General features: G+C 49.5%; 2 protein-coding genes across 3 annotated transcripts in view; both read left to right on the top strand.

Moving 5' to 3' along the window:
- Positions 1-18490: 18490 nt before the first annotated feature.
- On the top strand, positions 18491-95293 carry KDM5B (lysine demethylase 5B). 2 transcript variants are annotated; one of them, XM_029228844.1, is made up of 27 exons: positions 18491-19256; positions 43691-43768; positions 45118-45240; positions 45894-46064; positions 61543-61677; positions 63452-63548; positions 64893-65002; positions 66528-66686; positions 67169-67288; positions 69348-69506; positions 70144-70325; positions 71626-71788; positions 73822-73941; positions 74924-75118; positions 78016-78197; positions 78312-78436; positions 79319-79469; positions 79601-79715; positions 80137-80492; positions 81717-81855; positions 84001-84180; positions 84856-85014; positions 88539-89024; positions 90596-90707; positions 91386-91540; positions 92759-93079; positions 93539-95293. In XM_029228844.1, the coding sequence occupies exons 1-27, from the start codon at positions 19068-19070 to the stop codon at positions 93674-93676; spliced, it is 4620 nt and encodes a 1539-aa protein (XP_029084677.1). In that variant the 5' UTR covers positions 18491-19067; the 3' UTR covers positions 93677-95293. The 2 variants fall into 2 exon arrangements, with proteins under 2 accessions (XP_029084677.1, XP_029084678.1); XM_029228845.1 differs by lacking the exons at positions 45118-45240; positions 45894-46064.
- A 10624-nt stretch (positions 95294-105917) lies between these two features.
- Positions 105918-141597, top strand: part of SYT2 (synaptotagmin 2) — an 82664-nt gene continuing 46984 nt past the window's right edge. The window contains exon 1 of the mRNA XM_029228078.1: positions 105918-106043. The gene's annotated coding sequence lies outside the window, so the exon portion shown is untranslated. The remainder of the gene's footprint in view (positions 106044-141597) is intronic.

A 141597-nucleotide genomic window follows, 5' to 3' on the forward strand; every position in this document is an offset into this window, starting at 1 on the left:
CTTCCTGCAGGCACCACCACCTCCCCTGACCCGGCCCCCGGGGGAAGTTGGTGGTTCTCCTGCTGATGGCACAGGGCAGAAGACGACAGGGAATTAGCCCCATACCTGCGGGAAGGCTAGAGCACCTGGCCCGTAGCCCAAGCAAAAGCGAAAATTCCTGCGCTCGGAGACCCTATGGATGGGGCGGGTGGCGGTTCCTCTCTGTGGTGCCCAGTTTCAGGCTGGCTCTGCTCCTGAGCTGTGCCTGGGTGCCTGAGACCAGAGCCTTTAGATCTGACCCCTCTCAGGGGTAAGTTTGTCTTCTGTCGGACGCATTAACAGGTTTCCGCACGTATAAGGTGAAAGACAGGCTCCCGAGTGGAACTGTTCCTTTGTGAAGCTTTTAACAGTCTTCCTAGTCTCATTTCCCCGCCTCCTCCCCGGGGACAGCTGTGATGTGAGAACCTGCTGGCTCTGTCCATCCTTAGAGCTCCGGCGAATTGCATGAGAACTGTGCGGGTGAGCCTGGAGGGCACGGGGGGGCCCCGGCCCAGCCCAGGGGAGGCTTCCGGGAGCCGGGTGCTGAAGGTGGCAGAGGCGGGTGTAGGAAAAGTTGTGGGAAGTGTGGGCACACTTATGCTCAGGTGATGCTGAGTCGTTTGTAGCTGAAACTCGAGGTGGAGGAAGAGGCAGCTAGAGAAAAGCTTACAGAGCTGGATGACCTTGGCTTTGCATTTCTTTCTCAAATATTTATCAAGCATTTCTACGTGCCATGGATTTTTCTAGACGCTATAGGGAACCAGTGGGGAACAAAGGAGTTTAACTTCCTCCTGTATGAATTCTTCAGGTGCTGCACTTGGGAAGAACCTGTCCTCAGGACAGTGGTTCTCAGCCTGCGGTGAAGCCACGAGATGTTTTAGGTTGTCACACTGGGGCATGTGGTAGGTAGAGTCCTACCCACAGGACAGGTCCCCACCACAAGAATGATCCCTTCCCCAAATGTCAATAGTGCTGAGCTGGGAAGACCTAGCCTCAAAGGATGGCTTGGTGTTTGCAGGAGGGGAGCTTTCGGGGTGGGCAGGTCTCCACGCACGGGCAGTGAAGGGACAGAGGCAGCTGTAGTGACCAAGGTGGTGAATAGGCTTCACTCGGAGCAGTGAGGTGGGGGAGGGAGGGGCTGGGGTCACGGCACTTGGTGGCCAGATGACGTGTCACGTGGAGCGGAGCGTGGTTGACTTTAGGTTCCTGCCTCGGCCCTCACGCGATGCTGTCCCTGCCATGTGGTTCCATCTGGATTTGGAGATGGATTCAGCTCTGGACATTGTATGACTCCCCTGAGGCTGCCATAACAGAGTCCCACAGGCTGGGAGCCTTCAACCACAGAAGTTAATTTTCACACGGTTCTGGGGGCTGGACGTCCACCATCAAGGTGTCAGCAGGGTTGGATTCTTCTGAGGCCTTTCTTCTCACTTCACAGACAGCCGTCTTCCTCCTGCGTCTTCCCTCTGTGCCTACGTCCTAATTCTCTCTTCTGTAAGGACACCAGTCATACAGGGCTCACCCGATGACCTCAGTTTGTCCTCATCACCTCTTTAAAGGTCCTGTCTCCAAACGGTCACATTCTGAGGTGCTGGGGCCAGGACTTCAGGAGCACAGTTCAGCCCCTAGTAGCTCGTTCAGCTCGAGGTGCCCAGGGGCTGCTCTGGAGCCTGAGGTCAGGGCGAGGTCAGCTGTGGGGAGTGTGGAAGGACAGAGGGGACAGTCGGGGTGCGGCTGTCCACAGCGGGAGAGACGCCCAGCCACGAGAGGAGAGCCACGGACGGCTAGAGCACAGGATGTGTTCTGGTGCGGAGTACGAGGCTCAAAGACACGGTGACAGCTGGGTGCTTGGACAGGTGCATCTGAAGGTGGGAAGTTGGACTTCCTGGGAGAAGAATTCATTTTATTTATTCACATGAATGCAAGACACGAGTCAGACAGTCTTCAAGACTTTCGATCTTCTGGGGGGAGAGGAAGAAACACCTGCAGCGAGACGACACCCCCCCCCCCCCGGCATCCTCAGGACCCATGACGTCAGCTCCTCAAGCAGTCCACGTGGCCCCACCCCCCTGAACCCTGGGGCCTCAACACAGCCACTACCAAGGGGTCCCTGGCACAGGGGCTGTGACACATGCTGTTGGAGTCTAAGCTTAGGAGGGAAGAAACAAAGGGGAGGAAACTCTGTGAACAGGCCACAGTACAATGTGACTGTGAACCTGGGCAGACAGTCCCCGTGGGGTTGACTGAATGGGTTTTCAAGGCTGCATAGGAGTTGACCAGGCCGATTGGAAGGAATGAGGCAGAGGGCACAGCCTAACATCTTAGAACTACACCCAGCTTTCCCTGGAGGAGCAGGGCAGAGTGGTGAAAAAAGGTGAAACTACGGAGCAGGCGGTTCACGGGAGAGGGACCCCTGCCCAGACAGGAGCCCCCTGGTGAGGAATGAGGGCCCTGGAGGCGGGGCCTAGTTGCGGCGAGCGGGGGCTACTCTTCTTTGCGGTGCGCGGGCTTCTCATTGCGGTGGCTTCTCTTGTTGCGGAGCACAGGCTTCAGTAGTTGTGGCACGCGGGCTCAGTAGTTGTGGCACGCGGGCTCAGTAGTTGTGGCTCGTGGGCTCAGTAGCTGTGGCTCGCGGGCTCTAGAGCACAGGCTCAGTAGGAGCGCAGGCTCAGTAATTGTGGTGCACGGGCTTAGTTGCTCCGCGGCATGTGGGATCTTCCCGGACCAGGGCTCGAACCCATGTCCCCTGCATTGGCAGGTGGATTCTTAACCACTGCGCCACCAGGGTCCCTGTGTGGGTGCATCCCACGAGGCACGTGGCCAGCTCGGAGCCAGGTGAAAGGTCTCGGGGCGAGGTGAGGGGGAGCTGTGGTGCTCGGCTGTAGGCAGAGAAGGGCAGTGACCCCACCTGAGACCTCAGGAGTGCAGGGGTTAAGGTTCAAGGGGCGGTCATAAAGGTTGGTCCTCCCTGTGTCCCTGACACCCCAGCCCCACCTCACCGTGAGGCCAGCTCATCGCCCGGGGAGATGCAGCTGGTGACCTAAAACCTGGCCAGAAGGACCCGGCAGGACCCAGCCGAGGGGCGTTGTGGGCCCCCCTGGGGTTTCCTCCCCTCTGCAGCCCAGTCCTCGGGAAGAAAGCCCGGTGAGTGTGCCGCTGGGAGGAGGAATCCTTTCCTCGGGTCTCTCCTTCTCTGTAAACTGAGGGGTGTGGACTAGATCTCCAGCTGAGGACACCCCTGTGTCTCCCTGGACGAGGATGCAGAACCCAGGCAACGGGGGAGAAGTTGAAGGAGGGCTCGTCTGCGGTTCTTCCCAGCAAGTCCAGGCCACTGCCGGCCTCTCCCGGGAAGGGCGGCTTTCCCGCCATCGGAAGGGCAGCAGGCGAGTCCCACGCAGGATTTCATGCAGGAGCAGCTAGCGGGGAGGCGGCAGACCCTGGCCCGTTTGGCCATCTTCTTCTAGAGAGCAGCTCGGGGGCAAGAGGCCCCACCCCTGGTGGCCGGGCCCCTCGGTGTGGATTTTATTAGCCCTGAGCACAAGTCACATCTACTTGTTGCGTTTAAGGCTCTGCAGAGGTGTGAGGGGCCACGTGGGAATCCAGCAGTGTTACTCGTGCTTGAGAGCACAGACTCTGAAGCCGGACTGGCCAGATGTGAGTCCCAGCTTTGCTGCTCAAGAACTGTGTGTGGCCCCTGTCCAGTCGCTGGGCCTCAGTTTCCCATCTATAAACTGAGACCGAAACAGTAGGACCCGCGGCCGAGGGCTGTGAGGAGGATTAAGTGCCTAGAACAGCACCTGGGGCACCTCGAGTGTCCCCGGTGTTGGCTGTTGTCAGCGTGGCCGTCAGCAGAAGCCCGCCCCCCAACCCCCGGGGCTGATCTGAGTGGTCACCTTCCATCGGTGCTCTGCACACAATGAGCCTCTGTTCTGATTTGAAGGACTCCCTTCTTTGTGCATCCCTGTAGCTCTTCCTTTCCCCCAAATTAAGCGCCTTTGAAGACACTTGCTGTCTGGTTAATTATCCCGATTTGTGCAGCCAAGGCCTCTCACCAGACGTGCTCACTGTCCGGAGCCGCGCGACTGGCCCCGAGCGTCCGGGCTCTCACTGCCAGACACGCCGGCCGCCCCCGCGCTCCCAGCAGCTTGGATGCAGGTCAGAGGGGCCATTCATTAGGTACAGGCAGAGCTCTGTCCTCATTCCCAGCCACTCCGCCAGCAGCGAGACCCGAGTACGTCATCGGAGTGATGGGCCGGCGCTGGTTCCTGGCAGAAGGGCCTCCGACAGAAGGAATGCGCGTTAGTGACCAGGCTCCGGGCCTGAGGCTTGTGGCACTCGTCTCACGCTTTGTGACAAGCCACCCCAAATCTGGTGCCGGGCAACCACCACCGCGTATTCGCTCAGGACTGTGTGAGCGGGCAGGGCTTGTGGAGGTGGCCCGCCGCCCCCCTGCCCCCCAGCTAGGGTGGGCGGGGCCACCTCCACTAAGGTGGCTGGACCGTGGCGTGGCCTGGGCCTCCCTCCCTCTGCCAAGCCTCTGGGTCCAGGGCCCCCCCCTCCAGCAGGGGGACGCTTTGTTCACGGACGGCCGCTTCCAGGGGGTGCACGGAAACCAGGGGGACTCGAAGGACCCAGGCCCAAGGCCCAGGTTCGGCGGGACGTGTTACACGCCGAACACCATCCCCCCTCCCCGCGGCCAAACCGCATGCTGAGGTCCTAACCCTCAGTTCCTCAGGACCTGAACGTCACTGGAAGTAGGGTCTCTGCGGATGTAACTGGAGGAGGGTGGACCCCGAATCCGACCTGACTGGTGTCCATATGTAAGGGGGAGTTTGGACACAGACACGTACAAAGGAGAAGGTCCGTGAAGATTGGAGTTATGCGCCCCCCCCTTACCAGATCCTAGGAAAGAGGCCTGACAACCCCTCGACCTTGGAATTCTGGCCCCCAGAACTGTCAGACAATGAGTTTCTGTCGTGTAAGCCACCCGGTTTGTGGCGCTTCGTGACCACAGCCCAGCAAGCTAATACCGAAGGGGAATGACGGCCACGCTTGATGGGAGGGGTGCCCTCCGCGTCCAGGCTGGGGCACTGCGGTGGCTGTGTTTGCAGACCCGCTGCTGCGCCCCGAGGGCTTGCCGGCGGCTGTGGGGAAGCCGTCCCTCCTTCTCATCCTAGAGAAGACGTGCTTCTTCATTATCCAGCTTTAAAACTTTGTGCCTCCCTGAGGGTTCTTTCGCCTGGATCAGAATCTCCTGGAGGGCTTGTCCTCACAGACTGCTGGTCCCATCGCCCAACAACTGTCCGACCCAGCAGGTGGGGGCCTGACGCTCTGCCCTTCTGCCAGGTTCTCTCAGGAGCACACGGGGGAGCGGCCTGGAGGGCCTGGCGTCAGGGTCACTGGGGCTCGCCTGGCGTGGCGTCCAGGCTCTGGTGTTGAGAGAGCTGAGCTGGGGGACAAGCGCTGCTCCCGGGGCCCCAGACCACGAGGGGCCTGCGCGACGGGACCAGGTCAGGGCGCACCTTTTTAGAAAAACTTTCCTCAGTGACACACACAGCCCAAGCAAGATAGAGCTTTAATAAAACAAAGAGAAAAGTGTTCCCGGGAGTTCCCTGGCAGTCTGGTGGTTAGGACGCAGTGCTCTCACTGCCGAGGGCCCAGGTTTGATCCCTGGTCGGGGAACTAAGATCCTGCAAGCCGCGTGGCAAGTGTTCCTGACTCCCCGAGGTTACAGACCTGACTGCCCTGCAAGTCCCTGTGTCCTCCTCCCAACACTCTGGACCTGCCTCCGGTCCCAGCGTCCCTATGGCCACCAACAGTTACAGGCCAAGAAAGGGCGGGGCTCACTCCTTGAAGCCAGGAAGAGGGTCCCTGCCTCAGACGCGGCCTCGCAGGGGCCCCACGTGGGCGCCGGGCCGCGCCCTTCCCACTGCGTCAGCACCTTGTGGGCCAGGATCAGAGTCACCTGAACCGACCCTGGCCTGACGGGGCCAGCGTGCGGGTGGGAAGGAGCCCAGAGGACGCCGACGGACTCTAAGGGAAACGGATCCATCACTGCCTGCGTGTCAGGCCGTCCAGCACCTCGGCAGGCAGTGATTGCGTCCCTCGAGGTTTCAGCTCCTTGGGGAAGTGGCATTCCTGTTTCTCAGGTGCGGAAACTGACTTCCAGCCAGGACAGGCCCTGCTCCTAGGTTGGCAGGGAGCGGAGGGAAAGCCTGGAGGTTGGCTGACGGGGCTAACCTGGTAGTGTGACCTGACGCGGTGCGTCTCTTGAGACTGACCCCTCGCACGTGCAGCCTTCCTTTTCTCCCTCAGCAGCCCTGGATGTCTTCGTCCTACAGATGAGATCACTCGGGATCACAGAGGGCCAGACCCCGCCCCATGCTCCTGCCCTGCAAGGGAGCTGCCCCAGTGCCCGAGGAGCGGGGAGCCCTGGCTGCCCTGTCTGTCAGCCCTCTGGGGGATGGTACTGCTTCCAGGGATCCAACCAGATCCTAAAGCAGCCCAACCAGAAAGAGGAGGTGTGCGCCCTGAGGCCTTTTGGTGGGAAGTCTGCCCCTCCCCGCCCACCTGGGGGTCAGGCAGGCAACACAGTGGAAACTCCTACCTGCCCGGGCCTGCGGGGGCTCCCAGGAGGGAGGGAAGGAGCTCAGACCTGTAGTAGGAGCCCCAGGATGCACCAGCAGGGAGCCCCCAAGACACTGCCTGGGAGTGAGTGGAGGCCTGGGGTCCTCCTCCGTGGGGGTGGGGGGAGCTCGGGGTGGGGGGAGGGCTGGGGGCTCTACATGCTGAGCCTTGGCACCCAGAGTGAACGGGCAGACAAGCTGATGCACCTGGGGGTCTGGCACCTGCCTCACAAGTTTGATTCCCTTTAACCCTCGTGCCAACGCTGTGTGGTGGGTGGAATCCTCGGTTAGAGTGGGGAGACGGCTCCGAGGGGTTAACAACGTTTTAAGATCTCTCAGCTCGGAAGTGGAGCTGGGACTAAAACCCAGGTTTGGTGACAACAAAGCCTCCGTCCGGGTTTTCCATTGAGGCTGGTTAACCCGTGGATAGAGCCCAAGGCTTCAGGAGAAGGGAAAGTTTGCACAGGTGCCTGGCACCCCTTGGGTACTCAGTAAAGGTTTGGATGAATGAAAAGCTGGAAGCAAAGGGTTGCCGCTGGGTCCTGGACTGGGGCCGGCGTGGGGGAATGGAGGCAGTGGGCTCTCCCAAGCTCCCCGGTGATGGGTGTCCAGGCCTCCCCAGTCTCACCGGGAAGCCAGGTCCTGTCCTGCCGGGCCAGCACTTGGGAGCAGGAGCCCAGCTCCCAAGACACGGAGGCAATCCATGAGGACGCAAAGCAGAGGATGTGGCAGGCGTGGAGGGAGGGAAAAGGTCAGCAAGGACTGACCTGAGGGGAGCCCGACGGGCTGCTGAGGGACCACTCGGAGGGCGTGGGGGGGGGGCTGGTGGGAACTTTTATTCCTCCCCACCCGCACCGGAGCCCCACCTAACGACCAAGATCCCCAAGAAGCAGGGAGCTTGCTGTGAAAATTAACAGAAGCCTCAATGAAAAGAGAGTCAGGAGGCCATCAGGGGATTACAAAGCCCAGGAGAAGAAAAGAGCCTGAGCGGAGCACGGGCTCTAGGCATGTGGGCTTCAGTAGTTGCAGCACGCGGGCTCAGTAGTTGTGGCTCGTGGGCTCTAGAGCGCAGGCTCACTAGCTGTGGCGCACGGGCTTAGTTGCTCCACGGCATGTGGGATCTTCCCGGACCAGGGCTCCAATCTGTGTCCCCTCATTGGCAGGCGGATTCTTAACCACTGCACCACCAGGGAGCTTCCCTTCTGGCAGGAGCTCAGCCAGCGAGAGGCCTCCAGCCTTCCCGACCTCCCTGCCCCTGTAACAGAGCTCTCTCCCTGGTGTGGGGTCCTGCACGGGGCTCGCCAAGGCGACAGACCCTCGGGCCCCGGAGACGCGGCGGGGAGGGGAGGCCCTGTTGGGACCTCAGGCCGCTTGCTCGCACGCTTCCTTCCACTTCGCTGTCTGAGGACACCGCACCTGTTGGCTGTCACCTCCTCTGGGAAGCCTCCCCTGATCCCTCTTCTCTGCCCCTTTTAATTAATTAATTAATTAATCAATTAATTAATTATTTTTTCTGCATTGGGTCTTCGTTGCTGCGCGTGGGCTTTCTCTAGCTGCGGCGAGCAGGGGCTACTGTTTGTTGCGGTGTGCAAGCTTCTCATTGTCCTGGCTTCTCTTGTTGCAGAGCATGAGCTCTAGGTGCAAGGACGTCAGTAGTTGTGGCACGCAGGCTCAATAGTTGTGGCTCACGAGCTCTAAAGCGCAGGCTCAGTAGTTGTGGCACACGGGCTTAGTTGCTCCACGACATGTGGGATCTTCCCAGACTAGGGCTCGAACCTGTGTCCCCTGCATTGGCAGGCAGATTCTTAACCACTGCGCCACCAGGGAAGTCCCTTTTCTGCCCCTTTAATAAAGTATTTCACTTGTCTCTCTCTCTGGACTAGAAGCTCTTCAAGGCCAGAGTCCACAGGCTTTCACTCTGTCCCTGTGCCCGGGGCCTGACATGTAGTGGTCAGTCAGGAAAAGTTTGGACATGAGCCTAAGCGGCAGGCCTAGACTGGGGTGGATGGGAAAGTAGGAGCTTACGGCAGTTGAAGCACTTTGATGGGAGAATGAGCAAGTTTGGGTAAAAGCATTTTAAATAAGCAATTCCAGGGGATTCTGATGCAAGTCGTTCATAGACCATTTTTTCAAAGCACTGTTTTAGGATTTTGAGTTTATGTATGTAAGGTAACCATTGCCAGAAACACATACAAGCTAAAGAATTTGGTGTCAGACGTGCTGGGCTGAGGTGACAGTTAAACCCAAGTGGAGAGCGTCGTCATCAGCTGGACACGGGACTCGGAGGCTCAGATTGGACACCCCAGAGGGTGATGTCGACGTGGGTGGTGCAGGCTTCGATAGCCATCCTGTTCTGGTCGTCTTCAATTTCCCTGGGGACTTTCAGAGTGAACGAGAGCCACAGGAACCCACCGCCCACCAAGGTGACGCAGCAGCACCAGACGGAAGCCTGCATGGCAGCTCCTACAGCAAGAGGGCAGGAGGGCAACAGGATGGCTCCCTGGTCCATGCCTCCACCTCCCCGACTCCTGGGAGCCTGGCCCTCCCGACGGCCCTATTCCAGCCTTCATCTCACCACAGTTAACTCACTTCCCAGGCCCACCTTTCTGCCTGACCTGGGAACCTGAGCCTTCTTCCCGGCCTCAAGACGGGAGGCCACCTGTCCTGGGACGTTTGCTGCCTTCTCTTTGTAGGTTTGTCTGGAGATTCCACTTCCCCAGGGCTCTCCCTGCTCAAATGATAACAGCCTGCTGGGCCTTCAGTGATGAGGGCCGTTTATCTTAGAAAGATGGTCACCACCCACCCGTACTTTTTTATTTCTATTTTTTTTGCGGTATGCGGGCCTCTCACTGTTGCGGCCTCTCCCGTTGCGGAGCACAGGCTCCAGAAGTGCAGGTTCAGCGGCCATGGCTCACGGGCCCAGCCGCTCCGCGGCATGTGGGATCCTCCCGGACCGGGGCATGAACCCACGTCCCCTGCATCGGCAGGCGGACTCTCAACCACTGCCCCACCAGGGAAGCCCCCCTACTTTTTTAAACAAAAGTCAAACAATTTATTAAAATAGCTGAACTTGAAGTGTTGCTAAGTGCTAAGCAATTTGGTGCCTTTCTTACTTCTTGTAAAGGGCGTCCTTAATTTATCCCAATCCTTAATCTCATTCACAGACCTTGATTAGAACATGATTCTGGGACTCCCCTGGTGGCGCAGTGGTTAAGAATCCATCTGCCAATGAAGGGGACACAGGTTCGAGCCCTGGTCCGGGAAGATCCCACATGCCGCGGAGCAACTAAGCCCGTGCACCACAACTACTGAGCCCACGCTCCGCAACAAAAAAAGAACATGATTCTGTTAACTCAGAGTAAAACAAAAAATCCTTTTGTGAGTGGTGGGCTGCTGGAATTCAGGCTGGCTCAGACTCAAAAGCACTTGTGGGCTGCTTTTTCCCTGTTAGTGTCTTTTCTCCGGAGAGAATGTGTTTTTCTGATTGTCTTTTCTCCGGAGAGAATGTGTTTTCTGTTTTTCTGATTTTCTGATTAAATGATCAGAGGAAAGGCTCTGATATACCTTGTCTCCCACTCTTGGTCATTTGTCTGCCTAGTCAGGACACAAAAGGAAAGAAATCGTAGTAATTTCTATGCCCCCAAGGCTATACTATTCTCTAATTTCCCCATTTGCATGGTTCCCTGCCAGTGTAGTATTTTGGTAGAGGTTACCATGCTTCCCTCCCTTAACCATTTAGCCTTTTGATAAGAGTTACAAAAACAGTACTTATATATGGTAGGAAGGCTTAAACTTTCCTTACCTGGTTTCCTTATCATTCAGATACAAACCACTACATGTAACAGAAATAGGCTTCTTTTTTCTAGAACATAAATACATGGATACATATACTGACTGAATAAAAGGCTCTACAACTATAGCCGGAGGAATTCACCCTCAAGGGAACAGCCCTGTTCCCTCTGCCCCTCCTGTGCGGTTTACCTGTCACACCAGCGGGAGCGCTGCCCTCGCTGAGCCCTGAGTTTGACAGGCTCCTGGGAGACCAGGAGAGAGAGAAAGAGGAGTTGGGGTGCTGAGGACCCGCACAGCGACTGGGCCCCTCCCCCCAGCTCTCCAGCCTTGAGCTAAGCTCCTCTGTGACGTTGCTCTGTGTCCTGCCACCTGTCCCATCATCAGGGCTACACACCCGGCCAGGACTTACCTGTGGGCGGTGCTTACCTGAGAAGCACGGAACTGCCCCCCAGCACGCCCTCCCTCTACCCCGTCCCTCCCGCCCTCGGTGGTTGGCTGGCTCCCGACTCTCATTCCCTCTCACCTTCTGATTTTGTCACCCCTGCAGTTACCCTTTTTCACTTCTGCGACGTTGCCACTTTTCCCGGTCTCCTGGACCATTCCCGTCACTGTAAAAAGGACGTCTGCTATCTTCCGGTGGGTAAAAAAAGCAAAAAGCAAATCCCTCCCTGAATTCATGTTCTCTCCAAATCCTGCCCCGCCCCTCTGCAGCCCTCAAGAGCAACACCCCTGGAAAGCTGTGTCGTCGTCATCAGTCTCACTTCGCCGCCATTTCCTCCTGCATCTCACTCAGCCCCCTCCTCCCTGAGACACCCTTCCCGTGCAGCGCTCGCCAGCCTGGCCTTCCTTCCCTGGTTCTTTCCCTGGCTTCTCCTCTTCCCAGCCAGTGACTGTCGAGGGTCCCAGGGTTCTGACCCAGTCCCGTGGCTTTAAGTGCTGTGTACATTACAGGCGTGTGCATACACGTGTGTACATACATACACATATAAGGTGTGTGCATATCCACATATATCCTTTCATATATACGTATGTTTCATATATACGTGCACGCGTGCGCACACAGACACACACACACACATGCACACACTGAGAACTCCTAGGGCTGATCTTACCTCTAGCTTTGGCCTCTGTCCTGAGCTCCAAATTACCTGACTCATCACCACCTCCTTTTGGATTACAGGTATCTCAATTTTAACAGAGCCAAATAGAATTATAGACTCTTCCTATTTCCCAAATCTTTTCCTCCCCAAGTTTTCCCCATCTCAGTAAATAGCACCACCATTTTTCCAGCTACTCATGGGAAAAATCCTCAATGCCTCTCTCTGCTTAACACTCCACGTTCAATCTACTCACTCCTGTTACCTTTTCCTCCAAAATGCATCCGGAATACGACCCTTTCTCTCCATCTCTGCTGCTACAACCCGAGTCCACACCACCATCACCTGCTGCCTGGACCACGGCCGCCACCTAACTGGTCCCTCCTCTCCACCCGTGTTCTCCTGCAACCTTCCCTCCACGCGGCAAAGAGGTCTTTTACATCGTAGACCGAGTGATATCCCTTCGCGAACTCCAGACCACAGCCTCCTGGGTCCTGCCTGACTGGCCATCTGTCTCTTTGACTCCATCTCCCGTCCCCCCCACTCCCCGCCCCTCCTCCCCCTTGGGGGAGGGGGCATCCCTCGGACAAACCAAGGTGTTTCTCAACTCAGGCCTTTGCATTTGGTCTTCTTCTTAGAACTTTCCTCCGGAGACTTTCCGAGAGCCGACCCCTCCCAATACCCACATCGGAGCTCAGATGTGCTTTCTCCGGCCTCCAGTCATCATGGCTAAAGTCGCCTCTCGCCACCTCTCCCGTCCTCCCGTTGCGCTACCACGCATTCTATTTTCTTAGCATTTCTTGCTACCAGAAGCTATCCTCCTTGTATGTGTCGCTGTCTGTCTCTATCCACTAGGCTGATGGCCCGGCCTTTGTTTTATCCAATGTCACATCCACAGCACTTCGCACAGTACCTGGCCCAGAGAGCGAGCTCAACAAGTATGTATTAAGTCACTAGTTATCGGGATGATGCGATACGGTGAGTGGTCATCTACCTCCTCCACAAACATGTGCTAGGTGCCAGGGACACAGCAGTGCCAGGAGGACCGGGCAGTACAACAGAGAAGTGCAATACGTGTGCAATGGTTAAGAGCTCAGATTCTCGACTTAGACTCAGACTCGGGCCAGAATGTGCTTCTGCTAAACTTACTGGCCATGTGACCTTGGCCAAATGACTCAGTCTCTCTGAGCCCCAGTTCCTCATCTAGAAACTAAAGATAACGATGGCTACTCTCAGGTGTTCTTATGAGGATGAGAAGAAATCATCCACAGGAAAATGCCCAGCATACAGCAAGCACTCAATAAATGTCAGCACTTTTGTGCTAACAATGACTGTTTTTCAAACACGGAGACCAGCAATGCCTTCCTTTCTGTCATATTTGAGACGTCCATCTCCCTTTATTCCTAAATCCCCACCCAAATTTTTACTTTTAGACTCTTAAACAGACACACAGCACTTTGAGAACACTTCTGCATCTTGGCACCTGATTCGCACTCCTCTGAGGGCCTTAGAGGGGGCAAACAGTGGAGGAAGAGGGGAAAATAGGTATTTTTTAATTGAAGCACAGTGGATGTAAAATGAAAATAAATACTAAACAAGCCCTGGCAGGTCCCTCGGCAGCAGCGCAGATCGGGGTGAGCCGTCTGAGATGCTATGCCTGTTGCCATGGTGTGTCCCAGGTGTGGGCTCCAGACTTTGCTGGAAGTTAGAGCTCTCCTTCCAGCCTAGAAGCATGAACTTGAGCCCCGGCAGGGAGGTGGGGAGATGGGCAGGAGCTCACCTCTATCCCTCAGCATCTCTCTCTGGTGCTCCCTTGGTAACCATTGTTCTCCCTGAAGGTCAGCAAACTCATCATCCCACCAGCCTCTCCAGGGAGGTGGCTCCACCCAGAACACACTCGGACCACAAGCACGTCTGGTTGGGCCACACACTGTTTTTTAGAAATTTGATTGAAGATTGAACATCTAAAAATTAGGAGAGATTGTATAAATAATTAGACTTCTGGCTTCTCTTGAAAATTGCAACTTGCTGCCACCCTGGCCTGAGCAGTGATGGCCCCGGTCGCCGGACGTGCATTCTCTTCTTCAGAGTCCACCTGGCTGGTTTCTCTCATTTATTTCTGTCCCCTGAAGGCATTTGAGTCTTTGGCCTTTGCTCTAAGTCAGGTCTTGGGAGACTTGAAGACTATGCTAGGTCCTGGTCTTATACTGGGCACCTGAAAAGATGGGGCACAAAGTGACCCCTTGAGTTGAAGGGCTGTGGGCAGAGGTAGGAGGGAAATGAATAGAAGATTGCAGCCAAGTGAATAATAAACAGTACAAAACAGACCGAAGAGATAAGCAATAGGGATTGATCTTGTATGTGATGTGGACAGCGTTCTGGAGGATGTAGGGAAGACATGGCAAGGAGCAATGGCCAAACCTTGAGGTGAGGTGGGTGTGAAGAAACTACTGCAGCTACATCTTCTTGAAAGTTAGCAAACAACAGGAAAAACTAACCTCCAAGCAGCATTTTTCCAACTGAGGGTCAGAATCCATAATAGGTTACAAAGTCAACCTCATGAGTCTCGACCGGCACGTGCGTCACTGTATAAGGGCAAGTATTGTTTTGTGAAACCGTTAGAATGTAAGTGAAGGTACTATAGATGACAGTCCAGAAAGTGTGAAACCAGTGTGGCTTAGAGGGGAGAGAATGGACACATGTTGGCAGCTGCAGGGCCAGCTGGTGGTCAGATTTGGGATGGGGTTTCCATGTTCTCTTTCCTCAGCTTGGTGTTTAGGGAAGATCACAGGCTCCAGTGTTCCCATTCCAGTCCTAGCTCTGTTGTTACCTGTGTGATTTTGCCTAATAAACTCTTCTGAGTCTCAGTTTCTCCATTTGAAAAATGGCGACAGTATCACCCATCTACTTCACGGGGTTGGTATGTCCCATAGACTATGAATTACTCCCAGCCACTGGTGTGGTCCTATTCCTGGTCGCACAGTATCTCTAGGTGCGCAGATAGCATCCCTTCCTGCCAGGGGAGAGAAGAAAGGGACTCAGCGTTAGGATTTTGTGTCAGACCCTGTGCCAGACATGTGACAGGATTTGGTTGAACGGGAGTGCTCTGGGAAGTTCAGATATAATTAGTGTAGAAGTCCTTTTATTCCTGTTGCAAGACTTTCATCCTGGATGCAGAGAATTTCAAACATTCCAACTATCCAAGGCCCTCGAGCATGCTGAGAGGGGTCCTCAGTCCAGAGACCTTCCTTAGGGGTGACGGTGGCGGCTGCAGTGTGAACAAGGAACTTGAGTTCTTCTCTCTGCCTCTCACCTTTTCCCAGCAGAGTTCAGAACCTCCAAAGTGGCCCAACCTGAATGGGAGGAAACACCCCGAAGGCAGTGTGGGTAACGCTGCTACCCTGCCCCAGCCCTATGGGCAGGGCTGGCGGCACCAGGACTGAGCCTCCCTGGAGAGGGACCCACACACCCAGGTAAACCAAAGTCCTGATCCTGGATCCCTTTGGGCTGAGCCAGAGAGAAGGGGTCCCATGACTGAAGAGGAAGAGAGGATGCTCCCAGGGACAGAAGCCCAGGGATGAGACCCTTGTCTCCGTGGGAGCTGATCTGCAAGGGCAGCCCCCATAGCTGCGGCTGGGGCAGAACCGGGAGCACAGAAGTCCCAACAAAGAGACGTCCAGCAGAGCAGGAGGGGTTGCTGGTTCCAGGGAAATAAGCAGGGCAGGGGAGCTGGGGAATGTCAGGGGCGCATCCCAGTGCGTGCCTCCCCCGCCCCCCCACACTGATCTGTTGTGAGACCTCTTCCTGCTTACCCTGGGCAACCAGATTCTTCTCCTTGTCCGGTCTAAAACTCCATCCTCAGCCAGACAGAGCCACAGACACTAAAGGCCATTTCCCCTCCCCTTCAACAAACGTGTGGAGCTCCTACCACGTGCCTGGTCCCGGGCTGGAGACCGTGACTCCCTCCCTCCAGCGGTTTACAATCCGGTGGAGACCCTTGCCTGTGTAGGGCACGAGGGCAGGGACGGCAGTGGAAAAAGACAAATGCCTGGTTAAAGGAACAGGAATAGAGAGACGCCGTGGGAGTGCACAAAATAAAGCAAAACACGGAGGCCACCAAGGCGGCAGCTCATCCTGAGATCTCAAGGTCTGTGGGTCTGTCTCCACAGGGGACATCTGACACCAAGCATTCGGGCCCCCAAAGGGGTGGGAGAGGACGACAGTGGACTAGTGGTAGGGGCCGAGGTGGATCGTGAGGAGGCTAAGGAAAGGCCTGTGCGTCGGTGAAATTAGGGGAAAGGAGAGGAGAGAGGAGGTCCAGCAGCGTTGGGGAGGGACGAGCGCTGTGCAAGGGACGCTCGCAGAGACCGGGGGCCGCGCGGAGGGCAGACGCACGCCCACCCCGCGCGCCAGGAAAGCAGCCGGAGGCGGCGGCGGCCTCGGGGCGGGAGCTGCCCTCCACGTGCGCTACGTGCCGCGCGGGCCGCCCCCTTCGCGGCCGCCGGGGAGCCGGCCTCCCCACTCCCGGAGCCCAGTCCGGAGGTGGGCGCGGGACCAGGTCGCCCCCGAGTTTGCGAGTCTGCGGCGCCCGGAAGGAACGCGGCGGCGCCCCATCACCGGGCGGCCGGCCCGGGGTGCAGGATGCAGAGCCAGGGGCGCGGGCCGGGTGGGGTCGGGCAGGCTGTTCGGGAGGCCTGGGGGCTGAGCGGGCAGGAGGAGGATAGAGACCCCAGGGACATGTGCGAGGCTCCGGGGCCGCACACAGGCGGCGGCTGGAGACGGAGCCCGGCGGGGCGGGGTGTCGTCCCGGGTGAGGAGGGGTTCCTGGACACGTGGCACCCGGACAGGGCTCGGTTACGCTCCGGCCGCCGGGACTGCCACCCACCGGCCGCGGCCCCGGATCCGGCCGCGACGCTGGCCCGCCCCTGCCTCGCTGCCAGCTGCCCAGAGACCCCGACCTCCGACAGAGAGCGCAGCACAGCCACTGGGGAGCCTGCGGCCGCGGAGCAGACAATGAGGCGCGTGCCCCGCCCCCAAGCGCCGCGCCGTTCGGCCAATCAGCGCCCACGCCGGCCGGCCAATCAGCGCCCGCGGCCGGGCTCTTTAAAAAAAGAAGGACCGGCGCGGCGCCGCTGTCAGCTGGGTAGATCCCTCCGCGCATGTAAACACACATCATAAAGGGCCGGGAGCATCTCCGCCTCCCCGCGGGAGGAGCGGCCGCGGGCGCAGCACCTTTTTCCGGAGGAACTCTGGTCCCCTCGCCGTCCGGCGGCCGACCCTCTCTCAGCGTCACGACGCGTCCGCGGGGAGCCGACTGCCGCTGCGCCGTCTGGAGCCACGAAATCCCGTGGCTGGGGTCGCTACCGGAAGTTGGGGACGCGAGGCCGGGAGGGGCGGGGGCGGCCCGCGGGCAGCTGGGGACTGGAGAGTTTTCCGTGGGTTCGCTGTCCTGCATCACGGTCGTAATCCGTACGTGTCTAGAGTTTTCCTCAAAGTTATGCCTACCTGGCTTGGCGGATGCCAATGCTAAGTGTGAAAATAGTCTTAACGTTACTCCTAGGGAAGAGCACATGACAGGAAATCAAGTCTAGCGAGACCCTCTAAAGCACAGACCGCCCACGGCAAAGAGCAACAACGAGGATTTTTTCTCTCCAACGTTTTACTGTGAAAAAATTTGAAAGATTCAGAAAAGTTAAAACCATTTTTTGCAGCCGACTCCTCTATCCCCCGCACCTAGATTCTAACTTGCTATCTCATATCCTTCTTACACCGATGACTTTTTCTCTACTAGGATGCCAGCTGCCCTTGGCCTCAGTCTCCATTGTCATGGCTTAGGTAGGTCCCAAAGCCCTAGACAAATAAGGCCTGCCTTCTCCAAGGACCTTTCGGTTTACTTAAGAGTTTACTGAAGAGGAGCTTTCTCCCCTCGCCGGCCTTTTAGTCGAAGAATCCTCAAGGATGAGACTTGTTTACTCCAGGTGAATCTAAAAGCAGGGCTAGAACTCTGTTGACACCTACCTACGAAGGAGGCCCTGGCAAACAGGGCCTTCCATGGGTTTGGCTGCTTTCTGGATAAAAGAGATCTTTTTTAATGTTGAAGTCCTACTTTTTGAGTTCTCTCCCCTTTTCTGGGGAAGGACATTACCTGACCCCCCCCCCACCATGTGTCAAAATTGTTCTTACCTCTTAAAGCGCCTTCATGATCTGCTCTGCAAAATGGGGGTAATAGCAGTGCCTCCCAAGCGGGGTGGGAGTGAAGCTTCAAGGAGCGAATATACCAGTACACACAAGGCATTTACAAGGATGTCTTACAGTAAGCATCAGATAAAGAAGGGCTCTCATTCAGGCTAATCACTCCCAGATTTACATCTCCACTTCTGATCTCTCCCCTTCTGGTTTATATGCTGAGCCTGTTGGGTATCTCTAACTGTACCAGACACCTCAGACTCAACATGGCCAGAAGTGGACCCACGAGTTCCCTCCCCAGACTGACTTCTTGTTCCCCAGCGATGCCAGTGGCCGCACCCACTCAGGCATGTACCTATACCCCTGAATCGCTCCTCCCCAATTTGTCACTTTTATGCCCTCCATTTGCATCCCTCCCTCCTAATGAATTGCACCACTGCCTTAATTTAGGCCCCATCATTCCTCATCTGGATTATTTCAAGGCTCCCGCTCTTCTCACATCCAGTTTCGCCGTGTATTGCTCGCGGACCACACTTCCCTGCAACACCCTACCTTCCAATAAGTGAAGTCTCCACCACTTGTTAACCTAGGAATTTGGGCAAATTTCTTAATCAACCTATGCCTCTCTGTCGTTATTTGTAAAATGGAAACGAGTACCTGCCTCGTAGGGTTGCTGTGTATATTAAAGATTAACCATGAAAGCACGTGGCACAGGGCCTAGGAGATGAAGTGATCAGAGTGTTAGTTTATTATCCTCCTAACTGTTGTTTTCTCACCTACAGGCTGTTGTCACGTTCAAGCTCTTCCCTCTACCTGGAAAAGCCTCCTCCGTCCCCAACACCCTGCGCCCCTCGGGGTCTGACCAGGTGTCCTTGCACTTCCACTACGGCGCTTCCCACGGGGCGGGACGGGACGGAGCGTACACCCGTGGGCCCGGCTTTTCCCTCAGACCCGTAACTTCCCGAGGGAGGGAAGGGGCTCTGGCACGTAGTCAGTGGTCAGTGGCTGCCGGCTGGGCTGGACCGTGAGGACGAGCTCCGTCCCCCGGGGGCCGCCCCGCCCGGCCCGGGGGCGGGCGCTCAGCACGGGCCGGGTGGGGGTGGGGTGGGACTCCTTTTCCTCGCCGTGGCGGCGGAGGCGCACGGCGTGGCTGGCGCGGCGCGGCGTCGTCGGTCGGTGTCGGAGTCGGAGGAGTCGGAGTCTGAGGAACCGGATCCGAGGCTGAGGAGGAGGAGGAGAAGAAGAGGAGGAAGAGGAGGAGAAGAAGAAGGAGAAGAATTAGGAGGAAGGCCAAGGAACCGGAGGAGGCCAAGAACCGTCGCTCAGCCGCGTCCGCGGCGCCGCGAGGATGGAGGCCCCTGGCCCGCGCCCCGCGCCGGCCCTCGGCGGCCCCGGCCCGCTGGGCGAGTTCCTGCCGCCGCCCGAGTGCCCGGTCTTCGAGCCCAGCTGGGAGGAATTCGCCGACCCTTTCGCCTTCATCCACAAGATTCGGCCCATAGCCGAGCAGACAGGGATCTGCAAGGTGCGGCCGCCGCCGGTGAGTCTCGAGCGGGGCTCGCGGCCGGCCGGCGGGCGGCTGGGCCTCTGCGCGGGGCGAGGGGACAGCGGACGGAGCGCGGCCGGGGTTCGTATCCGGACGGAGAGGCGGCAGCACCACCGGCACCGGGGTCGCGGCCGTGCGCCGGAGCCCGCGGGGCGGAGGGCGGGCTGGCGCGGAGGCCCCCGGGCGCGGGTGCGGCGGGTGCGGGGCGCCGGGGGTGCGGGGTGCGCGCCCCGCGAGTTGTCGCGAGGAGGAAAGTTTTCAATATGGCGGCGGAGCCCCTGGTCCTTTGTGTGGAGGCGGCGGCGGCCCGGGCGGCTTCACCTGGCGCCCCACCCTCCGGCCCCGGACCCCCCGCCCCGGCCCGGACCCCTGGCGGGCCCCCCGGGCCGGGGACTAGGCGGGGCGACGGAGCCAGACGGGGGCACCGCGGGCCGGGCCGAGCGGACGTGCTGAGGGGGCGTGAGCGTGGGGTTCGGGGGGCGGCCGCACAGAGGCTCCCCGGTCCCCGCCCCGAGAGCTGCACGCGGCGGGCGGTGTCAGCCCCGAAGGCGGAGGCCGCCCCGCGTCCCGACCCGGAGCGGAGGCCCCAGCGCAGCCCCCTGCCCGGGTGGGCGTGAGGGTGGGTGTTCCCGAAACGGTCACCAACGGCTGCAACGTCGGCGGAGAAGCCCTGCCGGCCCCTGCCCCCTCCCCTCCTCCTTTCCTCCCCTCCCCCTTCCCTCCCCTCCTCTCCCGTCACTTCCCCTCCCCCAGCCCCCGGCCGCAAACTCCGGACCCCTGGGCTGTGCCCACCTTTCGGACCGGCCGAGGCGGCCTGAGCAGTTGGATGGGCCGGGACCGTTGGCCGGAGGTTTAACTGCTTTTCCGACAGTTTGAGAAGCTTCTCCCCGCTCCGCCCCCGCTCCCTCGGAGGAAGCCCCCCCTCCCGCCCCTTTCTTTCTTAGGCTTGTTCTTTGTAATGACGTTGGAGTTGAGGGGTTCTGTGCGTAACCGCTCAGCCTGGAGAGCTGTGTCGAGGGAGATCCCGACTGAGTCTCTCTGATCCCAAGTCCCCCCTCCCCCCGAATTGAAATGCGGACTCTATATTGGAGTTTTTCTTGGACTAGTTTGAAATGGAGATGAAATACCTGTCTCCGGGAATAACTGGTCAGTTAGGATGGGGGAGATGATTGAGAATAGACGCCTTTCTCTCAAGAAGTAGACAAGGTTGATTGTCGTTGCTCAAGGGAAGTGCGTGTCGGTTGGAGCGCAGAGGCCTGCAGAAGTTGTGCGGTGATTGGGGCCAGGGTTTTAGTTGTGGAAGAATAGGGCATGGACAGGTAGCAGCGGAGCTTTGTGTCAGCGTTAGGGACGGGGACTGTGAATAGTCCGCGTTCGCATCCATGGGCGTCCATTCTGAAACTAGGCAACTTGAGCAAGTTCTCGGTAGCCCAAGTGTGCAGTCGGTTCCTGGGGGGGAGTTGTCCTCCATGTTGGTATTGTGGTGCACTAGGGCTGGGGTAAACCCTTTATCTACTTTCTTTTCCTATTCCTTTTGTCGGGTTCTTTTCCTAGAAAGATAGTGTTGCTCTGGTTAGGTTTGGCTACTCATCTCAGCATCTTGGCCAGAATATTAATGGTAAGCTCTGCAAAATGTGTGATCTTACTGCCTTTCCCCATTCTGAATGTCAGACAGACGTGATGGCCACCATTTTGTATCCATTTTGTATTGAGAGTGGTACTTACTACAGCCGAAGAAGGGTATTAAAGAGGCACAAATAAATAATCCACAAACATAACCAGTGCTCTGTTTTGGAGACCTCCTTTGTGTGGAGGAGGCTTCTTCCTCCTTTGTTTAACAAACTCCTGTGCCAATTGGAAAGAGTTTGGGAGTATTTCCAGTTGATATAACCGCAAAAAGGGAAACCTTTCCAGAAGTTGTAGCTCTTGAAGAAGGGTCTTGTTGGAACAAAGGGATCTTAAGAGATGGAGATGTAAACAAGTCTTTGTTTTAGAAACCGTTTTCTTTTAGAACGCTAACTGTGAACAAGTGGTTTCATATAGTTGAAATAAAGCAACAACAAACCAAGAGATAAGAAATATTTTCCATGGCGATAGCTATATAATGCCCGTGTTTCTAGATGATTTGTTACCACTAAGTTTTTGGAATACAAGTGACTGTATTAAAATGGGGATTGGGTTTATTGGTATTTTATTTCTTGGAGATAAGGGGAAGAATTACAAAGCATTTCTATTTCCTTTTGTCCTTAACTTTGCATCTTTAATTAATGGTACTTAACGTAGCTTCAATTTATAGCTGCTTCTTAGTGATGGTCCTAAAACTGCTTTGCTACTGAAACTTGAGGTTCACAGTAATTTGTTAATGAAAATATAGTAAGATAAATATGATAAAAGGTAATAAAATCAAGAAGATGTTATTCAGATCCTGAGTTATAAGTTTAAAGAGGGTAGTAAACAAACCTATTTTCAAATTACATCAAGTATGTAGGATAACTAGGCTTGTTTCCTGGACTTTTTTTTTTTTTTCCAATTTACAATTAATCTGACTTCTGGTTTGTTACCTTTAGATGCAAATTTTCATTTCCTTCTTGATGTACTTAGATTTCTTTTTAAGGACGAATTTTCCATGTCACTTTGTGGTATTTGCGGGTGATTAATTTTAGGGGTGTAACTATTAGGCAAGAAATAGTGGGCTGCTCAGTAAATACTTTCTCAGTCTCTCGAGTTTGATAGGAATGTATTTGATGGCTTCAGTGATTTACTCTGTTGCTCTCAAACATGTAACATTTGGCCATAGATAGGCAGATTCCACAAATTTCTTCTCTGGAGGTGTCCAGACATTAGAGATTTAAGTCAAACCCCAGATGGCACAATAGACACATTTTTCACCTTTAACTTCCTGTGGTCATTAGTTTGATCCCTTAGGCTTCATAGCCAAAGTGTAAAACTTTCAAATGTTCTAATCCAGTCAGTGTCTTAATCCAGTCAGTGTCTTTGATTGAGCCTGTTGGTTCCGCCCTTAGAACATGAAGGAACTTAAATATACTTCTCTTTGTACGGGGGGAGGTGTGAGTGATACAGAGCTCTTTTACTCTCATTCCAGCCCATCATTCTCCCTAATGTTAGGTTTGCTTGACTGTGGCCTAATCCTCTCTGTTGTTTTTCCAGTTTCTTTGGTGTCATGAAATTTTTCTCTAGCTGTGATTCCTTGCCACCTTAAACCTTTTAATATTTGGGGGAAAAGCTTATCAATAGAAATATCCTTGAGCAAAGGAAGAACTTATAATTACTTTTGAAAAATAACAGTTTTGTTCAGACATAATATATTTACCATACAATTCATCAATTTAAAGTGTGCAATTCAGTAGTTTTTAGTATTTTCATGGAGTTTTACAACCATCATCACACTGTTAGAACATGTTTATCACCCGCAAAAGAAACCCTGTACCCAATTGTAACTAGTTTTTAAAGAGAAATTTAGAACTATACCTCTCAAAAGAAGAACTTTTTTTTCTCACTTGGTAGGAGGCTGGATTAAGTCCTACAGTTTTAGTTTAAATGCATCTGCCTTAAAGTAAAAACAAACTTCATTTGTTGTAGCCTTTGAATGGGTGATTGGCTAAATTTGACTTTGCCAGTGGTAGATTGGTCACACTCCCAGACATCCATCTAGCTGTAACTCTTAGTGAACTAATCAACAAGTTAATAATAGACTCTTAGAATGGAATGTGAGTGATACTGCAAATGTGAGACAGCTTTAGGTTTACATCCCCACCCCCACTGGAAAAGTTTCCTTTCCTGTGGTTGTAGGATTTGTTTTTAAACATGCAGTCTAAACCTTTTCTAAAGAGCAGAATGACTAGAGAATTGCCTTCAAAGAGTCTTAGTAAATGTTCTGATTTAAAGCTGGGGTGTTGAGTTCATTATTGAGAGACACTGATAAGGAAAATTAGAGAAAATGATCAACCCTCGGTTTCATTCTTTGTCTCTAAGGTCCTTAATTTTTTTTATTTCCGATTGACAGATCAGTAGTAAACTCATTTACTTATTTGTTTAGTTTGGGAGACAATAACAAAGTTCAGGATGCTTATTACAATACTTTAATATAGGCAGACAGAAATCTGCCAGTGAGAGAATTTTCTTTTAGAAAGGCAAAAATATCATTGTGAACTATTCAATTTAAAATAAAAACAAAAAGGAATCTGGTTTATGTGTTGTAAATGGGAGCTTTTTGCAGGCTCTGGTAACCTCTCATTGTTTTAATTGGGCCACATTAAAGTTTGGTTGTAGAAAAGGATAGAGGGAGACCTCATGCCCCCAAATGAAAGTGCTGATTAATTAGGTTCCTGGATTTAGGTTCCACGAAGCCTACTTGTGTATCTCTTGGCAAAGGCCATCTATGGGTTTAAAAACCAGTAACCTGGAAAGACCTTGCTTTCCTCATTGTACAGTCCTTGCATTGAGCTGGTGGTGTGATTTTTCCTTCCTAAGAGAATTAGATATTCTTTGGAGATTATGCTAATATACCTGTTTTATGTGTAGAAGATCACTGCAGTCTCAAAAAAATTTTTTTTTAATAATGTGGAATAAATGTTGGGAACTGAAGGACTGACTATACTTTCAGAAAGTTCTAAGTTTGGGTCCCTTGAAGAGGAATCATCAGAAGCACACCAGTGAGTCTCTTTGGGGTGAGTGGGTCCGTGCCATGTCACTGGGCCACTCTCATTTACTTTCGGTTACTTAGGGTGTGAGAAACTAATAACTGGATTTTAAAATCTGAGTTGTGAGAAACTTGTCTAAGACATGAGAATTGTATGCAGCTTAACAAGGATTTCTTAAGTATTTATCACCTGCTGTGTCCTAGCATGGGATTAAAGAGAAAAATGAGACATTACCTTTGTACACCTAAAACAAATTCTTCTAAAAATGCTTTTTCTGTCATTAAATATTAGATGAGTTCAGTGGTGACTTTGCTTTTTCAACCTCCAAGTTTATGAAGACTAATGGGGAGAAGCCGCCTCTAGGGCAGTGGGACATTTCTGTTTCATAACTGTAAGATGGAAGAATTTGACTAAATGTATTCTTGTCTTTTAAAATTTTTTTTTAAACATTCAGAATTTTAATTGTAGACCATTCCTCTTAAAGCATTATTGTCATATGCCTTTGGACATGGCCTAGAGTCATCCCATCTGTTCCTCTGTTTTATTTCTTTTAATCATTTAAGTTTTCTTTCTGGACTTAAGACCAGTTACTTTGCTCTGCTAGAGCCTTCATTTCCAGGGTATAAATGACATTTTTTAAATTATGAAAATAATTCAAGTATACACAAAAGTGTAGAGAATATAGCCCCTTTACGTATTTTCCTGGGTGTAAGAGGGCGGAAAGCAGAGCAGCAGTGTTGGAATTGAGAGCAAACTAGTGACCTCAGGTGTAGAGAACAACTTGGCTTAGCTTTTGTCTTATTCAGGGTGAGTGAGATTTGGGCAATTAGGAATGAGGTTTCTAGCCTTTAGTGAGAGATGGCCACTCTTTGCCTAATCAGGATGGGGATTGGATTTCTCAGTCTTTCCAGGGCCTTTGTTGCTTTGTGACACGTTTGTTGGAGCCTGTGTGGGAACCTGACCGCTGTCAGGCCAGCTCCTGGATGCAGAGGCATGGTGGTCAGAGGTGGTGGTTGGAGGTGGTGCCCGTCGTTCCCTGTTCTGCCCTTGGTCCATTTTCCTGTCTGACGTCATCTCAGCAGCATAGAGCTGGGAGTCGGGGGTGACCAAGAAGTAGAACGAAGTCCCTTCTGGAAAAGGAGTTTGAAGGAAATGAGAGTCAAAGGGTCTAATGAGTGGCTGGTCAGGATGTCATTAGGTTCACTTTACTGTGAAGATGGTGGTTCCACTTCCAGCCTCGATGATGCAGTTCCTGTTTCAGCAGAATTGCTGATGAACATTTAGGTAGCCTCAGATGTTCAAAAGAAGTGATTTAAAAGTCAAGCCATTGAAAAATATTTTCTGTAAATAACCCCTTAACGTCTAAGCACTCTCCTCCCCAAAATAATAACTTCATTTTTCAGGAACTAAGTTAAACATCACTAGGCAGAAGGTGACATAATAAACAGCTTTTTTTAAAACTTGTTGATTCCCTTTCACTTGGAAATGTTATTTTACAACTGACGTAAATTTTAAGAAATATTTTGCAGGGATAAAAATAAGCTTTATCAAGGGGGGTGTATGTGGATTTTTATTTTTTCTATTACGTAAAAGAAGGAGTCAGTGTTTCTAAATTTTTTTAAATGAGTGGGTAGAGTCTTGAATCTAATACCGTCATGACCTTGGACAAAGTTATTTTTTTCCGGTGTATGCCTTCTTATCTGCTATAAGGAGATCTGACACTGACTTAGAGCTGTTGTCCAGATTAATTGATGGATTGCAAGGAGCTTAAATTCCAAAGCTTTTACTTGCTCGCTGCTAAGAAGGGTCTGGGGACAGATTTAGAGAGATGAGGGTTAGTGCCAAATACATATCCCTCACTTCTCCTACAGCGAAGGGATTTTTAAAAGTGAAACTTGAAAAGTCAAAAGCCCAACATCAAAACTAGAATATACAAAGTGTAAATTCTTCTGTTGGTTAAGATGAAGCTTTTCTGTACCTGGATGTTCTTTTAAATTAGTTGAAATAAAAAAGTTTTTTCAGGTAGAGCTGTTATAAATTACTTCAGAAATTTTGCAGTGTATGTGTGTTATACAGGCAGGAGGTTGGTAAGCTTTGTTTTAAGAAGTGTTTAAAATTATTTAATTTCCCCTAGTGTGGGAAGGCTCTGATGCTGTGGAAGCCCTGCAGATGGAGAGCATTATATTTTGTGTAACATAATTTAAATAGTCCCAATTCTTGCCTGAAGGGTTAGTAGATTGAGTCTTTAATAAGTTGCTTGTAAAGTGAGGAGAAAAGTAGAAGAGGTGTCAGGGAAAAGGTTTATTTTGGTCTTCAGGACAGAGCCCGATAATATTTTATTCTTTTACTCAGAAGTAGGCAGACTTTTTTTTTTTTAAATCTAATTAGAGTTTCTATATGATCATACAGATTTGGATTCACCGTGGGTTTTTTTTGCGGTACGCAGGCCTCTCTCGGCTGTGGCCTCTCCCGTTGCAGAGCACAGGCTCCAGACGCGCAGGCTCAGCAGCCATGGCTCATGGGCCCAGCCGCTCCGCGGCATGTGGGATCTTCCCGGACCGGGGCACGACCCTGTGTCCCCTGCATCGGCAGGCGGACTCTCAACCACTGCGCCACCAGGGAAGCCCCACCGTGTTTTTTTGTTCAAATATGTTATGGGATCTCATAACATTGCTTCTTAGGTGGACCCGTATATATTGTATTTCTACTGTGTGGCTTTTTTGTTTTTGTCTTGAATCAAGCAATTCACTCAATACGGTTTTCTGCATGTGTTAAAACACTGTCTAGTGGTGTACATACAAAGTTTTAGAATCTTTAAATGTTGAAAGTGTTTGTTTAATTGTGAGCATGTAGCTAGGCTGAGCTTCTCTTCCCAGCTATGTTCCTTGTGTGGCCCTAGGCAGATTTTTGTGCATTCCTACATTAATTCTTGCCACCTCAGAGCTTGATCAGATTGTAGTGTTAGAGAACTAAGTTTAAACTTAACTGAGTGTGTTTTTAGTAGTTGGCTGAAGCTTTCGTTAAGTATGTGTTCCTATGAGGCATACAGTTACCTGAACATGGCCATCTACTCCACTGCTAACTCCAGAGACAAAGGACAAATCCTGTCAAAACCACATAATGCCAAGGTCTTTAAGGCAAGATCCTCCCAATTTTCTGTGCGGTTGTACCAGCTCATCATTTGGTGATACTTAAACCAGATGGGAACATGTCACCCTTGCCAGGCTTTAACTTGGACGGGGAGAGTGAGGACCTCTTAGGATTTGTACACTGGTGTCTTTTTAGTTGTGGGACGGGGGTGAGGCCATGGAGATGAGCAAGGTCTAGAAAGAATTTTGGGACTATAACCTCCATTTTGTAAAATTCCAGATATTCCAAGCTTTTTCCTCTCCCAGAGAGGCTCTTATGCAATATTTTGGACAAATTGAGAACAGCCACCAGATTTTCCAGCGGAAGGCTGGCTTCGGGGGTTTGTGTAGGGTGTGAGTTTGGGGTTTTTAAAGATTGTACTTAATGGCAGCCCATTCTCCTGGGTTCCTTTATATAAGTACCTTTTTTTTCCACTGCTAACCTTGTGGCTTTTCCTGTCTTCCAAGTGTAAAATACATCCTTGACTTATGTTAATAGATAATTGCTCATCAGATTTTTTTTTTTGAGGGGAACAGGGTTTAAAATTTGATTTAGGATCCAAGGTAATTTGTTTTTGGCGGTTGGTATTAGCTAGCTAGGACATGAAAACTTGCAGAGAATAGGGATTTCATGGAAAAATCGTGGAGCAGGAATCCAAACATTTGGCTTCTGATGTGTGTTCCATTATCTTCATGTTATCCTTGAGCTTCCAGCCTTGAGGTTGGATTTTCAAGGTTTTATTCCATTAATCTGCCTTTTTTTGTTTGTTTTAATAAATTTATTTATTTATTTATTTTTGGCTGCCTTGTGCTGTGCGTGGGCTTTCTCTGGTTGCGGCGAGCATGGCTACTCTTACGTGTGCAGGCTTCTCATTTTGGTGGCTTCTCTTGTTGCAGAGCACGGGCTCTAGGCGCGTGGGCTTCAGTAGCTGTGGCATGTGGGCTCAGTAGTTGTGGCTCACGGGCTCTAGAGTGCAGGCTCAGTAGTTGTGGCACACAGGCTTAGTTGCTCCGTGGCATGTGGTATCTTCCAGACCAGGGCTCGAACCTGTGCCCACTGCATTGGCAGGCAGATTCTTAACCACTGCGCCACCAGGGAAGCCCTAACCTGCCTTTTAAAATGAGGATAATTCTGGCCCTGCTTTACATGATGAGGCATAAAGAGGTAAGTAAACATGCTCAAGGTCACCTGACTACTAAGTGGAGGAGCCTGATATGAGCCCACACAGTACTCTTAACCATTATTTATATTGCCTATATCCACATGAAATTGGGATTACATGAGACGGCAGATGGAAAATTATGAATCTTTTTATTCTTTTTTTTTAAATTGAAGTGTAGTTGATTTACAGTATTGTGTTAGTTTCAGGTGTACAGCAAAGTAGTTCAGTTATATATATGCTTTTTCATATAATTTTCCATTATAGGTTATTGCAAGCTATTGAATATTGCTCCCTGTGTTATGCAGTAAACCCTTGTTGCTTATCTATTTTATGTATAGTAGTTTCTATCTGTTGATCTCTTACTCCTAATTTATCCCTCCCCGACCCTCCCTTTCCCCCTTGGTACCCCTAAGTTTATTTTCTCTGTCTGAGTCTGTTTCTGTGTTGTACATAGATTCATTGCTGTTATCTTTTAGATTTCACATATAACTGATATCATATATTTGTCTTTGATTTACTTCACTCAGTATGATAATTTCTAGGTCCATCCATGTTGCTGCAAATGGCATCATTTCATTCTTTTTTATGGCTGCATAATAATCCATTGTATATATGTACCACATCTTTATCCATTCATCTGTTGATGGACACTTAGGTTGCTTCCGTGTCTTGGCGGTTGTTAATAGTGCTGCTATGAACATTGGGGTGCATGTAGCTTTTCAAAGTGTGGTTTTCTCCAGATACAGGCCCAGGAGTGGGATTGCTGGATCCTATGGTAACTCTGTTTTTAGTTTTTAAGGAACGTCCATACTGTTCTCCATAGTGGCTGCACCAATTTACATTCCTACCAGCAGCGTAGCAGGGTTCCCTTTTCCCTTTTGTTAACTTAGTTCTTGCTGCTAAGGTAGGATTTTTTTTTCCCCCCTGTGCTGTGCGGCTTGCAGGATCTTAGTTTCCCGACCAGGGACTGAACTGAACCCGGACCCATGGCATTGAAAGCGCCGAGTCCTAACCACTGGACTGCCAGTGAATTCCAAGGACAATTTTATAGATAAAGTTCAGTGTTCTTCTTTCTAATATGTGGTGGGCAGTGGCTCCTTTCGTAGATCCCAGAAATTAGCTGGGCTTTTTGGGAAGGAGAGTGTGATCTTCCTTTGCTTCTTTCTGGTTATCCTAACGCACTGAAGGAAAATCAGTACTAGAAAGCTGCCCTTATGTGATAACAAAGTACAGTACCATTTTGTTTTGTCTGTTATAGTTGCCTGTAAAATGTAATTATAAAATTTTAAGTAAACCGTGTGCCCTTATTTTTTAACTTAACAATGTGTATGAGCTTGGCCATTCCATATACTTTTGGTTGGTTGGCTCATTTGTGTGGAAACTCCTGGCTCATCAATTTCAGTGACCACTTAGCTTGCATTGGAAGAATATGGAAGAAGCTCCTCTGGCCGTTGGAAAGCTCAGCTAGGTTTGAGAACTACTAGTTTAGGTAATTCCCTGATGAGGTTTAGGCAGCTGTTAATATAAGGAATTTTCTTACCTGTTGACTTTGAATTAATAGAAATTCTCAGCTCCACTACAAGAAACTAAGGAATCCTTTCCGTCAGCTCTGGTGAATGAAGAAATGGATTGGGTCCTTGGGGTTGGTTATGGGTCCAATTCAGTACATTTATTGATATGTCAGTAAGTGCCAGGAATTGTGTTAAGGTTCTGCAGTTTACAACTTTGACTTAAAGGAACTCATAGTCTGCTGGTGAGAAAGATCAGTAATTAGATTATATAGTAGGATGTGTGCAAGTAATGGAAACTGCATATAGAATGGTTGAAGATAATAGGGTTGGGGGAATATGGAGGTGGGTGGAGTATGGGGAGAGGGGGCTGCCTGGGGGCATCTGGGAAAGCATTGGGTTAGGGAGGAAATAGGAGTGTGGAATGAGAGTGAGGGTCATGAGAACTCGCAGAAACACCAACATTTAAGGAATAAAGAGGATCTAGTTGGAGGCCGCAGGAAATGTGCAGGGAAGCCAAGGAGAGAAAAAAGCTGGTTTGTTGAGCCTGTATTTCAGACTTACATGACTTCTTGGTGATGATTTTCTTAAGTCTCAACTGTAGACACAGCTGTAAAATCCTCTATTTAAAATCTGGGAAAGTAGGTAATAGAAGAGTTTTTATAGTGTGTCCCATTGATACCAGGCAGCCATTCAAATGAGGACCAGTTTTATCAGGCTGGAACTTCCTCATATTTTAGGTTAAAGTGGGTCATCTTTTAAATCAAATCGATTATTATTATTTTTGGCCGTGCCGCATGGCTTGCAGGATCTTAGTTCCCCCACCAGGGATTGAACCTGGGCCCTGGCAATGAAAGCACAGAGTCCTAACCACTGGACCTCCAGGGGATTCCCCAAATTGATTATTAAATGTGGCAATAAATGTGAAAGAAATAAGATAGTGCTCTCTCTAAAACAGTAACACTGAGATACATTATAAATTTATTTTAAGAGTTTTGGACATGAGATTTATTTATCTACCATCCTAAATTGAGCTTGCCTGTGTAATAGTACACCCTTTTATCTTTCATACAGGAGATCTAGCCTTGAAGCATGGTCAGAATTAGAGTATACTGAATAGACTATCAGGTTGTCCTTGTGTAAATATTAGATGATCGGCGGTGGGATAAACAGAGCAGCTTCCTAGCAATTCCAGTTCAGGTTCAAGCTTCAGTCTTTTACTTCAGATATGGCTATTAGGGATCAAATTATTTCCACTTTTATTGCTAGACGTATAGTTAATATATCTTAATTGCAGCAGGACTGAAGAGCTGTTAAATACTTGCTTTTAGTGAAATGTATGGCTATTTGTTTATTTTTCGTTTGTTTTTTTAGTGCAGTTGCAAATGTGTCTTGAGATGGAACATCAAACAAAACAAAGATTTAGTATCTTCTCTGAGGCTCAGGCTGATTTTTAGTGTCACTACTGTCCCCTTCCTGACTTTGATTTTGAATCTCCAGGAGTGACCACCAGTTTGTAAAGTACTAAAGGTGTAGAGCAGCAAGTGTTTACAGATCTAATGAGGCCTTAAAGTTAGGGTGTGGGATGTTTAACTTTCCCTGCCCTTGGTGCCCAGATGGGTTTGGGTGTTGCTGAGTGAAGGTTGAGGGGGCAGAGTTCAACCTTGTTCCTAAACCCCTTCCCCGACAAATCTTTTTTTTCTTTTTTGACAAATCATTTTTTAAAAAAAATATTTATTTATTTATTTTTGGCTGCATTGGGTCTTCGTTGCTGCGCGCAGGCTTTCTCCAGTTGTGGCAAGCGGGGGCTACTCTTCGTTGTGGTGCTCAGGCTTCTCGTTGCGGTGGCTTCTCTTGTTGTGGAGCATGGGCTCTAGGCACGCGGCCTTCAGTAGCTGTGGCATGTGGGCTCAGTAGTTGTGGCTCTTGGGCGCTAGAGCGCAGGTTCAGTAGTTGTGGCAAACGGGTTTAGTTGCCTCGTGGCATGTGGGATCTTCCTGGACCAGGGCTCAAACCCATGTTCCCTGCATTGGCAGGCAGATTCTTAACCACTGCGCCACCAAGGAAGCCTGACAAATCATTTTTTGAACCTTTCTGAAGTATGTAATCTTTTCTTAACTTTAGCAGTCTCAGTTTTCTGTCAGAAAACTGCCTTTTCCTCACTGGGATCCTAGGTATGAAAGAAAACAATCAAAACTACTTACTAACTAATTTCCTTGCAGGGGGGGAACCGTGACACTGTAGCTACTTGATCATAATATGGTTTGGTGTAGGTATATTGAAGTAACGTTTGCACCAGTTATAATTGCTTTAAGGGAGAAGGATCTGAAATTTCTTCTGGACTCACTCAGTGACCATAAGATGTCTGTGAATGGCCTGAAATGAATAATGCTTTCCTGTTAACTTTTCATGATTGACCATCATGTTGTCAGTCCATTTAAGTGGAAGATGATTTGTTCTAGGGATTTAGCTTTCTTAGACTCCTTCCTTGTGAATTTTGTAATTTTTTAAAAAAATAAATGTATTTATTTATTTATTTGGCTGCATTGGGTCTTCGTTGCTGCGTGCAAGCTTTCTCTTGTGGCGAGCAGGGGCTACTCTTCGTTGTGGTGCGTGGGCTTCTCATTGCGGTGGCTTCTCTTGTTGCAGAGCATGGGCTCTAGGTGCGTGGTCTTCAGTAGTTGTGGCACGAGGGCTCAGTAGTTGTGGCCTGCAAGCTCTAAAGCGCCGGCTCAGTAGTTGTGGCGCACTGGTTTAGTTGCTCCGTGGCATGTGGGATCTTCCTGGCCCAGGGCTGGAATCCGTGTCCCCTGCATTGGCAGGTGGATTTTTAACCACTGTGCCACTAGGGAAGCCCCCTCTGAATTTAAAAGGATACTTCCATTATAGGCTTGATGAGACTTTTGGGATATGCAAAAATCTGTATGAATCACTCCAGGTAACTTTGGTAGTTATCTATTAAGGACATTTTGGAAGAGTAAGATGGCCTCCATGTGATCTAGTTATTCCCTCTTACTGTTTATAAACCAGATTGTACTTAGCTTGTTCGTACAGAAGGGCTGGGGAGGAAACTATTTCTTTGAGGTTTGAGAAGCAGTAGCAATGGGAGGACTGTTTTATATCAATATTTTCATATGGCTTTAACAATAATAAATTTAAGTCATTTAGAGGCCGTATAAATACAGATTATCATTTCCAAGATTTATTAAAAGTGGTGGAAAAGGAACTTATTGGGACTAATGCTTATTAAGTAAACACCATGACATGCCTCTTATGTATGTATTTATTTATTTATTTTTGGCCACGCTGGGTCATAGTTGCAGCATGCAGGATCTTTCATTGCAGCATGTGGGTTTAATTGCCCCACGGCATGTGGGGTCTTAGTTCCCCAACCAGGGATCGAACCCACATCCTTTGCATTGGAAGACGGATTCTTAACCACTGGACCACCAGGGAAGTCCCGACATGTCTCTTTTTTACTGGTGTATTTTCATTTACTAATAGATGGTCCATAGAAACAATGCTTTGCCTTCCCAAATACTTAATATTCAGAAATTAAAACACTCTTTTAAACAAGAAGTTGTGTAAAACTGAAAACTGGCTCTTACCAAGCCCCACCTATAGGAGTTAAAACTTTAACAAATGTTCTTATTCCTGGTACTTATTATCTTAGTACAACTATCAAAAGTCCGTGTATGTTTGCAAATGATTGCATTGGTATTTTCAGGTTCTTTTTGGTGGTAGGACTTTAGGGAAGACTGGGTTGCCATTTGCTTTTCTAAAAACGTTGGCATTACACAAGCAGGTCAAGAAATCATTGTTAGTGAATGGAGAAAACACTTGAAGTGGCCGCTTTTAAAATCTGTGTGGACAGAGTTCTCTGGAGGGGCAGATTGGATGGGGAACCCTGTAGGTGTCTGTTAGTTGTTTCCAAGATTTGGGCTGTTGTTTTCAAGGTTTGGGCTGAGGACTTTTGGAGAGTTCACAGGACCTTTTCAGCAGGTCCGCGGGAACTTCCTCTTTTCAACTAAATGTTTATCTGTGACCAGCTTATCTTCATATATTTTAACCAAAACAACATATACAACAACTGATTGACAGCAGAAGATATGAAACTCCAGCTTATTTCTATTAAGCCAGACATTAAAGAGATTTGCAAAATAAAACTCTTCTCACCAATTCTTTGCTTATTATTAAATGAATTTGTTTTTTTAATGTCTTTTAATTTCTAATGCAATAAAAATGAATGGATAGAACCCATCTGAAGTAAAACTCTTCGAAGCCGTCAATTTTTAAGAGTTTAAAGGGGACCTAAGGCCAAAAATTTGAGAGTTGCAGTACTAAAAAAGGAACTTACTTCTGCAAAGGCTTGACTCAATAGGAATAAATCTAGGACCTATGCATAAGCAGTTTCTCTTTGTGCTCAACCTTTGAAGAGGATATTATAACACCAGTAGAGGGTTTGGTAAAAACTTCCCTTATTCACCTATCTGTTGCTTCTGTGAAGTGAAAATTTTAAAGTGTTTTCAAAAAGGCAAACAGTAAGTTTTTCCACATAGCCAGTAACAACTGAACTGTCGAAGTGGGCCTTTTTGGTCTCATTTTGTCAAGTTTAAATTCTTTATATTAAAGATATGATTGTGTTTCATTTTTTGAGAGCTCTCTATTGGAATCAGAAGAGTTTGGAACACAAAAGATAAAAATTGATCCAGATGATTGACTTTTTATTTTGAACTGTTTTAGATATACAGAAAAATTGAGAAGATAGTTGAGTTCCCATATACTTCTCACCTCATTTCCCAGTTTCTTACCATTCTGCATTATCAGTATGACACATTTATTATAATCAGTGAACCACTGTTGTTATTAACCCAAGTCCATGAACTTACACAGATGAACTCAGGTGTTACCTAACATCCTCTTCTGTTCCAGGATCTCATTCAGGACACCACATTGCGTTTGGTTGCCAGATCTCTTTAGGCTCTTCTTAGCTGTGGCAGTTTCTCAGATTTCTTGGTTTTGATGACCTTGACCGTTTTGAGGAGGACTGACTGGGTATTTGGGCAAATTTTTTTTCTTTTTTTTAAAGGGACATTTATTCTTGCAGTCTTTTCTGTTGGCTGTGGAATGATTTAAACACTAAAGCTGTGGGAGTTTTTGTATTACACTTAACTAAAGTAAACCCTGTGCTACAGTATGAACCTCGCTTGATACAGTTGCCCGTATCTAAATAAGGAGCATGATGTGTTTCTCTGTGTGTGTGTGTGTGGTTTTTTTTGGTTTTTTTTTTGCGGTACGCGGGCCTCTCACTGTTGTGGCCTCTCCCGTTGTGGAGCACAGGCTCCGGACGCGCAGGCTCAGCTGCCATGGCTCACGGGCCCAGCCGCTCCGCGGCATGTGGGATCTTCCTGGACCAGGGCACGAACCCATGTCCCCTGCATTGGCAGGCGGACTCTCAACCACTGCGCCACCAGGGAAGCCCGCATGATGTGTTTTTACTAAAACATTGTTCTCTTTGTTTCCAAATTCTTGTCACCAGGTTTTCTTCATTGGCAAATTTTTAGCAGAGCTTTTTTGATTTTATATTTTTTAATCTTTAGCTTTATAGAGACATTTAAAATTAATTAGACTTTTTACTTGTTCAGTAACATTTATTGAACATCCATAGCACTGTTCTAGGAAGGTAGTTTTCATTTTAGATTCTTCCTTAATAACCATTTTTACACTTCTCTATAGAGGCAGAACATGCCATCATTAATAAAAGGCAGTCTCAGGCAGGCATCTGCAATCAGTGTGATCATGTTGATTTCTTTTTTCCTGTAACTGCGGTATGTAAAATGTGACCCTGAATGGAGCTGAAACAAGCTTCCTAGAAGGTATAGATATTTTGTTTATAATGAATAACATTGGAAAGTAAAGGAAATAGCCTAAATGTCCAATACTAAGAAATTTTTTAAGTATCAATACAATGAAATGTTAATGTTCCCAGTATAGTAATAAGTAGAAGGCAATATAATTTTTTTTGGTTTGAAATTATGAAGATAAGCATTTTGGAAAAAATACTGGAAGGGCGTGTAACAAAATGTAACAGGTTTTTCTCTGAGATTTTGGCTCATTTTTTCTTCCTTATATGTTTTTTCTGCAATTTCATCAGTAAGCGTTACTTTTGTATTAGGAAAAAAGTATTTTAGACCCATTCTATCGCTTATAGTCTTTGTCCCATAAGAGAATATGCAGTCAGGAAGTTTTATGTAGTGGATATACAGGAAATGGCTTGGTCAATATAAAATACTCATATGGGACCGTATGTAGGCTTGCCCACTAGAGTGTTGTTTTTTGTGTTACAGAAGCTGAATTCCATTGCCACCCTAGCAGCTCCTCTCTTGGCAGATCCGTTGTTAACTGCCTCTACCCTTGGATTAATAAACCTAAGACAATCTTATAGGAAGCTCTCTTTTTTTTTTTTTTTTTTTTTGTGGTACACGGGCCTCTCACTGTTGGGGCCCCTCCCGTTGCGGAGCACAGGCTCCAGACGCGCAGGCTCAGTGGCCATGGCTCACAGGCCCAGCCGCTCCGCGGCATGTGGGATCTTCCCGGACCGGGGCACGATCCCGTGTCCCCTGCATTGGCAGGTGGACTCTCAACCACTGCGCCACCAGGGAAGCCCTCTTTTTTCTTTTTTTTTTCCTTTTTTTTTTTGGCCACACCATGCGGCATGTGGGATCTTATTTCCCCGACCAGGGATTGAACCTGGGCGTAGAGTCCTAACCACTGGACCGTCAGGGAATCCCCTAGGAAGCTCTTTAAGTATAGAAATATGACAGTACATTCTCTGACTTTAAAAAGCAAGATGCATGTATCTCAATGCTGGAAAAAAAGTACAGCAAAAAAATAGATTAATGGACCTTGAGTAGTATATATTAATGAATTCTATCTTATACAGATTTATAATGAAGATTAGAGAATCAAAACCACTGTGTTAAACATAACCAATCAAAAACAAAAACAAGGTTGCAGTAGGCTTCCTGGAAACTACAAAGCTTTGCAACATGAACATTCCCTAATCATTATCATTTTTTTTTTTACCATTTACTTTGTAAATGCCAGGCACCTGTCTAAAGGCTTTGCCCCTATTATTTTATTTAAGCCTCCTGGTTTCCCCTTTTTACATGTACCTAAGGCACAGGAAGATGAACCTAGTTCAGACTCACACAGTAGAGTCAGGATTTGAACCCAGGCAGTGTGACTGAGAGCCTACCCTCTTTAACATCTGTTTTACTGTACAGGAGGTGGTAAAGGGCACCACTGTGCCTTAAAACTCAGCACTGAAGAAATGACAGATGAGGATGATACAGGGGAGCCCTTTTTTGTTTTTGCTTTTAATTTTATATAAGTTTATTCTGACTTTATTGAGTTAAATGTATAAAATAGCAATGTGTACACAGAGGGATTTAATACATAATATAATTATCTTTAAAAAGTCAGGATGCAAGTTAAAACAAAAAGTTATTTTCTCTCCCAAATATACTGTTATTTCTTTTTTTAAAAATGTTGCTTTTGGGCTTCCCTGGTGGCACAGTGGTTGAGAATCTGCCTGCCAATGCAGGGGACATGGGTTCGAGCCCTGGTCCGGGACGATCCCACATGCCACGGAGCAACTGGGCCCGTGAGCCACAACTACTGAGCCTGTGCGTCTGGAGCCTGTGCTCCGCAACAAGAGAGGCCGCGACAGTGAGAGGCCCGCGCACTGCGATGAAGAATGGCCCCCGCTCGCCGCAACTAGAGAAAGCCCGCACGCAGCAACGGAGACCCAACACAGCCAAAAATAAATAAATAAATATATTTAATTTAAAAAAAAATGTTGCTTTCTTCTTTTTTTTAAAGGGAACTTTATTATATATTTATTTATTTTTGGCTACATTGGGTCTTTGTTGCTGTGCGCGGGCTTTCTTCAGTTGCGGTGAGCGGGGGCTACTCTTCCTTGCGGTGTGCGGGCTTCTCATTGCGGTGGCTTCTTGTTGCAGAGCACGGGCTCTAGGTGCGTGGGCTTCAGTAGTTGTGCAGGCTTTGGTAGTTGTGGCATGCAGGCTCGCAGGCTCTTGAGCACAGGCTCAGTAGTTGTGGTGCACGGGCTTAGTTGCTCCCCGGCATGTGGGATCTTCCTGGACCAGGGCTCGAACGCATGTCCCCTGCATTGGCAGGCTGATTCTTAACCACTGCGCTGCCAGGGAATCTCTCTTCTTTTTTAAAGGTTATACTCCATTTATAGTTATTATAAAATATTTGCTTTATTTAGGGGAACTCTTTAACCTGTGTTGAAATTGCTATGATGAAAAGTGCTGGTTGGCCACTAGATGCTAACTAGAGTTAGGCTGAAAGGATGGGGTCCTTAAAGGTAAACTTCAGAGGTCAGTTGCTCCTTGAAAGTTGAAGTTGCATTCACTTCTTGTTAGAGGAAAATTACATTTCAGTGGTCAGAACTTAATGTCATGTAATACTTGTTATTTTTGCTTTATAATAAAACAAACTTTACATTTGTAATTTCAGTTCTTACCATAGTCCTGAAAGTAGCTATTGTTCGTACTTTACAGATGGAAAAGTTGAGATTCCTGAAGTGGTGGTAAGAGAAACGAATCGCAAATTCTGGTCTTCTGACTTTCAGTGCGTTGCTCTTTTTTTTTTTTTTGGTCCTATACTAATCGCTTGCTTACATTCTGAGGAACAAGTGTCTTATCTATTATTATTATGCTTGGTTAAGTAAAAAGAGAAGGGATTGAAAGAAAGTGGGCTGGGGTAGTGAGATAAGAACCTGAAGGTGCAAAATTTTTAAAGGAAAGCCGGACATATTCTCAGGACCTTTGTTTGGTTACAGACCCCTTTGAGACCCTGGTGAAAGCTGTGAGCCTTCCCAGAAAAATCCACATACACTCAATTCTATTTACAATTTAAATGCCTAGGCTTTAGGGTATAAAAGTGTGGTTCCATAGTCTAAAAAGGAAATCCTCAAAATAAAGTGTTTTTACTAGTGGCTCACTGAGGACCGGAGATCTTAAACAGGCTTTGAACAAATTGGTGGCTAATTAAAGCTGCTTGGGGCCAAGTCTGCCCTGAGGGAAGTAAGAAGCGGCACTAGCATTCTATTTACCTTTTTGGGAAGACTTGGAACGAGGCCTTTTGTATTGCAGAGCTTTCCTGACAGACACCGCCTTCAGTGTTGTCAGGAGTGGCATAGGGTGCCTGGGGGTTCGTAAACAGTACGTCTGTTCTTGTCATTTATAAGTGGGAATTTATAATGATTATGCTGTGCCGTGTACTACCATTTGTGCAGGTGTCTTAAGGATATCTTACTGACAGACCATTTAATTGATGAGAAAGTAGTCTTTTAAATTGTATTTCATATATGTGTTACTGAAATCTTTATTAAGGTTGATAAGTCTTAGGCTGAACAGAAAGCTTTTCTAACTTGCCTTAAAATACTAAGATAAATTCTTTGTTTGGATCCTTAAAAGTTTCCCCGAAGTTCTGTGGTAATGTTGATAACACAGAAACTATAAGAACCTGTATTAACAACACTGAGTTTACCTCTGCTGGCATTGGATTAAAATCCTGTGAGTGCATTTATTCAGTGATGACTGGGTTTGATAGAATATACGCAATTAGAAAAATGCTTTGGTTCTTAATTCATGTTGTTATTTGTAAACTAACCAGAATGTGCTTTTGAGGCTGATTTTTAATTGGTTTTGTCTGCAGGGAATCAGAGAACTAACTTGTAGTGAGCTCTGTAGAGGGTATACTTTCTTGTTTTGCTGATCGTTAGGTCTTAAAATGATGTCAGCCTCTAGAAAGATTAAAACAGTATTCCAGTATGTTAAGTATGTGGATGCTAACAGTGGATCATTTACAGAGTGAATTTTCATGGTGTTTTTGAAAAATCTTTAGCATTCGATGAAAGTTATTTTCATACTGGTCAATTTTATAATTTCAAACATTTCTCTCAGTTAAATGTGTGGTAACTTATTTTTGCTTGGTTAGTGCTAGGAGTAAGGAAAATGTTTACCTGGTGTTTCTCAGGCCTCTCTGAGGGTTTTTAAGCGTCGATGGCCTACTTAACTGCTTTCCCAAGGAATATGTTTTTTAATGCTCAGGAAAATAATTGAGCTTTTAAATAATATAGCTGTACTTTTATTTTGAAAGGGTTAAAATAAAACCATTTTAAAGTTTTTAAAGGAAATTAAGATGAATTTTAGCAGGGAATTTACATGGAACTCCTTGCAGTCTATTATCTTGTTTGTATGGAAATGCTGCTTTTTTCTTTTAAAAAAAATTATTAATTAATTTTTGGCTGCATTGGGTCTTCGTTGCTGAGTGTCGGCTTTCTCTAGTTGCGGTGAGCAGGGGCTACTCTTAGTGGCGGTGTGCGGGCTTCTCACCGCGGTGGCTTCTCTTGTTGTGGAGCGTGGGCTCTAGGTGTGCGGGCTTCAGGAGTTGTGGCATGCGGGCTCAGTAGTTGTGGCTTGTGGGCTCTAGCGTGCAGTCTCAGTAGTTGTGGCGCACGGGCTTAGTTGCTCCACAGCATGTGGGATCTTCCTGGACCAGGGCTCGAACGCATGTCCCCTGCATTGGCAGGCGGATTCTTAACTTGTGCGCCACCAGCGAAGCCCTGGAAATGCTCGTTTTATGTTAGGAAAAAAATGATTTTATGAACCATTTTATTGGTAGAGGCTAAAAGTTTTGGTTAGATTACATGATATCCCTTTTAGATACGTAAGTGTCAAACCAAAAATTATCACGTTTCTAAATGGAGATTTTCATTATTTATTTGACTACTTAATTTGTTTTTTTGACTACTTAATTTGAGGATTATATTCCTGTTTGAAATTTTTCACTTCTTAGAGGCTTTAATATGGTCTCTTTCCTTGTCTGATGACTTTTTTTTGTTGTTACCTCTTTATTTACTTTTTTTTTTTTTTTTTTTTGCGGTACGCGAGCCTCTCACTGTTGTGGCCTCTCCCGTTGCGGAGCACAGGCTCCGGACGCGCAGGCTCAGCGGCCATGGCTCACGGGGCCCAGCCGCTCCGCGGCATGTGGGATCTTCCCGGACCGGGGCACGATCCCGTGTCCCCTGCATCGGCAGGTGGACTCTCAACCACTGCGCCACCAGGGAAGCCCTGATGGCTTCTTTTTTTTTAATTAAAAATCTTTTTATTGAAATTAGTTGATTTACAATGTTGTGTAAATGGCTTTTTTCTGCATGTAGAAGTCATGGCCCAAAGAGGCCAGACTTTGCCAAGAATATCTTTGTTCTAATATGACAGTGAGCATTGCAAATAATATGTAATCGTTTTATTGGAGTAGAGCTTTACAGCTGACAAAGTCTCAAAACCGAATGACATTTATCCCATTTTCTCTCATTCTTTGTAACCAGAGGAGGAGACAATTTGCAGTGATCCGTGTTTAATGAAGGAATGATCTACTGACACAGTTTTAGTTTTAAACATATTATACCCACTGTGTGAACTTCCTTAGTGACAGATACATAGTGTTTTCACTTTGATGTTTGATTTTTAGGATTTATTTTATTTGAAAATGGGTTCAGACTAAAACAAGTATAAATTAAATAACATACATACATAGAAAGACACAGCTCACCTTAATTTATAAAACTTTAATATGTAGACTTAAGATGAGATTAATTTTTGTATCGTATTTTGGGAGTAGAAGGCATATTTGATTCATTGGAGGATATCATTTTGCATTACTCATAAATCTTAATCTGTAAAAACTGCAGGTCATTTGGACAGTATGTTAATCATTTACTTGTATATTCTGACACATTGTCTTTGATATATTTTTGGTCTAACCTTCAACCCAGATCAATTCATTTCAGAAAGCCTGCAGCTTCTATAAAGTATTAGAGAGCAAAGCTCTGAGCAATATCAAGTCTTCATTAGCCTGCCACAGAATATTAAGAAGCGATGGGATTTCCTTCTGCTACATTGTATTATGTATAATTAAACACATTGCTTTCTTTATCTTCAGTTATCAAGGTAAACAAAAATCACTGTAATCTTTTTGACCCAGGATGGCGTAGGTAGTATTTTTTTAAGTTTATTAGCAGTACAGTATATCTTTAACTGGCATTTAAACATTAGCCATAGTCTTTGTTGAAGAGGCTGTATGACAGCATTAGACACTTGAAGTCCTGATCTGTCATTGACTTCTTAAACAGTATTGCCATTTTTTCTTTTCTTTTTTTTCTTCCTATTCTTTTTTGGGGTGGTAGTAAATAGCTTTGTACCAATTTGTAATCAGCTTTTTTCCTTTGAAAAACAATTGTAAAATTTACTTTTTAACATAATATTTAATCAGGCATTGCTGTTGGGCATTTTTACTTAAGTGTTTGTATCACAAAAACAAAACCTGTTTTACTTTTAAACTAAAAGCAGTGATAAACCCCAGCAGTGTAAATTTGCAGTAAATAACCTCTTTCCCCCTTCCTATTAACAACAGTCTTTAAAATTTACATATGTTAACACAAATTTGCATGTTTCAGTTTTTTACTCATCCACTGTTGGCTATCTTTCCATGTTTATAACATCTAGGTATTCTTTATTACTGCTGCAGAGTATTTTATTGTTACTTACAGGTGTACCAACATTTGTATTAACTTGTTCTCTTACTCTAAAATAATTTATTATTTAATAGGTATTACTTAATGTATTTAATATATTTCCGATTGTATTTAAAATGGGTAAGGAAGCAAAAGAAAAATCACCTATAATCCTACCAAAGACAAACCGCTGTTAACCATTTTGCTGTCTCTTTCCAGTGTTTTATTTTTCTCTTGCACAGCCTGTTTTTCTTTCTTTCATAAAATATATATAAGGAAAATTTTCAGTGTCAATAGAGCTATATAACAGCATGAACATTTCTGTCTTAAAAAATTATGTTGAAATATTAAAATACTGAATAATATAAAATATACCATTGTAACCATTTTAAGGGTGCATGCAATTCAGTAACATTAAATACATTCACAATGTTGTACAACCATCACCACTGTCCGTCTCCAGAACCTTTTCATTATTCCAAACTGAAACTCTACCTATTAACACAGCATAATTTTTATGCCTTTAAACTATTCTCTTATCATGAACATTTAAGTTGTTTCCAGTTTTCTCCACTTACAGACAACAGTCCATACACATTCTCCTTCCTGTCTGTTTTCTCCTGATAGCAATTCTTCCAAGAACCTGTATCAGTAGATATGTTAAGGGTGATTCTTAAAATTGGTTTTGGATGTCAGTTTTTTTCTTTTCCCCCCACAGAAGAACTTATCCTCAATTTTATAATAAAAGTTAATGTAGGGCTTCCCTGGTGGCGCAGTGGTTGAGGGTCCGCCTGTCGGTGCGGGGGACGCGGCTTCGTGCCCCGGTTCTGGAGGATCCCACGTGCCGCGGAGCGGCTGGGCCCGTGAGCCATGGCCGCTGGGCCCGCGCGTCCGGAGCCTGTGCTCCGCAGCGGGAGAGGCCGCAGCAGTGAGAGGCCCGCGTACCACACACACACACACAAAAGTTAATGTAACTGGGTTACATATATTAAAATACAGCCTGTAGATAATTTGACATTAATATAGCTATTTTGTAGGAGGAGAGATACTTATGGAATAGAGGAGTCAAAGTCTTTTTTTGCCTGAGTTGATGATTTTTCAACGGCAGTTGAGGCTCAGTGACGTTGTTGGTTGGAGGAGTGCTAGGCGGGGTGTGTGCAGAATGTGTCATTTGGAGAAGGGTCATCATACATATCCTGCTGTTCTGGTGGAAAAAGAGTTAAGAAACTACTGCCCTGTGTTCTGTTTGACTCATTAGAGATAACATGCTTTACTTAACCAGGGTTTTAACTTTAAAACCATTTTTTAAATGTCAGAATTATAAATTTTTCTAATGAAAACCTTTGCTTCTCCACTAGGATTGGCAGCCACCATTTGCATGTGATGTTGACAAACTTCATTTTACCCCACGTATCCAGAGGCTGAATGAATTGGAGGTAATGTCTTAACTACTATGCTGGTTGCCTGTATTCCAGCGGGGGCTTCTTTGAAAGAGGCTGTGTCACAAATCTAGTGGTTTCAGTGAAGCGAAAACATGGCTAGTAACTGATAATCATGGTAAAACAAATGGCGATAAGCCTTTGCAACCAACCCAGTTTCATTAAAAACACTGATTTTTGTCAGTAATTGCCAGCCTATTAATTAATAAATGCATTTAAATCCTTCTCAATCTAGGTGACAACCAATAGAGTTTAGGTTTTGAAAGGCATGTGCTTTCAGAACCATTTAATGGAAAAGATTCTCCAGCTCTGATATTCTTCCAAAATACATGTCTTCAGTTAGATTTAATAACACACTTTACTTTTCCTAGGAGGAGTGAATAGCACAGGGGATTCTCTAGAGAAGAGATAGTATTTCTTCTTTAGTCTGTGGGTGACTTAAGCCCTAAAGTGCTGGGTGAATAAGGCTTGGGTATTGATAGCATAGAGGTTCATTGTTTATATGAATGTTTTGCTAATCTGATTTTCATATTGAACCATGTTTTGTTTTTCTATACTAAACCAAACATTCTTAACTTAAATGGCACATATGCCCACTGGAATTCTGTGGGCATTGGCAGTAGTAGCATCTAGTGTATGTATTTTCAAGTATTTCAGTGTATTTTCATGTTGAGCTTGAAAGATGGGGAGGTGGGTATTAACTTTGACGTGGTTGGGAATTTCTGAATATTGATCTCAATTTTGGTCTTGTGCAAGATAAAAGTCTTAAAACTGTCTGACTTAATTTCACAATAAGCGGAAAGAAAAATGACAAAATTTTAAAAAATGACTTGTAGGTGACAATAATCTGTTAACGGAATAACATTTAAGAAAGTTTCTGGTTTTCTGTTATCTTTAAGTTATCAGGACTTTAAAGATAAGAGGTTCTGTTGTAAATCTGCTTTTAGATTTGTGTCTGAGCAAATCAGAAAATTTGTACTCTTAGAGAACAAGACTTTAAAATACCCAAACTGTAAAAGGACGAAAGGGGCATATAGAATCTTACTTATGATACTCCATAAATAAAGCACCTCTCAGGTCACCTATTTATGTTACGAGAGGACTTACTGAGTGTGTAACTACTACTTACCTGGCACATGGTAGGGGCTGAATTAAATTTTTGTTGAGTTAATGTATAATTATTTAACCAGTTTTATTCTGTATATTTTGGGGAAGTTTCCCCTATTGAATTCATAAGTGGTATTGCACTTAAATAGTCTAAGAATGAAAATATCACATGCACAGGTAATAGACAGGAGCTTTATAATAAGCTAGGTAAAAGTAAAACTCAGTTCTTTGTCATTTAGGCTCAAACTCGTGTAAAATTAAATTTCTTGGACCAGATTGCAAAGTACTGGGAATTACAGGGAAGTACTCTGAAAATTCCACATGTGGAGAGGAAGATCTTGGACTTGTTTCAGCTTAATAAGGTAAAAGCCTAATGACCATCTTTCTCATTGAATAATTTTTCTGACAGCATGAATTTGATCTTCTTTGCCTTAAAATAAGAAACTTACTGCTTGAAATATGTAAAATAAAATTCTTCATTTAGTTTTGTGATTAAATTGGTCTCTGCTTGTCTGGTCTGAAAACCTTATCTTGTGAACTATTTTGCTGCCACCTGTTTTTTGGTAATTTTTAAACTTCGTAATGGTCCTCTTAGATATTCCTGTCTGTTTTATTGCAGACAAGACAACAGAGGCTTTCAGTGTCCAAGTTGACCAACTGAAAAGGCTGAGTTATAATTCTATATCTTAAAGTTCATTTCAGTCTAAAGCCTGCATTATTTCCACCAGACATGCTGCCGTTCTTGCTACTCCTCAGTTCACTAGAACCTTTTCTTTATCAGATATTTCATTGCTAATTTAATTCTTCCTCATGGAAAATCTTGGCTGCTTTGGGGAACTGAGAAGTAGCTTTTGGAGGGATACAAAAAGTTTATGGAATATGCTGTTAAAAGCAGTGTTTAAAATTTCTAGTTTAAAATTAATAGTGCATATATATATTTTTTTTACTTGGAAAATGTATTTTTAAAAGATGACCACAGCCAAAAACTAATTTCCTTTGCTGTTTTATTTAACAGTTAGTTGCAGAGGAAGGTGGATTTGCAGTTGTTTGCAAGGATAGAAAATGGACCAAAATTGCCACCAAGATGGGGTTTGCTCCTGGCAAAGCTGTGGGCTCCCATATCAGAGGGCATTATGAGCGAATTCTCAACCCCTACAACTTATTCCTGTCTGGAGACAGTTTGAGGGTGAGTGGGGCTAGCCTTAACCTGTTTTATTTCACTGCTTATTGGCACATGGTCTTTGGGAGGAATGAAAAAGCCTTGATTATGGGTGGAAGACTTGCTTGGAAGACTTTTGTTTTATGGATTTTTCCTCCAATGTTTTAGTTCTGTTTTGAGAGCAACCATACTAAGAAGGTTTGGAGTGAATAAGGTTACAGAGGAAATATTCTTTTGTTATCAAAAACTGAAATCTGTATTAACTTCGCTATAGATGTTCCTTTCTTACAGCAGTTGGTTATTACCTACTTGTTGCGGCTTATGCTTTTGCATTCACTTACTGTTTAAAGTGTATTCCTGGTTGTCACATGAAAATACAACATATGAAATAACTTGCCTGCCTGCTCTCTTTTGCCAGCTGAGGTCTTCAAGGAGATTTTCATAGAATGTTGACATTGGTAGAGAGTAGGGGACTCAGTAATGCTGGACAGCTCATGGAGCCCTCTGCTAATAGTTCCTATGTAACTGTGTTTGTTTCCTTACAAAGGTGGTATTTGCCAAATTATTCAGATAAAAACTTTTGTTCTAATTAAAAGCAAAACAATATTATTAAAACTTCCCACTTATTTTAGGCCCTGGTAGAAAGCAGAATGTCATAATTGTTTACACTCTTTGAGATATTCTACACTAGAGCAGTGAGCCCTGTAATTTTAGAAATTGTTACTGTGCTATAGAGAGGGAGGAAGATCACAGCATAGTTTCCGAGGGTAAACCTGCTAATCAAAACTCTGTCTTGATGCAGACATACCATCTGGAATGCTTAAATCCTATAGATTTTCGTAGCATTGTGTTTTTCTTTTCTCTCTCCCTTGATTCCAGGTGGGCTTTCTTCTTAGCCTAGAAAATGTGACTAATACTCAGAAACTTGGTTAAAGAAATGTGCACTGTGTGAATGTTTAGTGAACCCATGGATGAAATTGTTTAAAATGTTTTATATGGAGCCTTTATGTCTCTGTTTTATAGTCAGATCTACATACAGTTGCCCACAATAGATTTTCTCCTTTGAACCTTCTTATCTCGGTGTAGAAGTTAGAAGAATAAAGGGAGAGAGTCTGTCTCTCTGCTTTATGGGTTTAGAAACAGCTCATCTGTATACTTAGAGAGGCCCTAAGTTTCATAGTTGAAAAGTGGGTAAGCATTTATACAATCATAGTCTGAAAGGAACAGGTATTCAAAGATACCGTTTACAAACATTACATCTACAACACAGATAAATATCTGTTGAAGGGCCTACTGATACATGTTCACTGTGGAAAGTATAAAAACAAAGGAAAGTATGATGAAAATAAATCCCTCCTAATCCTCTCATCTGTTTTTTCTTTCAAGGCTATTTTTATGCACATATACACAAATTGGAAGTGTATTCTTTACGTATACAGTATTTTTCCTGCTTAACGTGTCACTGTATATTTTTGAAGATACAGGTCTTTTTTTTTTTTTTTTTTTCAATTTATTTATTTTTGGCTGTGTTGGGTCTTCGTTGCTGCATGCAGGCTTTCTCTAGTTGTGGCGAGCTGGGGCTACTCTTCGTTGAGGTACTCAGGCTTCTCGTTGCGGTGGCTTCTCTTTTGCAGAGCATGGGCTCTAGGCATTCGGGCTTCAGTAGTGGCAGCACACGGGCTCAGTAGTTGTGGCTCGCAGGCTCTAGAGGGCAGGCTCAGTAGTTGTGATGCACTGGCATAGTTGCTCCACAGCATGTGGGATCTTCCCAGACCAGGGCTCGAACCCGTCTCCCCTGCATTGGCAGGCGGATTCTTAACCATTGTGCCACCAGGGAAGCCTGAAGATACAGATTTTAATGACTCTGTGTCATTCCATTTTTATACCCAGAACTTGATTTGATTTCTACTGTTGCTGAATTCTTTTTTTCTTTTTGGAATTTTATTTTATTTTTTATACAGCAGGTTCTCATTAGTTATCTGTTTTATACATATTAGTGTATATATGTCAATCCTAATCTCCCAGTTCATCCCACCACCATCACCCTATCCCGCCACTTTCCCCCCTTGGTGTCCATACGTTTGTTCTCTACATCTGTATCTCAATTTCTGCCCTGCAAACTGGTTCATCCATACCACTTTTCTAGGTTCCACATATATGCGTTAATATACGATATTTGTTTTTCTCTTTCTGACTCACTTCACTCTGTACGACAGTCTCTAGATCCATCCACGTCTCTACAAATGACCCAATTTCACTCCTTTTTATGGCTGGGTAATACTCCATTGTATATATGTACAACATCTTCTTTATCCATTCGTCTGTCAATGGGCATTTAGTTTGCTTCCATGACCTGGCTATTGTAAATAGTGCTACAATGAACATTGGGGTGTAATGAACATTGGGGTCTTTTTGAATTACGGTTTTCTCTGGGTATATGCCCAGTAGTGGGATTGCTGGGTCGTATGGTGATTCTATTTTTAGTTTTTTAAGGAACCTCCATACTGTTCTACATAGTGGCTGTATCAATTTACTTTCCCACAACAGTGCAAGAGGGTTCCCTTTTCTCCACACCCTCTCCAGCATTTGTTGTTTGTAGATTTTCTGATGATGCCCATTCTTAACTGGTGTGAGGTGATAACCTCACTGTAATTATGGTTTGCATTTCTCTAATAATTAGTGATGTTGAGCAGTTTTTCATGTGCTTCTTGGCCATCTGTATGTCTTCTTTGGAGAAATGTCTATTTAGGTCTTCTGCCCATTTTTGGATTGGGTTGTTTGCTTTTTTAATATTGAGCTGCATGAGCTGTTTATATTTTTTGGAGATTAATCCTATGTCCGTTGATTCGTTTGCAAATATTTTCTCCCATTCTGAGGGCTGTCTTTTCGTCTTGTTTATGGTTTCCTTTGCTGTGCAAAAGCTTTGAAGTTTCATTAGGTCCCATTTGTTTCTTTTTGTTTTTATTTCCATTACTCTAGAAGGTGGATCACAAAAGATCTTGCTGTGATTTATGTCAAAGAGTGTTCCTCCTGTGTTTTCCTCTATGAGTTTTATAGTGTCCGGTCTTACATTTAGCTCTCTAATCCATTTTGAGTTTATTTTTGTGTATGGTGTTAGGGAGTGTTCTAATTTCATTCTTTTACAGGTAGCTGTCCAGTTTTCCCAGCACCACTTATTGAAGAAACTGTCTTTTCTCCATTGTATATCCTTGCCTCCTTTGTCATAGATTAGTTAACCATCGGTACATGTCTTTATCTCTGGGCTTTCTATCCTATTCCATTGATCTGTATTTCTGTTTTTATGCCAGTACCATATTGTCTTGACTACTGTAGCTTTGTAGTGTAGTCTGAAGTCAGGGAGCCTGATTCCTCCAGCTCTGTTTTTTTCCCTCAAGACTGCTTTGGCTATTCGGGGTCTTTTGTGTCTACATACAGATTTTAAGATTTTTTCTTCTAGCTGCGTAAAAACTGCCACTGGTAATTTGATAGGTATTGCATTGAATCTGTAGATTGCTTTGGGTAGTATAGTCATTTTCACAGTATCGTTTCTTCCAATCCAAGAACATGGTATATCTCTCCGTTTGTGTCATTTTTTTTTTTTTTGCAGTACGCAGGCCTCTCACTGTTGTGGCCTCTCCCGTTGCGGAGCACAGGCTCCGGACGCGCAGGCTCAGCGACCATGGCTCACGGGCCCAGCTGCTCCGTGGCCCGTGGGATCTTCCCGGACTGGGGCACGAACCCGTGTCCCCTGCATCGGCAGGCGGACTCTCAACTACTGCGCCACCAGGGAAGCCCTGTTTGTGTCATCTTTGATTTCTTTCATCAGTGTCTTACAGTTTTCTGAATGCAGGTCTTTTACCTCCTTAGGAAGGTTTATTCCTAGGTATTTTATTCTTTTTGTTGCAGTGGTAAATGGGATTGTTTCCTTAATTTCTCTTCCTGATCTTTCGTTGTTAGTGTATAGGAATGCAAGAGATTTCTGTGCATTAATTTTGTATCCTGCAACTTTACCAGATTCATTGATTAGCTCTAGTAGTTTTCTGGTGGCATTTTTAGGATTCTCTATGTATAGTATCATGTCATCTGCAAACAGTGACAGTTTTACTTCTTCTTTTCCAATTTGTATTCCTTTTATTTCTTTTTCTTCTCTGATTGCCGTGGCTAGGACTTCCAAAACTATGTTGAATAATAGTGATGAGAGTGGACATCCTTGTCTTGTTTCTGATCTTAGAGGAAATGCTTTCAGTTTTTCACCATTGAGAATGATGTTTGCTGTGGGTTTGTTGTATATGGCCTTTATTATGTTGAGGTAGGTTCCCTCTATGCCCACTTTCTGGAGAATTTTTATCATAAATGGGTGTTGAATTTTGTCAAAAGCTTTTTCTGCATCTATTGAGATGATCATATGGTTTTTCTTCTTTAGTTGGTTAATATGGTGTATCACATTGATTGACTTGCGTATACTGAAGAATCCTTGCATCCCTGGGATAAATCCCACTTGATCATGGTGTGTGATCCTTTTATTTTTTAATTTTTTTCCCAACTTCATTCATTTATTCTTTTATTCATTGGTTGAACAAATATTTATTAAACATATATGTATGAAGACCCTGTTAAATAGTTTAAGCACTCTGGGGTGAATAGAGGCATCAACAGATACAATTCTGTCCTTATACAAGTTACAGTCCAAAGGGATGATTGTGCAATAACCAAACCATACAAATACATAATTACCAGCTGTGAGATCTTGTACCAGTTACTCAAGCATACTAAGGTTTAATTTCCTCATCTGTAAAATGTGTCATTAATAGTGTCAACATTATAGTGTTTTGTAGGGAAATGAAATGATAAAATGCATATAAGACACAACACAGTGCCTGACATATAGGTAGTGAAAACTACCTGTAAGTTTTCAACGAACAGTCACTATAGCATTCTGCATGTGAACAGTAATTGAGAGTAAAGATATGGGACAAATTTTCCTTTTCTAATTCTTGTAAGGCCACATATCACGCATCCAGAGGAGTGCTGGGGACCCTCGTGGAGCCTTGTGTGAAAGATGGTGTTCTTCAGTTCACCTGCTCTTCCCGACTTTTATTCTTTTATTTTCTGTTGTTGTTTTTTTTTCACACACCACACTGTATTTTATTTTTACAAGAGATAAATCAACTGATACCAAGCATTGTAAATGGATGACCACAACAAGAGCAACAATGATTGCAATTACCAAACACGAAACACACTCACACTATGTCATAATATTGACATTCAGTTCAGGAATCCTCAACTGTAACAGCTCCTTTACTTTGCTGTGAAAATTGGTTTGTATATTTTTTGTCTCTGAGTCCTTGTGGGATTTTTTTTTATTCAAACAAAGTCATAAAAATTATAATCATCCTCATCAGGTCACTCAGTCCCATGTAATTAATTGTTTTTTCATCTTGATCTTTTGTTAGCACTTTTATGAATTCATCAGTTTTCCGTTAGCGTTCTGAAAATGCTTATTCATTCAGTTCAGCAGTATAGTCAGTTACCAGAAACCTGTACTTGTCAGAGTCTTTTCCATGAATTCCTTGAAGATGAAACCCTTTTATAGGAACATTTTTGCAAAAGCATCAGAGTACACCCAGAACTGTCTGTAAATGACAAAAGATTTAAAAATGGCCACGGTTAAAGATTTGATGAAAGTTCATAATAATGCAATTGAGAAGGAAATTTAGTTATTTCTGAGATATACATTTTAAAGTAATAACTAGAATTATGACTTATAACATTATACCAGAACATACAAGATTTTTAGAAATTTCATGTAATGTCTGAAACATTTATATTAACATATTTCCATACAAATAACCCAAAGAAAGTTTAGTATAAGTTGTTTTCTGTTTGTTTTCTTATACTGCAGGTTCTTATTAGTCATCAGCTTTATACACATCAGTGTATACATGTCAATCCCAATCGCCCAATTCAGCACACCACCATCCCCACCCCACTGTGGTTTTCCCCCCTTGGTGTCTATACGTTTGTTCTCTGCATCTGTGTCTCAACTTCTGCCCTGCAAACCGGTTCATCTGCACCATTTTTCTAGGTTCCACATACATGTGTTAATATATGATATTTGTTTTTCTCTTTCTGACTTACTTCACTCTGTATGACAGTCTCTAGGTCCATCCACGTCTCAACAAATGACTCAATTTCCTTTTTATGGCTGAGTAATATTCCATTGTATATATGTACCACAACTTCTTTATCCATTCATCTGTCGATGGGCATTTAGGTTGCTTCCATGTCCTGGCTATTGTAAATAGTGCTGCAGTGAACATTGGGGTGCATGTGTCCCTTTTTTTTTTTTTTCTGTACGCGGGCCTCTCACTGTTGAGGCCTCTCCGGTTGCTGAGCACAGGCTCCAGATGCGCAGGCCCAGCGGCCATCGCTCACCGGCCTAGCCGCTCTGCGGCATGTGGGATCTTCCCGGACCAGGGCATGAACCCGTATCCCCTGCATCGGCAGGCGGACTCTCAACCAGTGCGCCACCAGGGAAGCCTGCATGTGTCTTTTTGAATTATGGTTTTCTCTGGGTATATGCCCAGTAGTGGGATTGCTGGATCATATGGTAATTTTATTTTTAGTTTTTTAAGGAACCTCCATACTGTTCTCCATAGTGGCTGTATCAGTTTACATTCCAACCAACAGTGCAAGAGGGTTCCCTTTTCTCCACACCCTCTCCAGCATTTGTTGTTTGTAGATTTTCTGATGATGCCCATTCTAACTGGTGTGAGGTGATAACCTCATTGTAATTATGATTTGCATTTCTCTAATAATTAGTGATGTTGAGCAGCTTTTCATGTGCTTCTTGCCCATCTGTATGTCTTCTTTGGAGAAATGTCTATTTAGGTCCTCTGCCCATTTTTGGATTGGGTTGTTTGTTTCTTTAATATTGAGCTGCATGAGCTGTTTATATACTTTGGAGATTAATCCTTTGTCCGTTGATTCATTTGCAAATATTTCTGCCATTCTGAGGGCTGTCTTTTCGTCTTGTTTATGGTTTCCTTTGCTGTGCAAAAGCTTTGAAGTTTCATTAGGTCCCATTTGTTTCTTTTTGTTTTTATTTCCATTACTCTAGGAGGTGGATCACAAAAGATCTTGCTGTGATTTATGTCAAAGCGTGTTCTTCTATGTTTTCCTCTAAGAGTTTTATAGTGTCCGGTCTTACATTTAGCTCTCTAATCCATTTTGAGTTTATTTTTGTGTATGGTGTTAGGGAGTGTTCTAATTTCATTCTTTTACATGTAGCTGTCCAGTTTTCCCAGCACCACTTATTGAAGAGACTGTCTTTTCTCCATTATATATCTTTGCCTCCTTTGTCATAGATTAGTTGACCATGGGTGCGTGGGTTTATCTCTGGGCGCTCTATCTTGTTCCATTGATCTATGTTTCTGTTTTTGTGCTAGTACCATATTGTCTTGATTACTGTAGCTTTGTAGTATAGTCTGAAGTCAGGGAAACTGATTCCTCCAGCTCCATTTTTTTCCCTCCAGACTGCTTTGGCTATTCGGGGTCTTTTGTGTCTTCATACAAATTTTAAGATGATTTGTCTAGTTGTGTAAAAAATGCCATTGGTAACTTGATAGGGGTTTCATTGAATCTACTTTTGCAAAGCAAAGTAGATTGCTTTGGGTAGTATAGTCATTTTCACAATATTGATTCTTCCAATCCAGGAACATGGTATATCTCTCCATCTCTTGGTATCATCTTTAATTTCTTTGACCAGTGTCTTATAGTTTTCTGCCTACAGATCTTTTGTCTCCCTCGGTAGGTTTATTCCTAGGTATTTTATTCTTTTTGTTGCAATGGTAAATGAGAGTGTTTCCTTAATTCCTCTTTCTGGTCTTTCGTTGTTAATGTATAGGAATGCAAGAAATTTCTGTGCAAAACCACATTCATTGATTAGCTCTAGTAGTTTTCTGGTGGCATTTTAGGATTCTCTATGTATAGTATCATGTCATCTGCAAACAGTGACAGTTTTACTTCTTCTTTTCCGGTTTGTATTCCTTTTATTTCTTTTTCTTCTCTGATTGCCGTGGCTAGGACTTCCAAAACTATGTTGAATAATAGTGGTGAGAGTGGGCATCCTTGTCTCGTTCCTGATCTTAGAGGAAATGCTTTCAGTTTTTCACCATTGAGAATGATGTTTGCTGTGGGTTTGTTGTATATGGCCTTTATTATGTTGAGGTAGGTTCCCTCTATGCCCACTTTCTGGAGAGTTTTTATCATAAATGGGTGTTGAATTTTGTCAGAAGCTTTTTCTGCATCTATTGAGATGATCATATGGTTTTTCTTCTTTAGTTGGTTAATATGGTGTATCACATTGATTGATTTGCGTATACTGAAGAATCCTTGCATCCCTGGGATAAATCCCACTTGATCATGGTGTATGATCCTTTTAATGTGTTGTTGGATTCTGTTTCCTAGTATTTTGTTGAGGATTTTCGCATCGATATTCATCAGTGATATTGGTCTGTAATTTTCTTTTTTTGTAGTATCTTTGTCTGGTTTTGGTATCAGGGTGATGGTGGCCTCATAGAATGAGTTTGGGAGTGTTCCTTCCTCTGCAATTTTTTGGAAGGGTTTGAGAAGGATGGATGATAGCTCTTCTCAAAATGTTTGATAGAATTCACCTGTGAAGCCATCTGGTCCTGGACTTTTGTTTGTTGGAAGATTTTTAATCACAGTTTAAATTTCATTACTTGTGATTGGTCTGTTCATATTTTCTGTTTCTTCCTGGTTCAGTCTTGGAAGGTTATACCTTTCTAAGAATTTGTCCGTTTCTTCCAGGTTGTCCATTTTATTGGCATAGAGTTGCTTGTAGTAGTCTCTTAGGATGCTTTGTATTTCTGTGGTGTCTGTTGTAACTTCTCCTTTTTCATTTCTAATTTTATTGATTTGAGTCCTCTCCCTCTTTTTCTTGATGAGCCTGGCTAATGGTTTATCAATTTTGTTTATCTTCTCAAAGAACAAGCTTTTAGTTTTATTGATCTTGGCTGTTGTTTTCTTTATTTCTATTTCATTTATTTCTGCTCTGATCTGTATGATTTCTTCTGCTAACTTCGGGTTTTGTTTGTTCTTCTTTCTCTAGTTCTTTAGATGTAAGCTTAGATTGTTTATTTGAGATTTTTCTTGTTTCTTGAGGTAGGCTTGTATTGCTATAAACTTCCCTCTTAGAACTGCTTTTGCTGCATCCCATAGGTTTTGGATCCTCATGTTTTCATTGTCATTTGTCTCTAGGTATTTTGTGATGTCCTCTTTGATTTCTTCAGTGATCTCTTGGTTATTTAGTAACGTATTATTTAGCCTCCATGTGTTTGTGTTTTTTATGTCTTCTCCCCCTGTAATTGATTTTTTAAAAAAATAAATTTATTTATTTTATTTATTTAATTCTGGCTGCATTGGGTCTTCGTTGCTGGGCACGGGCTTTCTCTAGTTGCAGAGAGCTGGGGTTACTCTTCCTTGTGGTGTGTGGGCTTCTCATTGTGGTGGCTTCTCTTGTTGCAGAGCACAGGCTTTAGGCATGAGCTTCAGTAGTTGTGGCTCGCAGGCTCAGTAGTTGTGGCTCGCGGGATCTAGAGTGCAGGCTCATTAGTTGTGGTGCACGGGATTAGTTGCTCTGTGGCATGTGGGATCTTCCTGGACCAGGGCTCGAACCCATGTCCCCTGCATTGGCAGGCAGATTCTTAACCACTGTGCCACCAGGGAAACCCGCCTCTAATTGATTTCTAATCTCATAGCATTGTGGTCGGAAAACATGCTTGATATGATTTCAATTGTCTTAAATTTACGGAGGCTTGATTTGTGACCCAAGATGTGACCTATCCTGGAGAATGTTCCGTGTGCACCTGAGAAGAAAGTGTAATCTGCTGTTCTTGGATGGAATGTCCTATAAATATCAATTAAATCTATCTGGTCTATTGTGTCAATTCAAGCTTGTGTTTTCTTACTATCTGTCTGGATGATCTGTCCATTGGTGTAAGTAAGGTGTTAAAAGTCCCCCACTATTATTGTGTTACTGTTGATGTCCTCTTTTTTTTAAAATTTTTTTATTATTATTTTTTAAAGTTATTTATTTATTTATTTGGGGCTGTGTTGGGTCTTTGTTGCTGTGCGCAGGCAACGAAGTTGTGGTGAGCAGGGGCTGCTCTTTGTTGAGGTGTGCATGCTTCTTATTGCAGTGGCTTCTCTTGTTGCGGAGCACAAGCTCTAGGCATGAGAGCTTCAGTAGTTGTGGCATGTGGGCTCGGTAGTTGTGGCTCACGGGCTCTAGAGTGCAGGGTCAGTAGTTGTGGTGCATGGGCTTAGTTGCTCCACGGCATGTGGGATCTTCCGGACCAGGGCTCGAACCCGTGTCCCCTGCATTGGCAGGCGGATTCTTGACCACTGTGCCACCGGGGAAGTCCCTCCATTTCCTCTGTTATAGCTGTTAGCAGTTGTCTTATGCATTGAGGTGCTCCTATGCTGGGTGCATATATATTTATAATTGTTGTATCTTCTTCTTGGATTGATCCCTTGATCATTATGTAGTGTCCCTCCTTGTCTCTTATAACATTCTTTATTTGAAAGTCTATTTTATCTGATATGAGTATTGCTACTCCACTTTTCTTTTGATTTCCATTTGCCTGGAATATCTTTTTCCATCTGCTCACTTTCAGTCTGTATGTGTCCCTAGGTTTGAAGTGGGTCTCTTGTAGACGGCATATACATGGGTCTTGTTTTTGTATCCATTCAGCAAGCCTGTGTTTTTTGGTTGGAGCATTTAATCCATTAACGTTTAAGGTAATTATCGATATGTATGTTCCTGTTACCATTTTCTTAATTGTTACGGGTTTGTTTTTGTAGGTCCTTTTCTTCTCTTGTGTTTCCCACTTAGAGAAGTTCCTTTAGCATTTGTTGTAGAGCTGGTTTGGTGGTGCTGAATTCTCTTAACATTTGCTTGTCTGTAAAACTTTTGATTTCTCTGTCCAATCTGAATGAGATCCTTGGCAGGTAAAGTAATCTTGGTTGTATGTTCTTCCCTTTCATCACTTTAAATATATCATGCCACTCCCTTCTGGCTTGTAGAGTTTCTGCTGAGGCATCAGCTGTTAACCGTTCCCTTGTATGTTATTTGTCGTTTTTTCCTTGTTGCTTTCAATAAGTTTTCTTTGCCTTTAATTTTTGTCAATTTGATTACTGTGTGCCTTGGCGTGTTTCTCCTTGGGTTTATCCTGCCTGGGACTCGCTGCACTTCCTGGACTTGGGTGGCTATTTCCTTTCCCATGTCAGGGAATTTTTTGACTATAATCTCTTCAAATGTTTCTTGGGTTCCTTCTCTCTCTCTTCTCCTGGGACCCCTGTAATGCAGATGTTGGTGCGATTAATGTTGTCCCAGAGGTCTCTTAGGCTGTCTTCATTTCTTTTCATTCTTTTTTCTTTATTCTGTTCCACAGCAGTGAATTCCACCATTCTGTTTTCCAGGTCATTTATCCATTCTTCTGCCTCAGTTATTCTGATATTGATTCCTTCTAGTGTATTTTTCATTTCAGTTATTGTATTGTTCGTCTCTGTTTGTTCTTTAATTCTTCTAGGTGCTTGTTCTTTAATTCTTGTAGGTCTTTGTTAAACATTTCTTGCATCTTCTTGATCTTTGCCTCCATTCTTTTTCCAAGGTCCTGGATCATCTTCACTATCATTATTCTGAATTCTTTTTCTGGAAGGTTGCCTATCTCCACTTCATTTAATTGTTTTTCTGGGGTTTTATTAGTTCCTTCATCTGGTACAAAGTACTCTGCCTTTTCATTTTGTCCATCTTCTGTGAATGTCTCTTTTTGCTGAATTATTTGTGCATAAATTTTTATGCCCATTTCTGATTTTTGAAAATAATCCTTAGAGGAAAGGAGAATTAAAATACATATTTTTTTTAAAAAAGAATGGAAAACAGCAATGAGACACCACTACACACCATTAGAATGACCAATATTCAGAACATGACAACACCAAATGCTGGCGAGCATGTGGAGCAACAGGAACGTTTTTCCATTGCTGGTCGAATACAAAATGGAACTGCCACTTTGGAAGACAGTTGGGCAATTTCTTAGAAAACTAATAAACATGCTTTTATCATACAATGCAGCAATCACACTCCTTGGTATTTACCCAAAGGAGTTGCAAACTTATATCCACACAGAAACCTGCACCTGGATATTTGTAGCAGGTTTGTTATTCATAATTGTCAAAAGTTGGAAGTAACCAAGATGTCCTTTAGTAGGTGAATGGATAAACAAATTATGGTACAGCCAGATGATGGAGGCTAAAAAACAATGAGCTGTCAAGTCATGAGAGGACAAGAAGGAACCTTAAGTGCATTTTTTTTTTTTTTTTAGAATTTATTTATTTTTGGCTGCGTTGGGTCTTAGTTGTGGCATGCGGAATCCTTTGTTGTGGTGCATGGGCTTCCCTCTAGTTGTGGTGTGCAGGTTTTTTTCTCTTCTCTAGTTGTGGCATGTGGGCTCTAGAGCGCGTGGGCTCTGTAATTTGTGGCCCGCAGGCTCTAGTTGAGGTGTGTGAGCTCAGGAGTTTTGGCGCATGGGCTTAGTTGCCCCGCAGCATGTGGGATCTTGGTTCCCTGACCACTGATTGAGCCCGCGTTCCCTGCATTGTAAGGTGGATTCTTTACCACTGGACCACCAGGGAAGCCCCAAGTGCATATTTTTATGAAAGTTAAAGAAGCCAGTGTGAAAGGACTGCATCTACTGTATGATTCCAACTCAGTGGTATTCTGGAAAAGAACTATGGAGACGGTAAAAAGATCAGTGGTTGCAGGGGGCTGAGGGCAGGAGTGTAAGATGAATAGGCAGAGCACAGAGGATTGATAGGGCAGTGAAAGTACTCTAGATGATCCTCCACCTTTGTCCAAACTCATAGAATGTACAGCACCAAGAGTGAACCCTGATGTGTGAACTGTGGACTTTGGGTGATGTGTGAATGTAGGTTCATCAGTTGTAGCAAATGTTCTACTACTCTGGTGGGGGATGTTGATGATGGGAGAGGCTGTGCATGTGTGGGGACAGCTGGTGTATGGTAAATCTAGGTACCTTCCTCTCAACTAGGCTGTAAACCTAAAACTGCTCTTAAAGAATAAACCCGTAATAAAGGGGGCAGGGGTAGAGTGCACAATGAAGGAACTGTTGCAAAAGGGTAAACTCAAGCCTAAAGTAAGTTTCGGGAAACTTGAGAGGAATTGTGTGGTGATGTGCTGGATAATAGGACAGAAGCCTCAGTCTTGTATCCCTGTGTTTTCTAAATGTCTTAAGGGATTGCTCTGCCCCTGTAGGGTGATGTCATTACGGTGTGATGATATAAATCACCTCTAAATTCCAGTTTCTCAAACAAAGGTTTAAGAGTTGGCATGCGATAGCATTAAATATAAAACAAACACATCAAGTGTATGTTTTGAATCCTGGTTTGAAACAAAATAATCTCTTCATATATATTCTAAAGAGCTTCTGAGCTTGATTTTATCTTAGTTCTTCAAAGTCCTTATACAGCCAAGCAGGCCATGGATTACAGAACCATTTAGACTAGTGGGAGATGAGAACCACATATATGACATCTGAATTTCTGACCATCCACTTAATAAAATGTCTGTGATTCAGCTCAGTTCATATCTCCACAATCACACATACTTTCAGGTCTCAATAGAAAGTGTATATAATACATGAAGGAGGTTAATTTAGATGGAGGACAGGTTTTATTCCCATCTGCATGTTTTCATTGAACGTACTCGAGAAACGCTCAATTGAGGACTTGTTGTGGAATGGGCAGTGATATTCCATACTAGTGGAGTTGATGTTTCTAGATCAGATCAGTGTGTAGGTTTAATTAGAAGAAGCAGAATATTTAATATTATAGGTTGTGCTCCCAGTGGTAGATTCGTTCTTGTTTAGAGTATCAAGAAATCTATTCTAGTATTTTTTTAATAGCACATATTACTTAAATGTTAGAAATAGATTGTGTTAGATGGTTGCTCTGTATTTTCTTTTGTCCTTCTCCCCATTCTCTGGATTCTTTCTGCAAATGTCAGGAGGAAGGAGCCAATCATGTTAGTGACACTGCATGGTTGTAATGGTGCTCGCAGAGCCAAGAGTTGTAGAAGGTTATAGTTTCAATGTATCTTATTACAAGTATGGATAATACAGTAGAGCTTCAGTGGTTACATTTTGGAGCCTGCTTTTAAAAATGCTTCCTGTGGCATTTGTAGGACCTCTTATAAAGGAGTGGTATTTACTTGAAATTCATATTAGATTCAGTGGTAATATTTTGTGGTCACTGTGTTTTGTTGTATTGGCATTAAATACTCTTTTTCGGTGAGCTTAGAATCAAACTAAAAAGAAAAATCAAAGCAAGAAGAGATTCTTGTATGATCAGAACCAAAGTTATTGCTGTGGGCTATCTATTAACCTTTCTCCTGTGAGTTAGACTTTGTAGGAATATATTGAAGAAAAGGAAAGCTTTAATAAGGGATAATAGTCACATGGTCTGTTTTCTCAATTCAAATGATATCTTTTTGATAATAGAAGGTTGCTAATTATGTTTAAACCTACAGGATTGTAAAATTTAGAAAAATTACTGGATTCCATATTTTATTACTGTAAACATTTTTAAAATGAGATATTCTGATTATGGAAAGCTATTTGGGGAACATACAGGGGGCCTTTCTAGCAGTTGGGGCCTTCACTTAATTTACAGTTGCAAGCAGGGATAATTGTTGTTGGCTCATGGAGACTGCCTCGAGCCTGCTGTGGCCTGTTGTAACCTCTGATGAGGTGATATCAACAATTAAATGAATTGAAGCAACACCATTCACCTCCTGAAAAAAAGTCAAGCTGTTATATAACTATATGTGTGTGTATATGGTTGGTAACTGCAGACTTGTCTTTGTGTTTGTTTAGATTTTAAAAATTGCACACCTGTTATGTATTTCCATAAATCATTGTAAAATATACCCTGCAAAAATCCAGTGAAATTCTCTTAAGATTAAAAAAGGAGGAAGGGACTTCCCTGGTGGCGCCGTGGTTAAGAATCCTCCTGCCAATGCAGAGGACACAGGTTCGAGCCCTGCTCTGGGAAGATCCCACATGCTGCAGAGCAACTAAGCCCGTGTGCCACAACTACTGAGGCTTCACTCTAGAGCCCGCGAGCCACAACTACTGAGCCCGCGAGCCACAGCTACTGAGCCCGCGTGCCACAACTACTGAAGCCCACGCGCCCAGAGCCTGTGCTCCTCAACAAGAGAAGCCACCGCAATGAGAAGCCCGCATACCGCAATGAAGAGTAGCTCCCTCTCGCCGCAACTAGAGAAAGCCCATGCGCAGCAACGAAGACCCAACACAGCCAAAATTAAAAATAAATAAATTAATTTTTTTAAAAAAGGGGTGGGGGAGAATTCATCAGTACAGTTGTGTTTTATTTCCAGTGTCTGCAGAAGCCAAACCTGACCACAGACACAAAGGACAAGGAGTACAAACCCCATGATATTCCCCAGAGGCAGTCTGTGCAGCCCTTGGAAACGTGTCCCCCAGCTCGACGAGCAAAACGCATGAGAGCGGAGGTGAGAGCCTCGTGAGGTTGATCAGACAGGCCTCAAGTCCCGGTGCTGACGTGTATCTGACCCTGGATTTCTCTCATGCACGTGCTCTTCATAGATTGAACTTTACTAACCTCACAGAGGGATGCTGTTTATACTCTGGCTTTTACACTTGGGGGAATTGCACTATCAGAGGGGTGAGGAATTGAAATCTTTCTAGGTTTATGCTGCCTGGACAGTCAGCTGCTGCATGGTTAACGGTCAGAGCCTAGGAAGAATAGGTGAATAGGCGTTCATTGTGACCCTCGTGATGTTGGGCAAGATTGGGAATTAAGGTTAGTAGGAGTGAAGTTGGAGATTTTTGCTGAAAAGTACTGTTTTTGAGAGGTTACGAAGAAGGTAGTGAAAGCTATTTTTCTCAGACTTCCTGAAGAGGAGTATGGAATCTGTGGCAAACATTTATGCTAAGCCAGAAAATATTAAGGGAGCAAGGGGGGCTGGTGATGTAACACACAGATAACATGAGAGTGAAGCCTGAGGGAAGATGAGGAGTGAAAGACTTAAGAAAGACAAGTTGCTCTTAGATTTTTCTGCTCTGAGAGGTTTCTCCTGGAAAAGGAGAAGAGTATTCTCCCAGTTACCTTGTTCCCACACAGAGCTGGGTAGGTTTTGGGTTCCTTGATGGACATATGAGTATGAAGAGTCAGTGATTAATATATTAGGAACAGTTTAGAACTGGGAAGCCTCATGGCATTAGTTAGGTTTCTGAATCAACAGTTGGGTTATTTAATAATTATTGGTGAGGATGAAAAAAATCAGCCATTTTGGTTTCTGAGGAAATGGATAAATAAGAGAATTACTTTTCACTTAGGTAAGTTGGAGATATGAAAAAATTTAGCGACTCCATTTTTTTGAAGTGAGAATCCCTCAGAATAGGAACATATATGGTTATTTGAAGCCCACAAGCAGGCTGCAAGTTTATTCGTCTTAAAGTCAGTTCTTGTTTGAGCACATCTTGATCTTTAAATGTGTAAGACATGCCCAGTGCTGTGGATGCCTAGGTCTGTCTTGATGACACATCATGGTGATGGTATGGCCCTGGAAGAAATCGTGTTAGCAGTAGACATCCTGATTGTGCATGAATGAACACAGGCACAGTTGCACAATGTCACTTGTGTCCCAGAGCAGACAAGGCTTTGCTTATCAACCAGTATGAGCACTTCGTGGACACCAGGTACTGAGACTGGCTCACAGGCTCTCACTGATGAGGGAGCCGTGACTCAGCGGTGTTAGGGGGGCAGTTTGTAGTGACAGTTCACTACAAGAATTAATAGAAACTTTTTGTGGAAGCTGAGTTTTCCTTGAATGCTGTCATACTTTGGAAGAGCCAGCAAACTCTTCTAGGCTGATGAAATTATGTTATTTATGTAACTGTTCAGGATTTGGCTAAGTTATGTAAGTTGTGAGTAGATGAGAACTGAGGGGCTTCTAGGAGGAAATACACACTGTTCCCAATTTGGGTAGTAACACTTCCCATAAGTCATCCCTGATCCTTTGACTTTTTCCTAAATTTTTGACCTGTTGAAGTGGAGAATACTCCTAACTTATAAGTTTCCTCATTCATTCCTTAAGTAATAATAATATTAAGGGTGGAATCTCTGCTCTAAGGGAGAGAGTTTTGAATGTCCTGTTAATAGAGAGAATTTATAAGATTATAGGCACTTTGTGATTCCAGTTGGATTTTAGAAGATTTGTCTTTTTAAAGGAAATATTCATGTATATGACAAATTTTTTTAAGGCCATGAATATTAAAATAGAACCAGAAGAGACAGCAGAAGCCAGAACTCATAACCTGAGACGTCGAATGGGATGTCCAGCTCCAAAGTGTGAAAATGGTAAGAAAGTTCATCCATGAATAGGAAGGAAGAGTGAATAAGTAAAAACAATCATTCATCTGGTAGTTAAGAAAATATTGGAGCAACTTTACATACTAGTCACTGGGTTGTGCCTTGAGAAATAAAATCTTATTATATTAATATCCTTGTTTTCATAATTAGATGACTGGAAAGAGAGATAAACGGGTGAACATATGCATATTAGAGATGGGATTGAATTTCTCAACCGTAACTAGTTGCTTTTGAGTTGGCCAAAAAGTTCATTCGGTCAGTGAATATGTTGTCCCATACAGTTCTTGGTGAAAATGAAAAATGTGTCTTAGTTTTACCTAAAACCAAGCACACTTTTTGGCCGACCCAATACTTTGAAATTTGGTTCAGTAGCATTAATTGTAAAGAAGTGATTTGTGAGAGGCATAGGTGCCTTTGACTGAATATCTGATAGGCTTGTTTCAGGCATGGCAGGCAGGCAGGCTTTCTTAATCTGAGTTTTAATTGACAGATGCTCGCCTGGCCACTGCTTGATGTCAGCCACTGAAAGGTAGGTTTGACACTGTCTTGAGAGAAATTCTATATAGGCAGGCACTTAGTAATGAAGAAGTAGTTATTGAAATGGGCTTTTCTTAGTGACTGGTGAGTTAGTGGGAAAGGCAGCACAATGTAATGGAAAGTAGATGGAGTTGTAAAAATACAGATCTGAATCTGAATCCTGGCTCAGCCACTGACTAGTTGTATGACCTTAGAGATACTTCTTGACTTCTTTTAATGTCAGTTTTCTTGTCTTTGAAACAGATTGGTTGCAAAGGATTATATGATTGATATAATAACAATTGATGGAAAGCATTTAGCGCAATACCTTCCGCAGAGTAGCTCATTAATTGATAGCTGGTGTTTTAGAAAATTCTCAGTCTTTGAAACCAGGAAGCTAGAGAGGCTAGTAATCTTAGATCATGGAGGGATAATCTGTAACGTGGAGGGGGTGCTGTTGGTGTGAACGGTCAGTGTCTTACGGTCAAGATCAAGAGGAATTTGCTTTCACCAGCATATGTTATGTCTTAGTCTTAAGAAGAGCATATCTTCGGCTCCCAGTTTGAAAGCATACAGACCTGAGCAACATCTGGTATCATATCTTGTGCTTGTATCTTGGAATTTGAATGGTGTGAGAGTTGTACGTCACCCTAAAGTAGGCAGCACGGAGCTCCTGAACGTAGTAACTCTGGGTGGTGCTGTGCTGGAGTGAGCAGAGAACTGTGTCCGGGGCACCCCAGCAGCAGGAGGGATGAGCACGGGAGGGAGCTGACGGGGCAGAGCAGAGGGAGTGCTGACCTGGACTGCCTCCTACAGAGAAAGACGGGAAAAGCAGCCTCAAGCAAGAACCTGCTGAAAGGAAGGAGTGTATTACAGAGAGCGAGAAGGAGAAACCCAGGAGTCGAGCGAAAAAAACCACCAGTGCTGTGAGTCGACATCTTTAAACACTTTTACAGCCCAGTTTATACTTAGTGCCTTACCTGGGACTGCTCGCTCAGTGTCTCACAATGAAGAGACCTTTAGAGGTGGTTTGTAGTATCAGTTTATAAACAGGGAAACACGGATGTGTCATGAAATCAGTAGTAACAGCTGGGGGCGTTGACAGCCATTTTTCTGGAGGACGTTCAGTTTAGCACTGAATATTGGTGAGCTCGATCCAATGGAGAATTGTCGATAAGTGACTAGCCCACCTCCAAGCGAGCTGAAGGTAGATCAGAAATCAAGATGATGTTTTCCAACTTTACAGCAAGGAAGGATAAGGGAAGGAGTGCGCAGGTAGGAGGGAGGCTAGGGCCTAGCAGGGTCAGAGGCCTGGGGAGCTGTTCACTAAGGTGGAAACAAAAAGCCAAGCTCTCTTCCTCAGCCCCCTTCTGAGCACCTGGGAGCAGCTTGATGACAGTGCTTTTGATCTTGGAATTGGAAGTTATTCCAATTAAATGTTCTGTTCATAAATATCATCTCCCTCTGCCCCAGTACAGAAACAAACAAAGCAGTCAGAAAGCTAGCAGAGCCCAGGTTTCTATTTGCTACAACAAAAAAGTCTGCTCCAGCTGCCATAATGAAGTATCACAGACCGAGTGGCTCAAACAAGCGAAGTTTATTTTCCCACGGTTCTGGAGGCTACAAGTCTGAGATCAAGGTGTTTGCAGACTTGGTTTTTTCCTGAGGCCTCTGTCCTTGGCTTGTAGATGGTCATGTCCCTGTGTCCTCATGGTTTTCCTCTGTGTGTGTCTGTGTCCTAGTCTCTCCTTACAAGGACACCAGTCATACTGGATTAGGGCCCACCCATATGACCTTTTTAACGACCTCTTTAAGACCCTGTCTTCAAATACAGTCACATTCTGAGGTACTGGGGGTTAGGACTTCAACATAGGAATTTTGGGGAAACACGATACAACCCATAGTAGGTAACGACTGTGTAGTTTTATTACTGTGTATTTGGGGGAACTTCTTAACTATGACTAATTAGAATGTAAAGTGGTAATTTAATGTGGTTAACTTCAATTTTGCCATGTTAAAAGGAAACTAAGTTTTGTAGAAACTGTAAAATCTTTTGCCTTTTAACATGGCAAAATTGAACTTTTCCTTTATTAGTTCTGTTTTTGGTTAGGTGGATAATTTATTGCCTAACATGTTATTCTTCTAGAAGACTATCTTTCTGTAAGCTACTAAAAGCTGGATATTTAAGTAACAAACTTTAATTAAAACACACAATTGAGAAATCTTGGAGATCTCTCTTCAGAGTTGGGAATGCATGAGATATTTTGAAATATCCCATAATAGAAGGTGAAGCATTTTTATTTAAAATGTCCCTTATAGAGGGTGAAACATTTTCACTTGCAGCATATTGGAGAGACTAGATTATGCCTCAGATCCATTTCATTCCTAGAGTTTCACAGAATCAAACAACAGCTCATGCCCCTGTGTTCTGTGCCCATTTTCATGCTGCAGGTTGACCTGTATGTCTGCCTCTTGTGTGGCAGTGGCAACGATGAGGACCGGCTTCTCTTGTGTGATGGGTGTGATGACAGTTACCACACCTTCTGCCTGATCCCGCCGCTCCATGATGTTCCCAAGGGAGACTGGAGGTGTCCTAAGTGTTTGGCTCAGGTCAGAATTAATAGCAGAGGTGGCATTAGAAAATTTCCTTAAGAAGGTGTTTTCTTCACCTTCCGGTTTTAGATTTGGCAATTGATAATAAGGAGTCTCATGACAAAAATTGGGGTGGGCCTGAATAGGAAAGAGGTCTTGGAAGTGAGCTGCACAGCTATGCAGCAAGCTGAGAGTCAGAAAAACATTTTAATAACTACATTTTTTAAAATTTCATTTAAAAAAAGCATTGCATGCTCTTTGCAAAAATTCTTAGGCACTGAACAACTTAAAAAATAGATAATTTCATAGTCTATAGATAATCACTGTTAATATTTCGATGTATATTCATCCAAATGGAAATTGCACAAATGGAATTACACTACACAAGTAATTTTAGTAAACACATATAATTTCTCATATATATACATACATATGTGAACCATAAGTAAATATACATATAAATAAATATCTTTCCGTTTTCTTTCTTTGTGTTTTGACAGGAGTGCAGTAAGCCACAAGAAGCATTTGGCTTTGAACAGGCAGCCAGGGACTATACCCTCCGTACTTTCGGGGAAATGGCAGATGCGTTCAAATCTGATTACTTCAACATGCCAGTCCATGTATGTACATACATAACTGCTTCAATTTAGGATTTTAATAACTTTGGGGAAAGGTATATCTGAAGACGTTTGAGTTGGCCCTTATCTCTGATAGTCAGTCATTGTCTTGCACAATGAAACCTTTAATTTGTTCAGTAGTATTAACATTCCACAGTACTTCAAAATGCATTCTAATTTTTCATTTGATTAAAGATAGGCTTTTTGAGACAAATCATATAGCGACAGTAACAGAATACCAATGAAAGGAAATCACCAGCAATCCTTTCAGCTCAACAAATAAAATTCAAAGAAAACTTTGCAAAATTTATTGAATGACTCCTGTGTGCCAATCCATGTGCTGTGCCCTGGGGGCACGTTTACGTCTTGTTATGTTGTCATAAGTTAGCACTGTAAACTTCAGGATTTTATATTTATTTATTTATTTGGCTTCGTCGGGTCTTAGTTGCAGTGCACGGGCTCTTTGGAGCACGGGGCTCTCTCTAGTTGTGGCACGCGGGCTTAGTTGCTCTGTGGCATGTGGGATTTTAGTTCCCCGACCAGGGATCGAACCCACGTCCTCTGCATTGGAAAGCAGATTCTTAACCACTGGACCGCCAGGGAAGTCCCTAAACGTTAGTATTTTAAATTCTCCTTTATTCCCTTAGAAGCATAAGCATGCTTCATTCAGCATTTACTGTTCCATCAAATGAGTACACTAAAATGAATGGTTTCCTACCGTACTTCTGGATATTTAAGCTGTTTTTCCTCACTACCAACAGAGTGCTATAGCAGACATTGTATGCATCTCCTTTTGGGGGGGGCGGGGGCTGTGTTGGGTCTTCATTGCTGCGCGTGAGCTTTCTGTAGTTGCGGCGAACAGGCGCTATTCTTTTTTATGGTGCATGGGCCTTGCATTGTGGTGGCTTCTCTTGTTGAGGAGCACAGGCTCTAGGCTTCAGTAGTTGCGGCACGTGGGCCCTAGGGCACACGGGCTATAGTAGCTGTGACGCGAGGGCTCTAGAGCGCAGGCTCAGTAGTTGTGGCGCACAGGCTTAGTTGCTCCACGGCATGTGGGATCTTCCCAGACCAGGGATCCGGGAACCAGTCGGGATCTGGTTGTTGAGCCCACCTGTGTCCCCTGCATTGGCAGACGGATTCTTAACCACTGCGCCACCAGGGAAGTCCTGTATGCGTCTATTTAATTGGATTATTTTCTTAATATTTATCCATTTTTTCCCCATCTAATAGCTGTATCATTTACGGGACCATAGCAGTGTATAGTGAACCTGCTTTGCCTCACATCACTAACATTAACTGTTAAGTTACTTAAAATGTCCCCTTATTTAACAGGCTTATAAATTCAAGTAATATTCCCTTTGAATTTTCAGTTCTTTTTACCCCTCCTGCATTACATATTATTTCCCCATATGTTTGCTTAACCATTCCTGGTGCCTCTTGTATTTGTGGATGGCTTTTTGCACTTTGAGGGACAGGCCTCTGGCCTCATATCAGATTAGTGCAGATCCTAAGCACTCAGCCTGGCCAGCCCTTTACACTCGGGCCTGCAGCCGCAGAGTTGTTGCACCCTGCCTTTTCCTCGTGGCTGCCCACATTACTCTCCGCAAGGTCTAGTGGAAAGAGTGAGAGGGTGGACTCAGGTGATGTGTTTGAACGCATTTCAGAGGATAAAGCATTGTTCAAATGCAGCTAAGCTGACTACTGTTACTAAACAGAAGTCAACCAGGTTGTATATTAGATTCCTCAAAACAGAAAAACATCTCCAGTTCTTAAATCTTAGCACTTTGCTTTCCTTGAGTCCTTTTACAGTAGTGGCCAGGTTGTTGATAGAGGAACATGAATTCTTAGTCAGCTCTTGGTTATAAAATTGCTTTTAGAAAGTGAGGTTCATGTCTGAGTTGTTGGGGGCCAGTTGAGGAAAACTTGGGACGTCATGTACAGTTCTTCCTCAGGCTGCTATCCTGGGATTCCTGTCACTTAACCTGTCTAGTCAGATTGGTCACCGGCAGTTTGTGAGTGTCTGAGGAGAGTCACTTTCTTTACTTCCTTGTTTTGTATGCAGATGGTTCCCACAGAACTGGTTGAGAAAGAATTTTGGCGACTGGTGAGCACTATTGAAGAAGATGTTACCGTGGAATATGGAGCTGATATTGCCTCGAAGGAGTTCGGCAGTGGCTTCCCAGTCCGAGACGGGAAAGTGAAGCTCTCGCCTGAGGAGGAGGTAGGTGTGGCTGTGAGCACGTGGACTTGCGGGGGCGCCGGCGGGACGGGCGGGGGGGCGCCTTTAGAGCGAGCCCACCATTGATCCAGAGGTCATCACGCTGGGCTAGTAGCAGCTGTGCTACAACACGTATGTCACTTGGAACTTGAGATAGTCATGGAAATTGGTTGGTTGGCTTGAAGTAATTTATGATACTTTCAGCAAATCCTTAATTACCAGATTTTTAATGATTTCAAGAATAGCAGAAAGAACCCATAGAAGAATTCTAGTCCCAACTAGATGATAAGGGAGAATCACTTACCTCCCTTTGACTTCCGATTCTGTAACTTTGGTTTCTCGTTCTGAAGAAAATCTGAGGGATTGGAACCATATACACACACATTATATAGACACACACACACAGACACACACACACACAAGTCCATTTATGTAAAGCGCAGAGCTGGGCAGAAGTAATCTATGGGCATCCAGGAGGTAAGCATAGTGGCCCCCCCGCCATTCTTTTTATTTTGAAGGAGACTTTTCAGCTTGCTTTTTGAAACCAGCAGAGTTCCAAAATGTTAGCATGATAAAGTATAAAGTATAAACCTTTATTTATACTTTATTTATAATGTCAAGATATTCTCCTTATTTTTAGGAATATCTTGACAGTGGCTGGAATTTGAACAACATGCCAGTGATGGAGCAGTCTGTCCTCGCTCACATCACCGCTGACATATGCGGCATGAAGCTTCCTTGGTTGTACGTGGGAATGTGCTTTTCTTCCTTCTGTTGGCATATTGAAGACCACTGGAGCTATTCCATTAACTACCTGCACTGGTAAGGGGTTCCAGAGAACCTACAGATGGTATGCACGCTGAGTTGGAAAACTTACCCACCTCTTAGTTGTGACACATCTCTTAACTGAGTCTGAAGGGTGATGAGGTTTTTTTTTACCATCGGTTTTTTTTTTTATTTTATTACTATGGGGCAGGTATCCTAACAATTTAAGACAAAGGTTCTTAAGAATCCATAGGAAATCCATGAAACCCTGCCCTTGCACATGAGTTTTCAAGTATAACAGGCTTCTGGGGAGAAGATAGACAGCTTTTCACTAATTGTCAAAGAAGTCTTTACTCCCAGAAAGGTTAGAAAGCACCGAGTTGCTTTTACTGTGGAAACCCCTTCCCGTTCTGTGGGCCCGGGGGCCCAGATAGCCCTTTGGGCGAGGAATGGGGCATGGGGCGTGTGGGTCCTCCAGGACCTCGGGACTGACCGCTCCTGACGGCCTGCCGAGTTCTAGCATCACTGTGCACCGTAGGTAGGGTGCGCCCCATCCGCGCGCGCGCGTGCGTGCGTGTGTGTGTGTGTGTGTGTGTGTGTGTGTGTGTGGTGGGCTGGGGCGGATATTTGGGCTTTCTAAGCTTTTATTTCACATCTGTTTCCCTCCCCTCCATTTCACTTGCTTTCTGAGTACAAAAATATTTGAAGATCTGAAACTCACTTAAATTCCCACACAGGGAATTTGAGGATGTACCACAAGAAAGAGGGAGCTGGCCTTTTACGTGCAGAGAGTCCTGCTTCCCCAGGCAATTGCTCCCAGCTGTGAAATGATGTTTACCATACCTCACAGGGATGTTACAGATTAATTGGCTGACAGTTAAATGTGCTTTGAAGAGGAGCTCTTTAGAAATGCTAATCGCCTTACTTAGAGTTTGGTTTAACTCGCTGTCAGGGCGGAGAGTTGCCATCCTTTGCTAGTTGCTGTAGGAAATTGTGGTGACCACATACCCTTTAGCTAACATAATACCTTATATTCTTAGAAATGCTAGATATCTACATTTTCTGAAGGGTCAAGGGTCAGGTAAAATGGGAGGGAAAAGAGGGACCTCAGATGGGAAGTCTCATGTTTAAACTTTATTCTTGAAGAGGGAAAATGCATTACATATGTTCAGATCATATTTCTGGTGATACTTCTTCAGTTTGAACATTGCCTTACAAAGCAGGATCTAAAAAATAGAAACTGGTTAACCATCTTGTTTGCATTGGTGTTTGCTGGTTGATTTTGTGTATGAGTTGAAGAAGCTACTGAAATTTCATGTAAATTTTGAGATTGATCTGCTTTTACAATCTGTTTTAGGGGTGAGCCAAAGACCTGGTATGGAGTCCCAGGGTACGCTGCCGAGCAGCTGGAGACCGTGATGAAAAGGCTGGCCCCGGAGCTCTTCATCTCCCAGCCCGACCTCCTCCACCAGCTCGTCACCATCATGAACCCCAATACCCTGATGACTCATGAAGTGCCTGTATGTTTTGGGTCAATCCTCCTGCCACCCAGGCTTAACTCCCCACTTCTCTTTTTCCCCGTTGCTCACGTTTTTATGAAGCTGATGTGGCTGTGTAGAAACAGCTGTTTGGTGTCATTTAGTACAATATTGCATTAAGCCAGCAGGACTGGACCCGCAGACACCAGAGAAAGCTGATTTGTTGCAGCTGACGACTATATTGCTGCGCAGCCTTACTTTGCAATAGTAACTGTGAGGCTGTCTCTTCCTTTCTTTCCTGGTGTTCAGTTCAGAGTACATTCACAGGTTGTACACCATCACCATTCCTGCTTTCTAAACTATAACTTTTGTTTATAACTTCAGTCCTTCAACACAGCAAAACAAAAACCGTAAAAAATAAGTGTTGTTAGTATAAATTAGTTTACTCTGAAAATGGCTAGGTTCTGTTATTGATATCATTAGATCTAAACTCTTGTGTCAGAATCCTTCATACTCCATCCCTACTTTAGAAAATAACTCATTGAATTTACATGGTGACATGCTTGGTGGATCTTACATTCTCCCTGCTGCCCCTAATTAAGCTTAAGAGAAAATTTATTTCAGTGTCTTGAGCTTGGATTTCAGGGCTCCCACTCTAGACTGAAAGATGCTATTGGTGCTTTTTCCTATGAGGTTTTTCTACGAAGTGACAGTTATTTTTGCTTAGTGGCTTCCTTTCGGAGGAAACTCTGAAGGCATTTTGGGAGGCCAGATTGAGATGTATGAAGTTGAAGAATCCGTCTTAGTTAGCTCAGCCAAATGTAAATGATACATTTACAATGTTAAGAGGAATTCTTGATCTTGTGACCTTCATTTTATGCTTTTGGGTTCACAGGCCAGTAAATGGGGGCAGATGGGAAGGAATTTTCTTTGAGGGATCATAAAATATTCCTGGGCCAAAGCTTAGAAAATAAGGACCAATAGTCATCAAAATACCACCATCTCCTCGTTGTTGGCATTTTCCATCTTGACCCCACCCCCACCCCCGCCCCACGTTGATGGGTCTTTCTGATCTGTTATGAGTCGCTGGGTTTAGAAGAGACCTCTCGCCCTGTTCTTTAATAGTTGAGCAAACCACGTGGGGCTAGACTCTGGACCTAGAGAGGTAGGTGAATGAACTCGTGCATTCGGGAACTCACAGTGTAAGGGAAAGACAGCGTTTACACAGATCACGGAAGAGTGGTGTGGTTTGACAGTGGTGTTGACTCGGGGGCTGAGCCATTAACTCTGAAAGGGCTGGAAAGGGCTCCTAATGGCGTTTGAACCGAGGCGTGGGCTCTGAAGGGGAGTGCGTGTGGCAGAGAGTTGAGGAGGAGGCCCTCCCGGTGGAGGGCTGTGCTCCTGCCGCTGTTGCCGACTGCAGACTTGGCCTGTCAGAGCCTGGAAGGGCGTGTTCCAGCACAGGGCGGGGCCTCAGCCGGAGTTGCACGGCCTGTGGCCTGGGTGCTGCTTGAGAATTGGCATTTCCAACAAGTTCCCAGTTGCTGTTGCTGCTTTTGGTCTGGGAACTACATTTTGGAGAACCGCTGGTGGAGAGATATGTATTGAAAAGACATCTAATATTATTACTATTATGTAGTAGTTCGTTCAGTCTGAGGATTTTGTGCCTAGAGCAATATAGGTGTTTTTCGGGTAGAGGGAAAAGGGGAATTGCTGGTGGGAGGTAAGTTTGAGGCCCAAATCAAGAAGATCTCTGTGTGGAATGAGATCCTTGAAATGGAGTGGAATTTCTTCAGCTGGTGGTAGGAGATCCTGTTTCAGTATGATAATATTTGGAAGGATGTGTGCTGATCCTGGATGTAGCCAGATTTTTGTGGTGTAAGCTGTTTCCTCTTGAGATACTTACCAACCTGGCAGTCTGCGGAACTACTCCATCTTGTGGCGGAAATGAATGTCTTTAGGTAAATTCAGCCATACTTCTTTCCCTACCCTTTCTGGAGAATCATCTGATAGTCTGTGTCTAGATTGTCTTCCGTGAGGATGTCACTGAAAATCTCCAATTTCTGTCTCCTTAGGTTTACCGAACTAATCAGTGTGCTGGGGAGTTTGTGATCACATTTCCAAGAGCCTACCACAGCGGTTTCAATCAAGGTTTTAATTTCGCTGAGGCTGTTAACTTCTGCACTGTCGATTGGGTGTGTACTTATGACCTAGCAAGCCTTTTCACATTTACCGTTTTTCCTGCAGAAATGGTATAGATGCTTAGAAGCTGTCATGTGTCCAGTTGCTTAAACCAGTTGCTGCTGAAATGGCAGGTCAGCGCAGGTCAGCCAGCTGTGTACCTTCCCCTCAGGAGAGGCCCTGGCCCTGCAGTGTCAGCCAAGACCTGGTGAAGAGTCTGCTGAGTGACGTTTTGGCTGAAGCTTAGTATCTCATTGCAAACTGATAACAAACAGTTCCAGTCTTAAGACTGTACTTTATGCAGCACTGGCTTAAATTATCCAAACACAGTAATTTTTAATGACATTTGATTTCAGGTAGTTGTAAAGTGGAGTTTTTATATTAGTATTAATACTTTTCATTTGCCTAAGAAGAACTACCTAGTGGGTGTGGTGTTAAATCTAATAAATTATGACCTTCAGTGCCTTTTTTTTTCTTTTTTAATAATACCGGGTTGGCCAAAAAGTTCCTTCAGGTCTTTCCGTAACATGTCAGGGAAAAACCCAAATGAACTTTTTGGCCAACCCAAAATAGTTGGCCCAATAAAATAGTACCCAGTAGTAATACCTACATCTATAATTATTTTCTGTTCTATAGTTTTTAGAGCATTGTTGTTCCCTGAAGTAGATGAACCACACCAGTTCCACACAGTTGTTTCAGGAAATGTGTAAATTCACATTTCCAATTAGATTCTACATTGTTGTAGACATTACTGCATTATTAATACATTGGGTTTTTAAACCAGATTTTAATCAATGTACCTAATTTGCCAGATCCTTGGGATGCAAAGATTTTAAAAGGTCCAAGGCTTGTTAGAGTCTAGTTTTAGGATTGATATATGATATCAGTATATGACCCAAGACGTGATATTTGGTAATTGATAATAAAGGTCAGGAGTCTTTGGAAACAGGAAGGAGAGAGATGAATGTCACGTGTCCTCCCTGTCTTTTGGCGCAGCTGCCCTTAGGCCGACAGTGCGTAGAGCATTACCGCCTGCTGCACCGCTACTGTGTATTTTCCCACGACGAGATGATTTGCAAGATGGCCTCCAAGGCGGACGTACTAGACGTTGTAGTGGCATCAACTGTTCAGAAAGACATGGCCATTATGATTGAGGACGAGAAGGCTCTAAGGGAAACTGTTCGTAAATTGGTAAGGTTTCTGGAACCCCAACTGCATGTCATTGGGTGTTACTTAGTAAAGTTCTTATGCAGTTTGATACCATTTTAAGGAAACTTTTCCTTAATTTCCTTTAAGACCATTCTAATAGATGTATATTGATTGACGTCTCATTGTGCTTTTACTTTTCATTTTTCTAATGGCTAATGATATATTGAACATCTTATCATGTATTTATTTACTACCTGCATATGTATCTCTTTGCTGAAGTGTCTGCTCACATGTCTTGCTCTACCCCTTTTTCATTGGATTGTTGGGAGACTTCTCTTTATTCTAGACACCAGTCCTTTATCAGATAAGTGTTCTGCAAGTATTTTCTTCCAGCTAGTGGCTTGTCTTTTCGTTCTCTTAGCAGTGTCTTTCAAAGAGCAGAAGTTTTTCATTTTGATGAAGTTCAGTTTATCAGTGTTTTCTTTTATGGATCTTTCTTGGTGTGTCCTTCTTAAGAAATCTTTGCCTAACCAAAGTCACAAAGGTTCTCTCATGTGTAGTCATCTAGATTTTCTAGGTTTAGATTTTACATTTAAGTGTTTAATCCTCTTAAGTAATTTTTGTTTATGGCAAGGTGTGGGTTGAGATCATTGTTTTTGCATATGACTGTCTAACTGTTCCAGCAACATTTCTTGAAAAGACTCCTTTTTCCATTGAATTGCCCTGGCACCTTTGTTGAAAATTAATTCACACGTGTGGAGCTACTTCTGGACTCTGTTCTAGTCTGTTAGTCTGTGCATTTGTCCTATTGCTAATAACATATGGTCTTGATTACTGTAACTTTCTAATAAGTTTTGAAATGAGGTCGTGTGAGTCCTCCAACTTTGTTCCTTTTAAAAATTGTTTTGCCTATTTTAGTTCCTTTGCTTTTCCATATGAAGTTTAGAATCAGCTTACTGATTTCTATCAAAAAGCCTGTTGGCATTTTGATTGGAACTGCATTAAACCTATGGATAGTTTGGGGGAGAATTGACATCTTAACAATACTGAGTCTTCCAATCCATGGACATAGTCTATCCCCTCATTTATTTAGGTGTTCTTGATTTCTTTCAGTATTTTGTAGACTGCAGCACACAGATTTTACACATATTTTCTTGGATTTGTAATTAGGTATTTCTTATTTTTTGGTACTATTATGAGTGGTACTTTAAAATTTTTTTTGATTTCCAATTGTTTATTGCTAGTATTTAAAAATACTATTGAGGGCTTCCCCGGTGGCGCAGTGGTTGAGAGTCCGCCTGCCGATGCAGGGGATGTGGGTTTGTGCCCCGGTCCGGGAGGATCCCACATGCCGCGGAGCGGTTGGGCCTGTGAGCCGTGGCCGCTGAGCCTGTGCATCCAGGGCCTGTGCTCTGCGACGGGAGAGGCCACAACAGATACAGCTGACTTTCCAAAATTGACTCTGTATCCTACCTCCTTGCTAAACCCAGTAGTTTTTTGTAGATTCTTTTGGGACAGTCATATCCACAAATAGTCACATTGTTTTTTTTTTTTCTTCTTTTATGTGCCTCTTTAGAATGTTGGCTCCGTGGAGCTCACCTTGAACCAACAACAGTTTACTCACCTTCCCCTGATATTGTACAATTGGGAAAACAATGCCCAGAGGGTTTAAGCGTCTTACCAAGGTCTTTGGAACTTTGAGCACGCATAATTTTTTTCCCAGATCTAAAAATTGACAAATTAAAATTGGGTGAACTGGGGCTTCCCTGGTGGCGCAGTGGTTGAGAGTCCGCCTGCCGATGCAGGGGACGCAGGTTTGTGCCCCGGTCCGGGAGGATCCCACACGCCACGGAGCGGCTGGGCCCGTGAGCCATGGCTGGGCCCGTGAGCCATGGCCGCTGAGCCTGTGCTCCGCAACGGGAGAGGCCACAACAGTGAGAGGCCTGCATACCGCAAAAAAAAAAAAAAAAAAAAAAGAAACTTCCTGGTTCAAGACCTCATTTATCTTGACAGTATCAATTGGGAAATTCCTTGTAACGATTACAGTCTCTGTTGCACAGATTGTCGAACCTTTTCCAAGAACTTTCCATATAAGAGGCTAATAGACCACTCAGCGTCTTCACATTGACAGTTCCTGCACGGTAGTCTTTTTTACCTGCCCCATCTTCTTTCCTTTCATTTATATTTGTTCTTTTTGTGGATTCTCCAGCAACATTACTCTGAAGCCCTGTATAGCATGTTTGCTGTAGTAGAAAGTATATGCATTTCTTTTGCTCTTATCTAGACCCAAAATATGGACAAGGCCAATTTGGAGTAGAATAAGCAGCTGCTCTCCGTAGTTTTATGGACCTGTTAGTAAGTGTTCTCATACTCAGATCAAAGTGGCCAAACGTAAGGACCTACCGTGTCCAGAAGGGGTTCTCCCTAGATGGGTGAGATAGGTTAACTTGCCCACGTTTGCTAGGTCCACACACATTTTTAAATTTTATTTATTTATTTTTGGCTGCGTTGAGTCTTCGTTGCTGTGCGCGGGCTTTTCTCTAGTTGCGGCGAGTGGGGGCTACTCTTCGTTGTGGTGCATGTACTTCTCATTGCGGTGGCTTCTCTTGTTGTGGAGCACGGGCTCTAGGCGCACGGGCTTCAGTAGTTGTGGCTCGCAGGCTCAGTAGTTGTGGCTCCCGGACTTAGTTGCTCCGCGGCATGTGGGATCTTCCCGGACCAGGGACGAACCCGTGTCCCCTGCATTGGCGGGCGGATTCTTAACCACTGCGCCACCAGGCAATTCCCCCACACATTTTTAATCACGCACTCTCTACTCTCTACTTTGGTAAGGCTCTTTTTTTTTTTTTTAATTTAAGCTCAATTATTACATGTTTGTCTTGGGGGCTGATGGATTGTATCATCCTTTGGAGATCTCTAAAGTACACACTTTATTCTAGGGAGTAATTGATTCAGAAAGAATGGATTTTGAGCTGTTGCCAGATGATGAGCGTCAGTGTGTAAAATGCAAAACCACATGCTTCATGTCTGCCATCTCCTGTTCTTGTAAACCTGGCCTGCTTGTTTGCCTGCATCATGTAAAGGAATTATGTTCCTGTCCTTCTTTTAAATATAAACTGCGGTGAGTAGGAAGAATGATTTTTTTTCTATGGAAAACACTAAATCCTTAGTATAAAACATCTGATTTCCTCCAAACCCCCATATCTCAGAGCTAAGCCTGCTATTCTGTTTCCAGGTATAGATACACTCTGGATGATCTCTACCCCATGATGAATGCACTGAAGCTTCGAGCAGAATCTTACAACGAATGGGCCTTGAATGTGAACGAAGCTTTGGAGGCGAAGATTAATAAGAAGAAAAGTATGTGGTATACAGAAAGTGTGACTTAGTGATTGGCAAATTGGGACTGATTGTAACATAGCCAACTTAAAGTTATCAGCAAATGGATTACTTGAAGCAGCCTGACTTAGCCCATCTGTCCAGCCAGGTTTGGAGATTTAGCAGAGGTTTTAAAGCCAAGAGTGAATGAGGCATATGTCCTTACATCAAAGTGAAGTCTTGATATATGAGTTTTGCAGGATCGTGTATTTAACAAATATCGTATTGTTACCAAATAACCTTTACACCTCTTTGTCTCAGAAATAAAAGAATTTCACATTTTATATGGACCTTTAGAAAAGGTTTTTGTTTGTTTTGCTTGTTTTTGAACTAGGTCTCAGGACAAAGACAGCATATCATTAAATTAAGAGTCTGTGAAATGCTGGTTTATTACTTCTTAGTTCTAGTCAAAGTCTCTGTCTCTTGTTATTACGTTTGAAAGTTACTGCTCCCCTTCAAAGCGTTTTCATTTGCTTTCCTTTCTGTCACTCAGCAGGTGGCTCTTCCCTCTCCTGTTTAGGGGTGGGTGCAGGTCACTGTCTCTGAGCCCACCAGTTCCCTGCCAGGTGCAGAGTAAAATGCAGGAGGAAAAGGTGGTTCCAGCCACAAGAAGAACTGCATTTGCTCTGTTTTGACAAGGCAGGGGTTCTTTGTTCCTTAAACATTTCCACATTGAAGGGCAGCTCTAGGCACTTTTTAAAGTATTCCACTCTCAGCCAAAAAAAAAGAACAAATTTATTAGAGGTAAAACATTGCAAATATCCATAGGTAAGAACTGATCAAATCAAACCTCCCCGTCTGTATTTCATACCAGTATTTCATACATAATGATCACAGAAAAGGTGATCTTTTCTTTATTCCTAGGCCTCGTCAGCTTTAAGGCTTTGATTGAGGAATCTGAGATGAAGAAATTCCCGGACAACGATCTTTTACGTCACCTCCGCTTAGTGACACAGGACGCGGAGAAATGTGCCTCTGTCGCCCAGCAGCTGCTTAACGGCAAGAGGCAGACGAGGTGGGCACTGTGCACGCCCTGGCTTGGGCTCTTCGGCAGCCTGTTGTGGCTGGTTTTACCCATGACGTTGGAGTCTGGGGCTGGTGGGGTACCTGCTCTCATGCAGTCTCCTTGGGCCTTTGTCTGTCTAGGTATCGATCTGGTGGAGGGAAATCCCACAATCAGTTGACAGTGAATGAGCTCCGACAGTTCGTGAGCCAGCTGCACGCCCTGCCCTGTGTCCTCAGTCAGACGCCGCTGCTGAAGGTACCTGGATGGGGAGGTGGGGGTGCCCGCCTTCCTGTGTTTTGTACACAAGCCCAGGTCACATGATCAAGTTATCTTCCCCTGTGGTTAATTTGTACATTTATTTGCAAATGCTTTTAGTAACCCGTTGAGTGGTACGTGTATATAAAGAGATTGTAACAGGCCTGCAGAGGAGAGAGAAGGTTGGAAATTTTTACCTTTCACAGTGACCACCAGCTACTATAGTTGGTACAAGTCTCTCTTAGAGTGACTTGTGTAACTGTCAGTTGGCTTATGTATTTATTACCTTGTTTACCTGTATTGTTGCTAGAATCAAGTGAAATGGCAGAGGGTCACGTTGAACATGCACTGAAGATTCTGAGTTTTCAAGAAGCCAGTTACTGAAAATATTGTTTTGATGCAACAATCTGTGTTTTTTAAGGATCTCTTGAATCGTGTAGAAGATTTCCAACAGCATAGCCAGAAATTGCTCTCTGAAGAGATGCCCAGTGCCGCTGAGCTGCAAGACTTGCTAGACGTCAGCTTTGAATTTGATGTCGAGCTTCCCCAGCTTGCTGAGATGCGTGTCCGGCTGGAGCAGGCCCATTGGCTGGAGGAGGTGCAGCAGGCTTGCTTAGACCCCAGCTCCCTCACCTTAGATGATATGAGACGTCTCATAGACCTCGGGGTGGGTCTGGCCCCATATTCAGCTGTGGAGAAGGCTATGGCACGGCTTCAAGAACTGCTCACGGTATCAGAGCACTGGGATGACAAAGCCAGGAGTCTCCTCAAGGCCAGGTAAACAAGCACGCCCATGCCTCTGCCCGGGGAAGGCTGGCACTGCGTCCGTCCGGGAGCACGGAGCATGGGGAGTAGGGCGGCACGTGGGCACAGTAGCTGAGCAGAAATAGCTGAGCTGTTCGGAGCCACTTCAGAGCTTGGGCAAAAGAATATTAATTTTTTTCCTTGCGTAACCGATTGTGAAATGGATGGTTCAAATGGAAATACCTTTTCTAGAGTTGGTTTAATGAAATTTCCCTGGACCTCGAGGATAACATCTTTGAGAGAAGAAAGCATTTACAAATAAGTGGAACTGTTTAAACCCACAGTTAATGAAAAAGATCCCAAGGAGTCTTAAAGAGAAACATCTGAGAGTCAGTGTGCACTGTCTTTAAGATGAAAATGGTGCCATAATTCTCCACATTAGTGCTGTTGCTTTGTGACCTTATCTATACGCGAGAGATGGGTTGGATTCAAGCTAACCATCCGAGGGGAGAAGATGATTCCCTCCCTATTCTTGCTTTCTGTCTGACAGATCTTTACTATTCCAACTGACAAGATAAAGTACAAGAAATACCTAGGTTCCAGACATTATTTTGTAATCCTAAAATAGTGGTCATTGAGCAGAGTACAAAAGTTTTGGGTTCTGTGCTTTTGGTATGTTGATATCCTGGAGATTTTTAATTTTCTTAGTGAAGCTGTATGAGTCTTGATAGCGTATCTAGTTTAACATAACGTAAATTATCCCTAAGTTATCTTTTGCAAGTGGAAGTTTATGGTTATTCCAATGTCAAATCAGAAATAAGTAGAACTTAAATGCTTCACTGAGTTATTTGCTATTCTGAATTTCCTTTGAAGTGATTTTTCTTTTTTGTGGCAAGCGGGGGCTATTCTTCGTTGCGGTGCGCAGGCTTCTCATTGCAGTGGCTTCTCTTGTTGCAAAGCATGGGCTCTAGGTGCACGAGCTTCCGTAGCTGTGGCGTGCAGTCTCAGTAGTTGTGGCTCGCGGGCTCTAGAGCACAGGCTCAGTAGTTGTGGCGCAGGAGCTTTGTTGCTCCGCAGCATGTGGGATCTTCCCAGACCAGGGCTCGAACCCATGTCCCCTGCATTGGCAGGTGGATTCTTAACCACTGTGCCACCAGGGAAGTCCCTGAAGTGATTTTCCTGTTTTCTCTGGTAAGTAAACCACGAGAAAAGTGAGCCACAGTGTAAAAGCTGAGTAGTGTCATTTTGCTTTTGTAGGCCTCGGCATTCATTGAACAGCCTTGCTACGGTGGTTAAGGAGATCGAGGAGATCCCCGCGTACCTGCCCAATGGTGCGGCTCTGAAAGACTCTGTGCAGAGAGCCAGAGACTGGCTTCAGGACGTAGAGGTCCTGCAGGTAGGTTTACAAAATGTCCCGTGTGTGTAAGTGCGTCTGTAAAGAGCAGTAATGTAAACACTTGCAAAGGGGAATATGTTGGATCTCACTACACAGGTTCAGTGTTTGGGTTGGCCAGATTACTGATTCTCTTCAACCTTGTGTAGATGCACTTAACCCACCCCATCTACTGTCCTGACTAGTTGACTCAGTATTTAAAGCTTAGGTAATTTAACCAACCTTTTCTGGGAGCTTGGGACCCTCCCATAACAGACTTAATTACTTGGTTGGGGTTGAAGAAAAAGAGCTAAAAATGAAGTTGTGGGAGAAACACAGTTTCTAACGTCTGACAAGTACAGCTATCTCTTGCTGGCTTGCCAACTACTTGGAGTTTACATAATGAAGAGTAGCAGATTCAGTGAGTCTTGATACATGATTACATGGCCAAACTAGGCCCTCAGGCCCAGGACTTTCACCAAGTAATGACTTAAATGTGCTCCATACCTACAAAAGCAGTGAGATGAGCACGTTCTAAAGTAACTGTCCAAAGTAATCAGCACTGAGTATCTGTGCGCCTGTGCTAGATGTTGTACTTGCTAAACTTACTTATAAGTTAAAATAGAAAATTAAATTCACTTGTAACATTATTAAGGTATAGACAGAATATATTCTATGTTTTTCCCAATTTTCAGCTGGATAACTTCATTTGAAAAGTGGTTGGTGGGAGTGTCTTCCTTTTTCTAACGATCATAAACCAGTGGGTCTTACGGGCCTATTGAGAAAAAAGATCTTTGAATTATTTAATGGGATAGGTTTTTAAAATTTTAATTTATATTGTTCTTGAGGCTCAAATTCTGTTTTGTTGAAGCCATCAGATTCTAGGAATAAAATACCATCTGGTCTTCTGAATATCTATGTAATTTTAAGTGGTGCTAATTAGTCAATTGCTAATGAGAAATGCCAAACAGGACAGTTTTAGCCACGTGTTTTCAACAAAACATCTGGACATCTGTTCTTGTTAATAGGGAAGAGAAGATACATTGTTTGATAAATATTACATAATTAAGGGGTGACCCCAGCCCGCCAAAGAAAAAACCAAGGAAAGTGTTTGCTGTGTACGTAAACTTCCCCAGTGAGGTTTTTGATGCAGGCTCTTGTCTGTGGTTGTTGGAACTGTAGTGGGTACAGTCACGGTCCCCCCTTCCACTCATGGTTGCTGGCAGCCAGAAGATGAGGTCATGACGACGAGGAGAGGTGAGCATATGAAATCAGAAGCAAGGACACATGTCTGGGTGGGTTTGCTCCCTTCACGTGCTGTAATGTATGTACTACTTAGTACGGTGTTTGCAACAATGTCCATAAGGACAAAAAGCAAGTTTTGCTCCATTCCTGAAATAATAGCCTGGTCTTTCCTTGGGTCATATATTTAAGGACTAGTAGAGAGGTGTGACCAACAACAAGGAACCTCTTCGTGTTTAGTGGATTATTTATTTTAAAAGGTCATCCAGTATTCTGCTGTTCACTTAGGGAGTACTCCATATGTTTCTAAATGGAGTACCATAGGCATAGCATATAATTTGTGAGTCACCTTTTTTACGCATCCAGCAGAATACCTATGCCCTTACAGTTTCAATCCTGTGAGAATAAATAGAAGGCCCCCAGGTGATTCTAAATGAATAATAAAGTTGGAGAGCCAGTGGGCTTTCACAACTCATTTTTTGTTTCCTCAATAATCTATACTGAGTTACTATAATTCATCATTGGTGAGTGAATTGGAGTAAAATATTTGTTTTGTTGCTTTTCTTTCTCTAAGTCAGTATGGAAATCCTTTGAGTTATTACAAATTTACATTTCTGTTGAATTTTTTTCACACCATCCATAGGGACCAAAATGACAAGTGAATTGACAAGGGCATAAACAGTCTGAACAAAGGGAGCACAGTATATGCCAGGTCCAAAGTTGTATCCATGGGCCCAGCACAAAGTAGGTTCTTACTTGTCGAGTGGAAGAACCCACACTGCTCCACCTCCACCACCATCGGCCAGCTGGCAGGTTTTGTCAGCACCCGTCTGTGAATTTAATATGTTGAAATCATGGGGTAGGCCCGGTCCGAATGGTACTTTTCCCACTTACATAGAAGTAATTTTTTTCCCCTTGATTTGTTAGGCTGGAGGACGTGTGCCAGTGTTAGACACACTGATAGAACTTGTTACACGAGGACGATCTATCCCGGTGCATCTGAATTCTTTACCGAGACTGGAGTCACTAGTAGCTGAGGTTCACGTTTGGAAAGAATGTGCTGCTAATACATTCCTGACTGAGAATTCGTCCTATTCTCTCTTGGAGGTAAGTTTGCAGTTAGCCCACCTACAAGACCTTGGGTCCCCTAGCCTGGCAAAACATGTAGTCCCTCACACACACAGGTGGCGTCACTGACTGATCTGTGCTCTAGGAGTTACTTTTCTCAGTGGAGCCAGGGAGATTCTTCTAAGTTTCTACTGAAACTTTCAGTTGAAACTTAGAAGAATCTTAAAATGTTTTCTGCATATGTTTAGGGATAGCATTCACTGTCTAAGGAAGAAATTTTCCTCCTTGAAGTTCCTCAGTTTGTTGAAATTGGACATTTAACCTTGGCCATGCTTCACCACTTGCTTTTAACAAGCTCAATAAAAGATCTCATCCACCTTTCAAAGTACTATAGTTGCACTTCTTGTGTTTTTTTGTAAGCTGATGCTGGTCACACATTATGACTGGAATCATTCTGTATCACATTTTTTTACTTACTGTTTGATTGAATCTGGAATCAAAGTCTGTCTTTTTGTGAGATTTCCTTCTTTCTTTCCTCCCTCTCTTCCTTTCTTCCTTCCTTTGTAGAAGAGAGTTTCTGGCTTCAGGGAGCCATGTTACACAGAAAATACTAAGAAGCTCACATCCTTCCCACTCCTTAGGCTTTTATTTGGGGACTTCCTAATGCTTCATCTGAAATCCATTTTACCAGCGGTGGTGCTTTGTCCACATTAGGTGCTGTGTCCTCGATGTGATATTGGCCTTTTGGGATTGAAGAGGAAGCAGAGAAAGTTAAAGGAGCCCTTGCCAAGTGGCAAGAAGAGAAGCCCCAGAGTAGAGAGTCTGAGTGACCTGGAGAGAGCTCTGACTGAAAGCAGAGAGACTGCTTCAGCTGTACGTACTGGGGTTTTTCCTCCTCTTTTCTCCATGGGGGAGGATAATTTCTAACTCTTCTCTTACTTACTGGTCATATTGGGAAGGCAAGTAGAAGAATAACTTTAAAAGTACTCTGTTTTACCAAAACGACTTTGGGAGAATTGTCATTTGTAAAAGTTTTGAATGGAAGGTGCATGGAGGTGCAGAGGATTCAGGGAAGGCCTCCCAGATTCAGAAATAGTCTTTCCAGTGCCCAAGGCTTGGTCCAGGGATGCAGACTCAGGACACCCAGGCTAACAGATACGTGAACTGCAATGCCAACTTACTAGTTTACAACAAGAAATACACCTAAAAGGGTACTGGATACTTTTGAGTCTGACCTGCATTTAGCATAAGCCCTGTTGATTCAAAGATTGTATCATCTTCAGGAAGGTGAAGCAGTATCTAGCTAATGTTTAGTGAGCAGAGTATCAGAACAGAAGAAGATAGCTATGTGATCTGGATGCTTTTTGAAAATTAAAAAAAAAATTTTTTTTTTAATTGAGCTGTAGTTGACCTGTAATATTATATTAGTTTCAGGTGTATAGTACAATGGTTCAGTCTATGTATATATTGCAGAATGAGCACTGTAAATCTAGTTAATATCCATCACTACACATGGTTACAGTTTTTTTTTCTTGTGATGAGAATTTTTAAAACCTACTCTCTTGGCAACTTTCAAATATATAGCATAGTATTAATGACTATAGTCATACCATGCTGTACATCACATCCTCAGGACTTATTTTGACCTTTTGATCCTCTTCACCCATCTCCCCCACCAGTTGCCTTTGGCAACTGCCAGTCTGTTCTCTGTATCTGTGGGGTTGTTTTTGTTTTGTTTTGTTTTGTTTTTGTAGATTCCACATATAAGCGAGATCGTGCAGTACTTGTCTTTCTCTGACTTATTTCACTTAGCATGATGGTCTCAGAGTTCATGTTCTTGCAAATGGCAGGATTTTCTTCTTTTCTGTGGCTGATAATACTCCATTGTATATACATACCACATTTTCTTTATCCATTCATCCATCAGTGGACATGTAGGTTGTTTCCATATCTTGGCTATTGTGAATAATGCTGCACTGGACATGGGGGTACAGATAATCTTTTCAAGTTAGTGTTTTCGTTGCCTTTAGATGTATACCCAGAAGTGGAATTGCTGGGTCATATGGTAGTTCTATTTTTAGTTTTTAAGGACCCTCCATACTGTTTTCCACAGTGGCTGCGCCAGTTTACATTCCCACCGATGGTGCACCAGGGTTCCCTTGTTTCCACATCCTGACCAACACTTGTTATTTCTTGTCTTGTTGATGACAGTCATTTTAACAGGTGTGAGGTGATAATCTCAGTGCGGTTTTGATTTGCATTTCCCTAGTGATTAGTGATGTTGAGCATCTTATCACATACCTGTTGTCCATCTGTATATCTGCTTTGGAAAAATGTCTACTGGATCCTCTGCCCCTTTTAATTGGATTTTTGTTTTTGGTAGTGGTGATGGTGTTTTGTTTGTGCTGTTGAGATGTATGAGTTCTTCATTGATTTGGGGTATTGACCCCTATCAAATTACAATTTGCCAATATTTTCTGCCATTCTGTAAGTGGTCTTTTCATTTTGCTGATGATTTCCTTCCCTGTGCAGAAGCTTTTTGGTTTGATGAAGTCAGACTTTCAGGATGGTTTTGAAGGCATAAAGCATTGTCCATCCCAGAGCAGGAACATAGCTGCTACTGGGCCTGGGCTCGTCCTTGGTCCAGGCACCTTCTTTATGGTCTGGTCCTTCGTAGCTGCCTGACCTCTCTTGTGATTGACATGGGATTGCCCTGATGTGTTTGTGTATTTTGACACAGACTTTCTTTGGCATGTTTGTCCCTTACTTCAGGCTCTAATCAGATGTGGCTGCCTGAGCATAATTCTGGTGTTTTCAAGGTGCTACTTTCCACTGTTATGTGGTTCGTTTTTGTAAAGACACTGTCTGTCTTGATCTTTGCTTGTCTGGTCTTGCTGATCTAGTCTGTGAACCTCTGTACATTACCTGTTGATCACTTTGTGATCACATAACCCGTATATGCCGCCTGTACATTGTTTTTAGCTAGAAAAATAAGTAGGTTTCTTAAATATACCAAAGGTTTGTTAGGTGGTTTACTTCTAGATCTGTTTCTTCCCTAATCCATCATTCATACATTTTCTTCTCCCATCCAGAAGAGTCGATCTGGCCTTAGGACTCAGCTTCCTCTCTTGGTGAATCGGGATGGATCTGGTGGTGCCTGGATCCGATCATCGAGAATGGTTTAACTATGACAAATTAACGTTTTAAGGACTTGCTTATAGGAATAGACTTGGGAAGGGAATGGTTCCTGCAGCCTGTAGTTTTTATTTCTAAAGGGGAAGGCTCAGTTTTAAAGGCCTGTGTTTACCCCCTGTTGCTCTGTATTTCTCCCTCAGTGAAGTATTAGGATTTTGGTGGTCCAGCCTTCCGCTGTGGAAGATGGATGTGTTAAGTTCGAGGGGGTAGTGACTAGCTCTGACATAGCTAGTGATTTGAATTGGTCACCCTTAGGCAGCTTTTACTTCGTGGTGCGAGGTGGATAAATCTGTAGTGCCTGGACTGGTTTATGTAGTGGGCGCCTGGTCTGTTCACGTAGAAGCAGCCCCTTGTATGGACAGCTTGCACGTACTGGTCAGAAACATGTGCAGTGTCGCTTCCGCTTATTGTTGTGAAGCTGATTACGTCTGTGTTCTCAAGCCGCTTACACAGATAAACTGAACTCAGAACTTTGCTGAGACACGGCTCTCGTTTTAATAGAGAGAAAAGACTCTATAACGAGTGTACTTGCCACTTTCTGCAGAAAAGCGGCTTGCTTTTATCTCTGCCCTAGTGATCTTACAGCGTGAGTGTGTGTGTGTGCATGTGTGTAAGGGAAGTCTGGTGAAGTGGTTCTGTTTGATTCTTTCATGAGGGACCCAGCTTCACTACACACAGTTCCGGTGTCCAGCACACATGTAAGGTGTAATGTTAAAGGCAGTAAGAGACACAGGTTACTATGGCTGTTTAACAGACTTTCTCATCTAAAGTGCCTTTCTGGAAGAACTCAAAAGCTACTGGAACTGAAAACAAATCGAAAACCTCAGAAATTAGTACACCCAGACTGTGAAAAGCCTGTATCTTTCAAGAGAGGTACATTTTCTAAGAGAAATGTGTGAGGAATTTGGACTTGGAAGAATGGTGTGTGTTAGGTAGCTGCTCACACTGAGGGTTTGCTGGGTGCCAGTCAGAGCGCCTGTCACACAGCCCGTGTCATCATCGTGGCGGCCCTGTGAGGTGGGCACTGTTACCGACTCTATACGTGTGGAAATTTAGCCACAGTGGGATGTTGTTGCCCACCGGACTTAGTGAGGCAGGCAGAGTCTACTCTGGAGCCCAGTGTTCTTAGCCACCAGGACCCTAGTTTTAGGAGAAGGCTGAGTTCTCTGTGACATTGTCCCTGATTGTTTTCTCCTTTCTAGATGGCAACGCTTGGGGAAGCCCGCTTACGAGAAATGGAAGCCTTGCAGTCTCTCAGACAAGCCAATGAGGGGAAATTGCTGTTGCCAGTCCAGGATGTGGAGATGAAGGTCTGCCTGTGTCAGAAGGCCCCAGCTGCCCCCATGATCCAGTGTGAACTCTGCAGGGATGCTTTCCACACCGGCTGTGTGGCAGTACCCAGTATTGCACAGGGCCCCCGGATCTGGCTGTGTCCCCATTGTCGGAGGTCAGAGAAACCTCCATTAGAGAAAATTCTGCCCCTGCTGGCCTCCCTCCAGCGTATCCGAGTTCGCCTTCCCGAGGGAGATGCGCTGCGGTATATGATTGAAAGAACCGTGAACTGGCAGCACAGAGCCCGACAGCTGCTCTCGTCAGGTAACCTCCAGCCCACGCAGGAGCGGGCGGTCTCAGGACTGTTATGTGGCAGACGGCAGGCCGCAGCAGGACAGGCGCCAGAGACAAGCAAGGTGAGCCGCAACGCTCCTTCGCTGGTTATCGGACTCAGCTCTGTGCCTTCTTCCGGAGCCGGTAGCTCTGGTGGTGCCGCCGGTACCAGCGCCCGCTTTACCTTCGAGGGTTGTGCGCACCTGCCGCGTTGCCTCAGTTCCCTCTGCTCCCAATAGCCGGGCACGCTTCCTGTGGAGCAGATTTCACCTCTTCGTATGCGCATGTGATTTTTCCATTGATGTGTGTGAACCAGATGTGTTTTTTTGTTTTTGTCTTTTTTGCGGTACACGGGCCTCTCGCTGTTGTGGTCTCTCCCGTTGCGGAGCACAGGCTCCAGACGCGCAGGCTCAGCGGCCGTGGCTCACAGGCCCAGCCACTCCGCGGCATGTGGGATCTTCCCGGACCAGGGCACGAACCCGCGTCCCCTGCATCGGCAGGCGGACCCTCAATACCACTGTGCCACCAGGGAAGCCCCAGATGTATTTTTAATATACGTGTGTTTTAAAATTCTTTGGCTGTTTTTTTCCTGCTTCCTCTCGTGTAAGTCACCGAGGAGAAAGGGAAAGTGCCTCCTCCTGTCTCTGGTTGCCTTTTGAGGAAGAAGAGCTTTTGATGTGTCTTGAGTGTTAGTAAGTTGCTTCAGAGCAGAGGCGGTGGGTTTCATACCACCTGTGGTCTTTCTGCCAAAGCCAGATTCCCCTGAGCGTCACTGGGACGGCCGGGCTTCTGTCTTCTTCCGTGGGAGACAAGGAGTGCAGCCAGGCAGGCAGTACTCAGGCCTCTCATAATGTTAACCTGGTGACTTCCAAGTCTGGCAGATTCTCTTGTAGATGCTACGCGTCCCTTGTGCTGCACCAGCAGAGATGTGTGAAGTGTAGGAGTTGAAGGTCATACAGATTAGGGATGAGGACAGAAGATTGGTCTCTGTTGTATTTGTTTCCTTGTCTTTTTAAGTTCTCCCCAGGCTTCTGAAATACAGTGCCTGGCACTTAGCAAATGATGTGTTACATTTCTGTCTCATAGTTGAGTTGTGGGTATTTGGGCAGCCTACGTTGGAGACATTTGTGCTCCTTACACACGATGTGCTAGGAGTTCACCTATGTTAATAAAAGGGAAAGGCACAGCTGTTATTTACTTAGTAATTTGTGGTCAAAGGACTGTTTCTCCCAGCTCCTCTCATAAGCTCTGGTGAAGGTGGGGACGTGGGTGTGAATGCTTTCTGGCAGTTCCTCAGTTGGTTTACCCAGAGCGGGTACACGTCTGTGTCAGTCGGGTTATAATCTTCAGAAGGAGGATTACCTAGAGATTAAAAGGCTGTGTGATCTGTTGCCACGCAGAGAAAATGACTTATTTCCCAGTGGTGCTCTTCACCTCTGCAGTCAGTCCAGGTACAACCAGGAAGACCAAAGGCTTGGTGGATATGAGTTGGTTTGGCCAAATCTGAGATGCCAGGAGACTTCTTTCAGTTTGGGAAAATCAAGCCTTTCTCTTTGCTGGTTGCTGCCTGATAACCCAAGCTACTTCCCTTGGGGTGGTGGGAGTGGCTTCAGCCCTGGAGAAGCCTCACTGTGCGATGTTCTCCTTCCGCCAGCTATCTCAGCCTCCTGCCTCCACGTCCTTCTCCTTGCCCGGTGCCTGGGACGGCAGAACCTCATATTTACACTCTTCCTTCTCTGCTGGACGGAGCTGTATCCCCCTCCATGGTCTGTATTTATTATTATCATCACCATTATTATTGTTATGATTTTGAGGGCTGAAGAGTAAAAAGTGATGGTGCAGTAGGTTTTTGTTGCAGATAAACTAGGAACCATTAAAAAGGATTTTATCCTCATATGTAGGATATGGATTATTATGTATTTGCAAGGTAGGAGAAGAATCGTAGTTAAAGGCTCATAAATGCAAAAGAAACAGAAAGGAAGCCTTTATATCCATTGCTTTCAGGGATGAAAGGGTTCGTCCCATGCCAACTGATAATTAAACACCAAGCATCTTGGTCATCAGATGCTAAGCCATGGGTTCCCTTGTTGCTTCATTACTTAGGAGACTTGAGGGGGCTCTAGAGACCCTGCCTCCTTCCTCCTGTCCTTCCCTGAGGGCAACTCTCCCCCATGAGTTGTGCCTGGAACCTTGGGCCCACTCAGAGTGCCCAGGCCCTGGCTTTTCTGTGATTCTGTGAAAGCAGAGGTATCTCCCTCCTGCATCAGCGGGAGTCCTCCTAGTCACTGATGGACTTACACAGTCCAGTTTGGGCCTGCTACGCTGTGGCTCTGGGCCTGTGGAGTGAACCTCACTTGAAGGGAAAGGGTGGTAATGGGAGCGGTGGTCTTCCTCCACTCATGTCTCAGGTGGGTGTCACCGTGATCTGGTCTTGTCTCCGACAGGTCTAAGCCCAGAAGTGAGTGAGCTGTTGATGGAGGCCCAGCTGCTCCAGGTGTCCCTTCCTGAAATTCAGGAGCTCTACCAGATGCTACTCGCAAAGCCCAGCCCTGCGCAGCAAGCTGACCGCAGCTCTCCAGTGAGACCCAGCAGTGAGAAGGTGGGCGTCGGGGTCTGGGCGGCAGCGTGCTTCGGAGTGTCATCATCCTTCAATAGCTCGGGGACGAGATGCTGTCTTTGGTCCAGGAAAGGATGCAGACCACCTGCCCCACAGCCCTGCTCCAGCGGCTGTCACTGAGCACTTCGGGCTCACAACCTGGATTTTGATGCTGGTTTTTAAGCCACTGTGTGAAATTGTTTTTTATTTTTAGCAAGGTGTGCTTCTCATCATTTCCATGTGATAATAGCTAGAAGCAGGATTATTTTTCTTCAGTAAGAGAATTACTGTAGAGATGAAAATGTAATTATAGCTGGAAAGGCCTTTGGGATAAAGCCTTCATTCTTGGAGTCAACAAGTAACAAATGCTTTAACTCTTCTAAACCAAACCCAACAGCTGGTGTGAGGACCAGGTGACTAGACCAAGGGTACCCTTTTTTTGTTTGTTTGTTTTTTGGGTATTTTTTGGCCACACCGCACGGCATACGGGATCTTTAGTTCTCCGACTAGGGATTGAACCCATGCCCCCTGCCGTGGAAGCAAGGAGTCTTAACCACTGGACCGCCAGGGAAGTCCCAAGGGTGCCCGTTTTGAGTGCTGACTTACTTGAAGGGGATAACTAGTAATGTCCTGTTTCTTAGCAGCGTAAGATGCTGCTGCTGCTGCTTGCTGTGAGTGAACTTGCTGACCTGTAACATTCAGTGCCCCTGAGAATGTAGTCAGATAGGGAGGAATCTCACTGAAAACAGCACGAGGGCAGACGCTGGCATTTAGGATTTGTTTTTCATTATGACACCAAATAGTGTAGCACTGTTACCAGCTGTGTTCAGTTAATGCACCTTCCTCCTATAAGGGGTGGAGATGTGCATAAAGAAGCAAGGTATTGCCTTGGTTCCTTAGCTGTCTGTGGGTTAACACCTAGATAGAAAACACTCTGTGGACGTCAGGCACTTCCTCGTGGGTTTGGCCAAAAGAATGTGGCCTCTCCCCTCTCCCGGAGCTGGTTGGCTAATTTGAAACGAATTGTGTCTGTGACATTTCTGTTTTCCAGTGTTGCTTTGGTAGACTAAACAGTGAAGTGAGGTGGTCCTGTAGGATGTGAAGGGGGGGCAGTGTAGCACGTGTCGGTGTCGATGGGGAGCACCCACTTCTTGTGCAGCCGGTTCTCGGCATTGCTGGTTTTGGCGAGGGGCTAAATGGAGTTTGCCATCTTCCACCCAGAGTGATGGCTGCCGTGGGAAGCGAGACGGAGTCAGCGGCCTCGAGAGCAAACTGAAGAGACGCCTGGAAAGAGAAGGTCTCTCCAGTGAGCGGTGGGATCGAGTTGCCAAAACGCGGACCCCTAAAAAGAAGAGGATCAAACTGAGCCACCGCAAGGACACGAACAGTTTCAAGTTAGAGCGGGCACGTGGCCATGAGCTGGTCCCTTCTGCCGACGCTCAGTCCCTGCCCGCAGACGCGTCCTGCTCGGAGCACGAGGACTCTGGGGACGAGGACGCCGTCTGCCCGGCCGTGAGCTGCCTGCAGCCGGAGGGAGACGAGGTCAGTGAGGTTTGGGCCGCGGAGGACGTGCGTTCCCTTAACTCAGAAACCCTGTAAGCTGCAGCTCGCCTGGCCGGGTCTCTCCTGCTTACCTGCCTTGAGCCCATCTGAGTGGATTGCTCACCCTCCCCCACTGGTACCTCTGCTCTCACATCGCTCCTGGGTCTTCTCCCTTTTCTTGAAGAAACTCTTCCTCTGCCCTTTTTCCTTTTCCTGCTCCTCCAGCTTTCACCGCCCAGCGCTAAGAAGGTGGGAGGGATGCTGCTGCCACGCCCTTTGCTTCCTTGTCACAGGGCGGCGCTGTCTTAGCCCCAGAGCAGTCACCACTTGAAGACTGGCTTTGACTCGGTCGCTTGGGCTGCTGTGCCCGAGGTCCCAGTGCTGGGGCAGTTGCCTGCCCGGTGTCTGTCGGGCCTGTTCTCCCCCTGAAAACCCCGTCTCCCTGCTCTCTGTAACCAGGTGGACTGGGTCCAGTGTGATGGCAGCTGCAATCGGTGGTTCCATCAGGTCTGTGTTGGCGTCTGTCCCGAGACGGCCGAGGAGGAGGACTACGTGTGTGCGTGCTGTGCGGCGCCGGGCGCGCCAGGCCGGAGCTAGAGCAACGGACCCTGACTGTAACTCAGGACCCGGCCAGAGGACTCCTCCAGGGTCGCAGCAAAGCTGCAGGCCTGGCACTCAAACCAGCCTGTGAACGGTGCTATTTCTATTCCTTACGGGATCATTTTTCCAGAACTCTTTGAAAAAAAGAAAAAAACGACTAAAAAAATTTTTTGACACTTTTTGTATTTTTTTCCTTAAGAGCCGTTTGTGATTGTTGAGGTTTGAAATGCTGACTGTTTTTTGCAGGGGTTCCCACCAATGTGGAGGATTGGAGCTTGCACCTTTTCATGTACAGCATTAAAATCTTACCTCTTTCTGGGATTTACCGGCTTAAGAGTCCAACTCAGTTTCAGTGCCCAGAAGAGCACCAGAAATTCCAGTAAATCCTCATTTGAGGGATTTCTCTCTTGTTTACTCTGTTACCATATTGGGGAGCTTAAGTTTTTCACTTTTGGGGGTCTTGTTTGTTTCTTTTATCCACTTTTCTTTTTTCCTGGTAGACTAGGTTTATTTATCTAAGCAATAACTTCCATGTTGGTTTCAGTGGCTGGAATTAAAACAAAACAAACTTCCAAACAGTGTGTTGGTGCTTTAGCATCTGGTTGATGTCAGAACGCAAACGTCTAGTTTCTAGTGTCACTGGTGACCTAGTGACATAGAAAAGAGGCTGCTCTGTAAGTACCTGCCACAGCTGTATTTTGGCTTTCTCCTTGCTCCTTCCCTCCTCGCCTGTTTTTTTGGTAGCTTGTATCAAATGTTGCAGTTTATATTGTGGAATAAATCCTTGGTCCTAATATAACACTAAATGCTGGTTATTTAGAGCCATTAGCCTACATCTGCTTCTGCCCCTCCACCTCTGGGCTTTGAAGAGTGGAGGGGTTGCTTGCTTTTGCCTCTGCCCAGCCAGGCTACAGAAGTGGTGGCTGGTAGCCTGCAGACATTAGGGGATTCTTTTGTATCCTGCTCTGTTCGGTGGGCCATACGCCTCCAATCTCCACTCACAAAGACCCCTCTTTCCTCCCGTCTTCAAGGAATAGAACCTGTCTTTAAAGCCATGCTATTTTTAAATAAGCTTTCTCAGAATGTTGGCAAATCATTCCAATCCTCAGATCGGCCCTCCTTGTGGGAATGATGTCTTTATTATATTTGAATTGACAGGGAAACTTACTTTAGGGTTGAGATGTCAGAAGGGGAGATGTAAGGAGAGTGCACCCTCACAGAGAGCTAGGAGCGTGTGGGTCGAGGAAACACTTCTGAACACCCAGGCTCTGCCCTCTCACTTTCCTTGCTCTCTCTCTCTCTCTCTCTCTCTCTCTCTCTCACTGTTGTTACTGGTCATGGATGGCTCACAGCCTTTCCCTGCCTTTTCTTTTTAAAGGACTCTGTTCTGCAGTGGAGAAGACATTCTGGTGAACAGACTCTTGCTTGCTGTTTGCTATCCTGTTGCTAATAATACCTGTTTTCCCTCCATTCTATAGCCATAAACCTGAAGATGGGTAGAAACAGTGGGTCTTTAATAAAACAACAAAAACAGCAGTTTGTTATGTAGCAGAGATTTAAATGTGTACTGCCCCCTTTTATGCAATTCAGATAATTAAATCTCTTTAAGAATGACTTTGAATCGTCTGCAGTTTTCCCAGAGTTGTCATATTTCTCCTTGTCTGATGGGCTTCTGGGGCCAGTGGAGAAGAGCAATCTCCAGAGTCCGATCTGGAGTGGCAGGGGTTTTGGCCTTTGTTTTTTCATTGACGTGTAGTTGATTCACAACGTTGTGCCAATCTCTGCTGGTTTCTGGCCATTTTAAGCACCCCGATTCTTAGACTCGCCGACATTGGGGCACGATGCTGACTCTCCCAGTTCCACGGAGAACATAAGGTTAAAGGGGACTTTGCTCCTAGAATAAAGCCTTTGCCTGTAGGGAGGGGGCTTCTGCACACCTGGTGTGCACCTCCCCTGCTCCACGAGCTTTTCTTCTTCACCTGGAGGGTCCCTGACAGTAGCACCCTTGTGCTGAAGAGTCTCTGCCCCAGTTAGGGGGGGTGGGCAGGAGTGTGTGTATGTAAACCACCTCCCACCCAGGTGGGGCCATGGTCTGTTACACACGTCGATACTGAAGCTAAAGGCCTGTCACGTGCCAACAGTTATCCTGCTAGTCAATGATGACGGCTCTCCTGGAGCCTCCATCCTACCTGCACGCCAGCACGACGTGGAAACACGGACCCCCGATGGACGCCTTGTGTGAGGGACCCACTGAGACCCCGGAGTGGGGTGTGTTATCTGCAAACTGTGCTTGTGCGTGTGAGCTGTGAGGCTGACCTGTACCCTCGTGGATGCACGAGGCAACACGTGCGAGACGGTGACACATGCAAGCTGACACTGTTCCGTCCCGGGTCTTGCAGCTGCGTGAGGTGTGAGGAAGAAAGGGCTGAGTGAGATTGGAGCCTAAGCCAGGAGGGCACGTGGGTGAAGAATCTGGTGCCCCCGCCTCAGTGCCGTGACTGCTGTGTTTGTTTTTCCTCCCAAATCAGGCTGTAGGATTTCTCACCGAGTGCAAAGGGCTTGCCTGTGTGTCGCCTCTGTCCTGCAGGAAGCCTGGGATTTGGACGCGCTGTAAAAGGAAGGTCTGCTGCTTTACCGCTTCGTTTCAGCATCCTGGGAGGAGGGGCTTGTTTACCCCTCTCAGAGCGAATCTGAAGCCAGAGATGCCACTTGAGGTTGTGGCAGTTGGTAGAAACCTGCTTTGTTCTGCCTGCACGCTCTAGTAACGAGAGGCAGAGGTGTTCATGAGACTTGAGGTCTTCGGTGGAAGCATGGGTCCCTGGGCAGGGGTAAGCCTGCGGACAGGGTGGGTGTCTCCTGGAGGGCTGAAGCCCGGTTCCCCTGTCCCTCTGGTTGGGCTCTCATCATGGGCCCCCGCCGCTCCTTTAATCTCACCGCCCTCTCAAATGGAGACCCGCTTTTGGCTTGCACCAGGCCTTCGTGCCTGTGGGTGTTTTTCTGGGCTCGACCCCACCTGGGGTTCCTGCCACATGACACAGACTGGGGTGGACTGTCGATGCCACGTACCTGGGACAGGAGGCGGAATGGCACAGCAGGGATTTTAACCGTCGTTGCCTGTTGCCGTTCAGTACGTGTGCCCAGTCTGCTGCGCGTTGGCCTCTGTTAGAATGGTACTTCCTCGGCGTAAAGATGCAGGGAGCACAGTTCCTTTCTGCTGGACTTCGCCTGCTGGGAGGAAGAGCCGAGGAAAAGGATGAAGAGCCCAGTGCCTTTCCTTGAGCACCGGGGCGATGGCTCCCATCTTCCACCCTCTCCAGCCCAGTACGTGGATCCTTTGAGGCCCTCGACTTCTCTGGGCGGTTCCGTGGGACAGAGAAGCTGCCTGGACCTCATATGAAGTCGTACCGTTATAAATCCACTTCCAAAGCATAATGAGTCCATCTGTAAAGTGTACCTTTCACTTCTTCCAAATTTTTGTAAACATTTTCATGTTTCAAGATTGCTTACATAGGAATACATCTTCACATTTTTATCAGTTAGGATGGAACCTTTAGATGGTGACCCAGCTCGCTCTTCTGTTCTGGGCTACTTGTACTAGGATGAAGGGTGGCGAGCGATGTGCTCTTAACTTTCAGGAGGACCCGCTGCGTTGGATGGAAGAAAGGGATTGCGAGGTCGTTGGAGCTGCTGCAGGTGAGTGGAGGCCAAAGGACTCTTCTTTCTGTTTCCCTTGAATGGGAGCACACAGAAATTTTAAATGGCCTTTATCAGGGAACAATGTTATTTGCTCTATTGAAAAGAAATGCCCAAGACACCCTCTCCCCGCAAGGAAATGTGGGGCTCCTGCAAGCTCCCCTAGCCGGATGTTGGGGTCGGGGGGAGCGCGGGTTCAAAAGCACTGGCTCCTGTCTGCCGGTGATCCTGGTAGGAACATACACAGAAGGGGGCCCCTTCTGCATAGGGCCGGAACAGGTCGTTGGACAGTTCATCAAAAAGTCAGTTAACAGATGAAAAAAGATATGCTTACCTAAGTTGTATGTCCATCCACTTAAGAAACTAAAATTGAGAAAAATTAGTTTGGAGAGGTAAGGGCGTTTCTTTCCAGTAATCACATGCGTTGTCTATGATTTTCAGTTTCGGCTTCCTTTAAAATGGATAAAGAATTTAGACATTGTGAAGGAATTTGACTTTAGAATTCAAGATACTTATTTTCTCCAATCTTTTGTTAGAGTTTTCACCTGTACCTAATTTAACAGCAACTTTTTAAAGCAACTCAATCTAGTTTTTATAAAAACAGTTCTTCACACTCATAGGTTTATGTAATAATCAAAACATAATGGCTACAACAGACTGACTCGTGGGCAACTAGGAACAGGCGAGACCGGAAGAGGGCCGACTTCGGGCCAGGGAAGACCCGAGCCGGGGAGAAGCTGCCGTTGGCCAGTCGGGCGTCTACTGTCTTCACAGCTACCTGGTCCAGCTCTTGCAAGACTTCATAAGCTCCTGGGAGATAGCTCGGTGTCCTCTGGGCGGGGCCGTCCTGACCTGCCGGCCGGGTTCGGCCCACCAGGGCTTCTGTTCTCAGCGCGGGTGGCGAGCATCCCTGTCTCACGGGTGTGAGAGCTGAGGGGCGGCAGTCCTAGGAGCGTGGGCTTTGGAATCGGATGAGCCTGGTCTGGCTCTACGCCTACTCTAAGTGAGAGCCAGCCTCGGGGCTCTCAAAGATCTGAGCGTGCTGCCCGGGGCCGGCGAGCCTGCTGCACCCCTCTGCCCGTGCCCCACTGTTTTCTGTTCCTAGACAGCAGGGACTAGAGGGGGCAAGTGTGATGATCTAGGTCACTGCCATCGATGAGTCATCTGTGCCTTTGTGGCCCTGGTTGTGAGGGGCATTTACGTTACAGAGATGCCTTGAAATCTAGCCGCCCCCCAGATTCCTCACTAAGTTTCCTTTTCCCCACAGATATCAAGGACAGCGGTGTGTCTGTGATGGTGCTTGCCTTACTGTGCCTCTGCGTGTTCCCCGTGAGGCCAGGGTCTGTTGGGCACGGGCCTCCCAACCTTGTTGTGCTCGAGACATTGACTAGCTGAGGTCGTAGTGGACGTGGGTGCCCAGCCCGTTTCCTGCTCTCTTCATTCCCACCCCCACCCCCCGCCCTCCAAGAAACTTCTCAAGGAGGGAGAGTGAGCAAGTTAGAGGGCACTTGTTGCTGCATGAAGGGCAAGCAGTTCCCAGAAAGCAGAGCAGAAGGAGGCGGGAATGAGGCAGCGTGCCTGGGAACGGGGCTCTAGGCTCAGCGAGGCCCTACCGCCGCCCAAGGCTCTGCCCCTGGAGCCCTGCTCGTGGGTGCGGGCGGAGGTTTCTCTGGTCGGATCGGCCAGGAGAGGAGCAGAGTGGGCTCAGGCAATCTCTGGCCGCCTTAGACGTTACCAAGGCTCCAGCCCTGCCTAGCATGCCCCCTTCCCCAACTTCAGTCTTTGGGAAATGGGGAGGGAGGGATTGGGGACCAAGGCCCTCGGTGCAGGGATCACAGTTTACAGGATGACCACAGGGAAAGGCTGGGCCGGCAGAGGACTGAGCTGTGCTGACTGGGAGCCTCCCTGCTGGTTCCGGACCCCAGAGCCCCGAGCAAGCATCGTGGAGGTGTGGCCTGAGCAGGACTGCGGGGGCACTCCTGAGCCGGACCCCAAGCCTGTGTCCTAGAAATAACGCAGCCAGGCCTTCCCACTGTGCCGAGACCGCTGCACGGCACAGCGCTTTACGGTGGCCGGGTGCCGTTCTTAGGGCTTTACCCCCGCTCCGGAGCTGACATTCTCCCTTGGGTGTGCGGCCATGGCCGGAATTTTGATGCCAAATTGTGCCCTTAATCCTGAGCTTCAGGATTGGAAATAGGGAGCAGGTGGGTATCAGTCGAGGGAGGGACGTCCAGGTTCCTGAGGAGATTGTGCCTCCGTCCCGGCTTTTCTGTCCTAGCCTGAGCTCATGGCAATCACAGTTCTGGCCGACGACCGCAGTCTCTGAATGCGCCGACACAGTCGGGTGGCCCTCAGGACGATCCTGCAGGAGTGTCTCGCGAGCGGCAGAGGGCAACAGAGGGCCGGCGCCGGGCCGCTTTCCTGCCAGGTCCCTGAGCCGGGCCTCTGCGGCCCCTGCTGGAGCCCTGCCTGGGCCTCTCCGTCCTGCCTCTACGCCAGCGACTGCAATGTGGAGCACCTTAGAGGTTCCGCTCCGTTTAGGGGAGACTGAGTCGTGGACTTCAGTTGGGCAGTCAGGCCTTCTACCCAAGCTGCTGCTGGTCCCAGTTCTGTGCCCCGCGCGAATCTTGTAGATTCGGGGCCCACAGAACGTGGTTGCCGTCCCCGAGCACCTCAAGTCCAGTGGGGGAGGGGCCTGCGTAAACAGATCTTTGGGGTTTCTTGCTCTCATGGGCGTCACAACTGTGACGGGGTCAGAGAAGAGCTGCCCTTGGGTTATCTCACTACAAACTGGCCGTGTGGCCATGCTGAGGATGAAGGCCTGGCCCACTTGACTCCCTTCCCCGCCCCCCCACCCCCGACGCAATTGCCACCCAGTTCCCACCTAAGGGAATCAGAGATGCTGACTGCACGTTGTTCTGGGGAAGGGACAGGCCTTGCCTCCGAGTGGGACCCTTGGGTACAAACTCTGCTCATGTGAGTAGAGAAGATACCTTCAAGGACGCCCGGTGTGGCCAGAACAAGATGTATGTGTGGGGCGAACAACGACGAGAAATAATAAAAGCCGACATAGAGGAGCCAGGATTCAAACCCGGACAGTCTGATTCAGGAGTCTGAACCCGTACAAACAAGATGGAAGGCCTCTGTGTATCCTTGAGCCTAGCGTTTGGGATGTGTGGCTCCCCAGAGCAATAAAGAATTCCTAAAAACTCCACAGCAAAGTTTCTGATGCCCTTAAAGGCTGTGGGTTTTCTCCCACCACCAGTAGGGTGCAGCTCACAGAAGCCTTACTTTTAGAGAACTGAGTGACCTTTTGTTTTTGGCCTTAAACTTGTTTGGCTAATTCAAGTTGGAAATGCATTTCAGCTGCCTCGTTAAGGCCTGGGTATCGGCTGCTTCAGGATGCAGGCCTGGGTGCCGGCACCCTGCCCTTAGGGGCTCCTGGGGTGGGCAGAGGCACATCACTCGGGATGGAGGCCAGGCATAGCCGTTGAGATCCTGGCAATGAAAGCAAGTCAGCGCCAGGGAACAAGGCCTTTAGCGATGGGAGGGCCGTGGCTTCCAGGTGACTGGCCTGACTGGCCCGGCCTGAAGCAAGGGCTCTGTGGTAGCAGGGCCTTTTCTGGGCAGAAGCCCACAGTCAACACCCGCAGCCCAGATAAAGGAGCCATCAGGCCGTGCCGCTTGTGAGCCTACACATGCACGCACACATACACACGAGAATGACATAAGAGTGACGTATTCCCTGGCTCCGATGGAGCCTCTTCTGGGCCGGGTGTTTGGACCCCCTCCATTGATCCTCCCCTCATTCGCATGAAGTGAACTCACTTGCTAAGGACCCAGGCCTGTGGGAGGCAAGCTGAGATTTGAACCCAGGCGGCTGGGCTTCAGAACCCAAACTGGCCGGCAACACACATGCGGCCCCCTTTGATAAGCCAGCAGGGGAGGGGACCAGCCTGGGCCTCCAATCACCTGACATGAGTGGCTTTACTAAACCACAAACTTGACCGGGTTCCTCCTGTGTGTAGACGCCTTCAGTGGTCTCCGTTTGCTTCTGAAGAAAATCCTAACAGCCTGGTCTAGGGCCCGACCCCCGTGGTCTTGCCCTCGTGTCTGACCTTGCACAACCCCCCAGTCCCAGCACACGTGGCCCCCGGTGGGACTATTTTCCTGTCCCTAAAGCGTCAGAAGAGTAGTTGCCTGTTGTCAAGGTCCTGCTCAGGGTTTCTGAAGTCCTTTCTCAGTGGTGACAGCAGTGCCTCGGTAGGTGCTGGAGTCTCCATCCGACAGACTCGGGGGCTGAGCTTCAGAGAGTTAGGAGACACGCCCCTGGCCATGCAGCTTCCTGTCCGACCCACCAGTTCAACTGTCCACCTGACCTGCTGCTGCCATCTGGCCTAGAGGCACTGGAAAGTCACTTGGTCAGTCACTGCGGGACCCTTGCCGTCCCCCTGGGGGTCTCTCTCGGGTTCCAGTTGGTGCACGTGGTTTCCACCGTCTTCTCTAAGGAGGCCATGAGCCCTGGGCGGCGTGCAAGTGTTGGCCTCCGTGCCGCCAGCCCCTGGCGGATGCCTGATAGGCAACATCCTCAGTGATGGGAGAGCTGTGACTGGACAAGATGAGGCACGCGAATGAGGCTGAAGTCGAGGTTTTGCTCCAGATTTGCACCCGAGGCCCGGAGAAGGGTGGCTGGTGGCCCTGGGACACCCAAGCCGGCCCTGTGTCCATCAAGGCCTCTCCCCCTGCTGTCCTCTCCTCTGGCTTCCGGTGCTCACCTCGCCGGGCCCCACCAGGCCGTTCTGAGACACGACCTCAACACATAGAGAGTTCATGGACACGGGCATGGTAAAGGGCCCGGGTGAGTTATTCAGAAAATGTCTCAACTGATTTGCTTTTCACCCCCTCGATGGTCAGTGTCCTGAGAGCCATGGTTGCCCTTGGGAAAGAGGAGTCGTCCTGCCCGCTGTGGTTTCCAGCTCGGAGCACGCGCCCTGCACACGCCGGGGGGCACGCCCCTCTGTGCAGAGCCCCTCCTGCGTTTCTGGATTCACTGGAAGAGGGCCGGGGGGTCTGGGGAAGGGGCAGCCTAGTCCAGGAGAAACCTCTCCTCTCCTGGGGGAGTGAGAACCCGGGCTCAGAGGATTTACCTGGGACACAGGACTGACTGGAGCTTCACCGAGGAAGGAGGAAATACAGTGATAAAATCCGGTGTTTAAAATCATTACTCCCTTTGACTCTGAGAAAGAAGAGAAATCACGTTCACTTTCAGCCAAGTTAGGGGGTGGAAGAATGTGAAAAGAGGAAGGCCCCGTGATGTTCACTAGGTCCTTCGATCTGATAAGAATCTGAGATCGTTATCTTTGTGACTTAGTTTCTTGTCTATGCCAGGTATGGTCCTGAAAACCGTAAGATGCCCCCTCTCTGGCAGTGTGAAATTAGAGATGAGAAGGCCTCCTCCACCCTCCTCCCCATTCTGTAGTATTTAAAAGTTTCATTGGACTCACTTTTAAAAATTGTTTTTATTTTGTTCATTGCATGGGGAATAAACAATTATAGTTCACTTAATCAGCTTCCTGGAGGAGTTGGCCTTCACCGGCTTTTTTGGGTTTTTGGGGTTTTTTTAAATTAAAACGTTAAGATATTATGTGAATTGTATGATATTTAACTTTATCCATGTTTCATGTTTTGGCCCCATCTAACGAGTTAATGTCTTCTGTATTAAAAGCATTTTTATACAATAGCTAAAATTAAGTGGACTTTAGTGTGAAATATGTTGATGTAAGTAAATTCAAAATACATTTAAGCTTGGTATGTCTACGAAATCAGATTAGATGAAGGTCGCCAAGACCTGAGTGGCAGGAATTGCACAGAAGTGTTAGAAGCCTTCACTCTCTTACAAGCAGGAAAGCAGGTGTCTCAGTGGAGAGCTTCACCAAGGTCTGCCGAATTGTCAGGAACAATGCAAACTGCTCCAGAGAGTGACAGGATGGGCGGGGCGGGGGGGGGGTGTGCCGCGGGAGGATGGGAAGGGCAGGGTTGGGAGCGGTTTATGTTGGGAGGGGTGTGAAGAGAAAGCAGGGCCCGGGAGCTGCCCAGGCCCTGCGGTGTTACGGCGGCTCTGGCTGTGTTCTATCTGCTCTGATGGCAACAGCAGAGCTTTGACAGCTTCGTGAGGACAAAGACATCACCAGAACAGAGGGTGGGAGCAATCCAAGTGCCAGCAGACCTGTAAGAGAAGAAGATGGGCAAAAATGGGATTATTTAAGCAGATCAGCGGCCGGTGGACATTGGGGCAGGGAGTCTGGGTCCCCGGGGAGAGCCGTGATGGGGGAGATGCTGCTTTTCCCTCTGTGCCCTGTCTCCGACCTGGGAACAACCAGAAATGAAACAGCAGGAAGCACTTGTCCAGTAGAAAGTGGAGAAGCCACGTAACCGGGGGCTTATGGGCTCTTTATCCCTGGAGAACTCTCAAAACTAGGCAGCCCTCCCCCATCTTCATGGGTTCAAATGGTACTGCACGGAGACAGAGGGATTACCTTGGTGGCCTAGTTGAGCAGCAGTTCAGAGACGGTGGTCTAGGACGACCACGGACTCTTCTTTCAAAGGACAAACAGTTGAAAAGGAAGTATCTAATAACTGGCGGGTGGGTGGTGGACGTCCCTCCCACCCTTTCCTTTTCTAGCCCCTGAGCCCCGGGGAATGGACGCCAGGGGTGCTGAGCTCCCAGTCAGGTTTGTAGCCGACACTGCTGGTCCTGATGAAGTAAAAGAACATGGAGGCCGTGGCAAGGGACACCACATTTTTCGTGTAACTAGATTGACCATAGCCTTGACTCTCTAAATAGTCTGGGAGGCAGGCTGGCTCCCTCTGCCCCCTAGGTCCCCGGGCTCATTTAACAGATGCGGGGCCAGCAGGTAACACAGGTTTTGAGTGGAGTGGTGGGCGGCAAGGCGGCCCAGCTGGCCTGGCCGGGTTCTGTGGCAGAAGACCGCAGCCCTCTCTCCGGCCTGCGTCCTGCAGATTCTCCGTCAGCTGGGGAGAGCAGGAAGGAGTGACCCGAGCCCTTTAGGGAAGCAGCGGGGTCCTGGGACGCACTGGCTGAGGTAGGTAGCCTGATGACACCCTCCCTCGTGGCCGCGGATTCAGACTCCACTCCTGGCTTCGTCCTCTGCCTCTTGCCCGGTGAGTGGGTGTGACCTCCAGGCCTTGGGCGGGCACAGATTCAGTTTCATTTAGGATCCCCCAGGCCTTCCATCCCCTTGAGGCTGGGATGGCCTCCATGTTCTACCTCGTATTATCGGCCAAGTGATCTGGAAAAGCCCTGCTTCTCTCCCCGCCTCCCCCCTCCCCCCTCCCCTCTCCACAAAGCTTACCTTCTCTTTGCTTCCCGCCTACTGCGGTATTCCATCCCTCACTAAGTGTGTACTGAGGACTGACGTCAGGTCGGGCGCGTTCTGGCGGGAACCTCTCTGGGCATCCCTGGGAGAGGCAGGTGCCCGCAGTCCTGTTGTAAAGTTGACTGGAAATGAGCTCGCGAATATTCAGATAGTCGCACCGTGCTGCCAGGAGCTCCTGGCGCTGGCTCCTTCCCGCTGCCCCGGAAGGAAGAGCTCCACTTGGCGCTTGCCACCCCTGCCCCTTCTATCCACCACGGACAGTCTGCGGCTCCTTGGCCAAAGTACCATCGGGGGCCATTTCCTCCCTGCGAACCGCCCTCGTACCCACCTAGAGGGCTGTCCTCGGCACTGAGAGGCCAGCGCGTGTGGAAACCCCTGTCATGTAGTGAATGGCCATCCCCACTCCCTCTGGGTCCTCCTCCTGCCCACCCTCCCCGTTCTCTCACCTGCCCCAGGCACCTTTAACTTCTCCCAAGCATCCTCCCCTTCCTCCCCAACCCTTTAGGCTCAGAAGCCCCTCCCTCCAGGTGACAACTGCAGGTAGAGGTGGCCTTACGAGGAGGAGGAGGACGGCGAGGGGAGGGGCTTAGAGATCCCAAATGGCTACGGGGCTCCTGAGGCCAATAATGGAGCCTCGAGCTGCAGTGGGCTGGGGAGGCTGGGGCGAAGGAGCTGGCCCTACAGAGACAGCCCATCTCGGGCGGGGACTACGAGACCCGGTTCCGGTTCGACTCTCCCTGACCCTGAGCAGCAGCCGTGACCTTGAGCAGGAAGTGGGGGGGGCGGGGACGGGCGCTGAGAGCTCAGAGGGACCGCGCGAAGAGGTACCCGGGTCTGCTCAGGGCAGGCCCGCCCCTGCACCTCCTCGTCCTCCGCCCCTCCTCCCGGACTCCGCCCCCTCCTGTCATGTCTGCTCCTCCTCCCGGACTCCGCCCCCTCCTGTCAGGTCTCCACCTCCTCCCCGGACCCCGCCCCCTCCTCCTGGTCCCCTCTCCCTCCTCCCCTTCCCTCCCCCCTCCTCTGGGACCCCGCCCCCTCCTCCGACCCCGCCCCCAGCCTCCTCCCCGCACTGCAGCGCGCACCACGGGTCGCGCGCCTCCCTGGCAGCAACGCCGGCTGCAAGCTCAGCAAGTCTTGCGGCAAAGACACTCGGTCTGAGTTGGGGCCGGGGCGCAGCGGGACTCTGGGCCGGGAGCGGACGCCCCCTCGACCGTCGCCTGCAGCCCGCCGCGCCTCACTTCGGGGACCCGGGTCTCTCCTGGCTGGCCACCCCGGTGAGTCGTACCCCCGCGCCGTGGGGGGCACCGGCCTCCGCCTCCGAAGTTTCTGCTACTGAGCCGAGGGGCCTCGGGTGGGGTCTGCTCCCAGCGGTGGGTGGGGTCGGGGAACTTTGAGGCCAAGGGGGCCTGGCGCCCGCCCCGTCCTTTGGGGGGAGTTTGCACGCGTCCAGATGAAGCTTCGTTTGGGGAGCTGGACCCGAGCGGCGAGCAGTCGGCTGCGCTGCCGGTTTGGGGCGGGAGGAGGGGACAGATTTCTGCCCTGGGCACCCCGGGGCGAGCTGCAGGGCAAAGGGGCGGCCGACGTCCCTTGAACCCCCGGCCTCTGCGCCCCCTGCCCTTCCCGCGTCTCCGGGACGCCCCCACTCGCGTCTCGCCCACCCCTGCCGCCTGAGCGGTCTCCAACGGAGGTTCTCTTGCCCCCGCCTCAAGATTCGGGGACCGCCGGCCCCGCCGTCGTGGGGGAGGGGGGGCGGGCGGGGAGGGTCCTAGAGCTCCGGGAGGCGGAGACCCTGGATGGGGAGAAGGCGAGGAGGCAAAGTACGGGGATTATCTGGAAGTGAGGGTCCGGAGGAGCTGGGACAAGGGCCGCGAGGGGGATGGAGGCGCCCCTCACCTCCTCCAAATCTCATGACTCAGCAGACCTAGGACGTCCCGTCCCGCGGCAGCCCTCCGCCCCCGCTGGGCGCCCAGACCCACCCGCCTCCTGGGCTCCTTCATTTACTCTCCCGCTTGGGGTTTCCCCTTCCCCTGCCTCTATTCCCTCCCCGTCTCAGGACACCGGGTGGTTATTTTTTAACTAAAAAGATAGGTGATTTATCGTTTCTCCTTCCCCCTTTTCATTCCCACATTCCACAGGTGCCTCCAGGACACCCCCAGCCCATGGTGTGTGTGTGTGAGGGGGGCCGCCAAAGCCCCATCTCTCCCCTCTGCAGCATCCTCCCCCCCGCCGCTGTTAGGGTAGAGGATTAAGTACTCGCTGCTGCTTTCTCCTGTGGTGGCCGAGAGAAAGCGGCACAAGGACAGAGGAGGCAGTGGCCCAGAAGGGGACACTGCAGTGGGGAGAGAGGGCTGCCCAGATTGGAGTGGGGTGGGCTCAAGGCCCAGGAAGTCCTTAGGATCCAGGGCTACCGAGAAAGACAGGAGGGTGGGCTAGGATCTGACCTGGAGAGCTGGGGGACCCCCTCCCCCCTCCCCCCACCCCACCCCTGCTTCGGCCCTGGGGGGAGGCTCCCATGTATAATAGATGGTCCTCGACCCACCCATCCAGCTCCCCATAACCTGGGCACTTCATCAGAGGGTGTGACTGTAAGAACAGGGCAGCCTTAATCCTCCCAAGTCATCTCCCCCTGCTTAGGTGCGACAAGTCCAGTCTCCAGGCTGCTAGAAGCATCTCTGTTACCACCAGAGAAGCCAGAGAGCCGTGCCCAGTGCCCCTGCAACCCAGGCACAGGGGCCGGTGGGAGGGGCAGGGCAGCTCTGATGCAGTGGGACGTGCCTGGCGTCCTGGTGAGCAGCGGCCTGGCAGGCACTGCAAGCTGCGGCCTGTGTCTGGGCTGTGGGGGTGAGTCAGCGCCAGGGGTCCTGGCCCGGCACGCTGCAGCCTGGCCCGGAGTACCTGGCCCCAGCCCTTCTCCTCTCCACGGCCCCAGGGAATGACCAGTGCTACCTGGGTCCTCACCCCAGGCTCCTCTCTGCGGGTGAACTTCCCCTGCCCTGCTGGCTCTTGGACAGATGACCCTGGGGGGCCTGGCTTTTTCTGGGCACCTCTTGGGCTTGAGGCTCGCCCCTCCCCTTCCTGCCTTGTCCAAGAAGGAGCTGACGCAGAGGTAAGCGTTCCACTTCTAGCCTCACGTGGACCGGGCCCTCTGTCCCCGGGAAGTAGAGCCCAGCCTGCTGTACTGAGAGTCTGTTTTGTTCCGCAGTCCAGGACTTTTTTCCCGGCAACAGTTTTTAGGTGGGGGGGATTATGCAAATATAATTTTCATTTTTTCAGCTTTGGGACCTGCTACCCACCAGTCAGGACCAGGGAAAGAGAAAGGTGTTAGTGTTTGTAAACGTTGCCCTTTCCCTACAGAAGAGCTTGCAACTGGCTTCATCTCATAACTGGTGTTGGTTTTATCCCTGGGCAAAGCGCGCCCCTAGTTGCAGACCTGGCAGGGGCAGGGAGACCCTTTCTGAAGCTGGGCCGGGCTCTCCTGACTTTGTACTGCAGCCGGAGGGCATCCTCCCTTTTACCCTCAGGCAGCTTCCGGGAAGATGCCACAGGGCTGTCCCTGGCACAGCAGAGACCTGCAGAAGTCTCTTCCCTGTCCTCTCCAAGCCAATCAATATTCCCCAGCCCCAGGCAAGTGTGACCTCTACTGGCCCCTCTGTCTCCCGCTGGGCGCTCAGCTGGGTCCCCTCAGGCAGAGGGCAGCAGGTGTGTGGGCTGGGAGCGGGTGTGGGGACGGTGGGGATGGCAGGGGAGGAGGCTGGGGCTCCTGGGCTGGGACAGTGGGACTCGCCGCCCCCTCCCTGGACAGAGCGTCCTCACGGGTGGTCCAAGGCTGTAGATGAGGAGGGACTGTTTCCCCTGGCGCTGCGGTTGGGTAGTTGGACTTTCGTGATGTAGGTTCTAGCTGAAGCTGGGCTCGCTTTTCTTGAGCCAGACAACACAGGGTCCAGGGTGATGGGGACGCTCTTTCAGAACCGGAATGGCAGCCAGAGGGAATAGTAGCAGGTGCTCACTCAGTACGGGGGCGGTGTGGTTGATGTAGGAGGCAGCGAAGCATAGAGGCTGGGAGCCCTGCAGGCCTGGGTTCAAATCTCCTGGGCACTAATTACAGAGTGTGACTTTATTAATTCAACAAGTGCTTGTTGGTGAGCCCTACTATGTGCCAGGCTCTGTTCTAGTCACTGTGGATGCCACGGTGAGCACAGCAGACGGAATCCCTGGCATTTTGGATTTTGCGTTCCTTGGGACCGAGGCAAGTTACTTAGCTGCTCTGAGTGTCAGGTTCTGCATCACTCAGCTGTTAGTTTCTGAGAGTCTGCTATCTGCAAGGGGCTATGCTAGGCAGTGGAGATTCAGTGGGGACGAAACAGACCTGGTTCCTGTCTTCATGGCACTTTCGGTCTAGTGAGTAACACAATTAAACAGATAATTACATAGGTAATTAATCACGACTGTGACAGGTGTTAGGCGAGCGTACAGGATGCTTGGAGAGCACATAATGGGCTAACCTGACCAGGTTTGGTGAGCTCCATCTATAAAACAGAGGTGGTAACACTCACTCCACAGGGTAGTAAGCACTCAATAACTGGTAACTGTTAACATAGCCCGCTGGACAGATAAAATTCTAAACTCTCCAGGTGAACAATCGCTGCACAGACAGCGGGTTGATATCCGTCATCCACTCGGTCAGAGGAGCTGGGGTCCAGTCCTGCGCTCTCAGTGAGGAGGAAGCCCGCGCTGAGCTACGGGGCTTCCTGGAGGAGTGTCACAGTGGATGTTTATTTGAGGCCAGGTGGTGACTGGAGCCAGATAGCCTGGGTTCCCTCGGGCTCTGCCACTCACCCCGACTGTGGGCAAGTTAACCAAACTCTGTTTCTCAGTCTCCCCATCAGTAGAATGGAGATAAAACTCACACGTGTGACACAGGTTCTTGGTGAGGATTAAATGAATTAATTCCAGGAACGTGCTTGGAGCAGTGCACAGCGCCGGGAGCACCGTGGAAGCGCTTTTATCATTATTGTGTTGCCTCCTACCGCTTAGATGGCTCCTTCTGGGTTCTGCAGCTGGACTGGGCACTTCCCCCTTGGCTTTTCTTAAAAACTCAAGGGAAGGAGCAGCTATAGCTTCCTTGGGCACTCTTCCAGCGATTCATCCATCTGACTTGCAGGTAGCTATTTATGCCTCCCCCGCCATGTCTTACCAAAGCTTAATTTTGGGGAAGGATGTGTCCCAGAATTCTTCATTTTCATTCCTGAACTGAGAGTTCAGGGTAGTGGCCAGAGTGATGGGTAGATTTGGATCCTGGCCAGTCATTGTGAGTCCGGACTGCAGGGAGCCCCTGGCCACCAGCCCCTCCCCGAAAGACGTCTGAACTTCAGCCAGGGGTCCAAAGTTACACACCAAGGAGGATCCCCAAATGCATGGGGCGCAGAGGTGTCCTGAAAGCCCCCTCTCCAGATACTCTCCACCAGAGTTCCTCACCTATCTGGCCGTGGGACCTTCTGACTGAACACCAGGGTCTGGAGGTTGGATGCTAGGCCCCTTCCAGACCTGGCCGCTTAGGAAAGTGGGGTACGAGTTGCCGGGGCCATTATAATGGTTACTGAACCTCAGAGGGTTTGGTGCTACCGGGCAGCCCCCAGATTGGGGGTCGGGCAAAAGAAGAAGGAGCCTGGGTGCCGTTTTGAAGTCAGGACAGACTCATCTCTGGCTACCTGTCTGGGGCCTTGGAGCTCAGCGTTCACTGTGGGCAGAGCCACAGTGGCCGGCGTGGCCGGGGGGACACAGAGCTGGGTGCCGACCCGCTGCTTCATCAAGTCCTCCTCTCCCTCAGTCCATCCCCTGTGACGAAGCCTTTGCATCTCTTGTCACTGTGGTCCTCAGAACAGCCATCCCTGTCCCATTTCACCGTGAGGAGGCAAAGGCCCAGGGAAGTTATCTGACTTGTTCAGAATCTCACACCACTGAGGGGCGTCCTGGGGGCTCTCCTCCCCTCCCTGCCCCTTCCCACCAACTCTGCCTGTGGAGCCCTCGACAAACACGCTCACGGGTCCTCAGGGATGAGGCCATTCATACTCTGAGCACAAGCAACAGATGTTTACCAGATGAGGTGGTGCCCCCTTGGCAAAATTGAGTCGGCCTCCTTTGCTGGTGCTGGGTTTTCGTGGGACTCGCCATGGGGCTTGGGCAGCCTCAGGAGCGCCTGCCCTGAAGGGGGCGGGGGGAGCCGTGGTGGGTGTGCCAGAGAGACGGTGGGGCCCCGGCCTCAGTAGCCTCGTCTGAGTGGGATGCTGCCTTGGCACCAGAAGCCTCCGCAAGGTCCGAATTCTCTAATTACAGGCTTCCTCTGCCTCCCAGCAGCAGCAGGACATAGGCCTGTGTACACGCGTGTGTGTATACACCTGTGTGCACGCATACATGTGTGTGCATGCATGTTGGGGGCCGTGGGGACCGACTGGATAGAGAGGGGCTCCTTGGGAAGCAGAGGGAAATGGGATCTAGTTGGTGTCTGACTGCTTGTCCTTCACGTGCGGGCTTGAGAAGGCAGGATCCTCGAGGAACTCACAGCCCTGCTCCCGGCCTGGCCGGCAAGGGCGGCTAGAGCCACCCACAGGCTCTGCTTTGCTCCCTCCCTTCCACTTCCAGTGCAGATGGGCTAAGACCTACTCCTAAAAGGTGCCCGTGCAGAAGGGAGCAACGTGGGAGTGCCCCCACGGGGCAGGGCGTGGCGCCTGGGGGCTGGGCCTCCAGGCACTCCTGGCCCAAGACAGCTGCCCCCCAGAGCCAGGTTTCCTCTGAATGTGGAGCCCTCTGTGCCCTCCGCCAAGAAGCTGGGAAGCCTGAACCCCATCGCTGGACACCCCGGGACCGGGCTAGGACCACGGCCGGGCAGGGGGAGGCTCCCCTGAGGCCTTTGTGGGGACCAGGCGCCTCTGAGTGGGACGGGACATCCTCAGCCATGGAGCGCCCTAGCAGGGCTTCCCATAACTGGGCTGATGCCGTGGCCCTGGAATTCAGCACTTAGGGAAGCTTGCAGTTAGAGCATAATTCACCCATGCCACGCACTTAGTACCGAGGGTAACGGCTGTAACCGTGAGCCTGGCGCTAGGGGGACGGGAGCAGAGGTGAACGGAGGAGTGGGAGGGGCTCTGAGACTGAGGATGGGGGGCCGAAGGCACTTAACCCTCCCCGCAGCCCAGCAGAGGCAGGGGGACGGAGGCCAAATCACGGAAGCACACCCCAGGCCTCCTGCATGCCCTTTAGCTCAGGCTGCCCGGCAGGGGCAGGGGGGTGACAGCGGCAGCTGGTCGCTGGGGAGGCGGGGGGCAGATGGCCCTGCACCCAGCTTCCTGCTCGGTGTGGAGAAAGAGCAGACTTAGCACCGACTGCGGCGGGTGTGCGAGCAAGAGGGGCTGCCTTGCACCTTCAGCTCTCAACCCGTCTTCCCCTTTCTCCCTGTAGCCCCTTCCTCACGCCTGGGCCTAGGTTCGGGCTCCTCTGAAGTACAGATGCTGTGCTGTCAGCCCCAGGTGGGGTGGGCACGCGTGTGTGGCCTGGGGCCCGTGGGGCTGCCTGTCTGTCCCCTCCCGAAGCAGAGGTGACATCCCCAGGTCAGCTTTGGACTGCAAGGACCCTCCCCGAGGGCGGGAAGGTGTGCGTGGAGTGTCTCCTCCTGACCTTGACTCTGGTCTGAACTGATGGCCCCGAGTCTCGGGTGTGTCCTTCTTTTGGAAAGTGACCGAGGGAGCAACTTTCCTGCTGTTTGCAAAAATGAAGCCCTTTGTGACCTTTGTGACCTTTGTGACCTCCTGTGTGTGTTTGCACAAAAGCCAGCACACCATCCTGCATCTCTGTCCTCCTGGGGCTGCCTGCCTCCCCCTTCACTGTCAGCTCTGGTCCCTTGTGCCCACTGACGTGGGCCCACCTCAGGCCCAGTGATGGGGTCGGAGGTCAGGGGCCAGGCCCTTGGGTTCCCTGTACCCACCTGGAGGGAGGGGTGCAGGGAGGGTAAACAAGAACCTGGGGGCCGAGTGCTTGGGATGCCAGGAAGGAGGGATGGGGGCTGACGCCCAGCCCCACCGCCAGGACCCAAGGAAGGTGGAGGTGTGGCCGGCTCGCTGTGAGCAGAAAGCGCAGGGTTAAGTGACGGGAGGGGACGGGGCTGGCTCTCCCAGTGTGACTCTCCCACGGGGAGGAAAAGGCATCCCTTTAATGAGGCTGCCCTGGCTCCAGATCCATCCTGGCTCTGCAGGGAGGGAGCACAGATCCATCCTGGCCCTGCAGAGGGGAGCACAGCCAAGAAATTGGATTAGCTTTTTGATGCTGGGACCTGGGCGCTGCTGGGGGCAGGGAGGGGACAGGGCCCAGCCCGCGGTCTGCAGCCGCCCTGAGGTCTGAGGCTTCCTGGGGAGACCCGGGCCCACCCCCAGCCAAGCAGGGCTCCTGCTGGAGGAGCAGCAGGGGCACCCAGGGGTCACGGACGGTGACAGAAGCCAGGTCCCCCCCCCCCCCGCAGAGGCTGGGAGGCGTCCCCAGGCTTCCCCCAGGGGTAGGTGGCGAGCGGGGTGCAGGGGGTTATGGGAAGGCAGATCCAGCGCCGTGGTGTCCGGGGTGGGAAGGACAGGAAGTCTTGCCATCTGTTCCACGGCTTCCGGGCTCTGGCTCTAAGAGGCTGGGGTCAGATCATCCCGGGAGGGTGAGCAGAGGGCGGGGAGGCCTGGAGGCTACTGGAAGGGCTGCCTCGGGCAAGGGTAGGTGTCTGCACCCGCGCACTGGACCGTGTGGGGCCCCACGTCCTGCTCTTCGCGGCCACGCCAGGTGAGTGACGCGCTGGCACGTGGCTGCTTCCGACTCAGCCATCCTGGGCTACACCCGCCGTAGTCCAGGAGTGGGGAGAGACCAAGACAGGAAAAGATGGGTTCCGCCAGCCCCGGATGAGAAGGGTCACTGGAGCAGTTGGTCCTTTCCTGGGGAGGGCGGTGGGTGTTCAGACCCTGGACGTGTCCCGTGGGGTCTTCCAGCTGCAGCGGGAGTTCTTTGCTCTCCAGCTGTCCTCCCCTCCGGCTCATCCTCCTTGTACCCAGGAGCTGACGGTGGGCCCTGGGCTGGCACTAGTGGGCAGAGAACTCAAGAGTGACTGGAGGTGCTCAGAGGATGGCAGGGCCTCCCTAGGGCGGGTTGGGACTCCCAGGACTCTCAGTTCTGGGGCCCTGGGCTCTGGCCCTTAATGAACGAGAGAGATCCGAAGCGGCCCCCTTTCCAGAGAGCAGTTCCTTCTTGTCTGGGGTTTGCGGCACTTCCGGGCATGTGGCTCACGGTAGGAAGGAGCCACGATTTCACACAAACACTCAAGGCACACCCGCTGTGCACACACGGCTGGCAGCCTGCCCGTGGGCACGGGTTCCTCTCTCTCACATCCTTTGGAAATTGAGGACGAAATTGACCCTGAGGCCGTATGTCCAGGCTGCAGCTCCTCCTGGAGGGTGTCGCTCAGGGGCTGCAGGGGCTTGGTGCGGGGTGGGTGAGATGATGTGTCTGTGTCAGGACCTGGCGCCCTGCCCCGGTGACAGAGGTGTTTGGGGAAGGATGAGGGGGGAAAGGCACGTACAAAAGCATGTAGACTCATTCACTCCTTCCAGCAGCTTGAAGGCTCGCCTGAAGCAGGGGCCTCTCAAACCAGCCCCCAGTGTCAAGCATCCTTTCTGTGCTTGAGTTCTCCAGGGGAGGAAAGTCACGACGTTGCCTGTCCTCCGTCCTCAGTGTTGGAGATGGTAGAGAAGCAGGGCCCCCGGCCTCACAGCCCCTCCTTGTGTGTCCCTGGCCAGGCCCCCAGCCCCTCCAGCCTCACTCGTTCATTCCGCCCACGACCAGGCACTCCGCTGGAACAGAGCCTACAGGTCCCTGCCCTCGCGGCCCTTACAGTCTGAGGAGGCAGGACAGTAAACAAAAGATGGGGGGAGGTGTCAGGTCCTCTTGGAAATGAGTTTTTGAGCATGAACTGTCCCTAGTTCATGTCTCTTGATGACACATGTGGCTAACTCTGCAGTTGTTACACTCAATCACATGGAGCCCAATTACACCTTTGCTCTCTTGTCCTGCTGTAATAGAAATATGGCTTCTAAGAAGTGTATTAGTTGCTGGTGATGTGATTGCTGGGGGTGGGGGGTGCTGGGCTTGGGGGTTAAGGGAGGCCAGGGTGTTTCACGTTTCAGACCCAGAAACAAGGGTGGGGGATAGGCTCCTCCAGGGCTTCTCCTCAGGGGACCCTGGGGAAGTGCTGTCCCTGGAAATGGGAGGATCAGATGCCCTCTCGAGGGGCCTTTGTGTCCTTGGACTTTTTTGTTGTCGTTACCCGTGGCCACAGGTTCTCCATGTGTATGTGGGTCGGGGGGGTCCGTGCCCCACTTCCAACGAGGGAGACTCTCCACATCTTTAAAAATGATTCACGATGTCAGAAAGGCAATAGGATTAACCTAAAGCGTGAAGTATTTCAAGTGGATGCAAGAGGAGTTTCTGAACAATAAACGTTGTTAGACATTGTGACAGAAGACCGAGCAGGTGGTGAGTCCTCCCTCCCAGAGGAGAGTCTGGGCCAGCGTAGGTTTAGGAGAGGGTAGACTGACCACCACAACTGCCTCCCTCCTAGGGTCTGTGTGGGGAGAGCTATGTGCCGGTGTCACCATGTTCAGTGGGTGCATCTCAGTGTGTGTGGGGGGGAGAATAGCGTTGGGCGAGAGGGGCTTAGCAGGGTGAAAGCCCCCTTCCTCCGTGCCGTGACGCTATCTCCAAGGTGAGGGGTGGTGTGCGTGGGTGTGCGTGTGTGTGTGTGTGTGTGTGTGTGTGTGTGTGTGTGTGTGGACTCAGCGTCAGGAGACTTCAGTTGTGAGAGTCAAGCCTGCAGGAGACCTCGCAGATGCTCCCACCACCTGTTCTGCCCATTTAAATCCAGGAGGCTGTGCATGTCCTGCTGAAACGGCTCTTTTGTATGTGGTCCATTCACACATGCGGAATGTTTGCCCTGCAACAGGCCACCATCACTCAACCTCAGTAGTGAAGGGACAGTAGAGAACCAGGTCCCTGAGGAATACGGCTTCTCGGTTTTTCAGCAAGGACTCCAGGCTGGGGCTCAGGATAGACTCAGCCCCTTCTTTTCAACACAACCCTGATGTTGTTCCAAATGTTCCCAACGAATCTCAGGGTTTATGCTAGAAACACATAAACCTAATCTGAAGTTACTTTGCCACCAACAGAGGACGGATGGACAGTGCATTAATGTTTTGACACTCCTCCCACTAGACTCCAAGGACCCCCCCCCCCCCAGAAGGGTCACGGTCACGGTTCTGGACTTTGGACGTGTGACCTTGAAAGATCCTGACACCTGACCTCCAGCTTCTTGGCAGGACCCTTCAGAATCCCCCCACACCCTTGAAAGGTTCTCCTGTTGCATATCCTCCACATTTCTCTTGTGAATTCCTTCTTTGAAAGTTTCCCCTTGGGAACCCTGGGACTCACCAGATCAGTCCTGTTTTCTCACTTTTAACTTCTCTGAACGGACCGTATCTCAGCATCTCCGCTCAGGTGCGCACGCCCAGTTCAGGTGACGAGCAGAGGTGGGTGTTGGAGTGCTGCGCTTCCCCGTTCCCGTGCTCCGGGACATCTGCCTGTTTATCCTCCCTCCTTGCAGAAGGATGGACCCCCCCCCCGCCCCCCCCCCCGCCCGCAATGCCAAGGCCCCCCGCGGGGCTGACAGCGCGCGGGGCGGCGGCGGTTCAGCACCACGGACAGAGCCCCGCGCGCCTCAGTTGATGGAGGGTCCCGGCTGCGTCCTAACCTTCGGCGGAGACAGAGGCGGGGGTGAGGGGACAACCAGTGTGGTGGATACTGTTCCCTCTCTTTGAGACCGTGGCCGAGCCGCCTTTTCCCCCGGGTCCTACTTCTTACGATAAGATGGGGGCACGGGCTCCAAGCACCTCTGCCGTGAGCCCGTGTCTGGGACGCCTTTAGCAGGAGGCCCTCAGGAGCAGTTTGACGCGTGTGACCTGGGTTGGGACGGTTAGCTTGTGGGCGTTAGGGACACACGACACACGACCTCAGGCCCTGGAATCCGGCTGCGGCCTCCTAGTGTCAGCGACTTCGTCCCTCTGGCCCTTATCCTGCCGCCTCACTGCCCACTCCTCTCGTGCGGACACCAGCCTGGGCTGGTGGGAGGGGCAGGCTTTTGCGAGGACCCAGCAGGAAGCGAGGCTGGGGTGGGCCTCCCTGGAGCGGGGGCTGCACCAGGATTCGAGACTGGTGGGTCAGAGCGGGCGTGAGGGCTGAGCTGGGGGCCGCCTGCAGTCGGGGTGGGGCGTGGCCGGGTAGGAGGGGGCGGGACCAGCTGCCGGGGCAGGTGGGCAGGGGCTGGCGGCTCTCCAGAGCTCTAAGGGCCCTGTAGCTGGGCAGCGCTGCTTTCCGGCCTCTCGATTCATCTGAGCAGGCTCATTCCTCTGCTTCCAGAGCTCAGGATGCCCTGCAGGTGGAGGAGGTCTCTTCCGCCTCTGTTCCTTCCCTTTCTCTCCTTCCCCACCCACAGCTCCACCTGGACCACCACATACCTTCCAAAACGGATAATCCACGCCCTCCCGTGTCCCTGTCTAGTGCACGTGGCCAGGGCAGAAGGTGTAACTGTCACCCCTTGAGTCACGAGAGGCAGGCAGCCCAGGTGCCACCCTCCTTATGGGGTCACTAGGACCCTCCAGGACTCACCTAACAAAAGGGAGAAACCACGCAATAGTCAGGTTACCTGCTGTCTCCCCTTTGGTGCCTCTCCCTGCAAACTCCGCTCAGAGATGCCAGTGCCTACTTGGTGTCCCTGCCACCCAGGCCTCCCCTCCCCTGCCCCGCCCCCGGGCTGTATTTGGGGCAGTGCTTCCTCGTGCCATTCATAACACCGGGTGGACGGCTGCCTTCCTTACCCGCGGGCAGAACCAGGTCCGGGAGTAGGGCAGGGCAGGGACAGTGAGGCAGATCCTGGCAGAGAAGACAGCTGGGCGCACGCATGGGTACAGTGTCCTTGTGGGCGGGGGCCCTGGGGGAGCAAGCTGGGCGCCTCGGCCTCACTGCTGCGAGCTCCAGGCTCTGGTCCAAAGGAGACCTGATTCCCCGTCTCATCTCCTGCTGGGCCAGTGAACAGCAGCTGATCCACAAAGACTGACCGTGACCCACTCTTATGAAGGCGGTCAGCAAGGACTCGGGCTCTGCTGGGTGTAAACTAGTGTCGTGTTTGGCGCCTGGCCCTTGGAAGATGCCGAGTAAATGTTTACTGGGCGAATGCTGACGGGAGGGCCTTGTCCGCGGGTGGGTTCAGTGGTTGCGCTGTTGGAGGGCCCTGCAGCACTGCTGGCTCGGTCCTGAGGGCCTGTCCTTTTTGACTTTTATTTTATTTATTTTTTAAAGATCTGTTTTTTGATGTGGACCATTTTAAAAGTCTTTATTGAGTCTGTTACAATATCGCTTCTGTTTTATGTTTCGGTTTTTGGCCGCGAGGCATGTGGGATCTCAGCACCGCCCCCCGCTCCACCGACCAGGGATCGAACCCGCACCCCCTGCATTGGAAGGCGCAGTCCCAACCACTGGACCAGCAGGGAAGTCCCTCCTCTTTGACTTTTGGAGTCCAGGATCCTGTGACCTCTCCTTGCGGAAAGGAGACCTTCAGGATGGGGCCGGGGCTGGGCTGGCAGTGGGCGTCTTTCTGGGGACACGGAGCCTGGGACCTTTTGCGCAGGCACCTCTGCCACCAGACATGCCTGTCGACCTTGACAGAGAGCAGGTCTCTCTGCTTCTTGGTTCTTGGAAATCCTTGCTGTAAGGCTCCTGTGTGCCGGCCTTAGCTTGGCCTGTGACGTGCTGGCCGTGTGTTCAGCGGGATGATAGCCATCTGACTATCGTGTACACGTTCCAGAGGTGGGCGCTCGTGAGACCCGGGGTGGGCGGGGCGGGGGGGGGGCGGGATGGGAGAGGTGATCGACTGCCTTTGGGGGAGTGGAGGTAGGGTGGTGGTGGGACCCGCTCCAGCAACTCCCGGGCTGCGTGCCTGGCTCTGGCCCTGACATGGATGAATAATTGATGGTGACTGATGGATCACTGCTCCTGTATGAAAGACTGAGCGGGGCTGGAGCAGGCTGGGGTAATCAGATGTTACCCGCTGCCCTCCTGGGAGGTGTGGGACTCCTGGCTCTCCCCGACTCTCAGAGCCCTGGGGTGGGGGGTTCTTCCCCGGGAGGAACGGGGTTTTGTGCAAGGGGGCCGGTGGGGCAGCCTTCTCAGGGTGAACTTTGAGGGGGAGGGGCAGGGCCCAGAGTCCTTAATTCTGGGGACAGGACTTGCCTACTTTGTGGGGTGTCTCTGCTGCCCAGTGTTTGGAATGTCAGTGAACTGGCAGGCAGCGGGGCAGGGGGCAGGCAGCCCCCGGGGTGTCTGCGAGGCAGTGGGACACTGAGGGTGGACAGAGGGTCCACCCACAATGCCTGCTGCTGGGGACTTAAAGCAGTGGTGGAGAATGGCCTTCTCTACGGATGAGGAAGGACACTCAGAGGATTTAAGTGATTTGCCTAAGGTCATATGGCTGGTGGGTAGTAAATGATGTCATTGGGATCCCGGGATAGAATTACAGCCACAGCAGCTGAGAAGGCTGGCTGGTCCCTGTGGGGGATGGGAGGATGGGAATGTCTGTGTGTGTGTGTGTGTGTGTGTGTGTGTGTGTGTGTGTGTGTCGGGCAGAGTCTGCTGTGCTCGGGGTGTGTGCTTAGGGGTCGGCACCAGCCTCCTCCCTCGCCCCCCCTCCCCCGCCCCGCCGCTGCTGATCAGCTCTGCAGGGTGCACAGCACAGCAGAGACCGCGTTTAGGGAGGAGCCTGGGCCAGGATTTGCTCGGGGCCTGGCTCCATGGTGGGGATGGAGGGAGAGCCTTCCCCCGCGGAGCCTCCACGGCCCCCCGCTCTGTCGGTGTGGGGTCGGCCCCCTTGGAGCTGCTCCCATGAGCGTTTAACCCTCCACGGAGTTGCAGGCCACGACCAGGGCCTGCACACCCTGACTCCCCGTTTGATCTTCCCTGTGCCGCGCTGTCCCGGCTCTCCCATCACTGCCGGAGGCGGGCGAGGGCTGCCTGCGGACACTGCTTCAGGCGCAAAGACTAACTCGGCCCACACTCGCCAGTTCTGAAAGACCCCGAGAGATGGGCCGGTTCCTCTGACCATCTGTTTCCACGTCCTGCAAGCTCCTCCCGTGGTTGAGAAGTTTTTCCCGGGCTCCAGCCCGCGCCCCCCTGTTGCAGCCGCCTGGGTCTGCACTTCCCCCAACCCCCGCAAGCTCTCCTGTAACGCGGCGGGCATGGCGGGCAGGGGAGACCGTGAGTGATGCTTGCTCGGCAGAGAGGAACATGTGATTGGGGATTTGGGTGCAGAGCCAGATCCCTCAGTAGCTCTCTCATTGCCAACCTGACGCACATCTGCCCTTGCTACCTGGGCGCCGTCCAGGAGGCCAGTAGAAGGTCTCCCAGGACTGTGCCCTGCTTGTGCCTGTGTCCTCCGTCAGGGTGGGCAGAGTGTTTTAGTGACAGAGTCCTCCTCGCTGGTGCCAGGGGTGGAGGAGGAGGGTGCAGGCAGTGCATCAGCCCACTTTACAGACGGGGTGACCGAGACTCACAGCAGCGTGGCCGGAGTTCACGTTGCAGGTGTGGGGGGGGTGGACGCACGTTGGTGTTGTGCCCTGAAGTCCAGCCCGGGGTCCGAGGGGTGACGGGGACCAGAGGCCGTGGCCACGAGCTCTTGCCCACGATGGCGTCTCTGTTGTCCCAGCCTCTGCCGCGGCAGGAGGGGCACTGGCTGACCGGCGGCCGTCTGGGGCGCTGTCCCCCCTCCGTGAATGTGCCCTCAGGGTTCTGATGGCTGAAGAGACGGCCGTTCTCCTTATTTCAGCTTCAGTTCAGTGTTTGGTGCAAAGGACTTGGCAAACAGGAAGGCACGGGAGTGGGAAGAAAGCGTAGCTTTGATGTCTCAGGTTCCCAAAGGGAAGAATTAATGGCATGGAAGAGGAGCTATTCTTTAAAAACAAGCCAGCGAGGCTGTTTCTCAGAGGTGAGCCCTTCCTGTCTGCGCAGGCGGGCCGGGATGTCACCACCCTCAGGCTCTCTCTCCAGTGTCCGGTGGGGGGCCCCCCTCACAGCCTCCCTTCTCTGCCCACCAGTCACTCAGCCCCCAGTCCAGCTGAAGGCCCACAACCCGCCCAGCGGGGCCGCGCTCTGAGCTCCTCTCTGCTCCAGGCAGGAGGGCGTGACGGGGCGGCATCTCACACCCGGCACGTGCGGGACTGCGGGAGCCGGAGACCTTCTCGAGGACACGCAGCCGGCGGGCGGGGTCCTTGCCAGCCTCGCTCATTCGTGTGGCCGACGTTTCAGTGGGGACTCGGCAGGGGGCAGGCGCTGCCAGGCGCTGCGTGTGTGGAGGTGTCAGACACGGTCCCTGCCCCGCGCCACGTCAGGACGGTGTGTCGAGATGAACTCCTACGGTAAAGTGGTGAAAGGAGGGGCTGTCAGTTCTGCCCAAGGAAGTCAGGAAGGCGTCCTGAAGGAGAGCCGGAGGGGGTCACGGAACAAAGACTGCAGGGGCTGGGGGCGCAGCTGGGCCGCGTGCGGGGCCGGGGAGTGGCCGGGGGGTGTGCGGGCGGAGGGCCAGGGCCGGCGGTCAGGGGTGGTGGGCCTCCGCCTGCCCCGCCCGGCAGAGTGTCGGGAATGGGTTTCAGGGTAACTTGTCCTCGGCCTCGTGGGGGACCTGGGAGTGGGGAGCCCCTGCCCCAGACCTTGGCCCCTCTTTCTTTGGCCGTTGGAGACCCAGGTGGCAGGGACTCCACCCTCGAGAAGGAGAGAAGTTGTCTGTTTTCCCTGAGACCCTGTCTGTCCGAGGTTAGGATGGGAGGCGGGGTGACAAGGAGAAGCCAGGCTGAAGCAGGAGGGCGAGAAGTGAGGACCCGGGGAGCACGTGCTAACGGGGACCACGGCCACGTCCCCCGAGCTGGTCCTCTCTCCGGCCCCAGGGGCACCCGGCACTCGCCTCGGACCCCGTGAGACTGTTTCCCGATGACCTCATTCCCTCACCTGACCTGCAGGGAACATGCTTTCTGCCGCGAGCCTGTTTCCCTAGGTGATGGAGCTGGGAAACGTGCGTTCATTTTCCCCCTGAGCTGTGACGGGCGATAGGAAATTTGCCCTGGAATGTGCTTCAGTGTGGACTGAAATAAAACACCTGGTGCATTTTGCAACAGAGCATTAAAAAGGAGAAACGCAGGCCCCTCATCCAGACACCAGCTTCCAAGGGTACGTTTCCCCGAACTTTCCTCTCCCTCACGTGGCATCCCTGCCTGCAGGTGAGGTGGGGCAGTGGGGTGAAGTACATGGGAAAGACTGTGGATGTTTAAGAGAGGCTGATTCCAGAGGGCCCTCGGGGGCAGAGACACCAGGGGACCTGGGCCTCAAATTTCCAGAATGATGGCGGCATTGGGAGTATGGAAGCATGGGGTGCTGAATGCCTGGACCTGGATAGGTGGGCGCCGGTGACTCCCCGCGTCGCTGGTGGATTAATCGCTAGTGGACTTCCTGTTGGCGTGAGCAGCGGTGGTGAGGATGGGGGCCTGGGGTGGAAGGGGTCACTAGTGAGATCAGTCTCTCTCAACACATACCCCCAGCCCCACCTCTCATAACCTCTAGACACACTTTGCCCAGAGAGTGAGTGATGCCACCAGGTGAGCAGAAACGGCTCTATTCTCGTTTACTTCACGCTTTAGGAGGTAAAAGTGCTGTTTGTCCCACAGTTACTTCCTGGGCAGGCGGTTTGCTGGGAGAGGGTGGGATCCCAGGAGCCGATGGCGCCAGGGCTCTGTCTCCCTCCTGTGCAGGCTGGGCCCCTGGGCACCGCCCCCAGCCCCCAGCCCACTGCTGTGTTAATGCGGCAGGTCACCCCACCCCCCCACAACCAAGTGCTCTTTCCTGGAGGGTGTCAGGGCTGGAGGGAGGGGTCCAGCTAAGATGCTGGGAGCCGGAGAGGGAGTTGGAGGCTCTGCCACACGTGTGAAGAAACGTGTGACGCTCAGGAGGGGCCGTACGTCCAGGGCCGGGGGACGCCGGAGAGAAGGTGCCCCGGACAAGCTTCTGCACGTGCTCTCCTTTGAGAGACGTTTGCCTGACCTACAACATCAGTCCAGGAGAGCGCACAGACTGTCAGCCCGGTTGGGTCACAAACGGAACACGCCTGCGCCACCTGCAGCCAGACCAGGGGACAGAGCATCCCCGGCGCCCCACGGTGGGCAGGGATTCCGGACATCTCCCCAGCCTCACTCTGGCACCATCGACTAGTTCTGCCTGGTTTTGATCTGGAATAACGCGGCCCCCAACGCCCTCACCTGTGACCATCTTCTTTCACGCAGAGCTTCGCCTGAGACATTCATGGTCTCGCTGCCCGTCATTCAGTTTATTTCTTCACACAGCAGAGTCGTGTTTCGTCGTGACCATGCACCTCCACTTACCCGTCTGTCTACTGTTGATGACCTTTAGGTAGTTTCCAGTCTGGTGCTGTCATTAACCTGCTTTCTATGTTTTCAAAAAACATTTATTGATTTATTTATTATTTATTTGTCTTTGGCTGCGTTGGGTCTTCGGTGCTGTGCACGGGCTTTCTCTAGTTGCGGTGCGTGGGCTTCTCATCGCGGTGGCTTCTCTTGTTGCAGAGCACGGGCTCTAGGTGCCTGGGCTTCAGTAGTTGTGGCGCGTGGGCTCAGTCGTTGTGGCGCACGGGCTTGGTTGCATCCGCGGCATGTGGGATCTTCCCGGGCCAGGGCTCGAACCTGTGTCCCCTGCATGGGCAGGCGGATTCTTAACCACTGCGCCACCAGGGGAGTCCCTCAGTATCTTGTAACAACCTACAACCTGAATTTAGAAGGGAAAACTCAACACTGCCGAATGATAGCCCAGTTTCACAGGGTAGCTCTCTTGACTTTCTAATGAGCAGTATTTTCATTCATCATTATTATGGTGACTCATTTTCTCATCTAATAGATGATGGCTCTCTCATTTCCTTCATAAACGTTGATGAATTTGTTTCAGTATCATCAGTACTTACTCTTGTAAAAGTCTGTTCGGCAGTTCTAAAGGAAGCACATTCTGCTGGAACACCTGGTCCTCCACGCTCGGGAGCCCCCACTTCAGAGGCCCTCCTTTCCGCGTGCTGCGGCTCCCCTTCCGCGCAGGCGCTAACAGAGGCCCCGCCCAGGCCCTGCCGGCCAAGGCCTTTTCTGGCTGCGTGGGTCCTGAGCCTGGGCCCCGCCCCACGCTCAAAGCGCTTGCTATGCTTTTGATAAACGCCTTCCTCTTGCTGCGACCCGGCTGTGTGTGCGTCTCGTGTTTCATGGGCGGTTATGCATTTTCCCGAAGACTCTTGCCAGTTTCTCCTCCTGTCCCGCATTCTTGCCAACCCTTGGTGTTTTCTGTCTTTTCGTTTCAGCCGTCTTTTCGTTTCAGCCGTTGGGGGGGTGGGTGTGGTCTCTCCTTTGATTTCCTGGTGACTGAGCGGTGGAGCCCCTTTACACGCATTTGCTGGCCTTCCTTGCAGTGCCTCTTGCCCCCCCCCAAGTCTTCTCCTCGTTTCGCTACTGGGTCACCTGTCTTTTCCTTACTGATTCGTGGGCGGCGTCCCTACGTCTCCTGAAGGCCGGGGCTGTGATCCTTCACGTGTGCTTTTCTTCCTGAGGCGGAAGGGCTGGGAAGTCCGGAGGCCAGGATCTGCCTGGTTACTTGAGTATTCCCTGGTTCCTGCCCTCGCCTGCTGGGTCAGGTTCCTGCCTGTCCCGTGTGTGGGCTGGTCCCTGCTCGCCGGCCTTCCCCCCCCACCTGCCCCCCTTGAACCGTGGGGGTCCGCTGAGGCCACCCAGACCCGCCCCCCGCAGGCTTTCCCACTTCTGGGCCGTCGCTGACTAGGAGCCGTTTTGGGTTTGCACATCCCCGCCCCACCTTCAAGGCTCAGACGAAAGCCCGCTTCTCCTTGAAGCCTTTTCTAACGCTGACACAGCTCCCTCGGCCCTTCCTGTCTGTTTGCGTCCTTTAGCAGCTCACCCTCTTCTGGCGTGACCCCTGTGGCTGTGTACTGCGTCCTTTAGCAGCTCACCCTCTTCTGTTGTGACCCCTGTGGCTGTGTACTGCGTCCTTTAGCAGCTCACCCTCTTCTGTTGTGACCCCTGTGGCTGTGTATCGCACTGTTTGACTTTCTGTACTTGCGCCCAGTCTCCCGAGCTGGTGGTGCCTCTCTGGGAGCCTGTTTGGGCCGGGAAGGGTGGGGCAGCCGGAGTCAGGTCACAGGGCAGCCTCTGCTCCTCCTGCCCTCCCTGTGTGTGCCCCAGGTAGCTAGCATCCCCTGTTTGGCACCTACTGTGCGCCAGCTCTGTGCGAGCGGCCGGGCTGATGCAGCGGGAAGTGGTTCCTGCCCTGCACGGGGGCCATCTCAGCGGGGAGATGGGATGGGGGCCCAGAGAGCCAGGGGGTGGCGTCAGAGCCTGAGGGGCCCCACAGCTGCAGCCCCTGCCGCGTCAGGGATGCTGTACCCAGAAGGCCCGTGGTTGGCAGGTCGACGGGCCGCTGATGAGGGTACCACCTGAGATGTGGCCCTTCAGCCAGGCTCACAGCTGCCCTCCAGAAGGCTCGGCACCAAGGACCCCACTTCCCACTCCACGGCAGCCGGTGCTAGGAGATGGGGCGTAGCTCAGCCCTCACGTTGCCCACCGCTGGACGGAAGCAGTCCAGCCACCTGAGGCCTGCCGTCCATACCCGAGGTCAGGGCGGCATCCCTGCCCCCGCTCTGGGGAGGGCCCATCCTGCTCTGGGGACCCTGCCCCGGCTTTGCCCTCGTGGCCAAGGTCCTGCGGTCTGGTCTGAAGCCCTGGAGGCTGATGGGCTCTCGGTGGGGCCTCCACTCGACGTCCCGAGTGGACCGTGGGGTCCCCCTGTGGAGGGTGGGTGCATCTCTGGCTCCCGTCCCAGGGCCCTTCCTCTAACTCCCCGGGGCCGCAGGGCCTGAGGGAGGGTCCATGGCCTTGGAGTCAGGCCAGTGGGCGGGTGGCCTTGGGGAGGCTCGGAGGGCTGGGGGCAACAAGGGAAGTCGGGCCCCGATGCTCGGCCGTGGCCAGGGGCACATGTGTGGCCAGGGACGTGTGTGTGGGACGCGGTCCCCAGGCACCGGCTGGACAGCGTGGCCGTGGCCCTGGCCTTGTGGCACAGGAGCGCCGTGAAACGCTACCTTTGCGAGGGCTCTCCTCCTGCCCCTCAGAGCGCCCTGCAGCCTGGGGCCCCCAGCGGGCACACAGCCCTGGATGCCGCGCCTCCGTCCACCTGCCCCTGTGGCTCGTCCGTCCTCAGGATCACTTGGTGGACGGCACCAGGCGTGTCTGACGTGGGCAGGGCTGAGACTGGGGTGCGGGATTTGGGTACGCCCCCACGGGACGCACCCCTGGGTTCCACAAGTGACACCTCGTCCCCACTGGCTCCGCAGGTTCGTTGACCCCAGAGGTACGTTCTTAGCGCCGAGTGTCCAAGGGGCGGAGCCATGTGTTCTGCTCTCGTGTTTCAGCAACAGTCACACGACGGCCCATATTCAGAATCCTCTGGATTTTCAGGTTTGATTTTAGGAAGCTCTGTATTTAGCCAAAATGTATGGAGCCCCATATGTTCATGCTGGATTCTGAGACACGGGAAAAAGGGCCACCGCCCTGCTCTCAGGAGCCCGTATCCTGGGCAACGGCGTGAGACGAGGTTCAGGTCGTGCTGAGGACACTCTGACTGGAGCTGACCTTGAAGGAGGAGTAGGGGTCACCTGAGGAATCGGGGCGTCCTGGGCGGAGGGAGCCCCGCAGGAGAAAGCAGGGAGGCGTGAGCTGCACGCAGGCTTGCAGGAGGCGACATGAGGGCTGGGAGTTGGGTTTTACCCATCGAGGATGATGACGGGTGAGGTGGGCCCAGGTGTGCGTGTTAGAAAGTTCTCTCTAGCAGAGACGTGCTTCCTGGTTAAAGGCGAGCGGCAGGGAGACGGGGTGGGGGCGGGGTGGCGGTAATGGGATCCAGGTGAGGAGCGATGAGGGCCTGGGCCTCTGGGGGTGTGCCTGCACTGGGTTCTGATTAGGAGAATAATGCCCCAGACCTGGTAGCGGGAGAGGGGAGGAGAAGGCCGGAGATGAGCCCCGAGCCCCGGACCAGGCGATGCCGAGAGCTGAGCCAGAAACGGAGGGGGAAGGTGGACGCGACTTGAGGGGTGGGGAAGAGCTTGGCTCTGGCCATCGGACGTGGGAGGGGGCGCGGGAGGGGACGCGGGAGGGGACGGAGGAGGGGGCGCGGGGTCTTCGCTGTTGGGGCGTCTCGGGAGCGGGGCAGGGAGGGAAGGAGAAGGGGTGGCGGTGTCAGCCCCAGGAGGACAGGCCGAGGGGGGCAGGGTGCAGGAGGGCAGGAGACGGGTGCTGCGCCACAGCAAGGACGGGATAACGGGGCAGCTGAGGTCAGATGACAACTACCACTTCGGAGGCCGCCAGGCCGCCGGCGCCAGGGGTCGGGTTAGCGTGCAGATGAGCGGGGCGTGCGTGGGCGCGCGTGTGAATTCATGGATGGGATGCGCTTGAGCGCGTGCGCACGGAGGAGGTGGGGCCCGGGCCGGGCGGGAGAGAGCCTGGGGAGAGCGGGGAGCGGGCTGGGGGACGGTGCAGGTGGCGGCTCAGGAGAGCGGGGCTCGGGCAGAGAGGACGCCGGAGTTGGCGATGCCGTGACGAGGCGGGTCCGGGGAGCCTCATAACGGAAGGAAAGAGGGGAGAAGGGGTGCAGACACGTCGGGAGGAACAGTCTCTGCCTCCCAGTCACGGACCCTAAATACGGATTCACGCGGTCATAGAATCAGTCTTCACCGGCTACCATATTAAAAGACATTTAGAAAATTAAAATAGCAGGGAAATATAACAAACATCCATTTTCACAGAATGAATGTTTCGTCAGTTTTTTCCCATATTTTAAAAACAACACAAATAATATACCCACGCTCCCTTCCTTCACAAGAATGTGCAGATGGACGGAAAGCATCCTGGGTAAGGCACAGTCCCCGCTGGAGCGTCCCCTCCGGTCCTGTCCCTGTGACCGCCCACGGAGCGTGGCGGGCTGGCCTTGGTATCAGTTACAGCAGAGGACCTGCTAATACTGGGGAGATGCCAGGTAACAAACCGCCCTGATTCCGTGGCTCCGGCGACAGCAGTGACTGCCTTGCTGGGACTCTGACACCTGAGCAGGGACGGGACGGCCCGGAGGGTCCACTTCGCACGGCTTCATCACGTGTGGCGAGTTGGCGCTGCCGTCCGCTTGGAGGTGGGTGACCTCTGTCCCTCTCCGGGTGATGGTAGCTGGGTTCCGAGGGCAGGTGTCCCTGGAGACCGAGGTGGAAACGCACTTCGTTATCTAACCGTCGACGTGTAGCGTCACTTCCGCGTGATCTGTCGGTCAGAAATCCACCCGGTTTCGAGGGGAGGACAGAGGCCTCTCTCAGTGTGGAAGTCACGTGGAAAGAGGAGGTTGATGGGAGATGGGCTGCCGGCTGTGTGTCCACAGCCTTTACCCAAATAGCGTTTTGTAGTCCGTGTTCTTCTTCTACTTGCTTCTCCCGCTTAGCATCTCGTCATGGGGTTCAGAACTGAGCTGACTCCTTTATGCCTGTCAAGTCTAGTTGAGGTCCAGGCAGCCAGGAAGAGCGATTAGCAGCAAATCCATGAATTTGGCTTCAGCTTAGCCTTTTATTATTAAGGCCAAATGCGAGCCTAGTGAAAAGCTTTTGTTTTTTTTAACAATTTTTAAAATTTTATTTATTATTTATTTTTGGCTGTGTTGGGTCTTCATTGCTGCGCGCGGGCTTTCTCTAGTTGCGGCGAGCAGGGGCTGCTCTTCGTTGCGGTGCAAGGGCTTCTCATCGTGGTGGCCTCTCTAGTTGCAGAGCACTGGCTCTAGGCACGCAGGCTTCAGGAGTTGTGGCACAGAGGCTCAGTAGTTGTGGCTCGCGGGCTCTAGAGTGCAGGCTCAGTAGCTTGGCACACGGGCTTAGTTGCTCCGCGGCATGTGGGATCTTCCCGGACCAGGGCTCGAACCTGCGTCCCCTGCATTGGCAGGCGGATTCTTAGCCACTGCGCCACCAGGGAAGCCCAAATCTTCTGTTTTGATGAGAGCTGTTATATCCAAAAAGCTGAGCCTGGTCGTCTGGCATGAAACGCAAGATTCATGCCACTTGTTTAAAGCATTAGTCTCAGTAAGAAAAGGCCAAGAGAAACGTAATCAGTCAATATGAGTTGAGGGAGGGTCTGTGTGCCAGGACTCGGAAGGTGGACAAGAAACATAAGGCAGGTTCTCGCCCTGGAGAAACCAGCAACCCGTCGGGAGAGACACACCACCATGGGGGTGGCGAGAGCTTGTCAGCTGAGTGGCGCTCAGAGCAGGTGGGCCAGGTGGGCTTCGGGAGGGGTGTTCTGGGCCCCCCGGGCCACAGGGTTCTCATCCGGCCTCCCTCCAGTCCTCAGCACCTCGAAGTGCGTATCGGGTGCAGGGGGTGGGACTTGAGTGGACTCTGCATGGGGGGAGGGGGAGGGGCCCCGGCTGGGTCACGGCTGGAGCAGGGCGGGTCGCCTGTCTGGCTGCAGGGGTGGGAGGGGCAGAGGCCCCTGAGGGACTGGTCCTTGGGGTTGTTCAGGGTCTGGTTTCCCGTCTGTGAAGGAGGCCGAGGCACTGCCCAGCACGGCCCGTGACGGGGTGGGACTGCAGAGTGTCTGGACAGGGCGAGAGTGACCCCTGCTGAAGCCAGGCCCGGTGACAGGCAGCCCGAACCTCAGCCTAGTAGCCCTCACCCGGCCCTGTCGGTGCCCTTCGGCTGTGTCAGCCCGGCCGGCTGGACTGCGCAGAGGCCAGAGAGGAATCCTGGGGGTCAGAACGTGTTTCATCAGGACCACAGTCCTCCTGCTTGGTGCTTAGACCCCGGCGAGTGGACGCGCACACGTGAGGGTCAGGCAGTGCCCAGTGTCCTTCTGCGCCCGCTGTGCCCGCAGCCCAGGAGCCCCTGTGCAACCACATCCCCGGGCCGGCATCCAGAGTCTCGCGTGATTTCACGTCCGGTCGTGTCCATGTCCGTGAGCTCAGTGGGAGCTGGGCCTGCCGCAAGTCCCCACCGTCGGCTGGAGCGTCTGGTGGGTGCTCCGGAGGGTCTGTTGAATGAATGACTGAACTGAAATGTGTGGCAACACGGCTCATTCTCATTCACATGCCCCACAAGCACGGCGTTCACTGCCTCTTACTTTCCCCAACGTGTGTTGTGTGGTCTCACGTACAGAGTCCCGGGGGTTGGCGATAAACAGGCAGCAGCTCTCTGTGCAGCCCACATCCGTGGGAGACGGGACAGTCAGGAAAACCTCGGACGGGCTGAGTGCGCCGAAGAAAGCGAGAGGGGCAGGGACGGGGCGCCAAGCTGAAGGCCGGGGCCTCAGATCCCTGCGCTGACCCCCGACCTACACCGGGCCTCTGCGGGTGGTGAGGCCCTGGGGGTTGGGCCCTCGTGCTGGGGTCAGTGACTTTATGAGAAGAGAGCCCTGGAGCCCCCCCGCCCCATCCTCACGTGAGGACACTCAGGAGACGCCGGCTGTGAACCAGGACGCGGGTCCTCACCAGACACAGAGCCTGCCGGGGCCTTGACCTTGGACATCCAGCCTCCAGCCTGTGAGAAATCAGGGCTGTTGACTAGCCACCGTCTGCGGTGTCTTGTTACGGCAGCCGGGGAGACTGAGACCCCGGGGTGGTCACAGTGCCTCAGGGGGCCCTGAGAGCGACAGGTGGTGCCGTGGGACCAGAGCAGCACGTGCAGGGCAGCGCGAGGGGGCCGAGCTCAGCTCAGAGGGCAGGGCTGGACCGTGGAAGGCCTTCGAGGTGGGATTTGGGAGATGCGATTTCAGACTAGGAGCTCTGGGAGAGGTTTGGACAGAGGCAGGATGATCTGGTCGACGGTGGGTCCTACGGCCGCCAGGTGCACAGGTAAGGACTTGCGCAGTGGTGATGGCGCGTGCACTCAGCCTGCAAGCTCGGCTCCTGTATTTACACAGAACACAGATAACACGGTCCATGGAATTCTGCGTCCTTCCACACAGGTGTCCCTGTGCTCGGCAGGCCAGCTGACACTGGGCCCGTGCGTAATTAAATCTACCTGGGTGCCCGCACGCCGGCCCGTCCACTCGGGATGGCAGAGCAGCGTCGTGGCCGCGTGAACGTGTCCCCACGTCACCCCACCCTGAGCCGCCGCCCGGCACCCGAGCCGCCCATCCAAGCTTCTAACGGCAAACGCGCTAGGAACTCGAGGAGGAGCTGTCCTCTCTGTTGGGCCTGAATGTGCTAAATAAACCTCCCCGCCTCGAATAAATCTTGTACAGATGTAGAAAATGCATTACCGGCTGAGAAACTAGAGGTGGCTGGAGACGGTGGTGGGAACAGAGCAGTAAATCTTCGAGGGGCGGCTGGCATCTGGGCTCCCTGCTCACCCAAGAGCGGAACAGGGGCCGGGCGTGTGGCAACACTGCTCCCTTGAGGTCACCCCAGGGCGGACGGCTGGAGCCGACATGTCCTGGCGTGAGGGTAGGTCTTCTTGACACAGAAACAGCCACGTCATTCGATGCTAGTCGAGTCCAAACTCACTCCAGACTGCTCTTGGAGTACGTGGACAAAATGACCTGGTTTTTAGTTTGTTTGGGCCTCATTTAGGCACAGATTACTGATTCTTTCCTGGAAGGTAACTGAGGTTTCAGGCCCATGATTTTGTATGATCGTTTGGGCCGTCATCACCAGCTTTTCTTTTAAATTTAATTTATTTATTTGTTTTTGGCTGCATTGAGTCTTCGTTGCTGCGTGCAGGCTTTCTCTAGTTGTGGCAAGCGGGGGCTACTCTTCGTTGCAGTGCGCAGGCTTCTCATCGCGGTGGCTTCTCTTGTTGCGGAGCACGGGCTCTAGGTGCACGGGCTCAGTAGTTGTGGCTCGTGGGCTCTAGAGCGCAGGCTCAGTTGTTGTGGCGCACAGGCCTAGGAGCTCCGCGGCATGTGGGATCTTCCCAGACCAGGGCTCGAACCCGTGTCCCCTGCATTGGCAGGCGGACTCTCAACCACTGCGCCACCAGGGAAGTCCCCATCACCCACTTTTTAACTTATGCGTTCCAGCCCTGAAGCTGTCGGGCCACACAGGCCTGTCCTGGAGGCTGTCCTGCTCTCTGCTCCGTCAGTTTCTAAGCCAACCTGAGAAGCACCTTCCCCCTTTCCAGAGGTTTGTTACAATGATCAGGGACCCAGGCCCACCACCTGCTGTCGGGGGACCCTTACGTTTGTTTCTGGCCCCAGGTTTTCTTTGCTCTTTTTAACTCTGCCCAGCCCACCCACAGACCTGGGTGTCCAGGAGGGACAGGGTCTCATCAGCTCTGTCCCAGCAGCTCCTGGACATCAGGAGGCACCTGCCTCTCTCCCACTCTGCGCCTGGTCTTTTGGTCTCTGTTTTTAGAACTCTCTTCTTTGTTTTCTCTCTGGTATGTCTAGATGCACATTTATTTTATTTTTTCTACTTGGGATTTGCTGGGGTTCTTGAATCTGTGCGCTGATGTCTTTTCTCAGCCCTGAGTATCCTTTTCGACCTTTCTGCCCCGTCATCTGTCTTTCCTCGCTGTAACTCCGGTGAAGTCTACGTCTTCTTCACAGTCTTTTACCCTTCCTAGGGCGTTTGCGGGTTTTCGCCGCTATGCGCCACTCCTTCTTCTGAGCTGTCTCCCAGTTCATTAGTTTCCTCCTCAGCTGCGTCAAACCTGCAGTGAGCTCTGTCCACCGGGTTTTATTGTATTTATCAGTTACAGGCTTCGTATTTAGGGTCGGCACCTGCGAATCCTGACCCCCTGGCGCCCCTGTGGCTCTCCTGTCACCTGTCCTTCCTGACAGCCTGCAGTCAAGGCTTCTGTTTCCTTTTGCATCTCATCTTCAGTTTTTTGCTGAGCATCGAGTGTGACAAATCGTTTGCTCTCTTCCCCCAGAGAGGATTTTTGTTTGCTTCGGCAGGTGCTGGGGGCATTCCTCAAGCAGGCACCTTAATTCAAGTTCAAGGCTTGGGTTTCCATCACCAGAGGGTGAAAGGTCAGAGCAGAGGTCCGTCTGGTCCATTCTGAAATGCACATCCGTGATGAGGCGTTTTTATCAAAGTCCTTGCCGGGTGGGCCCCACCCCAGGGAGGCTGCTCAGCTGATTTTCCTGGCGGACGGTGGACGGACGCTCTCAGGACAAAAGTGCCTTTAACTCTGGACTCCCGTTGCCAGATTTCAGCCCAGTGTCTCCTTCTTATCTTGTTGCATCTTGGATACTTTTAAGATGATTGTTGTGTTACATCAAACTTCTCCTAGCTGCCTTCGAGGAGGGTTGATCTCAGCTGCCTAGTTTCCCTTTACTGAGAGGGGGTCCCTCTGTTTTGTCCTGCACACACACGGCTGCCTTGGCCCGAGGCACACCGGGCTGGCTTCTGGAGCTGGGGCTTTGTTGCAGACGCTGCTCTTCAGCTCAGAGCTTCTGGTCCTTGTTCTCCCCGAAACCTCTTTCAGGTTTTCTTCAAGAGTCGGAGGAAGACCACGCTGTGCTCGCTCCGGCTGAGGGCTGGCCCGGCCGTGGAAGCCGCGGGGAAGTGAGGGGGCGGCGCCCCTGGGCTGTGATGCACTGGCCGCTTCTCTCGACCAGCCAGTGGCCCGTGGGTGTGACCGGTCACTAGCCCTGACTGGACTCGCCTTGGCCAGCACTGCCCACGCGAGCAGATGGTGGGGAGGCCTCAGTGTGGCGCGTGTGGACCCAGGCGGGGAGCAAGGGCGTGTGTGGACCAGCCTGTTGCACCGGTGGCTGCGTGACCTGTTCAGGGCCTGTGTTGAGCAAAGATGAGGGAGCTGGACAAACCGTGACGAATTTCAATGCAGAGCCGCGACCCAGGGCCGCCGGCCGTGCCCCCCTTCACCCTGCTTCCTTGACAGCTGCGTCCAAACCGGAGACGCCAGGGGGTTAAGGCACCAGCACATCCCACCCACACTGTTCAAGGCAGACGAGGCCGTTTGGCCGGTAGAAATGCTCCCGGCTCGAGAGTGCAGTAATTAGTCCTGGCAGGAACTTCATTGATCTCCATTTAGTGGCTGGTGTAGTTGCCCCCACCCCCAACCTGACCCCTTCCTTCTACTCGTAAATGGCTCGGGAAGAATGTCCTTCCTGAGATGGCAGCTGGGGATTTGGGGAGTCTGCGGGTCTTCAGCTACGGGGGTCTCAGGAACCTAACCCCAGTGTCAGCCAGAAGCTCCCTGGTGTCAAAGGAAGCTTGGCCAAAGAGCTTTTCAGTTCCCTGCAACCCGCCCGCCTGGGTCTGGGGGTAACGGCACCCCTGGGCCCCCTCTGTCTGCCCGCAGAGCCCCAAGGTGGGGTCGTGCAGGGGACGTGCCAAGCTGCAGGGGCTGCGTTCTAAGTCCAGGCTCACGTGGAGCCCTGAAAGCCCTGGCTGTGACCCCGGCTCCCGGTGCCAGGCTGGTCCTTGGGCCTCCATCCTCCTGGGCTGCTCGGCTGTGGGCCCCTCGCTGAGCCCGCACGCTGCATTCCCTGGAGCTCCTCCCACAGCTGCGGGGAAGTGTCACCAGGCCACAGCGGGGCCTGGCTCGCGCCTGACCTGACAGGCAGGGGCTCCCGGCGACGCACAGAGCCACGCCCGTGAGACACCCGGTCCTGGGGGGCTCCACGGGGGGGCGGTGCCGTCCTTCGACCTTCCCCCAGGTCAGGGGCACCTCTGAACCCTGTGACCCTTACAGTGACTCCACCTGTGACGTCCGTGTCACCTCCACTCCCAGCCGACGGAGCACAGACCAGACAGAGGTTCGGTACGACCCAGGTGCCCTTTCTGCACTTGTGTGAGATGCGCCATGAACTTTAGAAACGCTTTCACAGGTACGATTACCTGTTTACCCCACACACCACATCTGAGAGTTTTAGACCACGTTAGGAAGAAGATTTAAAGCTCATACGAGGAGTTTCAGCCACAGTTCCTGTGCGTGTCTGAGTGTGCCATGCACGTATGAGTCAGGAGGCGTGCGTGTGGCGTTTGCTTACACGTGTCTGTGGGTACGACTGCACTGTTGCTGGACCCTCAGGGCACTGCGTCCCGGGGGGCCCGAGACCCTGGCCTCTGTTCTGCTCCCGCTGAGCTGTCCACCCCGTTCGTGGTGTCGGGGCCCTGACAGCGAGGGGAGGGGCCTGCTGTGCGCTCAGGTCATTACCTCGTGGGGCTTCTTGGGAAACCAGAATGCACTAAAGTGTCAGTGTCTCTCTTGGGCCAGACCCGACATTCACACACACACACACACACACACACACACACACACACACACACACACGCTGTGCTGGTCGCCCGCTGCCCTGAGACCCACTCCCCACCTGCCCTTTTCTCGGCCTTGAAGGCAGGGAACTACATCTCCCAGGCTCCTTTGCCAACTGGAACCTGGGCAGGTTCAGCTCAAAGGTAGGCGCTGGCAAGGCTGGAGGCTGAGGCTGGAAGGCGGGGGGAGGCCCCTCTCCCTTTGCTCAGGAGGCCACTCCGGCAGCCACCTGGGTGTCCTCTGTGGCTCTAGTTCCTAACAGGTGGTCCAGACTCTGGCCCTCATCGTCCCTTCCCCACCTCCTGCCCCTGCAGCCATCCCTCTGCCAGCTGGAGAAGCTGTGCTTTCCTACTAGCGCCTCCCTCTGGGGGAGAGTTTCCCTGCTTGGCTCCTGCCCCCACACTGTCCCTCCTCTTGGTATTAAGCATGAGACATAAAGTAGACGCAGATTCCCAGGGAGGCCTGAGCCATCGGGCTGCTCCGCGGGCGTCAGTCTGCCCCAGTTTCCTGGATGGGAAATTCTCTGGGTGAAGAGAATTTTACCATTTCCCCTAGCAGCTTGGATTAGATTCTGCTGAAACAGCCAGTGAAGCTGTCAGATCCCTGGGGAAATTTAAGTTAAATGAATTGTTTGGCATCGTAAGGACCAGGGACCAGATAACCTTTTTTTCCTGTTGAGAGCTGCTGACAGAACTGACTTGTTTTAGTGAGCTCTTCGAAGAAACACGTTGGCGTCCCATTTATCTGCTTCTTAAATTAGGAATTGTGACCGCGAAATTCTACTGAATAAGCACAACGAGTAATAAAAATATAAATGTTGGACTGATGACCAATTAATGTGGAAAAACAGAACAAGGGATGGTGTGATGGGCATGAAGACAGACGGGAGGGGAGATAGAGCAAAGCGGGTGGGGGGAACGTGCTTGGAGGCCGTAATGAGCGGCAGGGAGAGAAATGAAGGAAGACGTGACGTGTGATGTGGTCAGGCCCCTGCTGTGACCAGTCAAGACGCCCCATCTGGACACCTTTGGGGACGTTTAACTCTCTGGCTGTGGGTGCAGACTCCACCTGAAGGCCTGTGATATGGGTCCCCAAACAGTTCCACCGGCCCGAGGCAGAGCAGGCTCTCCTTACGCAGTGCAGCCTGGGGAGTGCTGGTCTCCAGTTCACTGAGGGCAGGATGGGCTCTGGGGCCCAGGAGAGCCTGGCTGGATTGTTGCTCCCACCCCTGCAGAAGGCGGGCTCTCCCTGGCCTGTGGGTCTCTGCTGGTGCTAACCATTCATCCAGCGCCCGGCCTGAGAACATTTCTAAAACCCCATCACCGCCCTACCACCCTGTGAGCCAGCACTGCTGCTGGGCAAGTTGCGTCCACTCCTAAACACTGATTAAATGCTTGTTCTGTGCCAGGCCCTGGGGGTAGGAAGAGGACTAGTGTCAGCCCTGCAGCTCAGGGGCTCCCAGTCTGGGTGGGGGATGCATTCAAGGACAGAGGTAAGTGAGGAGCCCGGAGCCGGGAAATGAGAGGGGGAGTGGGCACAGCAGGGGACGCACCCACCGACACAAGTGTCTCTGAACTGCGTCCGAAAAGTTACATCCCACCCAGGGAAGCAGAAGAAGGAGACGGCAGGTGCAAAGGCCTAGAGGTGAAAGAGAGCCTGCGTCTAGGATTTACAAGATGTTGAGGAAGCCGCAGTGTAGAGGGCACACAGCTGTGGCTGGGCCAGTGGTGCTGGGAAGGAGAGTTGGGGTGAACATGAGATGAGTGGGTCATGGCAGAAATCTAACCTGCAGCTAATGGAGCCTGGAGATCCAACCATCAGTTTATAAGAACTATGCGACAGGGACTTCCCCGGTGGTGCAGTGGCTAATAATCCGCCTGCCAATGCAGGGGACACGGGTTGGAGCCCTAGTCCGGGAAGATCCCACATGCCATGGAGCAACTAAGCCCCTGTGCCAGAACTACTGAGCCTGTGCTCTAGAGCCCGCGAGCCACAACTACTGAGCCCGTGTGCCACAACTACTGAAGCCCATGTGCCTAGAGCCCGTGCTTTGCAACAAGAGAAGCCACCATGATGAGAAGCCTGCACACCGGGCTTCTCACATGATGAGAAGCCGCACAACGAAGAGTAGCCCCCGCTCTCTGCAACTAGAGAAAGCCCGTGTGTAGCAATGAAGACCCAATGCAGCCAAAAAACTAAATAAAATTATAAAAAGAGCTATATGACAAAGCTACAGTAATCAAAACCTTATGGCACAGGCATAAAAACAGACACACAGATCAATGGAGCAGAATAGAGCCCAGATATAAATCCACATGTATGTGGTCAATTAGTTTACAACAAAGGAGCCAAGAGTATACAAAGGGGGGCGGACAGTCTCTTCAATAAATGGTGTTGGGAAAACTGAACACTTATCTTACACCATATACTGAAGTCAACTCAAAATAGACTTGAACATAAGACCTGAAACCTAGAAGAAAATATAGGAGTTAGAAAAAAAGGGCAAAATTTGAGACAATCAGGGAAGTTTGAATGTGGATTGGGTGTTAATACTATTAAAGAATCTTACTGTGCTAGGTGTGATAATGGCCAGATAGTCATAAAAAGATATATATATATTTTAAATTTTTAAATTTTATATTGGAGTGTAGTTGATTAACAGTGTTGTGTTAGTTTCAGGTGTGCAACAAAGTGATTCAGTTATACATATACATGTATCTATTCTTTTTCAAAGTCTTTTCCCATTTAGGTTATTACAGGATATTGAGCAGAGTTCCCTGTGCTATACAGTAGGTCCTTGTTGGTTATCTATTTTAAAGATAACAGTGTGTACGTGTCAATCCCAAACTCCCAGTCTATCCCTCCACCCCACCCTTCCCCCCGGTAACCATAAGTTCGTTGAGAGAGATATTTTTTAAAAAGGCCTTTTAGTTATACTGAAGTATTTATGGGAAAAAATAACATGATATCTGGACTCACTTTAAAATACTCCAGGAAAAAAACAACAAAAAAAAACAAAGCATGAGGGATCTAGGCAAACAAGATTGGAAAATGTTCATAAATGTTGGAGCCGGGGGCCAAGCACAGGAGGCCGTTCTTTTTGCTTCTGCATGAGTTTGATGACGTCTGTAATAAAATGTCTTTGTGAGACGTTGACCCTGAGTTTTGAAGCAGAGCGGAGGTGCCGTGAATGGGCTCTGGGAATCCCGAAGGAGGAGCCCGTTTGGAGGCAAAGCTGGGGCGCTCGATGGGGAGAATTGTTCTTCTTGCCAAGGGTGATGCCCCTCGTCCTGGAGCAGAAGGACACCTGAGTTCTGTCTCTCGGTGACCGCGAAGGGTACCGCCCATGCTGGGCTGGGACCTCGACCCCATCCCTTGCCCCACATCCCATATTCTCAGTCTCAGGAAGGAAAACTTCAGGGCGTAGGACCTGAGATGATGCTGAGGAGGGTGGCGCAGGAGCCTGGTTCTGTAGAAGGAAGGAGAGTGTTCACTGCCCTCTTACTGCAGGCAGGCGCTCCCGTGCGTGGGGGGATTTAATTTTCATAATAACCCTGGAAGTATTTCCATTTCCACCAGGGCAAAACCCAAGACAGCCAGAGACAAGCCGAGAGAGGTTAAGCAACTCGCGCAGGTCCACACAGTGACTCGGGTGGAGGACAGGCTCTCCGGGGACTCGGAGCCTCTGCTGCTGCCCCTTCTCTGGGAAGGAACGAGCCACTTGTCCCTCCACCCGGTCACACAGACCTGCTGACCGTGTGAACTTATGTTGACCGTCTGTGTACCTTCTGTTTACTCCTCCAACCTTATTAAATGGCTGTTACTGACCCTCTCACAGATGACGATCTGGGGCTCAGAGTGGTGACCTGACTTGCCGAGTCTCCTCAGATGGTCAGTGGCTGAGCCAACGGTTGAAACAAGTGGTGCCCGAGCTGCGTCTGTCATCTCTGTGCACAGTGTCTCCAGTGACCTGGCACCTGCCCAGAGAAGCTGGGGGCACCACTGGTCCATGTCATGGGGCACCCTGGCCGTCCTGTCCCTGAGTGGGTGAAGGGCAGCCCTTGGCCCTGACGCGCCCTTGAAGGGCTGCTCTGAACATCGCTGCTAACCTGAGGGTGTGAACTTTCTGGCCCCTGGCGTGCAGAGCTCTCCCCGAGGCAGGCCCAGGTCCACGGAGGGGGTCAGGAAGCCTTAGGGAGCAGCGAGGCCTCGGAGGCAGGAGGAAAACACCGGAACCTGAGGATCTGGGCCTGGTCCCAAATCTGCCGCCAGCCTTCTGCCACTCCCTGTGCCTGGGTGCCCTTCCCATGCCATGTGCTGGTGTGATTCCCGTTCTCCCTAAGCCTTTGCCCGAAGCCCTGGCCCCTCTCTGTTCTCAGTGCACTTCCTGTGCTGTATTTTGGCAGTTGTACTGACCACGTCTTGGTCATCCTCGTGTGTCCGGTGCCCAGCACAGCCTCGGTACCGGCTAGACTCTCAAGGTGTTGGGCGAATGAATGAATGAGGGGTGAATGGAGGAAATGGACTAGATTGTGACCGACCCAGAGCAAATCAGGCCCCACTTGGAGCCTGTCGCCCTTCTTCAGGATGAGGGGGTTGGGTGCTTTCTGAGCTCCACGGCGTGGGTGGGGGAGTGGCCTGCGCCTGCAGCCTGTTCTGGGAGCAGAGGCTGGATGCGGGGCGACAGGAAGAATCGAGGCCATGGCCGAGCTCCCCTGCCTGGCGGATCCAGGGAGCGCCCGTGTTTGGGGGAATTGGCCCGTCCTCACACGTAATTATAAGGCATAGAATTATGTAAAGGGACAGGGCTGGATCGGAGGAAAAAGTACTTTGTACCTGGCAGTGACGGTGAGTGCGCTGGGGAGGGCCATCCCCCTCTCCAGACAGCTTCTCCTCCTGGCAAGCAGGGGCAGCCCAGGGGGCCCATTCTTGCCGCCTCCTGGGTGGGGTGGGGGGCAGTCAGCCTGAGCCTGCCCTTGGGTTTGGAGCTCAGGGTCCCCGAGGGCATGTGGCTTCTAAGGACCATCACTTCCTTGGCCTTTTTCTGACAAGGGGGGCTTTGCACGTGTCAACCTTGGCCCCTAGTGTTGTGACTTGTAGAGAGTAGGCTCACAGAAGTGTTGAATGAATGAGTGAATGAGTGACCAAATGAATGAGTGAATGAATGAGTGAGTGAATGAATGAATGAGTGAGCAAATGAATGAGAGAGAATGAGTGAGTCCATGTGTCAGTGAATAAAGAATTATGTGGGCCATGAGGGTGAGGGGTATTTTTGGCCCACGGCCTGACCCCCAGCCCTAGAAAAAGTCTGAAGCCGGTGGGGGGGGGGGTGGGCTCATGAGTCACTGACCCGAGGAACGTGGGTGCAAAGGGATGGGACACAGCAGGAAGAACAAAGCGCTGGAGACTCTCTGTGTGCGGAGAGGAGCCAGACTGTGGTGGGCCAGGGACAGGGCCAGGGCTTGGACGTGGTGAGGACCTGGGCTCGCGCCTGCACGCTCCCAGACCCGCGGGCTTGGGACCGTCTTGTCTTCTGCTTCTCAAAATGTCATAATCCCCCGGGTGCCTGAACTCAACCTACTGAATGGGAATCTCTGGGGCCGGGCCTGGGGATCTGCACTTCACGGAGCTTCCAGGAGAGTTTAATGCACATGAAAACCTGGCAGGCGTTTGGCTGAGGCTGCTGAGGTGGGCAGTCCAAGGGTATTTGCAGTAAACAGGAGGCATGACTTGCTGAGGGCACAGGTGCACTAGGCCTTTTACCCCTCCCAGCAGCCCATGACTGTGGCTGATTCCATCCCGTTACAGGTGGGGAAACCGGGGCTCTGGGGTCAGTGAACTTGCCCTGGGACCCACGGTCAGAAGGCAGAGGAGGTGGGAACCACAGTCCAGGCTCGTCAGCATTACTCTGCCTACGGGGTTCCCTCTGACTCCCGGTGGGTGTCCCCCCGACGGCTGGCCCGACCCCCTTCCTGTCCCGAGCTCGGGGCAGAGAGCTGTCACTTGCGTCCACAGCATGTGCCCTGGTGGAAACACCTTGCAGAGGGCAGTGTCTCCCAGGCAGAGAGCTGGCTTGTTTTCATTTAAAGACCTACTGCCCCTCAGGGCCTGGAGGCACCTCCTGCCAGGCCCTGGGAGGCTGGTGGCAGCAGGGAGAGGCTCTGACCTCCTAGCCCGGAGCTCTGCGTCACCGGCTGTCACCTGGGTGGCAGATGGCAGACTGGCAGTGCCTCTCCCTGGGCTGTGCCCAGATTGGCCTGGCTGCCCCCGAGCTAGAGCCATCTGTGCCTGAGAGACCTGCCATCAGAGGAGAAGGGCAGACGGGACTTTGCAGCCCCTCCCGGTCATGGGGA

The sequence above is a fragment of the Monodon monoceros genome, unplaced genomic scaffold (assembly GCF_005190385.1).
Source record: "Monodon monoceros isolate NGI ecotype Baffin Bay Population unplaced genomic scaffold, NGI_Narwhal_1 Super_Scaffold_18, whole genome shotgun sequence".
Lineage (NCBI taxonomy): Eukaryota > Metazoa > Chordata > Mammalia > Artiodactyla > Monodontidae > Monodon > Monodon monoceros.

Coding starts and splice junctions, on each gene's coding strand:
- KDM5B (XM_029228844.1), top strand. CDS start 19,068: ATGGAGGCCCCTGGCCCGCGCCCCGCGCCGGCCCTCGGCGGCCCCGGC. Junction 70,326..71,625: donor TCCATTAACTACCTGCACTG/GTAAGGGGTTCC, acceptor AATCTGTTTTAG/GGGTGAGCCAAAGACCTGGT. Junction 79,470..79,600: donor AACGGCAAGAGGCAGACGAG/GTGGGCACTGTG, acceptor TTGTCTGTCTAG/GTATCGATCTGGTGGAGGGA.